This window comes from Panicum virgatum, chromosome 9N (genome assembly GCF_016808335.1).
Source record: "Panicum virgatum strain AP13 chromosome 9N, P.virgatum_v5, whole genome shotgun sequence".
Classification (NCBI taxonomy): Eukaryota; Viridiplantae; Streptophyta; class Magnoliopsida; order Poales; family Poaceae; genus Panicum; species Panicum virgatum.
In genome coordinates, this window is record NC_053153.1 from 23,710,897 (window position 1) to 23,832,792 (window position 121,896).

At 46.1% G+C, this 121,896-nt stretch overlaps 4 protein-coding genes and 1 non-coding gene across 7 annotated transcripts; 3 read left to right on the forward strand and 2 right to left on the reverse strand.

Moving 5' to 3' along the window:
• Positions 1-26,549: 26,549 nt before the first annotated feature.
• Positions 26,550-28,997, forward strand: LOC120691894 (protein G1-like5). Of its 2 annotated transcripts, XR_005682401.1 has the most exons (3): positions 26,550-26,822; positions 27,038-27,917; positions 27,997-28,997. XR_005682401.1 is itself a non-coding variant. In XM_039975095.1 (2 exons), the coding sequence occupies exon 2, from the start codon at positions 27,038-27,040 to the stop codon at positions 27,674-27,676; it is 639 nt and encodes a 212-aa protein (XP_039831029.1). In that variant the 5' UTR covers positions 26,550-26,822; the 3' UTR covers positions 27,677-28,131. The 2 variants fall into 2 exon arrangements, 1 of the variants encoding a protein (XP_039831029.1); XM_039975095.1 differs by having other exon boundaries at positions 27,038-28,131.
• A 29,298-nt stretch (positions 28,998-58,295) lies between these two features.
• LOC120692783 (transportin MOS14-like) lies at positions 58,296-92,126 on the reverse strand. 2 transcript variants are annotated; one of them, XM_039976168.1, is made up of 28 exons: positions 91,738-92,126; positions 90,759-90,836; positions 90,584-90,646; positions 89,786-89,833; positions 89,560-89,706; positions 88,402-88,533; positions 87,067-87,107; positions 86,834-86,925; positions 85,627-85,754; positions 82,146-82,221; positions 81,941-82,061; positions 81,767-81,866; positions 81,536-81,617; positions 81,355-81,437; positions 74,131-74,250; positions 73,894-73,945; positions 73,466-73,621; positions 73,040-73,163; positions 72,857-72,938; positions 72,694-72,782; positions 72,546-72,620; positions 72,395-72,449; positions 60,736-60,855; positions 60,568-60,660; positions 60,336-60,481; positions 59,906-60,083; positions 58,726-59,033; positions 58,296-58,621 (listed from the first exon to the last, which is right to left on the reverse strand). In XM_039976168.1, the coding sequence occupies exons 1-27, from the start codon at positions 91,864-91,866 to the stop codon at positions 58,743-58,745; spliced, it is 2,901 nt and encodes a 966-aa protein (XP_039832102.1). In that variant the 5' UTR covers positions 91,867-92,126; the 3' UTR covers positions 58,296-58,621; positions 58,726-58,742. The 2 variants fall into 2 exon arrangements, 1 of the variants encoding a protein (XP_039832102.1); XR_005682741.1 differs by lacking the exons at positions 58,296-58,621; positions 58,726-59,033 and having other exon boundaries at positions 59,942-60,083; positions 60,248-60,481; positions 91,738-92,123.
• Positions 92,127-94,221: 2,095 nt separating this feature from the next.
• On the forward strand, positions 94,222-94,295 carry TRNAN-GUU. Its single transcript has one exon. It is a non-coding gene; the product is annotated as a tRNA-Asn (tRNA).
• Positions 94,296-94,633: 338 nt separating this feature from the next.
• On the reverse strand, positions 94,634-98,646 carry LOC120693437 (protein CUP-SHAPED COTYLEDON 3-like). Its single transcript, XM_039976865.1, has 3 exons — positions 98,289-98,646; positions 97,211-97,476; positions 94,634-95,326 (listed from the first exon to the last, which is right to left on the reverse strand). The coding sequence occupies exons 1-3, from the start codon at positions 98,455-98,457 to the stop codon at positions 94,838-94,840; spliced, it is 924 nt and encodes a 307-aa protein (XP_039832799.1). The 5' UTR covers positions 98,458-98,646; the 3' UTR covers positions 94,634-94,837.
• Positions 98,647-107,063: 8,417 nt separating this feature from the next.
• LOC120688870 (serine/threonine-protein phosphatase 7 long form homolog) lies at positions 107,064-117,637 on the forward strand. Its single transcript, XM_039971226.1, has 6 exons — positions 107,064-107,309; positions 107,424-107,834; positions 107,940-108,241; positions 108,324-108,467; positions 108,681-108,759; positions 117,410-117,637. The coding sequence occupies exons 1-6, from the start codon at positions 107,115-107,117 to the stop codon at positions 117,635-117,637; spliced, it is 1,359 nt and encodes a 452-aa protein (XP_039827160.1). The 5' UTR covers positions 107,064-107,114.
• The last annotated feature ends 4,259 nt before the right edge of the window (positions 117,638-121,896 follow it).

The window sequence follows — 121,896 nt, forward strand, 5'->3', positions numbered from 1 at the left end:
CAATAATCAAGGAGACTTACAGATGGCATCAGAGAGATGAGGAGACACAAGAGCGTGGTGCAGACGCCAATCGTTTTGTCGCTCGAGATCTTTATGCAGAGTGTATACATCTACCATATACACCTACCCCTATCCCCTGCATACGTACCTGAGGCGGGTGTCAGACCCGGGGCAGCGGGACTGCTTATAGGCATAGAATATTCTAGAGTAAGGGATAGCTCATGGATGTGTCTTACTTCTCTTGTAACTACCCAGATAGGCGTAGAACTAGCCGCAGTACAAAGAAAACTACCCGATCGTGATGTAGTAGGACTCCAACTGTATTCGGCTAGGACTTTCCATGTAAACATGTTCCCCCGGATATATAAGGGCGGGCAGGTACCCCCTCGAAACACATCAACACCTAAGACAATACAAACAACCACACATGACGTAGGGTATTACGCAACTCGTGGCCCGAACCTGTCTAAATCTTTGTGTTCCTTGTACCATCAAGTTCCAGAGCAGTCGATCCCTACCTACAAACCTTACTGCTAAGGGTATCCCTGAGCAGGCTTGGCGGTAAACACCGACAGCTGGCTTGCCAGGTAGGGGACTCGGTGAGTTCGTCGGCGAGTTCGATGGCCACCTTTGCTTTCAGCACCATGGCGCCTCCTCATGACGCCACCTTCGTCTTCAGCTCATGGGTCTGCGTCGCCAATGGTTCGGGCGGCTTTGATACCCACCTAACCAAAACTCCCACACTGAAGATCACCACGTCGGAAGATTCCAACAGACTCGCCGGATCAGACGATCACGACATCATGTTGCTTCCCGACCTCGCCAAGGAGATCGAGGCAAAACTCGAAGACAACTAGAGTTCCACTCAGACTCAGATCAATCTCAAACCGAAACCTACTCGGGTTGGGACCCTTCTTCCTCAACCCGTTTTCGGTTTGCGCAATTCATCATCTGCTTACAAATAGATGGTCGGATCCATCTATAAAAATAGTTTGGATCATCTCCTCTGCGTCGAAAACCACTCAGTCACCGCTAGCCGGGAGGCACCCGTTTTCGACGTATACCCAGATCCAGTCGAGTCATCTCAAGACAGCCTAGATTTCATCACCAATGCACTAGCAAAAATCCAATTTGAGTCATGTCAGAGTCATACTCTTGCAAAACTACTCGATAACCTCCGAGAAGTTGCCAGCATTGACGATCTTCCATTTCAACATGGTACTCCCCTCGTAACTGAGAGGGAAACTGGGTCCGGAGAAACTGTCCTAGCTTATTGCGACTCAGACCTGGAAAGTTTCTCCCCCGAACGTTTGGTTCCAGTGATCATCCAACAACCTGAAGCTAGTCAGCATGACCAAAACGAAGCCTTGGATCAGATTTCAGCAGACAATCTGACCCAAGACGCTCCACAAGATGAAGATGAAGCTACTCGCACAGCTCGCAGGGCAAGAAATCAACATAAAGGGGAGCGCAGGGCTCAAGCTGCCGAACGCGCCCGTCTTCCTCCGCGCAACCTCAACAACGAATTCAACAATGTCGCGGACCCTATCTTTAGAACCCCAATTGTCGCGATGACAGAAGCAACCTTGCGACTCATGCAGATGCCTCAAAACCCAGAGATGGAGCGTGTCATACACCTTGCTAAGAACGTCGTTGAACAACTCGAGAGACAAAATCCGTTGTCCTCACTCCACGGCACCCGGTCGAGGGCTACCTTAACAGTCATACCTCAAGAAAGTCATACTCCTGGAGGCCATCATCGCCAACAACAGCTGCAGTAGCAAAATCAAAGAAATCATGATGATCAGGAAGTCACAAGCAACCATCGACCCAGGGGTGGCCAACCACCAGCAAACCAAGCTCCTGGGCCTCAACCAAATCACAACAACAACCGCGGGAACAACAGGGAAGAGGTAGCCGATTCCATAATGGACGCACGTGATATTATCAACGCAAGACGCAGATCGCAGCTTGCAGACAATTCCGATCGCTTCCAAGCTCTCAGCAGGGTCTTCGACAACATCAGTACCCGAAGGATTTCAAGCCTACAAACATCCAAAAGTACGATAGTAAGCAAGACCCCGCTCAATGGTTACGTTTATACTCGATCATTGTTAGGGTTGCAGGGGGAGACACCAACACCAAGGTCCTCTACTTCCCGATGGCTCTGGAGCCCGCACCACTCACATGGCTCGAAAGCCTGGCGCGCGAGTCCATACACTCGTGGGATGACCTCAAGAAGGCCTTCATCGACAACTTCTAAGGTTCGCTACACCGAGTAGCTACTCGACACGCCCTGTCCATGTGCCAGCAGGAGCAAGGCGATTCGATCAGGTCCTACGTCAAGCACTTCTTGAACACAAGAGCCACCATCCCCAACGTCGCCGACGACGATGTCATCGACTACTTCCAGAGCGGCATCACCATCCAGTCTATGTACCGTGACTTTGGGCGTAATCGCCCCAAAACGGTAGTGGAGCTACGAGACATGATGCTGCACTGGGCGGACGAAGAAGGGCAAGAACGCAGTCGCTTCCCACGCCGTAACAACGACAACAATGGGAAGCGTCACAATGACCATGGAGGGCCTAACAACCAGCGGGATCCTATGCGTAAACGCAAGCCTGATGACACTGTCGATACTATGGATCGCACCCCGTGTGGTAAGAAGGGCGACAAGCCGCAGGACCAGTTCAACAAGATTCTTCACAACAAGATATGCCCAATCCACCCCAAGAGCAACCACTCGATGTGGGAGTGTACGATCCTGCGCAAATCCTTCCAGTCGGCACCTGCAGACGCTCCTAAGAAAAAACTGGACAAAGATGATGAAGACGACAAGAAAGACCCTGATGGTTTCCAACAGCAATAAAATGTCGTCAACGTCATATTTGGAGGAGATCCCAGCTTCTCCAAGCATGCCCAGAAGCTTCTACTCAGAGAGATCCTTTCAGTCGAGCCAGCAATTCAGAGGCCACTGAAATACAGCGAGGTTCCTATTACCTTCTCCAGGGAAGATCAATGGACCAACTTCTCTGAACCTGGAAAGTTCCCGCTAGTACTCGACCCAGTCGTCCAAGGCTCCAAGCTCACTCGAGTACTCATCGACGGTAGAAGTGGGCTCAACCTGATCTTCGCAAGTACATTAGCAAAGATGGGCCTCAATTATATAAGCCTACTAACTCCGAGCAAGGCTCCATTCTACGGCATCGTCCCCGGGAATTCCTCTACACCAATTGGCTCGGTTACTCTTCCGGTCACATTCGGTACAGAACAGAACTTCCGGATAGAATACATCAAATTCGAAGTAGCCGACTTCGAATCTTCCTACCATGCTATCCTGGGAAGACCAGCGCTAGCCAAGTTCATGGCAGTTCCACATTACGTGCACCTGCTCCTCAAGATGCCAGGCAACACAGGAGTACTTTCCTTACGTGGAGACCTCCTCAAATCCTTCGAGTACGACAAGGAAGCAATAGATCATGCTGCCACAATCCGGGTCCCCAGCTCTGTCAGCGAAATACTTTCTGCTGCTAAGGAACTTTCACTCAAGGAGTCGATGCCTTCCAAGAAGCCAAGTCAGTCATCGGTTAAACCAACTGGTGACGTGGGCACCAAGACTATCTAGTTACAAGAGGAAGACGACTCCAAAACCGCCATCATCAGAACAGGCTTGGGCGACAAATAGGAACTCGAGCTCGTCAACTTCCTTAGGGCCAACCGAGACGTATTCGCATGGAAACCAGCGGATATGCCAGGGGTGCCCAAGGAGTTGATCGAGCATGCCTTGAAGGTTGACCCTAAAGCCACACCCAAAAAGCAACGGTTGCAGTGTTTTTCACCAGACAAGCGAGAAGCCATCAAGAAAGAGCTGGCGAAGCTACTCGCAGCAGGGTTCATCAAGGAAGTCTACCATCCCGAGTGGTTGGCTAACCTTGTACTCATTCAGAAGAAGAACAACAACGAGTGGGGTATGTGCGTCGACTATACCGATCTAAACAAGCATTGCCCAATGGATCCTTTCGGGCTACCACGTATTGATCAAGTAATCGACTCTACAGCAGGATGTGTCCTGTTATCCTTCCTCGACTGCTACTCAGGGTATCATCAGATCACCTTGAAAGAAGAAGACCAAATCAAGACGGCCTTCATCACCCCTTACGGGGGCATACGCCTACAAGACCATGTCTTTCAGGTTGAAGAATGCTGGTGCCACCTACCAGCGTGCGATATAGCTGTGCTTTGTCGACCAGTTACATCGCAATGTTGAAGCCTATGTAGACGACGTTGTCGTCAAGACCAAGACCCAGGATCAATTCATTACTGACCTGGAAGAGACCTTCAACAGCCTCCGAAAATTTCACTAGAAACTCAACCCAACCAAGTGCGTTTTTAGCATACCCTCTGGAAAACTACTTGGATTCATCGTCAGCAACTGAGGAATCGAAGCCAATCCAGAAAAGATTAACGCCATCATGGTCATGGACGCTCCAGCTACTATCAAGGACGTCCAGAAGCTTACAGGCTGCATGATAGCTTTGAACCGGTTCTTGTCCAGGCTTGGCGAATGGGGCTTACCCTTCTTCAAGCTCCTAAAGCGACAAGACAAATTTGAGTGGACTACAGAAGCCACGGAAACACTCGAGAACCTCAAGCATCATCTCCAATCACCGCCGACTCTAACAGCTCCACTACCTGGCGAGGAACTGCTCCTCTACATCACTGCGACTACTCATGTAGTCAGTACGGTGATAGTAGTCGAACACCCGGAGGAAGGCCACACCTATGGTGTTCAGAGACCAGTTTACTTCATCAGTGAAGTACTCTCTAAATCAAAGGTTAGATATCCATCAATTCAGAAACTTCTGTATGGAATTCTAATCACCTCCAGGAAGCTTTGACATTACTTCGACGAGTACAAGATCTCAGTAATAACTGACTTCCCATTAGGGGATATACTCAACAATCGGGATGCCACTGGACGAATCTCAAAGTGGGCAGTTGAACTGGGAGCCTTGGTAATCAACTTCAAGCCAAGAACAACAATCAAGTCACAGGCACTAGTCAACTTCTTAGCTAAATGGCGGGAAAATCAAATCCCAGCACCTCATAACATTCCAGAGCATTGGGTAATGTACTTTGACGGCTCACTCAAGCTCGACGGAGGCGGCGCGGGAGTTCTGTTCATCTCTCCCAAAGGAGAGCAATTGAAGTATGTATTTAAAATCTTGTTCAGAGTCTCCAACAATGAAGCTGAATACAAGGCACTGCTACATGGTCTTCGACTAGCAGTTTCTCTCGGCATCAAGCGACTACTTGTTTACGGCAATTCTCTACTCGTCGTCCAGCAAGTCAATAAAGAATGGGACATCAACAAGAATACAATGGATGCATACGTCGAAGAAATGAGAAAGCTCGAAAACAAGTTCTCAAGATTGGAAATCCATCACATAGACCGCGACAACAACGTGGGAGACGATGTCCTTTCCAAACTTGGATCTACTCGAGCAGCCGTTCCACCTGGAGTTTTTGTCCATAAACTTCATCATCCATCAGTCAAGGTACAAAGCCAACAAGCCACTGACATGGAGGCCCCGGTCACAGTCAGGGAAGTACTGATGATCGAAGAAGATTGGCGGATCCAGTTTATCGACTTCATCAAGGAGTTCAAGCTTCCACCACATGTCGATCCTAAAAGTGCTGAAGCTGCACGTATCATCAGGCATAGCAAAGGTTTCGCCCTTGTTGGTGACAACCTATACAAGCGCTCTGCTTCTGGCATCCTCATGAAGTGTGTTACCCTTGAAGAAGGCAAAGACATCCTCAGAGAGATACACGAAGGAGTTTGCGGCAACCACGCCGCGTCAAGGACACTAGTCGGCAAGGCTTACAGGTCAGGCTTATTCTGGCCAACAGCTATTTCAGACGTAGAAGACCTCGTCAGACGGTGCCTTGATTGCCAATTCTTTGGCAAAAAGACTCACGTCCCAACACATAACCTGATAACAATCCCTCCATCATGGCCATTAGCCTGTTGGAGTTTGGACATGATCGGACCATTAACCGTAGCTCCAGGAGGATTCAATCATGTGCTGGTAGAAGTCGATAAGTTCACCAAGTGGATCGAGTACAAGCCTATTGTCAAGATCTCATCCGACAGAGTAGTGGATTTCATCTCTGACATCATTCACCGGTTCGGATTTCCTCACACCATCATTACGGATCTTAGCTCTAACTTCACATCACAATCTTTTTGGGATTTCTGTGACAATTCCTGCATTGAGGTCAAATATGCTTCAGTAGCTCACCCTCGAGCAAATGGTCAAGTAAAGCGCATCATTGGCTTAGTACTCGACGGATTGAAGAAAAGACTCTATGATGCCAACACCAAGAAAGGTGGCAAGTGGATTCAAGAACTACCCGGTCTGGGGGCTGCGAATGTAGCCCAGCAAAGCAACTGGACAGTCTCCTTTCTTCCTCACTTATGGGTCAGAGGCTATACGACCCGCTGATATCATGTGGAAATCTCCAAGAGTAGAAGCCTATCAAGAAGGAGAAGCAGATGAAGGTCGACAACTTGAGTTAGATTATGTCGAAGAAGCCAGAATCAATGCTTTAACTCAATCGGCTAGATATCTTCAAGGAGTCAGACGTTATCATGATCGCAATGTCCAGCAAAGATCTTTCAATGTTAGAGATCTGATATTACGAAGGATTCAAGATGAAATAGGATTGCACAAGTTAAATTCCAGATGGGAGGGTCCTTTCATCGTAACTAAAGTTACAAGACCCGAATCATACAGAATCTCTGATGCAAATGGCAACGAGGTACCCAATTCCTGAAATATTGAGCACTTGCGCAGATTTCATCCTTGATCAAAGTAACGTGGTGATGTCAGTTGATCTCTTTAATAAAGCAAAGGTTTTCATTAGCTTTTCGACTACATTAAAGGCAGCTTTCAATCTGGTAGCATCATTACTATCCTACAAAAAGATTCATCCAACCAGGGTAATCTCTACAGATTCATACCGACCTGGATAACCTATTCAGGATAGTTTACATAGTTTTCCATCAGGATAACTACACAAGCCACATTCTTGTCCTTGACATAAAGGCACAACCTACTCGCCTAGCTCGAGAATGTATATGGATACCTTTACTAGTTGTCCATTTGGGTAACTCGACGGAGTTCATCCTAACAGGTCAACTATAAGGAACTCTAGCCTTGCTTTAAAGGCAAAACTACTCGCCTGCTCGAGTATGTTATGGATACTACTATATTTTGTCCATCTTGGGTAACCCGACGGGGTTCACCCTAACCGGTCAATCTTAGTAGTTACTCCAGTCTACAAGTTAGACACCCTATTCACAAGCTTGAATAGGTATTGGATATTTTTAAGATGGTTTCATCTTGGATAACTCAACGGGGCTCATCCTAACAGATCTATCTTAGAAGTTACCCCAGTCCTTGGTCAGGACACCCTACTCGCTTGCTCAAGTAGTTTATGGATATCTTTGCAGTCTTTCTATCTGGATAATCCGATGGGATTCACCGTAACTGATCAACTATAAAGATTACACCATGTAAGCATTCTACTCGACTACTCGAGTAGTTTGTACATATCCTACGGTATCAGATCATACTTCTGAAGACACACCAACAGGATAAGAGCAATGTTTACAAAGACAATGAGTTGTTACAAGCAAGTTACTCTACCAAGTTCATCAGAATTTCCTCAGCGATCACTTCTGATTCCTTACAATAGTCCCAGAATTTCTCATCAGAACAATAGGGAGCTATTCCTTTAGCTATGGGAGCTAAATTAAACTGAGGCAAGTAAGACTTGACAACTCATATCATGTGGGTCAGATAATTATTAGAGGTAGCCGTCATGACATCAAAGATCTCCTTGGGAGCCTCTTCTAAATGCTCTACCAAGGACTTGCTATTCGATGACCCCTGAGCTGAGCTGAGCTGAGCTGCTGCTACCAGTCGAGTATTGTCACCTGGAGAACCTGATGAAAGGATAATTTAGTGATTATTATTGACAAAGCAATATCAGGTCAAAAGATCGAATACTCACAAGTTTGAGCAATCTGCAACTGTTCTTGAAGCTTTGAATTTTCTTCCTGGTGTTTTGATCTTTCTTCTTCAAGGCTCTTGATCTGCCGCTTCATGTCACAAACTTCTAGATGATGCTTTCGGTTTGCTTCATACAGCTTGTTACGAGCAGCAAGGGATTCATCTAGTCATTTGGCAATCATGGTATTTTGCTGCTCCAAGGTTTTCTGGTTGTCAACAGTCTTATATAAAGCATGAGACTTCAAGAAAGACCGATTGGCAACATCCTGTATCATACAAGGCAAGATTGGTTAGATGTAACCAAACTACTCGACACATGCAAGTAGCAGCAGAGGAAGGCTCACCTTGGTATATTTGAAACCCCATTGCATGGAATCTGCGAGCTTCTTCATATTTTCCACAGACAACAATGGATCATCAAAGAGATCCTTTCCCAATTCTTCCTAGGTAGATTGTGGCATAGACTAAAAGGGTACCAGTCGAACAGTTGGGTTCTTTGACCCTTCAGCTTTGTCACTGTCACATCCAGCAGCGTTTGAAGTACCTTCACCAGCAGCAGTAGGAGTAGATGCGGGTACCTCAAGAGACGGCTCCCTTGACGGCATCTCCACACTCGGGGAGGGAGTAGTCGAGTTCTCGATTAAACCAATTACTGGAGAATCGGGGGTGGATCGAGTACTTGCTTCTGGACTACTCTCCATCCAGTTACGGAAGTCTTGGATCTGGTTTTTCTCTTGTGCTGGAAGATATTGGATCCTAACCAAGCAAGATTCTAAATAATAAAGATGAGGCAAACATGATACAATTAAAGAATATTAGATTCTTACTGGCCAGCATCAACACGAGGTATTTTTCTCCGCAGCAAAGCTCCAGGAGCGGCTTTCCGTTTCTTGCTATCATCGGAAGCAGCATCTACTGAAGTTGGAGGCATACAAAGCCATGTCTTATAATTTTTCTGCAAAAGAAGCAAGGGTCCGTCAGAAGATAAAAACTTTAATTACAAGTACTCGGCGGTGTTTTTCAACACTCACTCATGTATTTTCGGGAGTATTCTTGGCCCAGAAGAGTGTTGGAAGCTTCAAAGATTTGTCAAAATTATCGAGTACTTTACAACATTTTCTGATTACATCAGAATGCGCCATTGGTTCTGGAGACATTCTGGTAGCATCTTCTATCCCTTCATATCTAAAGGATGGATGTTGTCGATGCTGTAGAGGCTGGATCTGACGGCTCACAAAGGAGAAAACCACGTGATCTCCGGTAACTCCCTTGTTTTTCACCTGTGCAATGACTCTAAGGAGGCACTCGACTTGTTGGCCACCAAGTCCTATACTTGTCCAGTTTTCTTGGACTTGAGGGGCACCAGGAACTCTTTCTGGAAGAGGAGATTCAAAGTTCCCGACATGAAACCAGAATTTCTTCCACTCGAGTCCTTTACCCACTGGATCATACGCTAAGTACTCGTCCCGAGTTTCAGGGCGGAGTATTAGTTCACATCCGCCAACACCGGCAGGTTTGCTGGTATTTGGGACCGGAACAAGGATGAAGAAATGTTGAAAAAGGTGAAAATGAGGAAGAATGCCAAGGAATGCTTCGCAGAAATGAGAGAAAATAGAAAGATGCAAAATGGATTGGGTAGTCAGATGATGCAATTGGATTCCCCAGAATTGCAGAAGAGCATAGAAAAATTTCGACACGGAAAGTGCAAGGCCACGTTCCACGAAATCACGGAACACAACGGTTTCAAGGGTACCTTCCATAGGGTAATCTTCTCCTTCCCCTGCACGCCATTAGATCACGCCCTAAGTTTGGAGGAGACCCAAATTCTCCAGTTCTTGCACCGCTGATTCAGACATTTTGCTTTTCTGCCAACCCGTTGAAAGATTGACAACTGTTTGCTCTTCAACCTTGGATTTGTCCTTCTTGGGAGCCATCTCAACGTTACGAGTTTAGGCTCGGGGGCTGCGAGAGGGGCTATGAATGACACTGGGAACGGGCAAGTGTGGATCTAAATTTGACGGCGGCCAGGAGTTCAAAGGGTAAAACCCTCACAAGTTATCAGACGGATTTATATGGTTTCTGGTGGCAATTTTATGAATATTTGGGAGATTAACGGATTCTTTCCTTTTTAGGAAAGTTTTTATTAATTATTCTGCCACGAATTTTCTTTGATTCTTAAATCTAAACGGAGAGATTTAAATTCAAGACTCGGGGGCTGCGGGATATGTGTATTAGAGATTTATTTTTTAAATTTCTTGAAAAATAAGGAAGCAAAAAGACTGAAGTGACCCTCAGCCTGATTCTGCGATTCAACCTAAGGCTCGGAGGCTACGCCATATGGAGCGTGAGTACTTCGCGCACCATATATGATCAAGATTTCGGAGTTTGAGCACCTCACAGCCTCGAAGCAACCAGAAGTATTTGGAGGACTACTCGATGTATCTGAAGGAAGGACTAGAAGCAACTACAAAGATGCCCGGCCAAGTACTCGACGCCTGCAGGACTCGGCTACGAAGAGCTCGGGGGCTTGTCAGACCCGGGGCAGCGGGACTGCTTATACGCATAGAATGTTCTAGAGTAAGGGATAGCTCATGGATGTGCCTTACTTCTCTTGTAGCTACCCAAATAAACGTAGAACTAGCCGCAGTACAAAGAAAACTACCCGGTCGTGATGTAGTAGGACTCCAACTATATTCAGCTAGGACTTTCCATGTAAACCTGTTCCCCCCGGATATATAAGGGCGGGTAGGTACCCCCTCGAAACACATCAACACCTAAGGAAATACAAACAACCACACAGGACGTAGGGTATTACACAACTCGCGGCCCGAACCTGTCTAAATCTTTGTGTTCCTTATACCATCGAGTTCCAGAGCAGTCGATCCCTACCTATAAACCTTACTGCTAAGGAAATCCCTGAGCAGGCTTGGCGGTAAACACCGACAGCGGGGTCCCTTGATTTTGGGGGGCCAGGGCGCCCCCCCCCCCCCCGGGACGGGGCTGCAGGCGAGGGGTTTTTTTACCCCTGCACTACCAACTGGAAAATCCGTCCCCGAAGGGGATCGAACCCCGGCCGGCAGGCAGGGGACGCTACTGAGCGCTGCTAACCAGTAATCTTCTGGGTTTTTAAGCTCTGCTGTGTTTCATAATGCGGATAGTGCACTCAGTTTATTTCGTCTTGCTGGTAGTGGCTTAGCATTTAGTACAATGCCTCTAATTTCTTTCTTACTTGCATGTTCAAAAGAGGATCAATATGACCAGGTATCATTGTATAAAAATATAACACCACGGCATAGATGTAAATAATAATAAAAGAGAGCAAACATCACCAGCAAACATTCAGATGGTTTGTTTAGGCTAATAATGATGATGATGATGATGATGATGATGATGATGATGATGATGATGATGTAGGATTGCCTTCATCTCTACATGGGCTAAACACAAAAAGCATAAGGATCCTTGTCCCAAAACGCACAAGTTTGAACTCCACAAGCCTGGAGTCAGATCAAAAGGCACATGTGAACTGAAAAGAAAACTGTAGCGAAAATGGCCTCTCATGCCATATTTCAATATAATATTTTGGCGATTGATGACACACACAACACTTGGACTAATATGATTGTTAAGATGACCGTTCTCAGGCTTTTAGGTTCAAGTGATGACAAAGAGAAGATAGGCGTAGCTAGTCCCGAAGGGCCGCCCCTACAGTCCAAAGGACAAAGAATTGAAGAGGCCGTGAAGAAATCCAAGTCAAAGAAATCAAGACAGAGATAGTTTAGTATCACCGGTTAAACCGACGCTGAGAAAATCACATACGTCGGTGCATTGACTTGGAGCACACCAAGAAGATTAGTATCACCGGTTGAACCGATGTTAGGAAAGTTGAATACGTCGGTGCAATGGACCCAGAAGCTGAGACAAGGTCTATACACCGGATGAACCGACGATAGGGTCTTGGTGAACGTCGGTGCAGTTGTCTAGAGTTAGTTTTTTAGAGTTCATAGGACAACTACACTCACCGGTTAAACCGACGCAGCATCGGTTGATTGCCCGTACACGTAACGGCTAGTTTTTGAGGCGGGCAGTTTAGTATCACCGGTTGAACCGACGATGGCTATTGAAGGTGCATCGGATTAACCGGCGTTAAGTATTTTTCTGGCAGCTTTTCTCCAATGGCTATATTTGCTTGTGCTGCCTATATATACCCCCAAGGCCGGGTCATTTGAGGTTGCTGGAGTTGCTGAAGGCTACTACACTTGAAGAACACCTCCAACCACCATAGAGCATCATTGTACATCATAGAGGCTTAAGCACACTTGTGAGAGTGCTTAGTGCTTGTAATATGGATTAGTTCTTGCGAGAGCTCCCTTGAGAGAAGCCTTGTTGCGGCAAGCATCTTGTGTACTCGTCGTGTGACCCTCCGATTTGGTGTGGAGAGGCAACAACACTTTGTGCGGGGAAGGAGACCCCTCTTGGTGAGAAGCTCCGATAGTGAAGACGGTGCCGTGGGTGACGCTTCGAGAGAGACGGTGGCGGTGGCCTTGTCTTGGTGACTTGGGGTCACTTAGCCTTTGCTTGCCGGGAGCTTTGGTGGCGAACGCAAAACGGTGATCAAGCGGAGAGACTCGGCATCACACTTGTTCGTGTTGGACAAGTGGCCGTGGACGTAGGGAGGGACTTGGTGTCCTAACCGAACCACGTTAAATCGTGTGTCTTGGTGTTTTCACGGGAGTTTGCATATTCTCTCTCTTACCTCTTTACTTACCATATTACGTTTCCGCATTTACTCTATCTTGCGTGCCTTTACTTTCCTAGTTAGTTTGATTAGGATTGACTATAGGTTGCAAGTCTTTTAGGGGTAAGTAGAGAGTAGCATAGATAAATCTTAGTCATAACTAGCATGTGTAGGACGTGTTAGGTTTATCTCATGCAAATAGCTTGAGCCCTAGGATATAAAGCGATTAGCGACCCTATTCACCCCCTCCCCCTCTAGGGTCGGATAACCCGGTGATCCTTACAAAAACAAGGACGGTTACTAGTTTTGCTCATAAATAAAAGGCACATGTGAATTGAATAGAAGAAAAAGTAATTTTGCGAGTGCACCCCAGTACCAACGTTAGCATTCACTAGCATGTTCTCGAGTGTTCTGTTCGAGGCCGGCCTTTTGTTTTGGGGGAAAATCCAATTTTCACCCTCGAATTATCGCAAAAGTCTGATTTTCAACTTTGAACTATGAAACCGGACAATATGGGCCATCCAACTGTCAAAACCGGGCAAATTTGGCCCTTGGAGTGGTTTTGAAGGTGGTTTTGTATTTTCTAAAATAAATAAATAAATCTAATTAGATTTAAAAAATCAAAACTAATTCATTTTAAATCAGAAAAATATGTAACTAGTACCAAAATTTTTCTAAAAATGTAACCTATCTATTATTGCTCCATTTGAATCTTAGTTTTTAAAAATAATAGGCATAACTACAAGTAGCTAAATATTATGAATATAAAAAAATTAGATCTGAATAGCTCACAAGTCATGTGACAATAGATAGGTTACATTTTTAGAAAATTTTTGATACCTATTTCATAATTTTTTGACTTAAAATGAATTACTTATAAAAAAATTTTAGTGTGAAATTTAATATTTTTATTTTTCACAAAATGGAAAACCATAACAGGGGGCCAAATTTGTCCGGTTTTGACAGTTGGATGGCCTATGTTGTCCGGTTTCGTAGTTGAAAGTTAAAAATCAGACTTTTACGATAGTTGAAGTGTGTAAACTGGATTTTTTCCTATGTTTTGAAACCCCAAAGGTAAGATTCGTGACCGGTATCTGTTTGTTCCAGGGAAGGGTTTCCGCCCACTAAACAACACCCCGGGTGGTACAGCTCCTTCCGTCCTTATCCTCTCGCTACAGGACTCAAGGGCGACAGGGAGGCGATTTGGGTTACCGGCGGCGATTCGGCCGGTCCCTTCCCTCTCCGGTGACCTGTACGGCGCCGGAGATGGAAGAGGAGCGGCGAATCGTCATGCGGTTGTGAATAGATTAGGTAGTTTAGTACCTAGGTCTCCGCTTTCCTCGCTGTTGACGACGACGGTGGTGGAACGAATAAGCTCGCCGGGGGTTCCTATGGCCACGGCAGTGTTCTTGCTCCTCCAAGGGACCTTCTCCGGAGACGGCGCCCTCTGTGGCATGTGCTCCAGCGACCTCTCAGTGAGGCTTGTCTATCTCAGCCTAGGCTTAGTGTTTGGGTTGGAGATTTCAGTCCCCTCTTTTGGGTTTTGTCGATTCCAGGTTGCTAGCTTTGCTGGCGGTGCTGGATTTTCTTCTGGGCCACCGCTGCTTGGTGGCGTGGCTTTTGTTGCCGACGGATTGGTCTTCGTTCCTTCTTTCGATTTTGTTCGTCTGAAGGGGGGTCGACGAATCTGGTGTGGCTTGTGGCTTGCTTCATCTCTGCGAAGGGGTGGGAGCTTCCAGTCTTCCCCGTCTGTGGGATTTGGTTTCTGGCTGTCGGTTTCGCCGGCGATGGCGGAGTTCTTGCCGGTCTTCACTTGCTGCGGAGATGGCCGATGTGCTTGGAAGGCCATTTACTCGGCTTCGTCGCTTAGTAGTAAGTCCTCCTCTGCGGTCTCCACCTCGTGGACTTCGTCGTTGGTGCAGATGGCAGCTATAAGCTTGGTTCCGGCGGACTGTTGCGGCCGGGATCAAGAAAGAAGACGTGAAGACCCTGAAAGTTGGTGTGGCAGTTGTAATTTTCAGTTTTTTAAGAGTCTTTTCTATAAAAGGATGGGGTTGTACTGTTCTCTTATGGTTTAATACAACTTCCTCCTTTCGCAAAAAAAAACCCGGGGTGGTGCTTGCGCTGCGGCCCGGGGAACGGGAGTACGGGACCGAGGCCGTCGCGCTGGAACCGAGCGAATTCCACGGCCGAGCCCCGCCACTTTTCCGGCTTGTCCTACGCGCTTGAACCCACCGCGGTGACGGAATCCTTGTCCCCTTGCGACGAGCGGAGCGGAGGCAGGGACGCAACGCCGCGCTGGACGCACGAAAGCACAAGCACATGGACGCAGCAGAGAAAAGCGAATCATACTCTCGCAAAAGTACAGGGGTTATTTCTTAAAGAGTTGCAAACAAAGTGCGTCCCTCTGAATTAGCAAACAAATTTTAAAATAAACCACCGGTACTCCTCCTATGTTGTGTTGCTGTTGTCGTCATGACATGCCAATGCCATTGCGTGTAAGCGTGTTGGTGTTCTTTTTTAAAAAATTTTGTGCAGGAATAAACAGGATGAACACGTGGCCGGGCATGTATACGCAGTCTCGAAATGGTAAAAGAAGAATATAGTGGCAGTATCTGTACCGGAATAGAAGTTGTGAGAGTCCTGTTGCTGCGTCTCGTGAGTTGGGAGCAAGTGTTTGTTAAAACTGGCCGGTGTCAGGATCTAGGCAAGACCTGCTGTGCTATTCGCGCTCAGGTTGTTCCTACTTCCCAACAAATGTCCCGGCCTAAAGAAAGAGGAGATTGTCATCAAGCAGGCAGCTGCGTCCATGCAGTAATTGGGTATTGCAAGTTACCATCAAGTAGTTTCATCCATCTTGCCAATTTAATTTTCCTTTTGATGAGGTGTTGTCAATTTGTTTGATAAAAACGAAAATAAGCATCAATACGATATTTAAACTCGACCGGGGATACGTACGACAGTCCCTGTGTTTTTCATTAAGAGTAAGCGACTTTGGCTTCCTAGCCCAAAAAAAAACCTCCGAATCTTGGCCTTTCTGGCCGGCGAGGGGGAAATTGGCTCCTACCAGAAGTCGAACTAGGTTACCGGAGCCATCTAACCAAGTCTACTTGAGGTACTTTTGCAAGCATCAATACTGTATATCATTAAATTCTGAATATCATTAAATTCTCATGGTAAGACTAGCACTATATCTTGTGAAGTAGCTAAAGCTACATAGTGAACATTTAGTAGATATAGAAATGGTCAAGTAAAATTTCAAATAAGTTCGTGCGTATGAGCTCTTCGTTTTCGAGACCACAACGGAGGCATAGCCTAACAATGGTCTTCAATAGTTAGAAGCCACAAGCCGAAACAAACAACTCAGCAATTAAGCTAACTTATGACTTAATGAACTAAAGGTTAAAAGCTGGATGAGATGTACTATTCTGGCTTTTGGTGCGCCTCTGGAAGCTAAACATTTATCAGAAAACCAACTTTTCAGCCGAAAGCCCAAAAAGCTACGGAACAAACAAATAGGCCGTAAGAACAAGTGGAGTGCAATAAGGATGTAAATCGTAAAACATGCATGCATATATTCATAGTACAGCCTTAGCTATATAACAATGTCATGTGCGCGGCACTTGACAATGAGGTTTTATTTGAACACAATCTTTTAGAATTTTCATATGCTGAAAGTTGAAACGATACCAATTGATTTTACCTGCTTTAGCTCGGAGTATATGTGGTCCTTTGCAAAATTTGAGAGAGTGATTTGGAGAAAATGGCTAGCTTGGCCGGGGAGGCAAAACTCTGTCAAGCTAGTCCGCATCAAGCCCACGTGGATGTGGAGCCACCTCGCCACCCTTCTTCACGACAAAATACTCAGTCTGCATCAATCCATCTGTGCCAATATTCCTGTTCAGGACCCTAAATGTGTAGTGTGTTACCTGCCAGTTTTGGTGTAATAATTGGCAGTTGTGCTTTGTATTATATATACTATCTCCGTTCCAAAATATAACAATTTTTAGATTTGATCAAAATCAAATATTTTATCTTTAACAAATAATATCTTCAAAAATAATTACTTTTAAATATAAAAGGTTATATGTTACGATAGTTTCATTACTAATAAACTAATATCACTTTTATGTTGTCAATATTTATATTTTTTTACTATCTACGGTCAAAGTTTAAAATTTTTTAGTTGGAGAAAACATAAAAATAGCTATATTCTAGAACGGAGGTAGTATTTAAAATAATAAACATAAGCCCCTTGGCATTTCAGAACATAAACATAAACGTACGGCATTTAGGACTTAGGAGAGAGTACATACTAACTTCTTAACATAAAGTAAAATAATTATCATGCATGGCTCTATGAAAATGAAGACTTAAAACTTATAGTGGAAAATATTTTCAGTTTTTCAAACCTTATATTATATTCTTCTGCAGAAGTAAGGTTATGCAATTACTAATTATGTTTGTGATAGAAATTTACATGAAATCCAATACCACTTTTAAACTCAGGAACCATATCATGTGGCATTGTAAACTCCAAGGAGGTTGTAACAGTGAATAGAACAAATAGATAAAGGAGCACACAATTGCATGACGGACTGACAGTTTGAGCAGCTGAATAAACTATTTAACTGCTTGTGTCACGTGAAGTGAAGCTAATATTAATGAGAGACGGCAAACAAGTTCGCACATAAATAATAGAGGAAACATTCCTTTTGCTCAAGATCACTGTCAGATCAAGGCAGCATTGCCATAACCATCTTTTAGAACAAAATAATGGTTTGCGGTCATGAACTTGTAAGCTACTTTTCATTTAAAAACTTGAAATTAAGCTATACTAGTTCAATAAAGTGTGCATATATGTGTGAGTATGTATGTATACACACGAAAGCATGACTACGTGAGCTCATCAAAAGGCTGTTATTATATTCAAATTTCAAAGCAGCGAACACCTCCTTGTGTTCTAACATGTAGAACGTTGGAGCTTTGTACTAACTCCTAATTCTTTAACTTTGACATTTACAGCATCAAACTAGTTTTATTGAGTCCACGAGGTGTGTATTGCTATTTCCTAGTGCATGTATTTGTTATTATAGATGTTAATATATTTCTTTGTATTTTTAAATTTAGTTAAGAGATAAGAAGTTTTACTTAAAAAACTAAATGAATAAACTACTTTTTTTACCATTGGGAGTAGTTGGGATTAATGGGCTGTCCTTAGCTAGCAAACTATTTCTTCTCCAACCAGAGTTTCAAGGAAATTTCAAATTAGACGGCAGTAGCCCGTCCAACAAGTTTGAAATCACTAAATGAGACTGACGCGAACCCCCCCCCCCCCCCCCCAGCTATGAAACGGGGGCAATTTTTCATTCCCAGCCGCTACTTCCCCTAGCCCGCCTTCGGTGGCCGCCACCACCCAACGGCTGGCCAGGTGGCGGTGACGACGACAGAGATGACATGCGGTTGTACCGAAGCTTGTCTCCTTCCTTTCCCCCTCTTTGCTTTCCCCCACCCCGGCCTCTAAACATTGCCTTTCCCCAGCTCCGGTGGAGGTCGCTACCGGCCGCCGAGGGCCAGATCCGGAGGCACCCCCCACAGGTCGGATATGTGGTCATCGCTCTCCTAGCCTCCGATCAATGGGGGAGGGGCACTCTTTCGATGGCTCGCGATCATCAGAGGCCAACATACCTCAATGACGCGTGGTTGCCGATGCCTGTTCTGGGGTGGCCAGGGGTGTCGCTGCCCCCATACCTCTGGTGCCTCGGTGCTGCGTTCGGCAGCAGCATCCCCCTAGTGTCTGTCCTGCCCCCCCCCCCCCCCCTCTCTGGTGGCCGGTCTTGCCCGCTGCCGGCTGTGAGTGTGGCTATCGCCGCCTATGGTCAGCCCCTCCTAGCTGGGGCTTGCCCTTCTCGTCGGAGCCTGGCCCCCGCTTTCTCCCGGCACGATCACATCCGACCTACCGTGTCGTGGTCCGTGGCTGTGGGTATGGAGAATTGTTGTGAAAATTGTCTACGTCGGACTGTTGTCATTATCTACTTCTGCAGGTGCTTCATGTGTAGATCTTCGCCATGTCGTCATCTTCACCATGTTTGATTGCTGCTAGCGGATGCATGGCCGCTATATTACGCTTCTCTGGTGGATGCTTTACCGCTATTGTTGTTGTCATCTTGGTGAAAGTTTTGCCGCTACCATCTCTTCTCTGGCTGATGCTTTGCCGCCGACTCCCATGTAGAATGGTTTTAGATGGATGCTTTGCCATTGATGCTATGTCTGATATTCCTCTTCCTCTGCGTGGATGTTTTGCCACCACTATTGTATTCTGGTCCTTTAGTAACTCTTTTGAAACCATAGTCATTGTATCTCCTTTTTGTGGGATTAGATGTTTTGGTGGTTCCAGTTAAAGTAGTTAGGCCGGGTCGGTTTCTTTTCTTTTCTATCTTTGATGCTTTAGTTTACTCTCAGTCATTTACGAATTGCTTGGTGATTTTGTAACTCTGCGCTACGAGAGTTCTCTTATAGTTACGTCGATATAATTCTCTTCCTCTTAATGAAATACATGTTCAAGTACATTCATGAAAAAAAAAGAAATCAGTATATCAGAAGTTTACTTTCTATTTCACACTCTTCTCTTGCAGCTGGGTTGTAGAATTTTTTTAATAAGGACAATCATGTATCCTAAACAGCGGGCATTTTTATACTTCGCCAACGAGTTGGTCACCACGCATATGCATGTGGATCTACTTCATTTTAATTTGCGCGGCTCAGGGCCGTACCAAAGTTTTGGTGGCCCTGGTGCACAACACAAATGGTGGCCCCATAATTATATTATAAAATATAAATAATAAAAATATATTCATACTTTATAATATAACTACAATATTTCAAGCATGCTAAAGGATTAAAGAGTGAATTTGTCTTACCAAATCTTCTTAGCTTCTATTAAATAGTGTCATTTGTCTAGTATTCTTAGCGTGGACTAGTCTGAACGGACTACAGCACCAATATCACGTCCACATCCCAGGCCTCCCGAAGCAAGCACGCCATGAAATTTGAAGTGCAGGGGCGTCACCACTAGCCAGCTGCTCTCAGCACCGTCGTTTGACCTCGCCGGCCGGCAGCGGGATACAGGATACCCGATGGTCGATGACTTGACGGCAACTCGCGGCACGGCACTACAGCAGCAGGCGCGCGGCCGCGATTGCGGCGTCGAGTTCAAGGGAAGACAAATCGTCGCGGCACTATAGCAGCACTAGTTTGAGTTGATTTGCATCTTACGTTACCTCCCTTGACCTTTTGTACTTTAGATTAATAAAATTAGCATGTGTATTAGTAGTTACTGGGTTTAATTTTGGTGGCCCCTAGGAATGGGCGGCCCGGTACTAATGCGCCGGCTGCACTGCCCATTCGACGGCCCTGGCGCGGCTACTGTGTAACACTCGAGAATACTTCATTTTTTCTGTACATTTGTTAGGAAGAAGAGAACGAGAAACCCTGGGCGAATTCGGTTTCTGCAGCACGGTCGTATCTCCTGGTGATGAGTCCCTGATCGGTCAAGGGCTCATGGCAAAACCCAGGACGGATAGGCTGGGTTGAGCAGTAGCCACTGTCCTTGCCTCGCTCCTTTGGGGTCAAAAGCGAGAGCAGCATGCAACACTGCACGGGACCAAAAAAGATCACTTCCGAGGGGAGCAAACAGTGGCCGTGGGTCGTGCTGCGTCGCGTCCTCACCACGCTTTTCGTCGAAAGGGAAAGCCGGCATCGCATTTTGTTGTACAGGAGAAACCCCCTACAGGCTACGGCACGGCGTGTCGCTAATCTTTAGGTTTCAAAGCTTCAATAATTATGCGCTCGGAACCGTGACATCTCGTTAAAAAAATTGCAAGAAAAAAGGCTGGATGGTCATTTAGGGACTGTTCGGTAGGCTACCAAAATTTCCATGTTAAATTATGGGTAAAATTATAAATTTGGGTACTCGTTTGGTTGGAATCCAGAAATACCTCATCTAACTAAATGTTATTCTAAACTTATCAAGATTTTTGTAAAAAGGATTTGTATGCCCACATTTTGATATGCCTACATTATGGCATGATAAATTTTGGTAGCCAAGTATAAATCTTTATAACACGATTCCTTGACAACAATAATAGTATGTTTTCTCCTTTAATTTAAACCTGGTAGTAGAGCTCACATGAGATATGCTGGTGCAAGCCTGCGGCTGCTAGTGCTCCGTAGGCAAAGGAGTGAGCCCACTCGAAGAACTATGTTTGACAGTATAAAAACCTTTTTTCTTATTTTTGGATCTATTTTTTATTTAAAGCTTATATATATAACTTGTTCAACGAGCTCTAGTTATTTTTTTTAGGATTTCTTGTGTCCTAAAATGCTTCTAGGATTTCTTTTGAAACTTCTGGATGTATTCGAGTACTTGCATCTCATTTAATTTGAATATTTCTCATTTAAAAGTAAAAACCACCCCTGGCCCACGTCAGCCCTACAGTGCTTCGACCGGGATGGGAGGCCCAAACTGCGTGGAATTGGAAGTTTGGGTTCCTATGTTAGATTTGTTGTGAAAAAAAAAGTACTGCTAGTTGGTTGGTGGCTGATGAATATTGCTGATTTGTTATGAGCGAAAAATACTGCTGGCTAACTAGTGCTGATTTGGTGTGAGAAAAAAGCACTATTGCTGGTTGGCTGGCAGTGTAGGGATGACCTGCCAGCCAAACAAGCTTATTAGAGTTGGGGATGAAAACTTGGCAAACCAAAGAGTTGAAGTGTCAAAACCGAACAAGCTTATTAGAGAGTTGGGGATGAAAACTTGGCAAACTAAAGAGTTGAAGGGTCAAGTATGCGACTTGGAGCCTACTTGGTTTGCTATAAGATTTGACTACTAATTGGTTCGTGTTTAAAAATTGGTCACTATAACCAAAATTATGGCATGTTACTAGAACTTAAACCTTACAAGAGAAAAATGTACCGGTTGCTATATTTTGGCACTCTACTATACCTAAACTTCTTGCCAACCAGCTGTTGGCATGCCCTAATTTTGGCAAGCCAAGATTTTCGCTTGCCATAATTTTGACAAGATAAAAATTGGCACCCAACCAAGCGGGCTCTTACTCCAAATATATTCATTTGTTTCCTTTAGCATCTCTATGCTTTTCTCGTGGTGCATTCAAAACCTTTTTCACCCATCTTACTTCTAGAATCTCGTAGAATTTGAGAAGTGGCAAGATGCTTCAGTACTTTTTTCTATTCATTTTTCCATTTTGAGGATTGTGTATTCAAGGAGCCATCAATCTCTCATTGCATTGTCACCCAGTGCACCACACAACTAGAGATTCGATGTTTCTTGTTTTTTATTTATTTTGAGAATTAAAGACATTTGTACATGTACACTTGTTTTTTATTTATTTTGAGAATTAAAGATATTAGTAAATTATCCATGGAGACTTCATCAATCTTAATTTTCTCATCGTACTCTTTAGGAAGTACTCGTATAAGTAAGATATGCATATGGGTTCATTTATAAAAGCCAATGTGCGTTCTTACTTTTAAAGTTTGTGTCTATATATGCTTTTGAAAAAACTAAAACTGAAGTTGGTGTTGGAGTATGTGACAGTCGACTTACAAATTACAATAATTTAAATCCACTTTTTTGAAACAACGTTTGCAGTAAACAACAGCTTGTTAGAGAGGCATATAAAGCATGAGCACACAAAGCACGTAAGGACAAACATATGGAGCACGAGATCTTGCGTAAGCCCAGATGGTTCTCCATAAACCGACGCGATTTGGGTCAAATTAAACAAGAGCTGCAGAGCACCCAAGCATCCTCCACCGACAATCCAGCCCGGCAGCCCGGCAGCCCGCGGCACAAGAACCCCCCAACAATGACCACTCTGGCCCTGTCCACCGTTCCCTCCAGGGTTTACAAATCTGACAGGTCCGGTCAAATCAGCAGGGTCCGGTTCCGGTATACCGGACCGGTTTGATCGGAAACCGATCCAAACCGATTGAATACAAATTTGAATTCAAAAGCCGCAGTGCAACCGGTTCGAACCGGTTAGACCGGTTTACCGGCCGGTTTATCGTTGATTTAATGATATTTTCCGACGGTTAAAAGTGGTTCTCCTGTGTGAAATAAAAGGAAATTTTGACATGAGCTATGCACATATTAATGTAAATGACCACATCAAAGCAACAATTTATAATCATGCATACAAATACAATAGTAATAAGCGTGCATACAAATACCGAGTCATACACTTATACACATCAAATAAAAGTTCAACGTAGGAATGGGAAGACCCCCATTTGGGACGTGCTTTGGTATTCGGCGGTGGACATCAAAGCGATACCTCGCACTCTAAGCAGCTCAGTCTTGTAGTGTTGCCAAGTTTGGCTCGTCCACGCCGATGTTGTTTGCCATTCCTGAACTAACATAGTGTAAAAATAGGGATCTACCCATTCGTACACCCATCTCGTCGGTGGCTGCATACTGATATCAAGAATGGGGTAGTGAAAAGACTGCGAGGAATCGCTGTAGGAGGAAGAAGAGTACGGTGGAGTGTCGTAGTCCGTCGGTCCACCTGTTCTCCTCTGCGATTGCGGTGCTCCATGGTCAGTGTCCTTAGTAGCATGTGTGAACTGAGTCTCCCCTGCAATCAACCATATATCATAATTAGGCCGCAGCTCCTGTTTCATAGTCTGGTAGGCCATCACGACTTCGCACATGTTCGGCCTCTTGTCCTGATCAGCGAAGCGGAGGAACTTGTATATTGGTTGAACCGTGTCGATGATATATTTCAATGCATCCCACCACTCCATACTTACAAAACTTGCATGAGTAAATCTATCATCTTCGGTATTCGCCCATTTGCTGTGTTGGAACTCAGTAGATGCCATCCACTGTATGAAACGATCACGTTTCCGATAGATGCTCTCTAGGAATATGTAGTTGGTTCCAAATTGAGTGGCATTCCACTTGACCAACTCACCACCGATTGCGTTCCTCATCATTGTATTCAACTGACCATGATTGTGTAACCAATTTGAAATTCGCTTGCACTGCTTGATCATAACACCATGTTCAGGCCTTCGAGCTATATCCTTCCACATCAAATTGACGGTGTGTGCTAGACAAGGTGTCCAAGCTATGTGTTCATACACATCACTTAGTAGTTTCTTGCATGCTTTTTTGTAGTTCGAGCCGTTGTCGGTGACTACATGCACGACATTCTCCGGTCCAATCTCTTCCACCACCTTTCGAATCTCCTGCAAACAAAGACAGATTGTTTAGTAACATATCAAAACATACTCAATGTGAATGGAACATGTTTAGGGGCTACCTTGAGCAAATATGGAGTTCTTCCACTCGCATCAATAGACTTATGGAACCACATGACCCCATTGCAATATATCAAAAAGTTGATGACACTCATCCTCGTCGGGCCAGTCCATGAATCACACATAAACGTGACGCCAAATAAGGGCCAGTCTTTCTGAAACTTTACGTACCTCATCTTCAAGTCTTACTCGTTCTGATCAAGATACTTGCCATCAATATCCCGTCTAGTGGGTGATGTGATACCTTCACCTGTAATCATATGAAAATCATGTGATACAAGAATGTAAGCTCATAGGTGTCATTCCAATGAAAAAAAACTTACCCCACTTCTGTGTCTTCCTGACCGCGCTGACAAAGGTTGGACTGTCAGCCTGTCTTCTAGGTACTCCTGAAATATGGAAAAACTTTGACCAAGTTTTACCAATAGCTTCATTTGCATTCTTACCTTTCTGCGTCCAGGAGTTTGTATCAATCTTTGGTTGCGTCATTCCTCTTCTCCCACCAGCTGCCAAGTTATAGTTCTCCACCACAGGACTCTCCCCCTGCGAAGTGGCCCTTCGAAACATCCTCTGCATAGCATTCCCCCTCGTCGAACCACTACCCCATCCACGCTCGTATGCACCTCCTCTTTGTTCCACCACCCGTTGGAACTCTGCTTCCGCTCTCGATAGATCCATGGCATGCTGCACCTGAGCCTCCTCATCTTCTTCATCACCGGGATAGTTTCCCTCCACTGCAGACTTCTCCCGTCTCAACCTCTCTCGAGCCCGGTCAGCAGTTGCCTTCTTTGCCCTATCAATGTCACGCTGAAAGAAGTCCCGCACATCAGGTGGCACATTCCTGCAATGGACCACCTCTGCCTCACGCCTAGCCAAATGTTGTTTCAATCTAGTTGCACCACCTCCTCCTTTCTGCGTACGACAATAGTTGCATCGCCATCCGGGATAAAGATTTTCACCGTGTTCCCATACAACATCTCTGCCTGCCATTATCTATCTGCATACATGGACAACAAAAACATATCATCTAATATTCTAACTCCTAAGTCATAGTGTCAAAAATCATCTAATATACTACACCTAAATCAAATCTACATAAATCCTACTACATAGTGTAAAAAATCATCTAATACAAATAAATTTTACCTACATTCTAAATACACCTAAGTCATACACATAAATCCTAAAACAAATCATCTAATACTCTAAATCATAGAGGGGGAAATTACCTGGCCGCAGCTTACCGCCGCTCGTGGGCGGTTTACCGCCTCTCCGGCCCGGTAAACCGAGGGCGGTTTACCACCTCTCCGGGCCGGTAAACCGAGCCCCCAGGCTGCTAACCGGTCGGGACCGGTAGATCTGCTACCGGCCCGGCTTACCGGCGCAGCTGCCCGGCTAGCCGCGCACCGCGGGCGGTTGGCCGGGGTCGAGCGGCGGACGGGGCGTCCTGGCGGCAGACAGGCGCGACTGAGAGGGGAGCGGACTGAGGGGGGCGCGACTGAGGCTGAGGGATACTGGGGGGTTAACTGGCCGCTGCCGCGCGATGGGCTTTAATGGGCCGTCGGTTTTTTTCTTTTTTTATTTAAATTCAAAATTCCGCAAACTATACTAAATGAATGAATTTTTGAGAAAATTTGACACCATTAGATTTGTCGCACCTTGAAGTATTTTTAGAATTTTTTTTGGAATTTTTCTTTTTTTTGAATTCAAATTTGAATTTTAAATTTGGGCCGGTTTGATACCGGCCCAAATCGAAACCGGGCCGGACCGGTTTGACCTGTAACCGGTCAAACTGGACCGGTTCCTACCGGTTTCGTTAACCCTGGTCCCCTCCCGCGCTGGTGGCAGCGACCGGCCCCGTCGGCACTCCGGCCAGGCGGCACCCACCGCAGGCGTCCAACTCCGTCCCTGACCGCCGCCATTGCCTCTTCTCTACCCTCCTGGCCGCACCGTCGTCAGCGGAGCAGAATTGTTTTTTTTCTAAAAAAACAGTTCGTAATGATGATATTTTTTAAAAGCACCCAAGAGCACTGGGAAGTCATGTAAGATTTTGAGCGCTCACGCTGACCAGACTCAACTTAGACGAGACTGCCCGAGTAGTCTCGAAATATGCCATACTAAAACACACGCACACCTCCGCACACACGCACACTCACACACACAAGTCTCAGGCTCTCAGCACCCGGTGCGATACCAGCTTAGCGATCACGGGGATCGAACGCTGGCGGGCAGCCTCGCAACCGCGAGCGCTACCACTGAGCCACAGGCTCGTTCGCGTACCGATGATATTTCACTTGTCACCGCCCCGAGCATCGCTAGAAACCTTTCTTTTTCTGCTGTCACATCACCTTTCACGGCACACTGTCTCCTCCCCCAATTCACTAGCAGCCCTGCACTGTGCCACGGCGTCCCCTCCAACCTCGCCGCCAATTAATACTCACCCACCCTCGCATCCAGCCCTCCCCCTCCTCCTCCCACCGCAAGCAAGCACGCCGTCGATCCGCCGCCTGCCCCGCGCGCGCGTGGTCTCTCCGGGCGATCTTGGAGGCGGCGCTAGCCGCTAGCTAGCTGCTCCGGGCCGGCTGGCTTGCTGGCCGGGGGCACTCGAAGGAGACGAGGGCGGGAGCCAGCCGAGTGAAGTGAAGTGAGGCGAGGCAAGTGAGATGTGGTGGTGGTGGTGGTGGTGGTGGTCGCGAACACTATTTATAGCGCGCGCCCGCGCGCGCGTGCGGCGCCCCGCCCTCTCTTCTCTCTCACAGGACCACGGCTCGCGCGCGGGCACCGAGTCCGAAATAGATAGATCTCATCTCAATTCACTTGCTGCTCGCGGCTTGCTGATCGGTTGGCCGGTTCTTGGTTGCTTTGGCAGATGGACCTGGTCCCGGTGCCGCACCCGGACAGCCCGCACTCCGACAACAGCGGCGGCGCCGGCATCGGCATCGGCGGCGGGGGCCCGGCGTCGGGCGCGCTGTCGCCGGCGGCGTCGCCGAGCCGGTACGAGTCGCAGAAGCGCCGGGACTGGAACACGTTCGGGCAGTACCTGCGGAACCACCGCCCGCCGCTGTCCCTGGCGCGGTGCAGCGGCGCGCACGTTCTCGAGTTCCTGCGCTACCTCGACCAGTTCGGCAAGACCAAGGTGCACACCCCGGCCTGCCCCTTCTTCGGCCACCCGGCGCCGCCGGCGCCCTGCCCGTGCCCGCTCCGCCAGGCCTGGGGCAGCCTCGACGCGCTCGTCGGCCGGCTGCGCGCTGCCTTCGAGGAGAACGGCGGCCGGCCCGAGAACAACCCCTTCGGCGCGCGCGCCGTCAGGCTCTACCTCCGCGAGGTCCGGGACCACCAGTCCCGCGCGCGCGGCGTCAGCTACGAGAAGAAGAAGCGCAAGAAGGCCCCGGCGCACCCCGTCCCCGCCGCCGTCATCTCCTCCTCCTCCCCACACGACGGCAACGGCCACTCCCACCACTACGAGCACCAGATGCCGCCGCCTCCGCCGCCCGGCGCCGCGGCGTGACCGCCCTGGACCGAGAAACCCCGGCCGGAGCTGCTCGGTCGCGCGGCCGCGCCCCACATGGATGCTACCGCATGCACTACTCGACCGCCTTCCTGCTCGATCGATCGCTTGCTCGCTCTCTATCCATCTGGAGTTTAGCTGCCACTACTGCTGCTACAAATTAGTTCCTACTTCATTTCATATGCTTTGCTGCTGGTATTGCTACTGGATAGATCTACTTCTACTACTGCCTCCTAATTAGGTCAGTTCTTGATCTGATCGTTTCCCAACTTGATGACTCGATCTGCAATTTGCTGGTATGTAATGCCTCCCTGCTGCAGTTGTGAACTTGTGATGATATGCTAGCTTGCTCCATGCGTGATGGCTTGGGATTTTAATCAGCCGGCGGCTACTACTCGGTCGATCGATTTGGTGAAAATTATTCATCTCGGTTAATTACTTGCTCCTGCAGTTCAGTTCCTCTTGTTCTTCTCATAACCGATTGCCAATGTGTGAAATGTTCTCTACTTGCTCTTGTGGATTCTGGGTCTGTTTAGATGAAACGCAAAAACTTTTTTGCATTCAAATCTTGCTAATTTGAAGTACTGAATGAAGTCTATTTACAAAACTTTTTGCATAGATACAAATCTAATGATGCTAATTAATCTATGATTAATCAATAATTAGCGGATGGTTATTGTAGTATTACTGTTGGATCAAAACATGGATTAAGTAGTCTTATTAGATTCGTCTCGCGATTTACAGTCCATCTATGAAAAAAAATTATAAATAGACTTCATTTAGTATTTAGTATGACTTCATTTAGTATTCTATGTATACGTCGAAATATTTGAAATATTTAATGTGACGATTTTTTTGGTTTACGGGATTATGTGGTGGGAAGGGCCTCTACACTTTGGTCTTTGGTGTTTCCACAAGTTGCTGGTGGTGCGTGATGCGGTGAGTCATGTCAGTTCCTGTCGTCCTCGCGGGGAATCAACGTACTGTTGCAGTGGGTCACGGATGGATGGGTGGGTTGGTTTTGGTTCAAACTTCAAATGGCGACATGGCGTGCAGCTAGGGGGCGGGCGATGCCGATGGTGGATGCGTGTGCGCTAGCATTCTGCTTGCTGCTGCTGCCCTGCTCCCGCCTGCTACGATACACTCTTTTGGCCTTTTGGGGCTCTTTTTCCTTTGCTTTTTATGGTAGTTCTTGTCCTGCTAATACCATAAGTAGCTAAGCTTGCCTGGCATCTTATGGGTTACTGCAAACGAGATATGGCCGGCCGATTGGAATGTGGAAGTATCTATCTGGTGGCAGCAGATTATTTTTGCCTGGTCATCTTATTGGGGATAATGAGAGCACCCGTTGCTGCTCATTTTTTTGTGTGGTATTAGTATTACTGGTTTATATTAGTGCACTTACAATTTATGGCATGTTTGAAAGCTATGAATTTCATGGGCTTTTAGCAAAATTTCATGAGAAGAACAGGTTAATTTCTTTCTCTAGGAGTCTTCTGTGCTTTTAGCCTTCTACTGAGCAGTGGGTGGAGTCCGTGTTTCTGCCTGGCTGCTAAGTTTTATGCTTTGGATTCCTCCTTTTCTGTCATATACTTTGTGTTTATACTCGTAGCAGGTAGGCCTTAAGTAGAAGTTTTGTCAGGTATTTACTGCACCATCTCTTGTGTAGCTTTTGTGGCTTAAAGTTTTAAACATGGACTAGCATGATGCCCTCTGAACACATGTGAGATAGCCTCAAGGGGTGTTTAGTTAGGGGGCGTTTAGTTCACAAAAATTTTCACCTCAAAATTTGTGCCTTCCTCTTTGGATATATGCATTTCTTTGGATATATGCATGGAGCACTAAATATAGTTAAATAATAAAACTAATCTTTTGAGCTTAATTAGTGTATAATTAGTCATAAGTGCTACAGTAACTTACATGTGCTAATGATGCGTCAAAGGTCTCAAAAGATTCGTCTCGCGATTTTCAGGTGAGTTCTGAAATTAGTTTTTTTAATTAGTGCCCGAAAAGTTCTCCCGACATCTGATTAAATCGTTGATGTGACATCCAAAAATTTTTGGTTTGATAACTAAACATCCAAAAATTTTTGGTTTGATAACTAAACGGACTTTTAGTGAAAATTTTTGGTTTAAAGGTCACATCGATTGTTTCGATTGTTTGACCAAATGTCGGGAGGGTTTTTCGATCATTAATTAAAAAACTAATTTCAGAACTCGCTTGGAAACCGCGAGACGAATCTTTTGAGGACTTTGATCGCATCATTAGCACATGTTAGGTACTGTAGCACTTATAGCTAATCATATACTAATTAAACTTAAAAGATTCATCTCATCGTGTATATTCAAACTGTATAATTAGTTTTGTTATTTAACTACATTTAATGTTTCATGCATCTGTTCAAAGAGGAGATAAAAAATTTTAGGAACTAAACAGCCCCTCATTTCCGTTGTGTGGGAGATCGAGCTCCCTTTGCAGTGTGATAGGACGAGTACCAGCTGAGTCAGCGGACTGCAAGTTTTGCTTTATTTCTTTAGGCTGCGTTTAGTTTCCAAAAAAGTTTGCGCAGTATCTGTCACATCGAATTTTTAGATACATGCATGGAGTATTAAATATAGTTAAAAAACTAATTACATAGTCTAATTGATTTTTACGATATGAATCTAATGATACTAATTAATTCATGATTAGATATTAATTGTTAAATAACAACAAAATGTGCTACTGTAGTTAAATCTAAACTTTTTCACCAACTAAACACCCTCTTATTGGTGCTTCAAGGGCTGTTTAGTTCCTAAAATGAAATTTTTTGAATGTCAAATCGACTGTTTGACCAGATGTTGGGAGAGTTTTTCGGACACTAATTAAAAAACTAATTTCAGAACTCACCTGGAAACCGTGAGACGAATCTTTTGAGGTCTTTGATCGCATCATTAGCACATGGGGTTACTGTAGCACGTATGGCTAATTATGCACTAATTAGACTCAAAAGATTTGTTTCGTCGTGTACATTCAAATTGCACAATTAGTTTTATTTTTTAACTATATTTAATATTACATGCATGTGCTCAAAGGGGAGGTAAAAAATTTTGGGTGAAAATTTTTGGTAACTAAGGGGTTGTTTGGTTCCAGGGACTTTTTTTAAGTCCCTGGAACTTTTTAGTATTTAGAAGTATTAAATAAATATTAATTATAAAACTAACTGTAGAATCCTGGGGCTAAACTGCGAGACGAATTAATGAGGTATCTTAATCTATGATTAGCGAATTGGTACTGTAGCATCAATGTAGCCAATCATCGATTAATTAGGCTCATTAGATTTGTCTCGCGAAAAAGCACTCAACTGTCAAAAAACATTTATAAACAGATTTTATTTAATACTATAAAATAGTAAGATTCTTTTTGATGTGATAGGAATTTTTGAAAAAAAGTTCTGGAGAGCCAAACAAGGCCTAAACGGGCTCACTGCCTCCCGCTTCTTCCTGATCACATCAAATCAAATCAGAGCATGGCTGAGCTTTTTGCAAAGGATGGATGATGTATCCGATCGACCTCTGGCACTGGGACGACGACGTTCCCCTTGCATTCACCGTTTGTCCGTGGGTTAATTGGCTGCAAGCCTGCAACCTCCGTTTCAGTCTCCCTGATCAAAATGGTGGCGTACTGGGAGTCTGGAACGCACGTCAGGATGTGTGTACAATGCATCCGTGTAAAAATTTTTTATAAAATATATTTTATTTAGTACTTTATATATGTGTACAAATATTTGATGTGATATTTTTACAGGAAAACTTTTAAGAACTAAACAGACCCAATCAAAATCTTGTCGCTGGGGCTTTCGTGATTGGTTCTGGAGGGCTAAATTTCAGTCCAGTCACCGGTCACGTTAAAGAGAGAATCTTTGGGGTGTTTAGTTGGTGAAAAAGTTTGGGTTTGGGTAATGTAGCACATTTCGTTGTTATTTGATAATTAATGTCTAATCATGAATTAATTAGGCTTAAAAGATTCATCTCGTGGTAATCAGTTAAACTATGTAATTAGTTATTTTTTCAGCTACATTTAATACTTCATGCATGTGTCCGAAAATTCGATGTGACGGTTACTATGCAAACTTTTTCACAAAATAAACGCAGCCATATTATTTAAAAGTATTAGTATTAATAAAATCTAATTGCTGGACTTCTAATCTAATTCGTGAGATGAATCTATAACAAGTTATATTAATCTATGATTAGTGGATGGCTATTACCATAGCAAATCATGAAATAGTTAGGCTTTTTAAATTTGTCTCGCGATTTAGCACTTATTGGGGTAAAAAATTTTGTAAATAAATTTTATTTAATACTTCTAAATAGCAAGATTCTTGATGTAGCAGTGGATCTGATTAAACTAATTGGATGTTGCAAATAAATGTTTGTGCTTTTCCCCATATAAGTTCGGTGAAAGTTAAAGAAATTTGACTAATGACAAAACTAGAATGAACTATAATCATTACAGGATGAAGTATTTTAGAAAATTTTCTAGGGATTATTTGGCTCTGGACTACCGAAAAACTGCAGTATGTCGTGTGCTGAGGCCTTTGCCGAGTGTCAGATCCAAAGCACTCGGTAAAATCAAGGTACACGGCAAAGCATAGGCACACACCATAGTCTATCTTTGCCGAGTGCACTAGGCCCTGCACAGCAAAATTGGCACATGTGCCCGCCACACGCGTCGGCTCAAAGACACTCGGCAAAGTATTATTGTTTGCCGAGTGCCACCTGAAAGGCACTCCGCAAAGTATTATTGTTTACCAAGTGCTAGCTGAAAGGCACTCGGCAAAGTAATGGTCTTTGCCGAGTGCCTTTCCGTCTGGCACTCGGCAAAGCCGTCACTAACGGCAGTCTCACCGAAGCCCTTACTTTATTTTGCCGAGTGCTTTTTGGCACTCGGCAAAGGGTTCGTCGAGTGCAGGAAAAATGGCACTCGGCAAAGTCTTCTTCGCCGTCACATATTTCGCCGTGTGGACTTTGTCAAGTGCCGCACTCTGCAAAGCAACGGAATCAGAATTGTTATATCTGTTGTGTGATCTTAGTAGTTGGCTCTTTTTCAAGGTCCTAAAAAGAAGTCTCCTTATTTTCTCTACTAATGGCATGCTACTTTTTTTTAGTTACATGATTTCCAGATTATGGTTGGGCATAGTTCTAGATCAGATTACATGCATATATATGGTTGAGCTGTCCACTTTGAAATTTCGATATCACCCCTGAGTCTACCTGATTCGTCAGTTGCTAATTGAGGGGTAGCCTTTATAAATTTCATCTCAGAACTGCTCTGTGGACATATACGTGTTTTCCTTATCGTTTAGAAACATGGAGATTATACTCAGTTCTTGCCGATTTATGACTTGATTGGAAAAAGGCGGATTCTATTTGTTGAAGAAATGGTTTATGGTTTATCTGAATTTCTGTTTTATGTTTTTTTTACCGATGAACAATGTTTCTAGCTAGATAAACCGTTTGGTAGGGACTCTTGTTTATTTGCTTTTAGAAATTATTCGCGTTCGGTACATTCTCATCTTGCTCGGTACACTCACACTGTGTGCAATTTAAGGTGATTTAGATCATGTCTTTGTTTTGAGCCACGCTTAAATATATAGAACCATCAAGTGAATTTTATATGGCAAGTACGTGCAAGCAGTGGAAGTGATGTTTTTATTAAATTTAAATAGCTAGTTTAAATGTACGTGCAAATTTTATATAAAAAGAAAGTTTAACTACTACAACCAAGCCAAACTGCAATTTCGGCCTCGTATACATCAATACATCTCCAAGTGTGCTTTGACTGGTGGGATACACCTAAAAGCGCCGCTTATTTTTGCACGGAGTACCTCTTCAAATTGAGGTTGAGGTCACTACTACAAAAACAAATTTTAGGAGCCGACATGATACCCGTCTCTAGTTTTCGCAGCTAAAAATCTAATTTGTAAGGACGGGAATATGACCGCCCCTACAAATGATTTGTAGGGGCGGGCCGGTCATGGGCTCACCCGTCCCTACAAATCGATTTGTAGAGACGGGTTCATTTTTCAGAACATAAAAAAATTAGAAAAGAACTCACTCGAAAACAACAAAATAAAAAAGGAAAAAAATATCCCTACTAACCGGCCCTTACCACAAGCTCTTCTCTTATCGAGTTACAATTTTTTTGATGAGATATGGACAATTGCGTAAATCGGAATTCGAACTGCTTACCTCAAGCCTCGCGCTTACTTTCCTTACCACCACACTACACAGTCACTTGTGACTCTATAGGGTATGCTATTATTTTATATTAATTCTGAAATTGATTTTGTAGGAGCGAGTGATGGCGTCACCCGCCGCTATAAATCATTTGTAGGGGCGGATGATGCCACCACCCGCCCCTAAAAATATTTTTCTATTTTATCTAAAAATTTATTTAATTGTTTACATATAGAAAAAAAATAAAAAATGTGAAACTTCTACATTATGGTTATTGTGAACTATAGAAACATAAAAAATATGCCAAGTACATTTCAGTGTATATAAAGGTTAAGATTGTGGTAACTTCAAAGTATGACTTGAGTTATATGAGACACTATATAGTTATAACTATTAGAGAACTTATAATAATTTTTTTGGATCACTAGATGACTTTAAATGAAAAAGTTGTCAACTGCAAAGTTTTAGATCTCGTAATTCTCTACAATTTTGGTATAAAGTTTGATATCATACAAGATCATATGAAAAAGTTATTAATTTTTTTATGTGGAACCATTTGTAGGGGCAGACCATGTCATCACCCGCCTCTAAAAATAGATTTGTAAGAACGGGTGAGGCCATGACCCACCCCTACAAATGCCACCATTATTAGGGGCGGTTCATAGCTTCACCTGCCCCTAGAAAATGCTCTTTTTAGGGGGTGACGGCATTAACCGCCCCTATAAATGGCACTCTTTTTAGGAGCGGGTGAGGGGGTGACCCGCCCCTAAAAATGCTTTTCTAGGGGCGGAGCGGATGCTACAGTAACCCCGTTCTATTTGTAGCAACAGGTGAAATTTTGGTCCGTCCCTGAAAAAATCGGAGTGTCACTACAAATCGTTTTTGTAGTAGTGGGTAGTACGCAGGCATTTGATTATGTCGTGCGTATTAGGACGCCCCACACTGTTTGTTGATGTCACCAACCTCACAGTCGTGGTGTCGTCGATACATAGGCCCTGTTTGGGACGGAGGGTGAGAAACGCGCGGCGCGTATATGCGTAAGCGGCTCGGAGGCCGCTTTTGCGATTCTGGCTCGCGTAGTTGTTTTCCCCGCGTTTTGCGTTGTGGGCGGCCGGCAGGCGCGTTCGTCGCGAGGCGTTCGACGGGATTTTTTTTCGTGTTTCTCGCTCATACGCGATGCATTGCGGTCCCAAACAGGCCCATAGAGTGATGAGGGAGCGAGGGAGGTACATAGCGTGATTTCATGGAAAACTAATAACGTGAAAAAAGACCTTAATTTAATTTAGACTTTTTTTCTATTTGGGAAAAATTCTAAATTACTCCCCTCAACTATATCTAAAGTCTGGATAACCACTTAAACTATAATTTGGTCCAATTTACCGCTGATCATTCCACCCCATAAATATGATTTGTCTTTTTTGTTCCTCAATACACAAGTTGAATTTTAATCTCAAATTTTGCAGGGTGGTAGTGGAAATCAGGATGCGTATTAAAAAAACTTGTTATAATTTTTTCAACATTATGTTTCATATAATTTTGAACTATAATGATTAATTTCTTATTAAATATCCTAACCTATCACAATAACAACAAAAAATATGATATAATTTTTTTAAATGTGTTATGATGTGTACTATCATCTTGCAAAATTTCAACTTAAAACTCCACTTATGCATGGAGAAATAAAAAAGACAAATTGTGTTAGGAGGTAAATTAAACCAAAGAGTATAGTTTAGGGGTAAAATAAACCAAACGATAGTTTAGGGTGTTATATGGACTTCGGCTATAGTTGAGGGGTTATATTTGAGAGGTCTTTCAGCAGGCAAGCACACAACTTGTTTGTCCTCTCCTTCCTTTGCTAGCTGACACATAAGCCCGTTTCATTCAGGGGTGGAGCAATGTTGAAGACTATGGGTGCGGGCTTCCACAAAAAAAAGCCATAATCACCTATAATCTCTAATTTTTTCTATATTTGCTTCAATTTCATACATGTACTATGAAGTACCACACCACTCTCTATTTTTCTCAGGCCACCAAAGTAACATGCACATTACTTCGATTCATCCATTATCAATGCAAAAAAAAGATGCAAGTAGATTTAATGTAAAAATAACATGTATTTTTCTATTACAATTGAATTTGACTTTGAAAAAAATCTAAACATATGTAGTTAGGCATGGGGAATAGTATCCAAGGCATATCCATTTCAAAAATCTGAACCGCCCTTTGAGGTGATGTACCTCCGCACAACCACATCTCTAGGTGTTCTTAGTGTTGTTTGCCACAGCGACTTATGATGCGTTGGATTTGCAGCCAAAGCGTCGTAAGGTCCAACATCATTAGTCTTTGCAAGCCGGGTTGCCATTAAGCTGCAGCAGCATCTTCTCTATTGGCCTTGATAATTCTCGTTGTGGTTGTTGGCTTCATCCTTGCAGGTTCTATGTCGTGTCTGCTTCTCGCACCTCTACTTTGTCGCTGCTCTCTCGTGTTGTGAGTTAATAGTATAGCTAGCCAACCTTCCCTCCATTGAGGCTTCGTTACCTTAATGGGCATTGGATGTGAAAGGATCTTGGTGAAGCCTAAAGGAGGGGGTGGGTGAATAGGCAAACCTGAAAACCTAAAACATTCTTCATAGACGATGCACCGAAACTTCCAGCACTGAATAGGAACTTCCGACAAGAGTAAGAATTTTGAACGAATTACAAGTTTTGAGATGAACCTGTGAAAAGTGATTGAATCAAAACGTTACCAATATGTCCTAGAGTAACCTGCAATTGATCTCACACAACGGAACAACACGCAAATGTAGATCGGGACAAAACAAGCTCAAAGTCAACAAGAACAAGTAAATGCAATAAAAAAGTGTTGACACATGATTTGTTGCCAAAGTTTAATCCCACTAAGAAAGCTACGTCTCCGTTGAGGAGCTAACAGAGCAGGGTTGTCCACTAACCCTTTCCCTCTCTCTCAATCAACAACAAAGGAGGATTGAGTCACTTACTATCAAAGTCTACAAAGGATGGGGCAATACAAACTTCCAGGAGCGCTCACACATAAGAGGGCGCTCCACGGGCAACGCCTAACCATCTAGAAGCAAGTTTCAAGAATAACAAACGCAAATCGACACAAGGAGATGCTTTCAGTGCTCTTGAGATGAAGATGGCTGCACTCACAAGTCAAGGCTCAAGTTATACACTCAACTCTTGCTCACACCCAAGCCCTAGCTCGGATCCACTCAAGAAGGGATTGGGGAGAGTTTATGGAAACTCAAAAGTGTGTTCTGTTTGAGGGAGTCAGCAGAGGTGAAAGAGGGGGACTTCCGTTGCTGTGCTGGAGATGTGTTTGTGGGAACTTCCGACACATGGTCGGAACTTCCGACTTATTAGTTAAAAAGGCTAGGCCGAGAACCCTTTGTTGGAGGGGGCATGAAACTTCCGAAGGTGGTCGGAACTTCCAACCCTACTTAAACCTTTGGCCGAGAGCCCCTCATCGGAAGGACCGAGGCAGGAACAGAAGTGCTCGTGAGTGATTTGTGTCTCTCAAGGTTATTAGCAACTCAAATAGACACTTTGGCATCTCCAATCAACCTTTTCGCATCCCTCTTAATAGTATGGTGTTTCCTATACTCACATTCGTAAAAGAACTTCAATGGAGCTCAAACACCATTTCTTTAGCAAATTTGGTGTTGTTAATTGCTCTTTTTTCATTTCAATGATTTTTGAACCTGCTAATAACTCAATAAAACTATTAGCTCCATAATTGCGCTTGTTATCAACACTAAAACCCACTTAGGGGGCCAAATGCACTTACAGGATGTCGGTAGATGAAGATTAGGATGTGCTTTCTATGGTGCCACCTATTAGCTCGGAGTGGGATCAATGTGTCTGGTAAAGCTTTGGTCATCATTCTCCCTCCACTCCTAGTCCACTCTATGCTGTGGCAGCCCCCAATCTTTCGGGGCTTCTCCCCCTATTGGACGCGGCATTGGAGTTTGGTGGCTGTGAGACGCAGCTATGAGGGGTGGTGGGTAGCTCGTTGGTCTTTGTGTAGCTAGCAAGTATGTTGCTTGGTTGCAGCATCATGGAGAATTATAGTTTGCTCTTTGGCCCATGTAAGTCTCAGCTCTTGAACTTGAGTTTGATGGTTGTATGAGGGTTACATGTTGCGTCTCTCTTGTCCCTATACTCTCTACCTAGTATTCATTGCATTGTGCTTGCAACTTCTGTTATATTCTAGTGGTGTCCTTTGTTGTGTCCGGTTGTAACTTTGCTACTTATAATTCGTGGTTTGCTACATATTTTAATGACAAGTTCAGGCTGGCATCTTACCCGCTGTAGTTCCCATTAAAAAAAGTTAAAACAAGTTGAGTAAAAAAAACTTCAGATGTAGTTAAGGAAAATAAAAACATATACCCCACTGCATCGCTCCCTCGGGCGACTCTGCTGCCGCCAAAACTCCACTGCCAACCAAACCTGGCTGCCTCCGGCCAGTGTGGTAGCGGTAGCCAGCTGTGGCACCGACGCCGGCCTCATTGCTGCCACCTTCCTCCCTCCCTCCTTTCTTCTTCATGCTTGGTGCTACAGTGGCATTTGTGGCCATGGCTGTATGCTGAATCAGTAGATCCAAGGTTCCTAGGGCTGCATGCGGCCCTTCCCATACTGGATCTGGTGCCCCTGAGACTCAACGCCTGCTAGTAGTGTGGAGCCAGCCACTACGGGAACCAGTGTGTTTCCCGTGTGCCAGAAGCACACGGCAAAGGCTCAAATGGACCAGAAATAAAAAAAATCCGCCCCGCCGCCGCTGCCCCACCCCTGCCGCTGCCACCACCACGCCGCTAGGGCCGCCGCCACCAACTGCCCGCTGCTGCCCTGCCTGCCGCCGCATGCCACCAGGCCGCCACCACCAGAAGCCGCCGCCGCCGCTGGAGCCATCTCCCCGTACACCGTCGATGTCGAGCACCGGAGGAAGAGGTCGTCGCCGTCCCCTGGTGCGGCCTCCCGCCGGGGAAGGAGGGGAGGGGGCGGCCGACGCGTGGTGGCTGGATCCGGCCACGCCGCCATGCCTCCCGGTGACGGTGTGGCCTCTACCGGGGAAGGAGGGTCGGGGGGCCGTGGATCCGGCGGTGGGAGAGGAGAAGTAGGGGGCCGCGCGCCGGAGGAGGAGGAGGAGCAGGGGAAGCCGCCACCGCCATCGGAGAAGGAGGACCAGAGGCCGTCACCGTCGCGCCGGGAGAGGAGAGGGAGGCGCCTCGCGGCGAGCCGGCTGGAGGAGGCCGGCTGGGCGCCCGTCCTCCCGCTCTGTCCGCGGTGGGAGAGGAGAGGGAGGGGGCTGCGCGCCGAAGGCCGAAGCAGCCTGTGCACGCCAGATCTGGATCCGGCCGGAGCGGTCGGGGTGGCGGCGCCGGCGGAGAGGAGGGAGGGGTGGCGGTGGCGGCGATGGCAGCGGTGGAGAGGAGAGGAGGGAGGGTGGGGGAGGGCGGCGGCAGGAGTGGGAGGTCGAGGGGTAGGGTTTTATGGTGGGGGGAGGGGTGTGTGTGTTGGGCCGGGCTGGGATGTTTGTTGGGCCGGATAAGTTTGCCGTGTGCCCTAGGGTCTGGCACACGGCAAAGATTCGTTTAATTGCAAAAAAAAATTAAAATTATCAAAGAAAATCGAAAAATAGCCAAACTTTGGCATGGATGATTGTAAGATATGTATTGCATGCATAAAATGTTTCCAAGTCAACAGCCAAATTGACCATCACTTTCGCTTCAAATCTCAACGGCTCATATTCAACTATATAGATCCTTTATGGAGGTGCTTCTATTTATAAGGAGAACAGGTGATAACTTGTGCGAAACTTTTTCAAATTTTTACCATAGCGTCCACGTATGAAATCATGATATCATTACAAATTTCACATTTTTCAGACTTCATTTGCTTTTTATAGAAATTTAAAACTGTCGGGCCACATGCTCGAGGGCATGGTTCATGATCAAGAACTTCAAATTTTCCATTCATTTTTTGAATATGGTCTCACATGGGATCTCATGATGTGAATATAATTTTTTTGTTTCATTATTACTCCATGTAAAAGTATTGCAATTCAAACTTCACTTATTCTATGAAATTTCATTTCTTGAAATAAAAAATTTAAATATAGCAAAAGATCAAGAAAAACTATCAAAATATAATTTAGAGTCCCACATAAAATATCAAGTTACCCATAAAAGTTGCAATGGCAGAATCAAGATTTTTGGAGAATGTGTTGCCACGTGCCAACACTTTGCCGTGTGTTTTTGACACACGACAAAAATGTAACATTTGCCGTGTGTCTTTTGTTTACCGTGTGTCAGTCGTCCCGGGCTTTGCCGTGTGCCCAACTCTTTGCCGTGCGCTGCACTTTCGACACACGGCAAAGGCGGCGTTTGCCGTGTGCCCAACATATGGCACACGGCAAAGGCTTTGGCACACGGCAATCAGGCCGTTTCCCGTAGTGAGCGCAGCAGCCTAGGTTGGAGCGGGTGTGGTGCCTCGCTACTCGCGCGAGCCACCAAAGGGTTCGAGCAGCAGGATGCTGGCACTACGGCAGGTGGCCGCGATGGTCGTACAATGTTGGGGCTCCAATCCTTCAGCGACTGTTCAGACAGCTGCACCACCTTTCTCCATTGCATTGGGCTAGGTTCCCGCTTGGTGCTCAGCAAGGCAGCAAGCTTTCCTTCCCATTGCCTCGGGTAGCGGCAATTGGGGATGCTACCAAGAGATGGCCCTGTTACAGCCATTGGAGCCTAGTGCCATTGGGTCTCTGTTCTAGTTATGGTACAGAGATGAGGTTGCGGTGCCTTCCGAAGGTGGAACAGGGAATAGCCGGGAGAAATCCTTGCTCGGCACTATTGAAAGGTCCCTTAACATCGTCTAAAGGGGGTGAATAGGCGGATCTGAAATTTAATCTAAACAATTTGCAGTGGATGAACTAGGTCTGGCTCAGCTGGTCCTGCGCCGGCTCAGCAAGTTCTAACTAGCTTGACCGGTCCTAGGAATTTGATTTAAAAAATCACACAAATATAGCTAACAAAATTTACACATCTACGTGTTACCACATCATTATGAGGATGTATTCTTGTAGATCCATAGAGCACCTACATTATAACACTTAACAAACAGATCAGGCTATGAACCCTGAAAGTCGACAAGAACAACGATATATGAACATGAAGAACACAAGAACAAACAAAGAGTGGAGATGCATCGATCTGTTTCCCGAAGTTCGGCTACTCCCAAGGAAGTGCCTACGTCTCGATTGAGGGGCTCGGTAGCACTTGGGTTGAGTCTCTTTCGACCCTTTTCCTCGCTTCACTATCTTGATCTCTTCCTTTGCGGAGGCAAGAGCGATTCCTTCACAAACATTCCGCAATTCACACCACAATCTTGGGAGCTTGCCGGGCAACACCTAGCCATCAAGGAGGATTCACTTCCAAGAGTAACAAATGCTTCACGGAATGCTTGACAAAGTCCACATGTGCTCAAGGATGGGAATAGCTCACTCTTGCTTTCGATTACCCAATCTTTCACCCTCTCAACCTAACTCACAAGATATCTCAAGGAAACTCACAAAGAGGAAGTGGGGAGAGCTCAAATGGCTTCTTGGAATGTGTTTTTTGTGTTGGAGTCTGTGGCTAAAGAAGGAGGGGTGAGGGGTATAAATACCCAACCCTCCCAAACTAGCTGTTAAATGCATTCTCGTGTAATACCGGCTCAGCCAGTCTAGAAATAGAAAGCTTTTTTTGACTGATGGTCAGGCTGACCAGCAAAATACCAGATCAGCCGCCATAGGAATAGAAAGCTTTTTTCGGCTGATGGTCTGGCTAAGATTGGAAAACCTGGCTTAGCTGAACTAGACAGCACCACTCTAACTAAAAGGTCATTACTTCTTACTCGGAAACCCAAATTAGATGATATTGGACACAAAGGAAAACTTATTTAGAGGGCTATTCAACCCAACAAAAAAACAAGCACCAAGACCTCCCAAAGTACGTGTTGTGCTATGTGTTTCTCTCAAGTTAGCACTTGGGTTCTGTTAGTTTGAGCACCGAGAGTTGCCAAACCATTCAATGTTGCAACCCACTTGATAGAGTGGCATACGTATACTCAAAACCAAAGATAAATCTAATTCAACCACTTGATCTTGAATAACTTGTGCCTTGCCACTTTTCTTCAAGTTCACTTCATGAAGGTGCAACATTTCTTATCTCTTGAGCACACCATCTTTGAACTAGTGACTTGTGATTCCTCAATAATATGATCAACAAATAACTTCATATCTACAAGTCATTTTGATTCATCATAATTCAATAATGATTTGATGCTTTGCAACATGAGACTCCTTATGGCCCTGATCGGTCCCTCAGTGTTTTGTCAATACTTGCTACTTCACTCCAGCATCGCGGTTCTTCGTCGCCAAGCCATTTGCTACCCTTAACCATTGCTTAGTTTTTCATAGCCAAACTATCGCTAACCCTTCACCATCTCTCCATCTTGAGTCACATATGGTATTACATCAACAATAAGCACTTATTGAATTCCATTTCAACATTATAGTCATTCTTTCCCATTGTCTTATCATTTCTTCAATATAAATAGTCATTGAATTCTATTTCGATATCATGATCTATGCTTTTAAATATATATACTTCCATACCAATATTGTGACCAAGTAAACTTCTACCTTGATTGTACTTTGTCAACAATCTTCTTTCTTGATTAAGAATACCATCCATGTGACCAATCAAACTACCATTCCAAATTCCTTGGATTCACCATTGCTTTTGATCGACAATATCTTCACATCAATATGCACACATATATTCTAATTCTTATAATTTCTGCATCTCACTCTCTTTCACCATATTAATATTATGACCAGACAACTTCCATATAAACTTCTTATTAAACAACTAAGCCCTTGGTCAATCTTCGTGCAATTTTCACTTTTCGTCCTGTAACGGCCCCGGTTTTTAAATAGCCAATTTAGGGTAATTAGAACCAAATCATGCATCATATGCTTGAATTGCTTGGAAAAGGATCTTTTTGTAAATGTAAAAGGTTCTATGTGTAATTATGATTTTATGCAAGGTCCTTTATATAGTTAATTGTGTTTATAGCTTTTATGGAGGGTGTTTGTGCAAAATTTCAGTGCATTTATTGCATGGCAACCAATTTTGATTGTAAGTCTATGTTTGTAGTGAATTTACGTTGAAAAAGACAAATTTCCTAGATTTCAAAATCCCTTCAATGATTTTAATTTTAGCTCTTGAATCTTTGGTCAAATAAATTTTTGCACAACATCAAAGTTGTAGATCTTGAAAAGTTGAACAACTTTCATGTTGGGCACTTTTTCAATTGAGCTTTAGTTTAAAAGTTATTGCTTGTTTACAGCGAGGTCCCTAGATTTTTAGTAATTACAAATTGGCCCTTATCCCCTTCTTCCCCACCCCTGCTCTGTTTCGCCGCCGCCCACCGACGGCGCCGACGCCGGCGCCGTGGAGAGGCTTCCCGGCCGCCTTTTTCTGTCGCGCTGGCGCCCACGCGTCGCCCCGGAGCCGCTCCACCGCCCTTGCCATCGCGTTGTGCCTCCCCCGGCCGTGCCACGCGCGCTGCCGCGTCCAGAAGCACCCGCGCCGGCCGCCACCGCGACGCCGCCGTGGCGAGCTCGCCGCAGAGCCCCAGGACCCCTTCCAGCGCGCGCATGAGCACCTCAAAGACCCCAGCGACCTATTCCTCCCTTTCTTTTGCTCTCTCCGCGCCCCCAGACCCAGGAACACCACCGCCGCCATCCGCCGAACGCCGGTGAGCCCAGGCCGCCGTTGAACTCACCCCTCCGCCCTTCCCCGCCCCAAATTAACCCCTCCAGTAGCTCCTACGTGGTCCCGCGCGGCTCACCCACCCTTTTTTCCTCGCCAATCCTTCACCAGAGCGTCGCCTCCGCTGACGCCGACCGCCGCCGACCGCCTGGTTACGCGGAGCCGTCGCCACAAGCCGCCAGGAGCCGCTCTAGCTCCCCAGCCCTTTCTCCCCGCCAATCCGTCGCCGAAGCGCCGCCACCGCTGAGCCACCCCTCCGCCGCCGCCACTGTCACGCCGACGAGCCACCACCGGCCATCCCTGCTCCAACCAAAGCCACCTACGGGTTCCTCTTGACGCCGTGGTGCTTCTCCACCACTTTCCCCCAAACTCCGGTGAGCCCCCTTGCCGGATTTAGGCCGGCCGAGCCGCCCCTGTCCTTCCCCTGCGGCCAAGGACCTCGGGTTCAAATTCAAGACAACCCGGGGGGTTTTATGCATAGCCCAAGACTCATATGAATAGTGCCAGCAGGGACTCCTTTGTAATTTTTGCAGTGAACTTTGAAATTCCATAGAAAATCATAGGAAATTCAGAAAAATGTAAACTCAGATGTTTTGGAATCCTTGAAAGTAGCTCTTTGCAGTAGAATCATAATAAGCTAGGTATTTGTTGCAAGTTTTTGCTGTATAAATGGTTTTGTGTCACTAGGTAAATAAATACTAAATGATTTATCTTTTTCTTATCTGATGATTAAAAGCTTGTCTTGCTCTGAAATTTTTATGGTAGTTTACACATGTGACATTAGTTTTGCTATAAAAATTTCGTGGTCAGTTCTCATGAGTTGCTATTTCTTTGATTTAATCCTTGTTTATTAGACTTTAATTATGGTAAATAGTTTCTGTTCTTGTTAAATCCTGAAAATATTCCTGAGTGTTCATCTGGAATATCTTAACTTGTCCAGGAAGTTTGAGCATCAATTAATGGCTAGATCAGGAGCTAAAAAAAATAAATCTTGCTAGTCTTGATGTCTGTTTTCTTTATTTTCTCAGAATTATTTCTGGGTAGATAAAATCATGAAAAATTCACAGTAGATAAATAATCCCTGTGTAGGACTCCTGTTAAATTTTGAGCTTCTGTTTTGCTCTAGTTTGATCTGTATAATTCAAGCTTGTGCTAGGTGTTGCCTGCATAAATGATTTGTTGTGATTAAATGGTTACATGTCTTGGCATGATTTTTGCAGGGTAGCTTATTATGTTAATGTTCTGTTTAGGGTAATTTTGGTAGAATTTATTACTATTTGTACTCTGATTTGTTGATTTATTTACAAACCATGACTTAGTGGTATAGTAAATCACCACCACTCGTTTTATGAAGTTAGTTAACTTCTTTTGTGCTGTTGATCATGATGCCTTGTGTAGTTAAATTTGTTATTTAACTACTCTATAAACGATTACCCATGTTTGTTTTTAATGTTGTTCTTGCATTGCATATAGACACGACTGCCTTATCGGACGGGACGTACGAGTTGATTCCGGAGTCTGACGGAGGTGATCTCGAAGCTCAAGTGAACACTGCGGAACTAACTGAAGCCCCGAACCAAAGTTCGGAAGAGCCTAGCGCTGAAATAGTTAGCAATTACCGAGAAGGCAAGCCCCGGACATAACCTATACTTCAAAATTAATTTCATTTACTGTATTATTTTACTTGTGCATTTACAGTTCATAGGAGTTGAATTGAAACTCTAGATGCATGATCCTAGGAACCTATGTACTGAACACTAGACTTGAGTTCGAATAATTGCTAAGCTTATAGGACCGGTAAAAGTCGAGTGATTGCCTGTCACTCGCGAGCTTTATAGGAATTGCTTGTTTACTTTCTGTTATCAATATAAGGACGACGGACGGGGTTGTGTTCGATATTATGTCCTATGTGAGACCCCGTCTGTGTTGATGAACTTGCTAAGGTCGCGGTGTGTGGTAGTGCTGGTTAAGTTTTTGAAAGTACTAGTCACATGCCGTAAATATGGTACGCGGCAAGCCTAGTAGCCGATTGGACCGGGGAGTGGATATACCTCCCACTCTCTCAGTAGGGATAGGTTTTATTTTATGTTGCGCAACACTACGACTTCTAGGGACAAGGTTCGGCCTTGGAGCCCTGTAGTCGGGGAGAGTGGCACTATCCACAAGCCGGAAAGAAAGGTTAACGGTTGTTTGGGAATGACCCGACGGTATTCCAGACGTGTGTGCTAGGTTACCCTTGCAAGGTTGAATTTCGATTCAGAATCGTCCGCCTCTCACGATGAAATGAGACTGCTTGATCTCTTTGCCACACAGAGTAATAAGAGCAACAATATTCTTATTAATCTGGATGTTTGCTTAGAAGTTTCACCATGAATGGTTAGTAGATGCTTACATAGAATGGTTAATCAACTAGAATCTTGAAGCTAAAACTTGAAAGTAAGGACCTACTCTTTATTGCTTTTCAGCAAAGGAAAACCAGAGCCTTACAAATGCCTTGCATAGTCTAGCTAAGGTGGGCTACTTATACCCGTTGTCGGTTAAGTCTTGCTGAGTATTAGAATACTCAGCCTTGCTGTTGAAATCCTTTTTCAGGTATGAGTTTTGAGGATCAGATCGCTAGCTTGACCTATCCTTGCGCTTTGCCTCCTGGCTGGTCCGTAGAATGGGATACGTCTTCGGCCGGCAATGACTATGACGAGTGATACCCGGCTTGGGCTAGCTTGGTATACTTTTGGCGACGTGTTGTAGTGATCGTGTTTCATCTTCCGCTGTTTATACTCTGAACTTATAATCATGGCTTGTATAACTGTTTTACTTAAGATTGGCTTTGTATTAAGGTTTTCAACTGGTTTGTAATCATTACTATGCCTGTGTTGTAAAAATTGTGGTTGTAATATCTCTGGACTCGCCTTCGTGCGGGATATGCTTGTTCGATCCGAGAATCGGTGGTTGTATCGGGACGTTACCCGACAGACCAAAAATTGTTCCGTTTGAAGTGCGTTTAAGCTAATGTTGCCTTTAGGGTGATGGTTTACGCACTTGAGCCGGGATAATTTAGGCGGTTCTGCCACAGCTGGTATCAGAGCTACAAGCATATACCAGAGGTGTTGGAACCTTAAAAATCGTTTTCCATATAAAATTGGAACCATAAAGAATTTCGGAAAACTACGTTGGATTCGTTAAGAGTTGTGTTTAGAACGTAAAGTCCTAGGGAATTTATGGGAATTGCTAGGTGGTTATTTTTTTGTATGGTTTATGTTATCTGACTTCCAGCACTTTACATTTTGTCAAACCATACTCACAAGCAACTCTTAATTCTTGTAACGACGCACCTACGTGAGGTAAGATGGTAAGGATCCTCAGTCAGCTGAGGGAGTCTGACCTTCCCGTCGGTGATGCGAGCCGAACGCTGCCCTCAAGCAGTGGCTTACTTGAGGTGCTTCCAATATATCGACTATTAGTTGACTATATTGGAAGTAAAGTGTGCTCAGTCAGCTGAGGGAGTCTGACCTTCCCGTCGGCGATGCGAACCGAACGCTGCGCTCAAGCAGTGACTTACTTGAGCTGCTGCCAATATACCGATCTCGGTCGACTATATTGGGAGTAAAGGAACTCGTGAATACGCCACTAACTAGCGTATGTTAACGTTGGCCATACGGCGGAAATTGTATGGCTGCCGCTTCTATAGTGAGCGGTAATGTTTGGGAACGCTTTCATGAGTGCTGGCATGAAAGGTTCATTGGGGTTATATATTTATGTTCTGTCAATCTTCTGCAGGAACACTAACCGCGATTTGTTAAGATAAGAACGGTTAGAATGTATCGACTAGCTATATAGGGAGAGCCGTATTTATGTATGCCACCATGCTAACCACGTAAGCCCAACGATAGTTGGCAATTGTTTATCTTGTGAGGACGGTTAGGACGTGCATGCATATTGGTTGATGTTTACTTTGGTTCCTAGTCTGTGAAGTTGTTACATGAGCTTGTTAAGGAATTTCTAGTATGAATCCTTATAAGATAAGTGTTAGTGTGCTTAAAACATGAGTGAGTGAAATTTTGATTTTAGGAGCATGCTTGTTAAATGCTTAGACTTTCTTGGTTGAAAAAGATGGTTTTTAGTCATGCCTTCATCCGAAGCCCCATCTTGATGTCTAGTGATCTTTTCATTCCTTAGAATCTCAAATGATGAAACAATACCACTTGGACTACCAGTTTGGAAGATCTTAATCCTTTTCTACTTGCCAAATCTTTTTATTTGTGCATTTCTACGCTGTTTGATGAATACTAAAAATGTTGCAAATTTTGTGACATAGGTGCTCATCAAATTTTAGCCTATTGAATCTGTGAGACTATATTTTTAGTCCAATCACTTCTTTGATCTCTGCTGATTAGCAGCGTAGCACCAGAACCCTGTCTATTCAATCACCGAAGATCCATCTAGAAATCTGCCTCTCTTTTGTATCTGGGAAAAACAAAAATTAATTGGCCTAGTATGGGATCTGATCTATAGTTGATCATGTGGAAAGTTTTGTTCGAAAACGTGTTCTCTAGCTTTTATTAAAGTTTTCCCTAGTTAATGAAAGAATTACGCATTGCAGATGGTGCAAGGGTCACCCAATGCTCCTGCAGGGTTGAGAGGTGCTTGTGATAGTGGACAGCCACTACTGTCCAACCTGGTTGAACTCGTGGCTACTCAGACCAAACTACTCCAGCAACTTGCTCAGAGACAGCAAGAGATTTATCAACTCCTACAGCAACAACACCAGCTAGGGGATGGGTATGATGTCCCCCAAACTCTGGTTGCAGAATCTCAAGAGCTCAATGAAAGAATAAAGGAGATGAGGGATGTTTACTTAGACTCCCTAACGCCACCATCGCGACCTCCGATGGAACTTAAGGCTCGACAAGCAAAGCGTCAAACTCTCAAGCATGACCAAAGCGACATAGACTTGACTGGGTGGGAAATTACCTGCACGGATTTCATCCCACGTGGTGGTTCAGGCAAAATAAAACATTGCTTCAATTGTGGGAATCCTAACCACTTCGCTCGACACTGCTCCCAGCCTAGACGACCAAAACGGGGTCAAGATTCTATGCAGAACAACAAAAATAAGGGAAAGAGACAGGATAGTTTACAAGGAAAGGTTGGAGGTACCCCACTATCCGATCTTCTTGAAGGTGCACCGGTTATGACGAATATATTCTCTATTCTCAAACCGTCTAGCCCTTACTTTGCATAGCAAAGGGAAATCTCATTACCCTCCTTGCTCGTATAACTCTCCTTGAAGACTAAAAAGAGTGGCAATCAAGAATACTAGAATAACACGCAGGATCATTACTAGCATGGTTGTTGCATAGCCATTACTTAAACATGTGCATCATGGGGCTCAATTACAATTAACATCATATGCATCTGGGAAGGGTTTTGCGTTTATCACCTAACCCTCCGTCTTTCATTCTAGCCATGCACATTATTTAGGTTGCTATATTTTTACCATGTCGTGGTGTCTGTCACTGACCAATGGTGCCGCGACGGGATCTAGGGCCTCGTGTGTGCTGCAGCCATATGTTTGTGCCACTAGAAGCGCGCTGGTATCTTGGTACGTGTAAGCAATACCCCGACAATCCATTTTTTTCGCGACCTGAATATTGTGTTAACTTGGGGTTTTGATTCGGCCAACAAAAACTGTGAGTTTTGGTATATCCTTCTGGGTCACTAACCAGCATTGCAATCATACATCTTGAGGATGCATCATTCTCATGGTCATCGAGCATATGCATCTCGCATCATAATATTTAATTTAATCAACAGTTTGAGAAAGAATGTCCTTGAGCAAAAACTCACCTTGATATCTTTTCTATCGGGTTTCACCACCAGATTGAGACCTTGATCCTACCAGAACTTAGGTCCTCTCTTCTTTACAAGAATCCTACTATATGTCAGTACCAGAATAGTCCACCAGTCTTTTCCAACCAACCTTGCTGGTGATTGTGATCTCATATTTTATCCACCGACTCTTGCTGCAAAGAATGAAATCCTAGAGCCTTTAGTGTGGAAAAACAATTGATTAGTTCACACAATCGCACAGTAACTCCTCTCACTCATAAATTCATACCTTGTTTCTTGAACTTTCTCTAAGTTCTCAATCCTTATCTACAAAAGATCATATCGTCAACATCAACCTTCTTTATTGTGACTTTGTCCTGTTGGCTTTGATGGTTAGTCTACTCCTCTTCCCTTGAGAGTTTTTCGTTCGGAATCTCGGGACGAGATTCTTTTTAAGGGGGGTAGGCTGTAACGGCCCGGGTTTTTAAATAGCCAATTTAGGGTAATTAGAACCAAATCATGCATCATATGCTTGAATTGCTTGGAAAAGGATCTTTTTGTAAATGTAAAAGGTTCTATGTGTAATTATGATTTTATGCAAGGTCCTTTATATAGTTAATTGTGTTTATAGCTTTTATGGAGGGTGTTTGTGCAAAATTTCAGTGCATTTATTGCATGGCAACCAATTTTGATTGTAAGTCTATGTTTGTAGTGAATTTACGTTGAAAAAGACAAATTTCCTAGATTTCAAAATCCCTTCAATGATTTTAATTTTAGCTCTTGAATCTTTGGTCAAATAAATTTTTGCACAACATCAAAGTTGTAGATCTTGAAAAGTTGAACAACTTTTATGTTGGGCACTTTTTCAATTGAGCTTTAGTTTAAAAGTTATTGCTTGTTTACAGCGAGGTCCCTAGATTTTTAGTAATTACAAATTGGCCCTTATCCCCTTCTTCCCCACCCCTGCTCTGTTTCGCCGCCGCCCACCGACGGCGCCGACGCCGGCGCCGTGGATAGGCTTCCCGGCCGCCTTTTTCTGTCGCGCTGGCGCCCACGCGTCGCCCCGGAGCCGCTCCACCGCCCTTGCCATCGCGCTGTGCCTCCCCCGGCCGTGCCACGCGCGCTGCCGCGTCCAGAAGCACCCGCGCCGGCCGCCACCGCGACGCCGCCGTGGCGAGCTCGCCGCAGAGCCCCAGGACCCCTTCCAGCGCGCGCATGAGCACCTCAAAGACCCCAGCGACCTATTCCTCCCTTTCTTTTGCTCTCTCCGCGCCCCCAGACCCAGGAACACCACCGCCGCCATCCGCCGAACGCCGGTGAGCCCAGGCCGCCGTTGAACTCACCCCTCCGCCCTTCCCCGCCCCAAATTAACCCCTCCAGTAGCTCCTACGTGGTCCCGCGTGGCTCACCCACCCTTTTTTCCTCGCCAATCCTTCACCGGAGCGTCGCCTCCGCTGACGCCGACCGCCGCCGACCGCCTGGTTACGCGGAGCCGTCGCCACAAGCCGCCAGGAGCCGCTCTAGCTCCCCAGCCCTTTCTCCCCGCCAATCCGTCGCCGAAGCGCCGCCACCGCTGAGCCACCCCTCCGCCGCCGCCACTGTCACGCCGACGAGCCACCACCGGCCATCCCTGCTCCAACCAAAGCCACCTACGGGTTCCTCTTGACGCCGTGGTGCTTCTCCACCACTTTCCCCCAAACTCCGGTGAGCCCCCTTGCCGGATTTAGGCCGGCCGAGCCGCCCCTGTCCTTCCCCTGCGGCCAAGGACCTCGGGTTCAAATTCAAGACAACCCGGGGGGTTTTATGCATAGCCCAAGACTCATATGAATAGTGCCAGCAGGGACTCCTTTGTAATTTTTGCAGTGAACTTTGAAATTCCATAGAAAATCATAGGAAATTCAGAAAAATGTAAACTCAGATGTTTTGGAATCCTTGAAAGTAGCTCTTTGCAGTAGAATCATAATAAGCTAGGTATTTGTTGCAAGTTTTTGCTGTATAAATGGTTTTGTGTCACTAGGTAAATAAATACTAAATGATTTATCTTTTTCTTATCTGATGATTAAAAGCTTGTCTTGCTCTGAAATTTTTATGGTAGTTTACACATGTGACATTAGTTTTGCTATAAAAATTTCGTGGTCAGTTCTCATGAGTTGCTATTTCTTTGATTTAATCCTTGTTTATTAGACTTTAATTATGGTAAATAGTTTCTGTTCTTGTTAAATCCTGAAAATATTCCTGAGTGTTCATCTGGAATATCTTAACTTGTCCAGGAAGTTTGAGCATCAGTTAATGGCTAGATCAGGAGCTAAAAAAAATAAATCTTGCTAGTCTTGATGTCTGTTTTCTTTATTTTCTCAGAATTATTTCTGTGTAGATAAAATCATGAAAAATTCACAGTAGATAAATAATCCCTGTGTAGGACTCCTGTTAAATTTTGAGCTTCTGTTTTGCTCTAGTTTGATCTGTATAATTCAAGCTTGTGCTAGGTGTTGCCTGCATAAATGATTTGTTGTGATTAAATGGTTACATGTCTTGGCATGATTTTTGCAGGGTAGCTTATTATGTTAATGTTCTGTTTAGGGTAATTTTGGTAGAATTTATTACTATTTGTACTCTGATTTGTTGATTTATTTACAAACCATGACTTAGTGGTATAGTAAATCACCACCACTCGTTTTATGAAGTTAGTTAACTTCTTTTGTGCTGTTGATCATGATGCCTTGTGTAGTTAAATTTGTTATTTAACTACTCTATAAATGATTACCCATGTTTGTTTTTAATGTTGTTCTTGCATTGCATATAGACACGACTGCCTTATCGGACGGGACGTACGAGTTGATTCCGGAGTCTGACGGAGGTGATCTCGAAGCTCAAGTGAACACTGCGGAACTAACTGAAGCCCCGAACCAAAGTTCGGAAGAGCCTAGCGCTGAAATAGTTAGCAATTACCGAGAAGGCAAGCCCCGGACATAACCTATACTTCAAAATTAATTTCATTTACTGTATTATTTTACTTGTGCATTTACAGTTCATAGGAGTTGAATTGAAACTCTAGATGCATGATCCTAGGAACCTATGTACTGAACACTAGACTTGAGTTCGAATAATTGCTAAGCTTATAGGACCGGTAAAAGTCGAGTGATTGCCTGTCACTCGCGAGCTTTATAGGAATTGCTTGTTTACTTTCTGTTATCAATATAAGGACGACGGACGGGGTTGTGTTCGATATTATGTCCTATGTGAGACCCCGTCTGTGTTGATGAACTTGCTAAGGTCGCGGTGTGTGGTAGTGCTGGTTAAGTTTTTGAAAGTACTAGTCACATGCCGTAAATATGGTACGCGGCAAGCCTAGTAGCCGATTGGACCGGGGAGTGGATATACCTCCCACTCTCTCAGTAGGGATAGGTTTTATTTTATGTTGCGCAACACTACGACTTCTAGGGACAAGGTTCGGCCTTGGAGCCCTGTAGTCGGGGAGAGTGGCACTATCCACAAGCCGGAAAGAAAGGTTAACGGTCGTTTGGGAATGACCCGACGGTATTCCAGACGTGTGTGCTAGGTTACCCTTGCAAGGTTGAATTTCGATTCAGAATCGTCCGCCTCTCACGATGAAATGAGACTGCTTGATCTCTTTGCCACACAGAGTAATAAGAGCAACAATATTCTTATTAATCTGGATGTTTGCTTAGAAGTTTCACCATGAATGGTTAGTAGATGCTTACATAGAATGGTTAATCAACTAGAATCTTGAAGCTAAAACTTGAAAGTAAGGACCTACTCTTTATTGCTTTTCAGCAAAGGAAAACCAGAGCCTTACAAATGCCTTGCATAGTCTAGCTAAGGTGGGCTACTTATACCCGTTGTCGGTTAAGTCTTGCTGAGTATTAGAATACTCAGCCTTGCTGTTGAAATCCTTTTTCAGGTATGAGTTTTGAGGATCAGATCGCTAGCTTGACCTATCCTTGCGCTTTGCCTCCTGGCTGGTCCGTAGAATGGGATACGTCTTCGGCCGGCAATGACTATGACGAGTGATACCCGGCTTGGGCTAGCTTGGTATACTTTTGGCGACGTGTTGTAGTGATCGTGTTTCATCTTCCGCTGTTTATACTCTGAACTTATAATCATGGCTTGTATAACTGTTTTACTTAAGATTGGCTTTGTATTAAGGTTTTCAACTGGTTTGTAATCATTACTATGCCTGTGTTGTAAAAATTGTGGTTGTAATATCTCTGGACTCGCCTTCGTGCGGGATATGCTTGTTCGATCCGAGAATCGGTGGTTGTATCGGGACGTTACCCGACAGACCAAAAATTGTTCCGTTTGAAGTGCGTTTAAACTAATGTTGCCTTTAGGGTGATGGTTTACGCACTTGAGCCGGGATAATTTAGGCGGTTCTGCCACACGTCCCCACATTGACTTTAGAAAAACATATTGAGTATAGTGCATTGACCCCCGAAAGATCTTGTTTCAGATTCAAACAGTCGGGAATATCCTCAGGTTGCTATGCCTTGTTTAGGATCTGTTTAGATTACTTTGCATTTTGCATTTTTGGACTTTTGGAAGGAAATCTTCAACATTTGAAGTACTAAATGTAGACTAATTAAAAAAATAATTATAGATCTCGTCTGTAAACTACAAGACGAATCTAATGAGCTTAATTAATTCATCATTAGCACATGTTTACTATAGTTTTACTATAGCAATTTAGTGTCTAATCGCTACCTAATTAGGCTCATCAGATTCGTCTCGCGATTTACAGTCCATTTGTGTAATGCGATTTATTTTTCGACTACATTTAGTACACCATGCAAGCGATTTAAAAAAAAATTGGATTTTATGTTTTTGGATCTAAACAGGGCCTTAGTTCCCTTCAAAATTTCAAAACTTTATAAAATTCTCCATCACATCGAATCTTTGAACGCATGCATGAAGTATTAAATGTAGCTAAACAAAATAACTAATTACACAGTTTATCTGTAATTTGCGATACAAATCTTTTGAGCCTAGTTAATTCATAGCGGAACAATAATTATTAAATACAAATGAAAGTGCTACAATATTTTACAGATTTATTTTTATGCAACTAAACAAGACCTATATATATAAAGCGGGAACAAGTGAAGAATGAACTTGCTTGCAGAAGCAAGCGAAGCTCATCGTCGGACCTTTCTAGGCCCCAGCGCGGACGGACGGCAACGGCCTGGCAGAAGCAGAGCCGGCGGCCCTGCTGCCTCAGGCTGTGTTTAGTTCTGCGAAAAGTTTCTAAAAATTTTCACTGATGTACATCACATCAAAAGAAAGATATCGCTGGAATTATATGTGCTATGTAGATGGAGTGGTAAGAAAATTGCGTGCAAGATAAGATATATTGGATTCAATTTGTGAACGGCTGTAGCTAGGGCTCGATCCCCCTGCTTCCTCGATCCTATCGAACGAGCAAACGCCCGGCGCTCGCGAAACCGCAGGAAACCCGCGTGGCAACGGAGCCGAAAGTAAGCGGGTTGCCGGGCTCAGCTGGCCTGGGGAATGGGGATCGAGGTGTGTAGCTCGAGCAAGATCACATCGGCACACTCCAGCGGCCTGGCCCCGGCCCCCGGCGCGAAAGGACGACCACGAGCCGAGGCGAGCCATCCGATCCCCGGTGGCTGCGCCGTGGGCGTGATTGCGTGACCCGACACGTCCCGACTCCCGACCGCGCCGCACCTCCATCTGTCAATCCCATCCGTCCACTCCGTTCCCGTCACAACATCTTCACTGTACGCGCGTTTGGACCAGTCGGCCGGGGAGGGTAGGGGCGCCGGGCCTGGGCTGATGGACGTGCCAAGGGCCGCGCCGCCCATGCTGATGATGCGCGGGCGCCGGGGCGATGCGATGCCATACTCGACGCCGTACGGCGTGTTACTATAACAAGGGGCCGCCTGTACGCTTGCGCCTGGCTTTACATGTTGCCATATAGGTTGTGTTTAGTACCCCAATTTCTCCAAACTTTCCATCACATCGAAATATTAAATATAGCAAATAATTTATATATGGAGTACTAAATATAAGTAAATAAAAAAACTAATTGCATAGTTTCGATGTACGTTGCGAGACGAATCTTTTGAGCCTAGTTAGCCTATGATAAAACAATATTTACCGCATACAAAAAAAAATGCTACAATGCTTTTCACATCCTTTTCGCAATTAAACACAGCCATACATGCGGCCGCCGTGCGCCTGACGTGATTTACAGCCATATATGCGGCCGCCGCGCACCTGACGTGATGTGATAGGATGCCTTCCCTGTGCTACTGTCGGTACACTACCAGCCCGGTGCTTCACTGTACTGCACTGTAGCTTGAGATGCAATGCTGCTGCGAACCCAAGCGATGCTCAAATAGTTGCTCGCTACCGATTAAACTTGAGAACCCATTTCATTTTGGAGCTCAGATGAAGCGCTATTCCCTGAATCTTGTAGTAGTGCTCTACGAACGAAATAGAATGTGCAAAACATGTGCTCTCAAATACCATGCTGTTAAGAAATAAGAATTACTTTGAACACCAATGCACAATTGAGAAGATGTTTCACATATGGGATCAACTGGATCACTTAAAGCTTCCACACTACAATCATGGTCATGGAAGATCCCGAAACGACGGATCAAGGAACGAGAAAAGGGGAACAAGGAATGACATTTGGGACGGATTTTATACAGCGAGACCGAAAATGTTCTCCGTTCCCGTCCCCGGAACGTGGAACGCACCCTCGTTCCACGTCCCTAGTGACTAAGACTACAATCAATAAACATAGAAACAAGGAGTCTAGCTAACTTGTGGCAGAAAAATAGTAAATTTATCGACATCAAAAAACAAATAATCACAGCAACTGTTTATCGAAAAGTCACAAATTTTGCACCCTTCCGTTACAAGCTCTTAAAATTCTAGTAAACAGTTGTACCTTCCCTAATATGGAACCTTAAGCTAGAAATCTAGATGTTAGTCTCATTGTATCTTCACTAATTTCAATTTGGAATCTTGAATTAAATAATAATTTGGAGCATCTAAATTCTAGGTTTGTTGCGGGTTAGAGTGTCATCATATACAACAATTAAACCATGTGCGATCCTCCTGCTTCCTGGCATCGATCTCGTCCGAGAATCGAGAAGACCACCTGTAGCCGCCGGCCAACATTAGCGCCAGCCCGGCTGCCTCAGCACCTCAGTTTAGACTTTAGAGCTAGACGACGTGCACTAGAATCGCAGGAACCGGACAGTACTACTCGACACGCACTTTCCGATGCCGACTTCGTGAGTCGCGAGAGCAATGAGCGCAAGAAAACGAGCCACGCCCCACAGTTCGCTCACAGTGATGGCTGTCTACCAAATCGGCGGAGGACCAACGCCGAGCGCGTACGTACGTCCCAGCCAGCCATGGAAGACTAAGGATGGAAACGGATCGGATTCGTACGCTATCGAATTTGGATAGTATTTTTTACCACATTTTAAATCAAATATGAATACAGATTCGGATATTCTCAGATACGAATACAAAATGGATGCCTCGGATTCGGATTCGAATTCGGATATTGACTTGATATATGAGCTAACATTTAGCTATTTTCTTTATTAGTAGTTTTAAATTATAAAATTGTTATACATATACAAACTAATGTATAATAATATAATAAAGATATCTAGTTAAAAAATAATTTATTTAGCATTAATAAATAAATACATAAAAATTAGAACTAAAAAAATATTGTAATAAACATATAAATACATTTATTATATATAAATAAAAATATAGAAGTAATTTTGAGATAAAATAAAATAATGTAAAAATAAATTTAATCTTTTATATTATATCTTTACTATAAAAATTAATAATATGAGTTTTAAGAAATAAATATAATTTCTTAAATAGTTTTTAAATAAAAACGGATACGGATAGTGTCGGATATTGTCGAATACGAATATGAAATCGGATAGAGAAAATCAATGAAAATCGGATTCGGATGTATCCACTTTACTACCACATTAAATTTGAATACAAATACGGATATCCATATTAATATTTAAACGGATACGGATATCGAATAATTTGGATATCTGCTATCTATTAGCTACGTCCGTGACCCGACCCGACCCGACCGGGCTGCCTCCGCCGGAGGCTGCGCGCGCGCGTCCCCCCGGGCGGGCCTGACCCGGAGGTGCCGGCGCGTGTGCTGATGGCGACGACGACGGGTCCGGCCGATCGGCCGGACTGATTGTCCGCGACATGTCTGGGGAGAGTTCCGGTTGGACGGAGCGCGATCGTGGTTCCTGTGCTGCAAACAGCGTCGTGTGTGCGCCTGCGTGCTCTCTCGACGTTACTAGAGGGAGACATGACGTCGGTTGCTTCTAGAGTAGGTCACATGCGCCTCTCGGCGGCCCCGCCTATCCGGTTCCTTGATCCGATCGATCGTCCACTCTTACATCAGTGTGCAGCACCGTCAGCTGTTGCTCCATACTTAGAATGGTGACGCGTTTGTCTTGTTACATGCCAGATTATCACCGAAAAAACTGCGAGGACCGGTATGCCATTGTGCACAACATACAGCACTACCAGGTTGCAAATTAGTCGAACGTTTTTTTCAAAAAAAAAAAAATCAAACGTCTGCCCTTGATACAAGGACAGCTCCAGTTATACAGCGTGTTTATTGAGCAAACAGAAGGCGATCACATTTGTGGCTCATACAATCGGTACAATAGTATACATGGGATCAAGAGAACAGAAACAGGATCTTCCTGAAACCCTTCAGCAGTCAGTATAATAAGTATTACATAATAAAATTGATGGCCACCTCACTTTACAAAAAATAAGCTGGCCGGGCCAACGCAAAATCAGGCCCATGGTAGATCACCATTCCGTGTGATCTGCCGGTATAACACTGCTTTCGAGATAATACAACACTTCTTCTATCCCCCGCATACACAATGTATGGCACATGTACAAAGGCGGAACACGAAAGAATTACAATGGCTACTGACCTATCTATGCTCTAAACAAATCTGAACTGTATAGCGCTGCAACTCCAACCTGTATGAATAAAAAAAATCTCGAGATGATGAATCTTGCATCAACACCAACTCAAAGTGGCTTTCTGAACTGAAAACATGCATCGAGTGGCCTTCTAAACTTGCCTTGCAGAGACATCCAGTCATGACAGCTGTTGTGGAACCACAGTGAAGGTCAAATCATGAGGCCGCAGGGCACTTTGAACCAGGTCTTGCACAGTTTTATTTCGTCTACAAACATCTGAAATTTCCCCAAATCTATCTGTTATGGTATGAAGACTAGACCCGGATGCAGCGTCAGATATAATGTTCAAGAAACGCAAGCGTTCTGCATCTGTTAGGGCTTGTGGTGGTATAAGATTAATGCTTTCCCTCGCCCAATTCAGCATGTTCTCACCAAACGCTCTGCTAAGTGACAGCAGAACATAAGATACCTGCAAAATTCCACGAAAAAGGATATGAATACATCCAACAACCATCATCATGTTACCTTACTTTGCTCTGAGTTTTTTTAGCAGGGTTACAAGAAATCACTTGACTACGGCCACTTACTCATGGCAGTGCAAGTAAATGGCTAGCTTTGGCAAAAGAAAATTATCAAGGGTAACTATAGCAAACCAATATCATAGTGAGGTCCATGGTCCAGTCAAGTTCAAGGCCACTACAATTGGTATTTGCGTGTCAATTTTATGCACAATGGCCGATTGCATGCCAGTGCAGTTAGTGATTTCATGCCTTAAGCAAGACTTTTACCGCAGCACAACTCTGACACTTGAAATGGACTGATCAAGTCAGTAGATTGTACATACTTAGGAATGAAAATTAAAAAAAAATATTTGACATAACAGAAAGTAAAAATAATGCAACTTATTTACACCTGGGATGGCACAAATGCAACAATCAGCATAGCAGTCTAGAAATAGACACAAACTGCATGTAAAGTAGTAAACCAGTCTAGCAGGAGACTTTCATGGATCATGGTTTACCTGTATACTCATTTTTCTCTAATATTGTTATAATGCTGGATAAATAGTGACTAAATAGAATCTAAATGAGATAATTCAGCAAGGAACTGACATTCCGATCCACAATGTTCCTACATGGTTAGAAGGGTATTGCCCGTAATTTTGTGATCAACAAGAAACATATATTTTGACAATATTTTCTTCAAAAAGGAGGAGAGGTATATTTGCTGCTTTGTAACAATTTGAATTAAACATTTGATAACACAGGAGAATAACTGTTTGGGCCTTTCCAGAGCCTTGAGGTAGAGCAAAAGAAAACACCACACGATCTTACAACATACCTCTTCCAAACGACCAGATGGCAACGCCCCTGTTAAGGCAGCAATCATTATTCTAGTAAGGGTTGCACCACGCTGAAGTACGATTGTGTTAATAAATTCTCGGTAATTCCCCCCATCAGATGAGTTTGGAAGGTCAAAGACATCAGATAGAAAAGACAATATTGATTTACATGCTTCCCTGTTACATAAAAGTTAGGCAACAACGTTAGACTTCAATGCCATAAAATAGAACGCAGGAAACAGAAATATCATTTTCATAGATAAAGCGTTTGATCAATGCTGCTAGCTGCTCAGAGTTGGATCAACTCTGAAATGCTTTTGGTAATATGTAAGAACAAGGACCTTGTTGCTGTATATATAGAGCATTTCAGAGCTAAGCCAACTCAGCACCTTATTCTTCCTCAAATGTACTTTATCTTCAGGCAATTACCTGTGTTGTATAGTTATACCAGCCATTGCACAGTCAACCAATCTTTGAAACATTTCTGTAGGTACAAATAGATTGGGACAGTAACGAATACATCTTGACCCTAACAGATAGCAATCATCAGCTATATCTGGTCTAGCTGTAAAATCCTGAAAATATAGGCAGTGCAATTCAGTCAAGTTTTGTGCTGCCAATATGTTATTGTGACCTAGAAATGAAAAGCAAGTATAATTACTTGAATTGTTCTGAGAAGCTGAACTGTATGGCTGAAAAGTATTTGTATCAAGTTAGTAAGATAATCCGCGCAAGAAGGATCAGACCCAAATATCTGCATAGAAAAGAATTGTCAGAGGGAAAAGATATAGTTCAAGTTTTAGTTGGTTCCTTGAAAAAATAAATCAACCTTGATAACTTCACTGGATAGGTAAAGGAAGCAAGACTGCTTGTGTTGTTGGTAAAGAGTTTGGATTTCTTCAAGCATTGCACCAATCGTCATGCCCATGGCCCTTCCACATGTCCTTACCTTCACCAGATAAAGCATGTTAGCATGTATGGTACTGAAGTACCACATGAGATATTTGTAATCTGCTTGCTCTTCCTAGAAATGAAAAGCACACATGTATAGCAAAACAGAGCTTATTTGCAATCTCCTCCAATATTATGGACACAGCTTTATTAATGCGCAATAATAACTGAAACAGTATGCTGCATGATAAGGTAGGACTAGGGAGGATAGCACGAATAACCTGTTCGTCGTCCTCCCTCTGGAAGCTCTGACTACTTTTAGGGTTCTTCTTGCTTGAATGCTTGATTACAACGATCCGCTAGGCACTTATATAGAGTTGACTGTAACCAACTAACAACCTGCTAACTTACTGGCTAAAGCTAAATAACGGAAGTAACCAACCGAGAAGAAATAGCTAACTAACTATCCTATCTTGATGGCGTACCCCTGGTCCAGGCTAAGGCACACACCCATAACATTTCTCCACCCCTTCAAGGTACAGCTCGTCCTCAAGCTGCGATGGTGCTCAGAACTGGAGACAGAATTGATGTAGCCTGTTGTTGGTGAAGATAGCAGCACGGTAGAGCAGACGCCACAAACACTTGCTGGCTTAGGAAAACAGCACACGTAGCAGCACTGTAGAATCCCCTGGCCCAATCCTGTTGTCCCAAACTCTCGTCATCAATGCTGAGGGCACCCAGCTCAAAGTCAATGCCATTGATTGACCAGGTCATCGCGAGATACCGGACAAGCCATGACAGCCGCAGCCAACGGCGAATTGGAGCCCAACGCCCTTGGGCTGTCACCGGTGTTGATGGTAGCGGTGATGCTAGTGGAGTAGCAGGCTGGGAGTTGCCACGTGATGCCGACCAGGCTCATAGCTCCGCAATGATACTCAGCAATGTCAGGTGTTGCTGCCGGAGTTGCTGCTGGTGTAGCAACCTGGTCCTTCATCACGATGTGCACTGAAGGAGGTGTTGATGTCACTGATGGTAGGGACGAGGACGTTGGTACCAACATTGCAGTCGGGCCCGAAGGTGAAGATGCTGCTGCCGAGGTTGTTGGAGCTGCTGGCGTGGACAAGGGGAAGATGCCTCGGCCGTCAAGGGAGGTAGTGGTTGCGATGCAGCGGCAGCCGCCGGTAGCGATGATGGCTGCATAGCAGAAAGTGCAGCCTGTAGCGTTGATGATTCTGGCCCAAACTGACAGCTGATTGCATTGACGAAACCCGGCTATGTAGGTACGCTGACGTTCCGCTCGATTTTGCAATACCACCGTAGTGCCAGGCCTTTCATATTGAAGGAGGCAATCCATTGTTCCATACCTTCTCATCTTCCTCCGTGTCCCATGCATCAAAGCACCAGTTGCAATGGTGCATCCACTGCAAGGGATCAGAACTCCCATCATAGGTAGGAATGCGGCAATTGGGGACTCCCGTCGTAGTTGTCATGGACAATGGAAGTGCCCAGCAGATGGACTTTAGAGGGTGAGGATGTTGTTGCTGTCACGGCTACTGACGGTGAAACTGACTTGATCGGCGAAGTCGCTGCTAGTGGGACAGCCGTTGATGATGCATCAGCCCGCACGTAGCCAAAGGATGGCACCCGGGCTGGTGCTGCAGCAGCTGGAATCAGGCGTGAAGATGGAGGTGCTGCTGCAGACGGAGAAGGTGCTATCGCAATCGCTGGGGTCGAGGATGTTGGGTTCGGTGATGCGTGTGTTGGCGGCGGCGGCACTGACGGGGCTGGTGAGTCCATCTCGTCGAACTTTGCATCTCCTCCAGTAAGGCACGGATGTCACGACAAAGAACTCTGGCCTCCTTGATGGTTTCCATGGACAATGGATGCAGAGAACAGATGCAACGTTGGGTCGCTCGGGTGGGATTTGAGGGAGAATATGAAAAGAAATCAATCCAATCTGGGCGGCAGTGGGACAAAAACAAATTGGTGATGGGTGTTAGATTGTATCTGTAGCAGGCCTAGTTGGGCTAGGCGCATGGGCTTAGCAGCCCAGCTGCCGTCAGGTTGTATGGTAGATGATATCCATGATAGGCAAGGATCTCCTTGATTGGGTGCTGATTCTATAAACCCTAGGACCTCCTTGCCTATATATTGTACACCCTTGTACCTTGGTTAATTAATCTACTATTCTACCGAGCCATACTCTCTCTCATGGTATCACGAGTCTGGGTTCCTCTCCCGGCTCCCCTTCCGCTGCCCTAACGCGCCTTCCCGGCTGCGCAGCGCACCTCCCCGGCCGCGCGTCCCCCCCTCCCCTACGCTGCGCGCCTCCCTGGCCGCGCGCCTCTCTGCCCTCGCGCCGCGATGGCCGGTCCTCCGCCTCCCCCTGATTCCAAGGCCGCCGCTGCTGCCAAGGAAAAGGCCGTCGCCGACACCGAAGCAGCCGCCGCCGACGCCGAAGCAGCAGCCACCGCCGCTGCCAAGACGAAGGCCGCCGCCGCCCACTCCTCCACGGCGTCGTCCACCCTGGACGCAGATGCCGCCGCAGCTGCGCGTGCGGACGCCCTAGCGCGCGCGACGGCTGCCGAGCAGGAAGCCCTGGCCGCCGCCCAGGAGCGCGACGCCGCTGCGGCGCGCGCCCAGGACGCCCTAGCCCGCGCAAAGCAGGCGCGCGCTGCTGCCGATGGTGCGCCTGTTGGCGACGACGACGCCGACGACGACCTCTCCGACGCCGGCTCCGACCTCTCCGAGTCTCCTGACCTCCAGGAGGCCCTCCTTCACGAGGCTGCCGCCATCGCCAATCTGCACGCTCAGGCTGTTGCTGTGCAGAACGTCCGCGCGCTGACCCCGACGGTCCTCGACGTCAACGCCGGCAACTTCTCCCGCTGGCGCGATTAGTTCCTCCTCGCCCTTGGGAAGTACTCGCTGCAGAATCATGTTCTGCGGGACAAATCAGCGCCTTCCTACCCCGATTGGCAGCGCATGGATTGCGTCGTCAAGTCGTGGATCCTCGGCACCATCTCCGATGACCTCGCCGAGACGATCTCGGGCCAGCACTCCACCGCCCATAGCATCTGGTGCGCCGTGGAGTCGCAGTTCTTCAACAACCGCGAGACGCGCGCGCTCCTCCTCGACACCAAGCTCCGTACCTTTGTTCAAGGTGATCTATCCATCACTGATTATTGCAAGGAGCTGAAGAAGATGGCGGAGCAACTCGGCGCCTTGGGCGAGGTCGTCCCCAACCGCACTCTTGTCCTCCACGTCATTCGCGGCTTGAACGAGCGGTTCAAGAACGCCGGCATGCATCTCCGGCGCGGGGGCCCCTTCCCCACCTTTCTCGAGGCCAAGGCAGATCTCCTCTTGGAGGAGATGACGATGGACCCCCAGGCACCCTCTCAGGCCACGGCACTGGCGGCCTCCGGCTCGACGCCTACTGCACCCTCCCAGTCGGTGCGCCCAGGTGGCACCGACTCCGGGGGCTCCAGACAGCAGCAGCAGCACGGCGGGCAACCCTCCAGCGGCCAGCCCGCCGGCCAGAAGACCGGCGACGAGGGCGCCCCGTGGCCCTCCTACTACAACCCTTGGACCGGTTCCATTCAGATGTGGCCCGTGACAAGGCCTCCGCTCGCTGCGCTTCCACCGCGCCCTCACCAGTAGGCACCACAGCAGGCGCTCCTGGTGCAACCGCCTCTCCGGCAGCTTGCCCCGACGGTCGCCGCCTCGGAACATGCTGGCCAGTGGGCTGCCCCTCCTCCTGGATTCTATAATCCACTCACCAGGCTGCCTTGCTGGGATCAGCAGTCCCTTGCGTCGTCCTTCAGCACCATGGCCCTGCAGCAACCTCAGCAGGCCACTTATTGGTACTTCGACTCTGGTGCCACTTCCCACATGACCTCCCATTCTGACTCCCTCTCTCACTTTACTTCCCCGCTGTATCCTACTCCTACTTCAATTGTTGTCGGTAACGGTTCCTTACTTCCCGTTACATCCACTGGCACCACAGTTATTCATCCTTCTTTACGTCTTAATAATATTTTGGTTTCTCCTCAACTTATTAAGAATCTGATTTCTGTACGCCAGTTTACCATTGATAACAATTGTTCAGTTGAGTTTGACCCCACTGGTTGTTCTGTGAAGGATCTTCTGTCTCAGAACGTGATCGTCAGGTGCAATAGCTCCGGGCCGTTGTACCCTCTTCGCCTTCCAGCTGCGCATTCCTTGGTTGCTGCCTCCGGGTCTTCACTCTGGCACCGTCGTCTCGGCCATTCTGGGCGCAAGGTCCTCTCCACGCTTGCGTCGTCTAGCTTGCCCGACTATAGCCATGATCATAGCTCCACCCTTTGTCATGCATGTCAGTTAGGGCATCATGTGCGTCTGCCTTTTCAGTTATCATCATCTAGAGCGTCAAATAATTTTGATATTATACATTGTGATCTTTGGACATCTCCAGTTCTTAGTGTATCGGGCTACAAGTATTATTTGGTCGTTCTTGATGATTACTCACATTACTTGTGGACTTTTCCTTTGAAGCTGAAATCTAACGCTTTCTCGATGCTCGCTCACTTCTTTGCTTACGTGCACACTCAGTTTGGCGTGACCATGAAGGCCGTCCAGTGCGACAACGGCCGGGAGTTTGACAACTCCACCTCCCTTACGTTCTTCCTCACCCACGGTATTCACCTCCGCATGTCCTGCCCCTACACCTCTCCCCAAAACGGTAAGGCTGAGCGCATCATTCGTTCCATCAACAATGTTGTGCGTTCCCTTCTGTTCCAGGCATCCCTCCCACCATCCTTTTAGGTTGAGGCGTAGCAGACAGCCGCCTACCTCATCAACATTTTGCCCACCAAGACGCTGCAGAAATCCACCCCACACCTCGCCCCCTTTGGCAAGGCGCCTTCCTATGATCACCTGTGTCTTTGGTTGCAAATGCTACCCAAACCTGTCTGCAACTGCTCCACATAAACTCTCCTCGGTCTACATTGTGTGTTTTCCTAGGATACACACCCCATCATAAAGGATACCGCTGCCTTGATCTCTCTTCCAACAGATTGATCATCTCTCGTCATGTCATTTTTGACGAGTCATCCTTTCCCTATGCTGAGCATGGTTCCTCTCCCTATGCGGTGGATTTTGAGTTTTTGGATGCTACTGACTTTGAGCCAGCGCCTATTGGTGTTGTGCCCAAGTTTCCCGCTGCAGGTTCCTCCTCCGCACAGCCACGTGCGGCTGCGCCTGATGGTGATTCAGCTGGTTCAGCAGCGCATGATGCGCTCCCAGCTGATTCCTCGCCCGCGGACGTGCCCTCGCCCGTGCTGGGCGTCCTCTCCTCGCCCGCACAACCACGTGCGGCCCCCAGGACGGACCTCATCTCCGCACAGCCACGTGCGGCACCGGCTTCTTTACCTGGCGATGTGCCGGGCTCTCCAGTCGTCTCGCGCGGCCCTCCGCCTGGCTTCCCGCCGCTGCCCCAGCAGCCGGCGCCTGCTGCCTGGGCGCCTCCGGAGCGCGCCATCACCCAGGTCTACACACGCCGGCCTCGTCTTGCTGCGGCATCGACCTCGGCCACCTCCACGGCGCCCCCGGTCCGTGCTGCGCCCGTGCCCCTGCCGAAGGGTGCTGTTGCTGTCCCCCCCGTGACCAACCAGCACCCAATGGCCACACGGGCTAAGTCGGGCTTCCGCGTCCCTTCGACATATCACGCCGCTCCGCTGTCTCCGATCCCGAAGACCTTCCGTAGTGCACTGGCCGATCCCAATTGGCGTGCTGCTATGGAGGAAGAACATGCTGCTCTCATGAAGAACCACACCTGGGAGCTCGTTCCACGGCCTTCACAGGCTAACGTGGTGACGGGCAAGTGGGTCTTCAAGCACAAATTCACCGCCGATGGGTCCCTGGAGAGGTCTAAGGCTCGCTGGGTTCTTCGGGGACCCAGCGGCCTGGCGTGGATTTCGGTGAGACTTACAACCCGGTTGTGAAGCCCGCTACTGTGCAGACAGTCCTCTCTTTGGCTCTCTCTCGTCGTTGGCCTATTCATCAGCTTTATGTGAAGAATGCCTTTCTTAACGACACCTTGGAGGAGACAGTCTATTGTGTACAGCTGTTTGGTTTTGAGGATTCCACCCATCCAGAGTTTGTTTGCCGTCTCAACAAGTCTCTCTACGGGTTGAAGCAGGCTCCTCGTGCTTGGTACAGTCGGTTCGCCACACACTTGCTCTCTCTCTCGGATTTGTTGAAGCCAAGTCGGATACGTCGCTCTTTGTCTATCAGCACGGCTCAGACACAGCTTATCTGCTTCTGTATGTTATGATATTGTGCTCACAGCCTCATCACCGGGTTTTCTTCAGCGGATTATTTCGGCCTTCCAGCAGGAATTCTCTATGAAGGACCTTGGGGAACTGCATCACTTTCTGGGTATGTGAGTTCAGCGGTGTGGCCAGGGCCTTTTCTTTCCCAGCGGCAATTCATGCTGGATATTCTGGAGCGTGCCAAGATAACAGAGTGCAAGCCGTGTTCCACTCCAGTTGACACAAATCCAAAGGTTGCTGCTGATGGAGGTGTGCCAGTGGCTGATGCCTCGGATTACCGGAGTCTTGCTGGTGCCTTGCAGTACCTGACGTTCACTCGGCCAGATATTGCTTATGCTGTCCAGCAGGTCTGTCTGCACATGCATGATCCACGGGAGCCTCACTTGGTGGCTCTGAAGCGCATCCTGCGCTATCTCCAGGGCACTCTTGATTTGGGCCTCTTGCTGCGACCATCCACCTCTTCGGATCTTGTTGTCTACACTGATGCTGATTGGGCCAGTTGTCTAGATACGCACAAGTCCACATCGGGCTATGCTGTGTTTCTTGGTGACAACCTCATCTCCTGGTCCTCTAAGCGCCAGTCGACTGTCTCGAGGTCCAGTGCGGAGGCTGAGTATCGCGCTGTGGCCAATGGAGTTGCTGAGGCTACTTGGCTGCGCCAGCTTCTTCAGGAGCTGCGTGCCCCTCTTCGCCGCGCTACACTGGTATATTGTGATAATATCAATGTTGTCTACATGACCTCCAACTCTGTTCAGCATCAGTGCACGAAACACATCGAGATTGATCTTCACTTCGTTCGGGAGCGGGTTGCAGTTGGTGATCTCCGAGTTCTTCATGTTCCGACTTCGTCGCAGTACGCGGATATCTTCACCAAAGGCATGCCTTCTTCTTTGTTCACGGAGTTCAGGTCCAGTCTGAACGTGTGCAGTGGCTGACGATCAAACTGCGGGGGCGTGTTAGATTGTATTTGTAGCAGGCCTAGTTGGGCTAGGCGCATGGGCTTACCAGCCCAGCAGCCGTCAGGTTGTATGGTAGATGATATCCGTGATAGTCAAGGATCTCCTTGATTGGGTGCTTGGGTGCTGATTCTATAAACCCTATGACCTCCTTGCCTATATATTATACACCCTTGTACCTTAGTTAATTAATCTACTATTCTACCGAGCCATACTTTCTCTCAATGGGAAAGATCGCAGGATTAAAGGCTCTGCCAAATGATAAGGTAGGGCTGTGGTTAGCACGGAGAACCTGTTAGTCGCCAACCCTCTGGAGTAGGCTCTGACTACTTTTAGGGTTTTCTTGCTTGATTACAACAATCGACTAGGCTGCCTACTTTTAGGGTTCTTCTTGCTTGATTACAACGATCCGCCAGGACCTTCTTATATAGAGCCGACTAACCAACTAACCACCTGCTAACTTATTGGCTAAAGCTAAATAACGAAAGTAACCAACCAAGAAGAAATAGCTAACAAACTAGCTAATCCTATCTTGATGGTGTGCTCCTGGTGGAGGCTAAGGCACACACCCATAACACTACAAAGCCCAGAATTTCTAGTGATACAAACTACCCGATACACCTTTATGCCAAGCATCCTTGTAGGAAGAAAGAATTGGTGTATAATGTTGTGGATGTATTGCATTGAGGCCTCGCCGGTATATATGAGAGTACAAGCCTTGGGGGGCAAGGCTCCCCGGGATACATATGGCAGTCTACGATACGTGTATCAACAACTACCAAATATACTCTAATACTCCCCCGCAGTCATAGCGGGAGCACCGCAAACGGTGAGATTGGAGAAGAAGCCGAAAGCAGGAGCCAACGGACTAACATCCCCCCACAGTCGTAACGTCGATGTGGTGCGGATGCTACGACTGGAGAGAAAACCGGCGAGTAACTCATGCTGATGGTAGCCCTTTGTGCCAATGTCGAGGCAACCGAGCTGGAGGGCGAGGAGCCATGATCGAAGATGTCGTGCGTAGAGTAGCCGAGGTCGACGTAGAGCTGTTGAGGTTGCCAAAGACGAGGTAGCCGCACATGAAGCCACGGGCGCACGAGGAGGCGTCATGGTGGTGGCATAATGGAGAAGACGCCAGAGACGAAGATGGTGACGCGTCGAGGCAGTCGTAGAGGGAGCGATGCCGAAGTCGATGCAGTCAGGCCATCGGGCGACACATGCCCGGGCTTGCCAGGCTCGGGAATGCGCCAGGGACGATGGGCACGCATCGGTGTTGCCAATACCGGACGTGCAAGGGAGGATGCACAACTAGACACCGTAGTCTGAGGGACCAGCAGAGAAGGTCTCCATGGCGGTCGCAGGCGCTGAAGAACGGCGGGGTAGAAGGTGCTAACGCCTGCTGTTGATGGAGTAGAAGTAGTCAGAGACGAGACGGCGACGCTGGCGACGTGGTTGTGCTAGACGAAGCGAGGAGGGGAATCCAGAATGTCCGACACAAGGCCTAATGATCTGGATATCGCGGCAGCGGTGAAGGAGACGGCGTATAACTCGTACAGCTTGATGAAGACCATGCACGAAGAGCGTAGCGACGAGTCGACGATGAGGTCGTGGACGTGGTCAACAGCGGTGAAGAAGCAACGTCGTAGAAGACCACAGGGCACGCCACTGCTGCCCGAAGAGGCGACGCAGCGGCAGCCCTCCGTACTCGGTGAAGGGGCGCGCTCGACGAGGACAGACGTCACGGGAGCTGGGTGAATCACGCACGTTGGCTGATCAGACCAAGTATCGTGAGGCGAGAAGACGGTGGACGAAGTCGGTGAAAGCATCCCGATCGGTGAAGACGAAGACGAGCCGGCGAGGGTCGACGTGCGGAAGAAGCGGCGAGGTGGGCGGTGCAGACGGGCGTCCCCTAGGGCGCCGTCCATCTTGCCATGCCACAGTGTTGTAGACGAGGAAGAAGCTGGTGAAGTCGACGCCAATGTCGAAGTAGAGGCACGAGGTCGACGGGCGGTGGGCGACTCAATCCCGATAGGCGAATCGGGAAAAAAAACTAAAAAATAGATACAACAGCAGCATCTCGTGGGGAAATCTTTGGGTGCACATAGCAGGGGCTCACCCTCTTGTCTCTTCCCTTCTCTGCTCACCACGGTCAACAGCCACAAAGAGAGAGGAAGCGAGCTACAGGGGGAGAAAGCAGGGGGGCGGCCTGGTGGGAGGCGACGAGCGGGGCGAAGCCGGTCCGCCCGCGGTGGATCCCCGCCAAGGAGGAGAGGCACAGAGGAAGCCCAGCACGGCCGACCGACGCCACGGTAACCGGCGGGCGAAGGCCCGGCGAGCCGGAGCGGTGGCGTCGCGGCACGGTGCGGGGGTAGAAGGCCGGGGCGGGGCGGATCCGCCGCAGTCGAAGGGCGGTCGCGGACACGCGGGGTCGCGCGAGGAGGATGGCGCAGATTGGCCGGCCGCCACCATGGCGGCTCGGTATCGGGGTCGACCTGGCCCGGGCCACCGCCACGACAGCGTGGAATGGGACGACGCCCAGCGTCCTCCACAGCGAGCACGGAGAGGGCGACGAGGTGTCCCGCGGCGGTGTATCTCGACGAGGTCCGACGCGATGAGGAGGATGAAGCAGGGGTGCGAGGCCACGAATACTCAAGATGCAAGTGGCGCGGGCCACGCTGTTAACCCGCCGGCTCCACCCGCGCCGCAAACCTGCACAGCTTGCGCCGCGAACCCGCCAGATGAAGCGGACTATGTGGGTTAGCTTGCGATACCTAGCGGCGCCGCAAAGACCGCATAGTGTCTCCGTCAGCAGGAGAAGCTGCTCCGCGTGGACCTTACGTGCAGGACGGCGATGAGCTGGACGTGCAGATGCCACAGAGCATCGAGCTCGCGCCCGTGCCCCCCGTCGCGCAGCTGGGCGGCGCCGTCTGGCCACTGTACGCGGCAGCGAGCTGCGTCGTGGCAGCGCTGGATGACTACGCCTTCTTGCCCGATCTCGGCGGCGGCGGCGACGGCGTCGAGCAGCTGTTCCCGTACGCTGAATTCTACACTGGCCTACAGGACTGGGCCCTAGAGCTCTCGACATGCTACTTTCCCAACATGGCCGAGATGTGGGGCGCCGCTGCCTCCACCGCCAAACAGCAGGGCCTCTACAATGCCTTGATATAGGAGCGGGACGCAAGAGAAATTGAAGCAAGCCCAATCGTCAAGTTAATTCCGCTAGGAGATGGAGTCCGAGATCATGAACCATGGCATCCAAGTTGGGCGAGGAGAAGCCGTTGGTGAAGCCGATTTGAATGGGCCCAAGCGCGACTATGAGCATGCAGAGTAAGGCGGAGGTGTGGGACTCGTGCAGGACGGCCATGGAGGAGGCCTCCTGGGCGACGTTGGACTACCGCGAGCTCATCCAAGGACGCTCGGCGGCGGCACTAGCTTCGCTGTTTTTCTCGGAGCAGAGATGGGATAAGCCGAGAAGTCACAACGTGGCGACATATGTTGCGGCTTCCGCGGACGCGGGGCGGGCAACCCGCACCCGCCCCACTTGCAACTTGAACGGATACGCATCCAAGGTGAGTTCCATCACGATTCGCTGATGCTTGACGACGACGGCGGCGAATCAGATCGATCTGCCGCAACACCTAGAAGATCGGCAGATCTTCGATTTGCCGTGGAGGGAGTGGAGTGCGCTGCCCCCGGCGGAGGTCATGGGCAACCTCCCCGAGGGCGCGCAAGGGCTTCGTGAGGGCAGCGCGCTCGAGGGGCGCCGTGGGGAACTGGGCAACCGCGGCGCGAGAGGGGCACTGACGGCGCGAGCAGCGGAAAACTAGGGTTTGAGGCCTAGGGTTAGAACCCAAACTCATGATACCATGTAGGAAGAAAGAATTGGTGTATAATGTTGTGGATGTATTGCATTGAGGCCTCGACCGGTATATATGAGAGTACAAGACTTGGGGGGCAAAGCTCCCCGGGATACATATGGCAGTCTACGATACGTGTATCAACAACTACCAAATATACTCTAATAACCCTGGTACATTGGGCATGTTAAACTGAGTGAAACTAGAAAGGATATGCTAATATGATGTGTAGCCCATCTGCACACTACTCAAAGCATCAGCTATATATTTTTTTTCCTCGAACGCATCAAGTAGATTTTCATCAAGGTTTTCAGTTGAACAATTAAACAAGGATCATGAGGAACCAGGTTATTCAAACTACTTGTCTGATAAAAGATAATTGTTCCATAATGCATTCCTAATAGTATTTGCATCTGATTTGAGCAGAAATTATATCAAAGAATTAATATCCAAGAAAAAATAAGCTATAAACTTACAGCAAATTTGCAAGATCGACATACTGACTCCATGGTACGCGTATCCCATGCTCGCCTGTGCATAAGAGTATTGCGGTAAAGTATGAGTTCACGAGATCATTCATGTATGTAATAAAAACTTCTGTCAACAACTCCACGGTACAATACTTACTGATCAAAGATAATTTTGAGTGTTGGCCAATATCTATTTACAGCTTCGGCAACTACTTCTGGATGTTTTACATTGCTGGAACAATTTGGAGGATTCAGTAAACAAACATAATTTTTATGGAAGAAATTCATAAATGGAAGCCCACCACCTGAAAATGCTCGATAAGCGGTCTATATGTACGGTTAACTGTCGAGCCGGGATTTGTTGAAGAATTTGATCACCTTGGTGGATTAATTCCTTTTATCAAAGTAAACGAATCAGAATGGGGTACACAAGCCGGGGCCAATTTACTATCAAAAATTGCTGCTTACTTGCAAGGGGTTGATTACTGGCTGGCAGATTAACTCCAGGGCTGTTCTAGCAGATTCTGGTGGAAGCGTTGTAATAACCACACTGGTCGAAGTGTATCAAAATACAATAGCATGTAAGGTGAGTGCTTGAGACAACCAAAAAGGTTTACAAACAAAATAGCTAGACTAGACTGAATGAATAACCTTAGGGCTTCAACCAAATGCAACGAGTCCTCTGAAGAAACTTTGTAACCACCAACTCCACTGATTGCAATATGGTATATCTGGAAGAGGCCATCCAACGACCCGGCAAACTTTCTCCTACAGTCTTGTCACCAAAAAAGGACGAACTAAATAAACAGTAAATAAATTATGCCATCAAAACATAACTCTAGGCAAAATTCAGAACAAGCACAAACTTTAGGTCTCCCCACAAAATTCAATGGTACTTCAGGATTTGCCACCAGATGTGATCACATGTCAGTAAGGCAATGTTGTGAAAAATCATGAATGGCCATTAATAGAATGGCCCATCTCAATTTTTACTACAGTTACAGGCAATAGCTCAACAATACCGAGCTAGACTTAAGCTTAAGGAAAAGACAATACTCAGCAGATGTTGATACATACCTTCACATATATACTTGAATGCCATAGAAGCAGCCGCAGCTGTATCCTCTGATGTACTCATACCCTTATTGAGAATATCAACTAAAGGTGGGAGAATGGATGATTCAGCTGGTGCAGCATCAATCCATTTTGAAAATGACCCAATGGTCGAACAAACTGCAAGTATATCTCAGAAGTGACTAGCAGTTCAGGTAAACTATTTCTCGCATGGTTATTATTCAAAAGCAGGTAATTAGTGTCAAAGCGAACCAGTAACTCGGTAACAAAATAATATGTCACTAGGAACAAGTGGCTGTAACTTGTCATAAAAACACTATTACACTAACACCTTAATAGAGAGGTACAGGGCAGCCACATCATAAATAACAAAATAAAATAAAAATATCGAAATCAAGGATTTCTGAACTATCTGTATGGTGAAAGCATACCTGTTAGCAGCAACTGCTCATTGTGAGGAAGGCAGGGAAGCATTGACATAACCTTTAGAAAACAAAAATAGCACATGGTCAAAAACAATAAGAATCCAGTGCAAACAACAGCAGGAAGTTCATCTACCAAGTACAGAAGAAGGCAGCTAGCTTTGCATAGGAAGACGCTGTAAATAATCTAGTTGAGGGAGAACACCAATCAACAGCATTATTGGTCACTCAATATGCTATCCATACCTGTGGTAAAATTTCTCTCTCTTCAAGTGAGACTGATTTCGCAATTGCTTGTATACAGAACAGGGCAGCCTCTACAGGTTGCCACTTGGGGTTCTGCTGAGTGTTGCAGCTTCCATATGCCTAAAATATAGAAGTGTAAAATCTTTATTATTGAGAACTTATTAAACTTTTTGTGCAAATCTGGGCAGGCAATAATCAGTTTGGAAGACAACTAAAGCCTGATGTTAATAACAATAAATGTATGTTGTTGCTATCAAGAAAGGAGAGATGCATTGAAACTCAAGAGCAGAAGATGAATAACCAAAGGTTTTGTGATTGCATGTTCTCATGAGTATGAATATGAAACGACAGCATAAGCAAGTGAAATTATTATACAAGGTTTATACTGATCCCCATGTAATGTTCGTTCATTATATCTCAAATTTGATTAACTCGACCAACAAAATCCATATTATCTGCACTATATAGGTGCCAGAAATAATGATTTTCAGTGACACATGATGCGGTCATGCACACGGCTGTAAGGCTAGTTGTCCTAAAAATTAGGCAAGTATGTATGAAAAAAAAAGGAACAGGAAAGAGTGGGGTTGAACAACTTATAAATGTTGCAGTTAATTCAAACATTTCATCGTTTAACTAAAGTAAACTAGCTCAGCAAAACAAAATTGAAATTCCTTTACTTGTAAATTTAAGGATTTGTCTAATATATATTTCAAAAATTATAAAAATGTAAAAAAATGAAGTTCAGATTATATCGTCATTGTGCAGCCATTTACTATTGTGTCACATACTATAAGTGATCCCGATTGTCAATCAAGCGCATCACATGTTTCAAGAGGAAAAAAGAAAAGAAAAGAAAAGGTGAGAATGGAAAAGATGAGCTATTGGGCTGCTATTTGCTGGCATGTCCAGCCCACCTACAAATAGGAGTTGTTTGCTATGCAGAAGGCTTCCAACTGACTCATCCACAGCAGTTAGGGTCCGTCTTTCTTTCCCTCGCTGCTTCTCTCTTCTTCCACAGCACAGAGCTGCCGCTGCCTTGTATCCCTGGCCATCAGCCATTAGCTGGCACTATAAGACTCAGAACAATTGATTACCTGTGTTCTCATATCTTTCGATCTCAATCCTCTTACAAACTTTGCGGCCATAGCTACTGTCCACAACATCTCCAACACTGGCAGCCCTAGGCCCTTCCTCATCGCATATGCAGCTCTCCAGAGAGGTCCCACATCCACCATGTGCCCCTCAACCACTAGATCTGGCTACAGAAGGCCCAGATCCATTGCCTTCCGAGGTGTAATGAGTAGTGAGAATGTCATCAGGTCGACATGGAGTTATGAATCCTAGAACCTCTGGATACTCCTGTATTTGTCAGAAAGCCTAGAGCCCCCAGGGAAAGCACCTGCAGCCATGCTCTCACCATAGTGCTCGTCGGTGGCCTCGAGCTCTATAGCAAACCTGCGGGTGAGAGGAAGAGACAGGGAGGACAAAGGACTGAGGGGAAAGAGATTGAGGTAGAGAGAGTGCCGGTGGTGACAGGGATGGGGCAGAGCACTAAGCGCGAGGGGTAGGCCCACCTGTCAGCAGAGGATGGTGTAGTGGGAGGACAGACCAACCACCATCACCACCACCTATTCAGAATTTTAGGACAGTAAAGAAATGCAGCATCAACACTATGCACATGACCATTACAATTTAAAACTGTTGGTGTATATTGAGCCCATGTATAGAAACTATATATCCCACCCTTCTAAGGTTTGGAGGAATACAAGCCATTATTCTCTCATATACTCTCTCTTACATGGTATCAGCTAGCTTCTCCTTCCTCTAGCCGCCGCCGCCGGCGGCGCTTCCTTCCTTCCCTCCCCTCTCTTCCTTCCCTCCCATCCCCTCCTCTATTTCTGCTCCGGGCGCCGCCGCTCCCTCCCCTGTCCTAGGCACCGCCGCACCCTTCCCTGTCCAAGGCGCCGCTGCCCGGCCGCCCTACGACGCCGTGGCGCTGGCCGCCGCCGCCCCCGCCGCCGGATATGCAGTGCCCGCTGCCGGATCCGCCGCATCCGCCGCCGGATCCGCCGAGCTCGCCGCCTGGCCCTGGCCGCCCACGACCGCCGCCGCTCAGGCCACCCTTGCGCCTGTGCCGCGAGCGCCGCCGTGGGCGTCGTGGGTGCCGCGAGCGCGCCCTCTGGTGCCCTTCTTGGGCAGCGCGGCGGCCTGCTGGCCGAGCAGTAGCAACTGCACCTTAGGCTGGGGCACCCCAAGTGGGTCGCGGGCCCAGCCTCCGGCCTGCAGCAGCAGCTTACTGGGCTGCCAGCTTGCGAGCCCGCCGGCCCACGGGCGCAGGCCGCCGGCGGCGGCGTGCCAGCCGCCGCCGCCCACGGGACGTCGAGGTCTAGCTCGCGCGGGCGCACGCCGCGCAGGCCGCCGTCGCGCCCGCGGTGCCTATGCCCGCGATGCCTGCGCCCGCGCTCCTGCACACGCCCATGGCGCCCGTGCCCGCGCCCGTGCCTGCGTTCGGTATGCACCCCGCAGACGCGCCGTTCGCCGCCGCCACCTTCCGCGGGCAGCCAATCGCCGCCGGAGCTGCTACGGCCGACGACGCTCTCGCCACGGCTCTCCTCAACGCCAAGTCTGAGGCTTCGGCGGCTCAGGAGCGGGCCCGCACGGCTGCCCTCGCTTGGGAGCGCGAGCGCTCCGTGGCCGACGCTCTCACTCGTTGGGTCGCCGCAGAAAAGCCTTACTTCCTTGTCCCGCCCGTCGTCCCCTTCACCGAGCACGGCGCTTCGTACTCCCACCAGGCTCCGCCCTCTGGATCTGGACCCCGGATCGACCCGCCCGACCCCCTCCTTGGTGCTCCTCTCACCGGCCAGACCGGGGGTCGGGGAGGCCGAGGCCGTCGGCGGCGGAGGGGACGTGGTGGTGGTGCTCGAGGCACTCCGGACCCGACTCCGGCTCCCACTCCTGCTCAGGGCCTTGGTGGTACGCCCTGGCCATCCTTCAGCGCCCCATGGCCAGGGCGCATCCCGATGTGGCCGTTTCAGGGTCAGGGAGGCCTCGTCCTCAGCCCCAGCCGGCGGCCATGCTAGCCGCTGCTGCTCCCCTGTTCGCGCCGTCCTGGACCCCGCCCCTTCCACCCAGCCAGCAGCCGACCTGGCCTGGGTGTTGGGACCAGGCCGCACTGGAGCAGTCCTTCAGCGCCATGGGGCGGACTCGGGTGCCTCCTTCCACACCACCCCAAATGCCGGTATCATCTCTTCTGTTCGACCCCCACACCCCTCTTGTCCCTCTTCCATCATGGTTGGTGACGGGTCTTGCCTTCCTGTCACCGTCGTGGGTTCTGCTCCTGTTTCTTTTCTTCTTCCCAATGTCCTTGTTGCTCCTCAGATGGTTCATAACCTTCTTTCCATTTGTCAGTTTACAGCTGACAATTCTTGTTCCATCAAGTTTGATTCTTCTGGCCTCACTGTAAAAGATTCGGCCTCCCGTCGTCCGCTACTCCGGTGTGACAGCACGGGCCCCTTTACACCCTTCGCCTTCCTTCTTCCGCTGCACTACTTTCGCCTACTTCTTCGTCTGCCGCTTTTGCCGCGAAGCCGTCTTCCACCACCTGGCACCGCCGTCTTGGTCACCCCGGCCACAACGTTCTGGCTCAGCTCAGTCGTAGTACAGATGTTCCTTGTACCACGGCTCCTGCTGAGCACCTCTGTCATGCATACCAGCTTGGTCGTCATGTTCGACTTCCCTTTTCTTCTTCTTCTTCGCATGCTGCGCATGCCTTTGATCTTATTCACTGTGACCTGTGGACCTCTCCTGTTCTTAGCCTTTCTGGCTACAAATACTATCTGGTGGTGGTCGATGATTTCTCACACTACTCTTGGACTTTTCCCTTACGCACCAAGTCTGAGACCTTCCCCACCCTCCTCCACTTCTTTGCTTGGGTGTCCACTCAGTTCGGCCTCACCATTAAGGCCGTCCAGTGCGACAATGGGCGGGAGTTCGATAACTCCACCTCCCGTTCCTTCTTCCTCTCGGGGTGTTCAGCTGCGTATGTCTTGTTCGTATACCTCTCCTCAGAACGGCAAGGCTGAGCGGATGATTCGCACGACGAACGACATCGTGCGCACCCTTCTGATCCAGGCCTCTCCGTCCGCGCTTCTGGGTTAAGAGCCTCCACACCGCCACCTACTTGCTTAACCGCCTTCCGTCCACTGCTTCTCCTGCTCCCACTGCACACCACGCTCTTTTTGGTACCCCTCCTCGCTACGACCACCTTCGGGTCTTCGAGTGTGCGTGTTACCCTAACACCTCCGCCACTGCTCCTCACAAGCTGGCGCCCCGCTCGACTCGGTGTGTGTTCCTTGGTTACTCCCCTGACCACAAGGGGTACCGATACTTTGACCTCACCTCACGCCGCGTCCTGCTCTCCTGACACGTCTTTGACGAGTCGGATTTCCCCTACTCCACCTCCTCCACACCGAGCTGGGGTCCCTCTTTCCGACTGACCCGGTGGTTCAGCCACATTTTTCTGTCTATCCTTACCCTGCAGGTTTTCCCGGCACACCGGCACCGCTTCCGGTGATCCCTGCTGCGCCACACACGGCCCCGGTGCCCACGGTCGTGCCGCACGCGGACCCGGTGTCTCCTGCTACGCCACGCGCGGCCCCGGTGTCTCCCCCTGCACCTGCACGGTACGCTCAGCCGGTGCAGGTGTACTGGCGTCGTCCGGCGCCGACTACGGCGCCGCCGCGGTACGCTCAGCCGGTGCAGGTGTACCGGCGTCGTTCGGCGCCGGCACCGGCACCGACTCTGGCTCCGGAGGCTCCTCCGACGCCTACACCGGAGCCGCCGCCTCCGCCGACTCGCTCTCGAGTCGAGCCGGAGGTGTACCACACGCCAGTCGTCCACCGGGGTCCTCGGCATATCCATCCCATGGTGACTCGGCGGATGGCATCTCAGGCCGCGACTCTCTCCGCCACCGAGGGAGAGCCGCGGGTCTCTCCGGTACCCTCCTCTGTCCGCGATGCCCTGGCGGATCCTCACTGGCGTCGCGCGATGGAAGAGGAGTACGCGGCTCTCCTTGCTAACCAGACGTGGGACCTCGTGCCGCGTCCGTCTGGTTGCAATGTGGTGACCGACAAGTGGATCTGTACGCACAAGCGTCGGGCTGACGGCACACTGGAGCGCTACAAGCCTCGCTAGGTTCTCCGGGGGTTCACCCAGCGGCCTGGTGTGGACTACAATGAGACCTTCAGTCCAGTGGTGAAGCCCACTACGGTGCGCATGGTCCTCTCGCTCGCACTCACTCCTGACCTGTGCACCAGCTGGATGTGAAGAATGCCTTTCTTCACGGCACTATCAGAGACAGTATACTGCTCTCAGCCAGTGGGATTTGTGGACTCGAGTCGTCCGGATATGGTATGCGGGCTCAACAAGTCCCTTTATGGTCTGAAGCAGGCTCCTCGGGCTTGGTACTCTCGGTTTGCCATGTTCTTGCTCACTTTGGGATTCACCGAGGCCAAGGCTGACACTTCTCTGTTCATCTACCGCCGTGGGGATGAGACTGGCTACCTGCTGCTCTATGTTGATGACATTGTGCTCACCGCCTCCAGTCAGTAGTTACTTGAGCGCGTCATCTCCTCTCTGCAGCAGGAGTTTGCTATGAAGGATCTTGGTCAGCTCCACCACTTCTTGGGCGTTACTGTTGAGACTCGCCCGTCTGGCCTGTTCCTTCACCAGCGACAGTATGCACTCGACATTCTGGAGCAGACTGGGATGATTGATTGCAAGCCATGCTCCACTCCTGTCGATACTCAGGCGAAGCTGTCTGCTGATCTGGGTGATCCCGTGGCTGATCCTACTGCCTACCGGAGCCTTGCCGGTGCCTTTCAGTACCTGACCTTCAGCCGGCCGGATCTCACCTATGCCGTTTAGTAGGTATGTCTTCACATGCATAATCCCCGGGAGTCTCACCTTACTGCGCTGAAGCATCTCCTCCGCTACGTCCGTGGCACTGTTGGCTTCGGCTTGGTTCTTCACCGCTCCCACCTCTGAGCTGGTGGTCTACAACGACGCTGACTGGGCTGGCTGCCCGGACACTCGCCATTCCACTTCCGGCTACGCCGTCTTCCTGGGCGGCAACCTGGTCTCCTAGTCGTCCAAGCGGCAGCCGGTTGTCTCCTGCTCCAGTGCTGAGGCGGAGTACCGAGCTGTCGCTAACGGCGTGGCGGAGGCGTCCTGGCTCCGACAGCTCTTGGCAGAGCTCCACAGCCCGCTCGCCAAGAGCACGCTCGTCTACTGCGACAACGTCAGCGCCATGTATCTCTCCACCAACCCCGTTCAGCATCAGCGGACGAAGCATGTGGAGATTGACTTGCGCTTCGTGCGCGACAGGGTCGCAATCGGCGATGTTCGGGTACTCCATATCCCGACCACCTCCCAGTTTGCTGATATCTTCACCAAGGGACTACCCTCCTCGACCTTCTCGGAGTTTCGCTCCAGCCTCAACGTAGCAGGTGGCTAGTTGTGGCTGCGGGGGTATTTGCCCTTTGTACTTTCTTCTTGTCTAGTCTTGAACACCGCTGCGTCGGTAGTTCAGACTGCGGGGGGTGTTGGTGTATATTGAGCCCATATATAGAGGCCCATCTAGAGGCCCATGTATAGAGGCCCATCTAGAGGCCCATGTATAGGAACTATATATCCCACCCTTCTAGAGTTTGGTGGAATACAAGTCATTATTCTCTCCTATCATCTCTCTTACAAAAACTACAGCCATTTGGATCAAAATCATTAAGAAAATTAATATCAGATCTTACATACTTACAAGATGCATAAGTTTATATAATTATTTAAGGGTCAGTCTTTTACACGACATGATTCATAAATTATGTAATTATAACTGTTTATAGGTGAATAGAAATTGTATACAATCTAGAATGGTTCATAAATGTGTAGACATCATTCAAGCAACCCACCACATAGTGTGGTCCAATTGTTAACATCTAAAATAGTGTCAGTGGGGTACAAATACTATTTTTGATTTGCAAGTTCTTGTAGCCCTACTGAGTAGCAATTAGGTCGACCGACCCAATATCCACACACACACAAAAAAAAAGAGCCCAGAGAAACCTATGTTTGAATACAGTCATTCTGTTCCCCTTCTAGTGAAGAAACTTCAGTGGTAGTAATGCGCACAAGATGCCAAAGTAACTGAGAAATAGTTAAAGTCACCTGAGCTAGTTTCGTGGAAAGTACTTTTAGTGTTGAGTCACCCCCAAGAACATCGGTTGCATCAAGTAACACATCACTAACAGCTGAAAAATGAATGGTCCTAATTACGTTTTACATCTGTGCTGATAAAAATAGGCAAAATGGACTGACGAAACCAGCTACTCAAAATCAGGTACTGTACCATATCTAACATGTCTGAAATCCCTGCGGTCCTCCTCTGAAAAGGTGTGGTAGTCCTCAGGGTATTCAACTCGGGAGCTGACCTGATCCAGAGATCAAAACAATATGTGAGATAAGACACGTGAAATGAAATAACTCTGTGGGCATTGCAGGCTTGCAGCTTCCATTACATGACAGATTATACAGGGAGGACATTATACTATCAATCCTCCCTCAGTTCTCAAATACATACCAGAGACACCAGAGATTCAAATTTAGGACGGAACATTAGCAATCTTCTGTTTCTCTCAGCTTCAATTGCCACCTCAGATCCATATGATACATAAGATTCCCTAAAATATGTGAAGCATTGAGTCCATTGTTTCTCAAGTAAAGCACATTATGTTTAATCAGGTTAGTGAACTACCTCCTGATCAGGTTACGCTTAAGACGGTGCCAGAAATTAAATGTCATAGAGCAAATGTCAAACTCCTGATGAGAAGTAACGTCTAGCAGTGCGTTCACAATTTGAATGGAGTCATCTGAACCTGTTAAAGCTCAAACATTTTTAAAAAAAGGGACATGGCAAGAGACGAATCTCAATGGCGATCAGCATAATCCATGGAATTTACCTGCTGCAATCAAGTCAACATAGGATTCACCCATGTCTGCATATAAACGAGCAATAGCTTTTACATCTTCTTCATCCTGAAAAAAGTGCCAAAGGGTCATAAAAAAATAGAAGCAAAACAACACTGTTTGTCTGTAGGTTTACCAAGCACTCAAGATACAAACATATACAAAATATAAAAAGGGGTAAAAGAAGTAAACAAGTAAATATAATATGCATGTTGCATGCTAATGTTTCAGATGTTACAGACACTTTTTAAAAATCGATCACCTAGACCACCTTAGGTGGTGACCTAGCCTAGCCTGTCTAATTGACACAGGCACTAGGCATCAACTCACCACCTGCCTAGCCTAAACAGTAAAACTTCTTTCAACACTGTTTCACATGACATTAAGTTCTTTCAGAGTGAAAACTAAGACAAATATATCAGCTCTTGTGAAGTTTTCCATATCTCTTTAGATAAAATTGCACTACAAGCCCCTGAACTTGTACTGTTGTCTAATGCACCTCCCTTAACTTGCAAGTTATTTGCCACCCCTAAACTTTGACTCTCTTTGCAACATTGGCCCACCACCTTTAGCATAACAAATTGAGCTGATGTGGCACCAAACATTTGGTGCTGCTCTCAACATTGGCATATTCACCAATCACCATCTCTCTTCATGCATCCCTATCTCGCTGGTACTCCCTTTTGGCTGATACTAAGCCTGTGGGATACAGGCAACGGTGGAGTTCTGCCAGACTATAGTTAAGCCTCAATGGACCCCCAACAGTGCAATGACGATTTGACTACATCCCAACCAGCAAGTACAACCCAGCCCGCTTATCTCTGACTTACATGTCATTACATGTCACATCCACTCGTGGAAACCATGTTAGATGCAATGTATGCGGTGGAGCCATCTGATTTAACTTAATGCCAAATCAGCCATAAATTAGCATATGCCAAATTGCCAAAATCACTACCACGATACCAACAGACATGCAGCATTCGTCATCGTGACCCCAAATCCTGGGTCGACAATCAGAGCCACATTGACCGAGGAGGATTCCCCCACCCCATCCACTCCAAACGGAATTGAGTAATCACAATATGCAGGAGATGATGAGTCAGAGAGGTGGTCTGTTCCTAGCGGATCTTTATCTACCACGGCAGTGAGAAGATAGACAGAGAACATGAGGAGAGGCAATGAATGCCAACATGGTATGTAACAGCATCAATGCCACATCAGCACCATCAGACAAGTTAATAGTGATTTGGACAATGCTGCAAGAGATGTTAAAATTTGGGGTCTCACAAAGTAATTTAGAAGTTAAAGTGTCAGGAACTAGTGGCCCACTTTGTGATCCGGTTGGAGAAACAATTGATCACCTGTTGGTCTCTTGTGTTTTTAGCCGACAATTTTGGTTCTACATCCTGCAGCATTTTGGGCTGCAAGCTGTTGCGCCACAGTTGGATGATCACTGTTTTATTGACAGGTGGGCGGGAGCTAGCAGCAGGTTTTCTGGTCAAGTTCAGAAGGGCGTTAATTCCATCATTATCCTAGGATCTTGGTTAGTGTGGAAGCACCGTAACTACTGTGTGTTTGATGGGGGAACCCTAATTTGTCCCGGGTGGTGTCAACCTTTAGAGAAGATGTCCAGCAGTGGTCTGTAGCAGGGGCTCGAGGAGTTTCTTATCTCCTTGCCCTAGCTCCTACCACATAGATGCCCTGGGCAGGTGTTGTGTGGTCTGGTCCTGTAGTAGTTAGTTTGTATAAGAGAGTTCCTCTACTTTAGGGTGTGTTACAGACCCTTATCCCTGTAACATTTTGATTTTTGGGAGGCTCTTCCCCTCCTTTTTATCTTCTTAATTTATTGATGTGCAGCTCTCCTGCGCGTTCGAGAAAAAAAGTGGCACAAGTCTCTCTTTAATTTTACCCTCTATTATTTCATATGGCCTACTGGTACTTTTTTATCGTAGGATCTTCTCTAAGACCCTAGCTGTTCAGAATATTTTAAAAGGTCATTAGTGTTAGTTAACTTAAATTGCATGCATACAAATGATGACTTCAGAAACAAAATTAAAATGGACCTTCAAAGATGAACTAAAGCAGTTTGCTTTACACAAGAAACTGCGGATTCAGGAGGTAAACTAACTTTACCAGCGCCTCTGTTACGTGGATACGCCTGGGAAGTGGCGTATCCGTATCCGACACGTATCGGATACGGATACGCCTTGGATACGCCTCGGATACGTTTTCAGCCGTATCCCAAAAATATGGATACATATTGGCTCAGATACGGGTATCCGACACGTATTCGAGAGGGTGGAGCTCGCGGCGGAGAGGAGGAGGAACTGAGGAAGGAGGGCCTCCACGGCCCGCGCGCCCCACCCCGGCCAGATCCGCCCGAGCTCGGCGCGGCGGAGCTCGAGGTCGGCGAGCTCGACGCTGCCGAGCTCGCGGCGAAGGCGTGCGCGGTCCCCGTGAGGGGGTGCGTCGAGGAGAGGGACCCGCGAGGCGGAGGCGTGCCCAGATTCGCTCCGCTTCCTCCCTCCCCTGCTCCAGGGCCGGCGGCCGCAAGCTCCAGGGGGCGGTGGCGAGCGTGGGGTCCGCGAGCTCCAGGGGCGGCGGCGGCGGAGGCCGCGAGCTACAGGAGGGGCGGAGGCGAGGAGCGGCGGCGGCCTCGCGTGCACGCGCTCCCGCCGCAGCCAGCCTTGCGAGGCGGAGAGGGGCTGGCGGGGAGGGGCTGGCGGAGGAGGGGCGGGCGGAGAGGAGCAGGCGGAGGAGGGGCGGGCGCTTCTTGCGCCGGCGCAGTGAAGGAGAAAGGGGAGGCGGAGGAGCAGAGGAGGTATGGTTACTTCTTTATTGATTTCACTTCTTCCGTCTTCTTTTTTTTATGGGAACTTCTTCTGTCTTCAGTGTGGCTCTGCTTCACGTGATGTGGGGACAAGTGGCTCTCCAGAGAGTCCAGATGCACTTATTCTCTCCGGTTGAGTAGGACTCTGGCTACTGCAATACTACTAGTTTCATGTAAATGCTACTCTCATGACTAATGAGTGTGATATTTTATGTAAAAATTATTAATATTAAATTATTCTAGCCGTATCCCTGTATCGGTGTTTTTTGAGGAAGTGCGTATCCGCGTATCCGATACGTATCGTATCCGATACCCGTACCGGTATCCGAGTAACATAGACCAGCGCAATTATAAAGCGCTTTAGTTTTTTCTATCTGCCTAATTCTAAGAGGCAAATACCAATGAAAGATAACCAAAAGAGTGCTAGTGCCACTCATTACTAATTTAAATAAGAGCGCTAGCAGAATATTCGAACTTTCCTGAATTGCCAACAAAGTACATTAGTCTATCTGAGTAATGGGTATATGTGCAAGCATGAAGATTGAAGACGCATTACACTCAAAACATGATGAAGGTGAATTTGGTAGATAGATATACTGATAGTACACGCGGAATATGGTCAGAAACTCAGAATGTCATACCTTAGACTGATCTTTGAGCTGCTCATTCAGACCCATAATATGAGGGACAAGAATTTGAATCAGCGGCAATTGTTCAGCGGTAGTACCAGAGCCATGAGATACAGTAGCATGTATCAATTCAGATGTAACTGGTAATTAGAAGGTTAACTATATTAGTAAGCTTCCCAACAAAACCAAAGACATGAGAATCACTGAGACCCTACTGTAGTTATATGCACACTGCCACAGCCACCCTCCAACCAATGGATAGCTAATACATTCGAGCTCTACCTCCACTACAACTATCTGAAACCTGCGTTAAAACCTTCCCGGTCCTATTACCCTCTTGAGACATGCTGAAGTTGATTTGGTTATTGCCAATGTGCCTTGGTATACAAGGAATACAAGGCAAGTATATAACCACAGCTATATACGTATCTAATATGAAGCTTGTTGGACCCTTATTGTAACTATGGAACCAACACAGCGTGCAGTGATTTGGCTAGAAACTTGAAACCTGAACTAGGTTTCAATATAATCCTGCTTAAACAGGAAGAGTGTTGAATCCTGAATTCCTGATACTTGGTACCAGTTACATAGCAATTTTAGGGAATAGGTTACTGTGTGGTTGAATCCATATAAAAAGGGTTATATTCTATATACACCCTCGAGGCAGGAGAAAAAATGTTGAGGTGATGTCCTTGAACCTGACAAACTACCATGCATTTTCCTTGCAAAAAAGAACTATCTAGATCTGGTCAACACTACAGTAGCTATCAAATCACCATATAAACTAGCATGCGTTGATTTTCCTTCAAAATTGAGAATACTTTCACATTATTGTAATTTTATCAGGATGTCTATGTATATTTGATGGAAATTCACGCTAAAACTTGCACTTTAAAAATTGTCATTGTTTGCAATGTCACTTTGACATATGAACGCCACAAAAAAATAATAATTATACGACAACTGCAATATCTTGGTGCATAGAATCTTGATCGTGAAATAATTACAAAACAGTAAGAATATAAGCTGAAAGATATTTCAGGTTTTGATGTTCTCAGCAACAGAATTAAGTATAATCATGGTACCAAGACCAGAAAATGGTCGCAGAATTTCGTATAAAATTCAATTGGTTGTACGTGGCAAAAGGAAGAAATTTATAAGTAACAAAATATAAACAGCCTAAATACAATAGAAGTTACAGGCATATGCAAAACAATACCATTTACAGCTGCCTCCAAAAATTGATCAGAGTTCAATGAAGAGAGTGCCATATGGACCAAAGGATGTGATGCAAGTTCAGAAGCAGATATTCTGGCAGAAAAGAGATTTTAGTCAGCTCTAGAAGCCAATACAGCTAACCAGCAGTAGCGTAAGAAACTAAGAATAGAGTGAAACATATTACAACAGCTACACTTTCAAGGAATGACTGTCAAAACACCAGAAACTTCATACCCGCGACAGAAACGAAGCCAAGAAGAAAATCCCTCCAAAACCTGCAAAGGAACAATCAAAGATAAACTTTAAAAGCAGGTTATTGTCTCACTGCTGAAATGTATCTCAGAATTGTAGTTTGCTTCTATGTTTCAGAAAAAGGACATTACAATACCCGATGCAGCAGCACCTCACAAAAGATAACATGAAGATTTGGTATTTGCTATATGTAACAATAGAAAGGTCGGTCAACTCACATTTGAGTTACCTTATACATAGTGGACATCACATTTTCACATGCAAAAATAAATGGACAGCACATTATATACTCCTCTTGGTTAGATACTGTCTCCTAGAGTTCTAGTGCTGCGACCAGAATATGTAGAAGCAGTAAGGACCAAGAACTAGAATTTGACTCCCAAGTTATTAGGGAGGTTGCAAGCTCCTTGGGGAAAGCTATTGACTACCATCAAAGTAACTGAAGGACAACTACTAATTCATTGAAGAAAGGATAGTAGCCCCTAAATGACCAAATCATGGAAGAACTTTGTAGATGCAAGCCATGTTATACAGTCATCCGACTAATCGCGATTAGTCGCGATTTGTCGACCTTATCGCTCCGCTGGCTTCGATAAGTGAAACGACTAGCTTTTGTCGATCAGATGTCTGATCGTCCGACTAATCGTCGCCTAATCGCGATTAGTCGTCCGACTAGCTACTTGGACGATCAGGCCAAAACCAAAAGATGTCCAGCAGACCAGCACTCCAGCCCGGCTCAATTAGGCCCATTAGCCATTAGGGTTAGGTTAACTATATAACTTGCACCATTAGCCATTAGCCATTAGCCATTAGGGTTAGGTTAACTATATAACTTGCACCATTAGCCATTAGCCATTAGCCATTAGCCATTAGCCTGTACTGTGTGGGACAAGAATATGGAGTTCTGGACAGTTCAAACATCAAATCTCACAAGTGTCACCAAACTGACTATCATTGTGGTGTTCCTGCTTGCTATATAGTATATAAGTACATATACATGTACATATATGTCGTGGGATATATAGGACGACTATAGCGACGACTAGGACCGACTAGGGTCAACTAATCGACCTGATCGACGACTAGTTGCCTTATCGGTGCCATGGCGACTAGGTTCGACTAGACGATTGTATAACATTGGATGCAAGTAAGAGAGCAGGCAGGAAATCAATAACTAAGCTCTTGCTAAAAAATTTGAACGTGCAAGCACAACTTGCTTTATGCAGCATAAATCCTAAGGGGTAAAAGCTGAGGTATTTGAGAAGACACCTAAGGCTTAGGATCATATAAAGAAATGTGGAAGAGGAGGAAATTTACCTGTTCTTTCAGCTGATCAATAGCCATGCAAGCAGTTAATAAACTAATAGCAACATTTGCAGATGTACAAAGGTCACTCTCAAACTGTCTGCGCCTTTCAGGACGAGCCGCAATTTTATAACTAGAAGTTTCCTGTAAGCACAACAATGGACAAAGTTCAATTTTACCAAGACAAACACACTACATAACAATATATTAGTCGTATGCACGAGTCATTGTTGGTAACTTAAAAGTCACATGAATAAATCTTTGTTTAATATAACACTATGAGTCTATGACGAATAAATCTTTGTTTAATATAACACTATGAGCAAGAAGAGTATCTAACATAAACACCCAGGTTTGCTACAACAGATCTAGCCATCCATGTAAGGTGGTTGAAAAGGTACCGAAGCTCAAGTGCAGGAAGATAGAAGGCTGGCAGTGGCAGGGCCAGCCTGGTTTGCACTGGTTGCATGGGCATCCTAGATCATGCTCTTGGCATGGATGGCCATAGATCTGCGGATCCATGGAAGAAGAGTGTAGGGATTTGGATAAGAGGGGGGGTGGCAAGAGATGACAGTAAGTGAGGCTAATTTTGATGGGAGCAATATAAACATTACTGAAGTATTCTTTCAGTGGTTTTTAGACCCGAAAGCTTTTGCAAAACTGATTTTTCTTTACTAAATCCCCTTGAATGTACAGAAAAGGACCACCATTTTCACTTTCCATACAATCATTTTTTTGTGTATGTGATGATGGTTAGGGGGCACTCCCTCCGTCCCACAAAGAGTGTAGTTATAGCATTCAAATTTTGTCCCACAAAAAGTGTAGTTTTAGCTTGTAATGAGATCCATTTAATTAAAGTAATACCAAGTACTAAGAAAGCATTGCATAGGAAAGCACATAGAGCCAATCAAATACTTAGTAGATATTACTTTTCTAGTTCCAATGCATATGCATTCATTGAGGATCCAGAAAACCAAATGAATAACACGGTTTTCAATCATAATTGGTAGAAGTAATTAGGGGCAACAAAGTCATTTCCTTGGATGAGTAATGTATCTGAAATTTTCCAAAACTACACTTTTTGCAGGACAGAGGGAGTAGTGGCTAAACACCATTCTGTAACATAGGAGTGTTGGTGTTTGAGAAAAAGAATGAAGAACATCTATGTACCTGCGGCAAAACTATCAGCAGTTCAAGGAAACCTGGAATAAATTCTGGATGAGCTTTCATCTCATCGCTTAGCCAATTCACAATTCCACCAGCTCCCCAGTCCTCTACAGGTATATGCACAGCCAGAGCAGCAATTGCAATACAAATCTGAAGATGATCCAAAGAGTGGTAGTGTCACAATGATTGTGTTAACATTTACAATATTTGCTTAATTCTATCTTTTTACCTGTGTTCTAACTTTTGCTGGTCCCTTATTAAACTTTTTCAGCAACACCTGGAAATGCACCAAGTTAAAAATGGAAGCAAAGCTCTTTAAAAGGGCAACCAGATCTTATAACAAGGTAAAGAAACCAAGAGTACATACATTGCAATAGAGCTCCAAAAGCTGATTTTACTTGATAGCAAAACACAAAGAGGGACAAATTATATCCTCAATTGTTCTAGTCATCAACCCCAAGGTAGCGGTAGGTCTACCTCGATATTTCCAAAGCAAACGACTTCCAAGGTTTGGCTGTTTGGCAGGCTATGAAGTGATAGAAAGACCGCAAAGGTGTTTACTGCCCAAAAATATAAATGTGCCCTTGTAGTGAAAACTAATTTACTAAGCCTTGGATTGATGATCAACTCTGATGGTGTTGACCCCCTACTGGGAGTGAGGGAAATAACTAAGGGCTTGAGAAAGAAATAGTTTTTAGTTTCAAATTCAGTAGTTGTAAATTAGCATGGTTTGATGCAACTAGAGTCTTTGCAGATTTCTGTTCACTGTTTCACTCTGTAATCACTTATATTGCTTTCTTTCGGAAGCCGGACTAATGACTCAACTTCTAAAATATTTCAAGATATGAAAAATATGATATAAAATCATTGTTATGTGTTTCATTTTGTACAAATACTATATGATGTTATTAAGTCACCTTTGAGGTTGCAAACCACAATATAGAGCTACAAAATGGCCTTAGCTAACTGCTTTCCGCAATTTATAAAATTGATAATCTGTAAATAAACTTCACAAGATGGTACTTACATATAAAGAATCCTGTAATGATCGGAAAGCTCCCGCAGGTAACTCTTCAAAGTCCCTTTGTACCTACAAATATCATGGGATGGTATTCAAGATTATTAAACTCACCACGAGAACTAAGTTAAATAGGCATTCCTAAATAGCTCTTACAAATTATAAGCATGTCCCTTCTTTTTACCTTGCTTCTGAGGGTCTGAGAACAGAAGATGAGAGTTTCTAAATTACTGCTTTCATCATGAAGTAAACTGTCAGCTACCTGCATGTGGAGGATGGGGAAAACACTCAAATATGATAGAGTTGACAACAACGTATAAAACGGTGGCAACATGCTACAATGTAAAAGAAAAAAAATCATCTAATCCAGGCCAAAAAAGAAATTCTAAATTTTATACAAACACACTATGTGTCGATAGTAGAGCAGGAAATTAGAAAAGACTCAAGCGAGCATCAACTTTGGTGTGTTCCCCACAAGTGGTGAATGTACGCATTGTCAATGCAGAACTCTACACTACATGTCTTAAATCACTTCCTAACAGTAGTCATCCAAAACCATAGATAGCCACAGTAACACATCACAGCTACCCATTACAGGACATGAATTAAGTTCATTCTGTCAGTAGCATCTGCATGTCCCATCAAATTCACATAGGAGTCCTAAAATGCACTTGAATGAAGCGAAACTTGCAGATTGGCATCATCAACATTCACTAGAAAGTAGCAACCTAACCTATAAGGAGCTGACAGGGTTAAGAAACACTGCCTAAATGACCAAGTTTTAGAGTTCTCCAAACTAATGCACACCAAGACCAAAACTGCCCTGCATTACCCATAGTCCCATACCACCACCAGCCTTGAGCTGCAGCAGCCACAATGAGCAGTGACCAGAGGATCAGAGCAAAATCCACAGCGCGAAATCTAATCCAGTCCCCACCTACTCCTGCGGCCCTAATTGCACACTAGAGTTACAGAACCCCTCCCGACTGTGGTAAAATTCACCCTAGTTCAGGCCGAGTTCACACGAAATCCCCCATATCCCACTCGGCGCCCACCCAAATTCGCAGCCTCTCACTCCCGGAATAACCGGGACACACGAACTAGTCCTCACCCAGCTCAGGGCGCCAAGGAGCGGCGAATCGAATGGAGAAGCAGGCACGCACCTGCCAGGCATCGAGCGTGTGCTGGAACTCCTGGAGCCAGCGGTCGGCGGCGGTGCGGATGCTGTCGTCGGGGTGATGGTACAGCGCGGCGAGCGCCTCCTTCACCGTCGCCTGAGCCTGAGCCTCCATGGCGGCGACGACCCCGCCCAGCCCTAACCCTCCCGACGCCGCCTCCGCCTCCAACTCCTCTCCCCGCCGCTCGATGCAATATTCCGGCGGATTCCTCCGGCGAGCTGGCTGGATCTGCCTGGGGGGGATTCAGGTGGGTAGGGTTTAACAGAGGAAAATTTGAAACGAGGCGAGTAGTGAAAGGAGCAGACGCGTCCGTGCTTTGTGCTTGCGCGTGCGGGATTCGACGAGTCCAGATGGAGATGCAGACGGGCTTGTTTAAATTTTCTTTTCTTTTCTTTTCTTTTTGTTGGCTCTTGTGCGTTAACATTCGCTGTGATGCTGGGTGTGAGTTGTCTTCCTGTCTATGCATGTGGGCCCGGCTCTGAGCTAATGGTAGGATCTTATTTGGTTGTCCGGAGTTGGTTCGTTGAGTTGGTTGTGGGGGCATTTCGAGGTGATTTGCTGTTTGGTACTCTAGTTGCATCATGAAAAGTGATGTTCAGGGAGATGTTGATTATGTGACGTGATAAAAAGGAATAAAATAAACACATGTTTTGTAATCATGGGTGTGCATAGTGATCGTTTGCTGCCAACCAATCATGTACAATCCTTTTATAAGAAAATCATCAAGCACAATTCCGTTACTTTTGTAATCTAAGCGTTCGTGGAAACATATGGAGATTCTTTTTACAGCAAAACATACACTAGTTTTATAGCAAGTTTATCATGTACTCTTAAGAACAAATCCACGCTGCGTGAACTGAGGGTAGCTCAGCTAATAAGATTCTTATGGTGGAACCTGCCACTCAGAATCAAGCCCTAAATTTGGCACAGGTGCTCGTATTTTCGTGAATTTATTCCAAGAGTTAACGGTGCTACTCTTTCAGTGGTAGGTGATATACCCGTCGACAGCGAGGCACGTGTGGTGATTTCTCGTCCATCTCGATGATATGTCAGCTCAAGAGGTAGGATCGTTGCATGAGTGCATTTATAGGGATAAGTGTATGTGCGTGTATATGAGCGTCTGCGTGTTTAAAAAAACAAACCCACATGCACGAATGTAAAAAGGAAAATCAAACTAAAGTCCCATCTTGGTCTTGGTCTCTTGGGTATGTATAATGGAACTTTTCTATTCGAAAACTACTTTCATGATGGAGTTCACCTCCTGACAACACATTTATTCGATCGTCCTATATATAAAAATAAAACAAATCATAAGCTTGTAAACTGGTTTTTGAAACCTTGTATGTGGTATAGGTAGGCTTACAACGATACTTATATCAAACCGTTAATAAAAAAACCCAATTGACCTTCTTATGAACGCGTTGTTGCTCACATATGAAAGGCCCATTTGGCCGGGCTTCGCCGGCTCCGGCTTCAGCTACTGTAGTGCCCTGTAGTGGTACTGTAGTGCGGAGCTGGTGGAGCCGCGTTTTTCCAGCTCCATCGGCTCCTTTCCTTCCGCAGTTGACTGTAGCATGGAGCCGGGTGTTTTCAGCTTCGTGCTACAGTGCATCATGTAGCGCGGAGCTGAAGCCCCTCCGGACGGAGCCGTCCCAAACACGCCCGAATTCTCACAGCAAATAGAAAAGGACTTGAGCCGGCGATAGAAGCCTCATGATATTTTAATAAGATCAACATTCATAAGCCATATTTGGGAATGACATGATGAACTCATCAAGAGATTGAGGGGTATGTAAGAGCACATGTGACGACATATTGTCCATTCAATTGGATTGCTTTGCTAAAAATGAGTTGTTGTAAAAGCTTATCTTAGCATAGTGTTTTCCACAAATTCATTAGCATTTCTGTGCACATAGTTTTATATGACATCTTCCCATGCAACGAGGCTTATCTATATTTCGAGAACCAGGAGCTTAAAAGAGGTACAGTAAAAGCCTTTCCTTCCCATCAATCATGATTTCAACCGCACCCCCCCCCCCCCCCCCCCCAAAAAAAATTGCGACACCAAATATGTCTTTTTAATTTATTGTGTTTACTTGGTATCATGTGATGTTTCCCAACTTCCAAGGGTAAATCCAGCCGAGAACACTGCAAGATCTTGAGGTCAAATTCGTTACATGGTAGAATTTCCCACGAGTCTAACAAGACTTGCTAAAAGGTTCTCAAATTTGTGGCTGACCCCAACAAACATGCCTAGATTCACCCTACCATATTTGATGCTTTGAATAGCAGATTGTAAGATGTAGTGTAAGATGTGAATGACAGGTGTGTATGCTCTTACATTACAATATATGGATTATGTGCAAAGTTTAGAAAACAAACAGGTGGAATAGCTCAGTTGACCTCTGTAAATTGATCTCGTGGAAAATATATTATTATTAAAATTGTCTTCAGCTTTGCAAGCAAATAGCTGGAATAGCTCAGTTGGCCAGAGCGTGTGGCTGTTAACCACAAGGTCGGAGGTTCGAGCCCTCCTTCTAGCGGAATTAGTTTTTGCTCTGGGCTGGAACTGATTTGGGTGGGCCTACTTTGATTCTTTTTGCTCTGGGCTGGAACTGATTTTGCGTGGGCCTACTTTTATTCTTTTTGCTCTGGGCTGGAACTGATTTGGGTGGGCCTTTTGGGTGGGCCTATTTTGATTCTGGGCTGGAAACAACTTACTTAAATGGATGGGCCGATCAAAGGTATCAGCCCAGATGAGTTCATCACTGTACCTGAATTTGAGGTTTCTTTTTGAAGGGGTCCACCTACAACTTCATCACCGTTAAACACAAGAAACTAACCAATTCGGTTTTGAAACACAAGAAACTAACCAATTCGGTTTTGAAAACTATATAAAGATAGTGTAAACTATTACTGATCATTGACACATAAAATCACAATCACAATTTCACACTCCCTTCTCGCTCTAACCCAATTTAGCTAGCGATCTTCTGAACTCTACTGCAACTTTTGCACTGCATGTAACTGCCAAACTATACATACACACACAATAATTTCAGAGCACTACCACTTCCTGTGCCTGCTAGAAGTAGAGCCCGCCGCCGCAGCCACCCTGCTCCTGCGCGTACTCCATCTCCACAACCTCCCCCATGCCGTGCTCCTCGAACCCCACGTGCCCCAGCGCCATGGCCATGTTGGCATCGTCGCCGTTGCAGCCGGCGTTGTGGAGCGCCCCTACCGCCACGCCATGGTGCACCACTGGGCTGCAGTAATCCAAGAAGCTGCCTTGCTGGAGCATCGCCAGGTTCATCAGCAGGGCGCCAGCAGAGGAGCTGACGCCGCTGCCGCATTGGCTGCCCGTGGTTATTGTTTGGTGCTGCTGGTAGAATTCGTCCGCCGGAGTCGCCGTCGGGTCGGGCAGCGAGCCGAGGAAGACCGGCGGCGAGGAGGGCTCAGCGCCGGTGCCGGTGTCGGTGCCGGTGGCCGGATGGCCGCGGTGGATTCGGCCTGCTTCTTCGCCTTCTGACGAGGGTTTCATCTTGTTGAACACCCTACAAAGCACCCAGTCCTCCTGCAGGCCAACATCGCCCGATATTAGCAGGCCCGGCCCTGTAGTGTTGACAGGTGGGGCAGTCGCCCTGGGCCCCCAAATTGTAGGGGCCCATCATGTATACGTTGTGTATATACAAAACTACTAAGATCTAAGTGCTAAACTGTGATATGATGTTAGCTTGTTACAAAATAAATGACCACTATCGATTTATCTCAAACTGTGATATTCAGTTACAAATCAGCCCATCGACAACTTTGGCCCTTGAGGATGGGCAGTGGCGGATCCAAGATTTGTCTTTTGGGGGGGGGGGGGGCTCATCTCCCTTCTTCTTCCTCCAGCCCCCCCTTTCTTCTTCCTCCCTCCTTTCTTTCCTCTTCTTCTCCCTCCTTCTTACCTCTATTTTCCATGGTGTTTTGGGGAGTAGGGGGGCTGGAGCCCCCTCAGCCCCCCTGTAGATCCGCCCCTGAGGATGGGTGAGGCCATCCATATTTCAAGCGTACAGGCCTGCTGGCGTATCATCGAAGCTACCGAAAAATCGGTACTGCGCGCCTGTGTACCTCCTCATCGGCTCTCCGTAGATAGGAAGCATCATCTCAAACTAATTAGTGCTCGATTCGTCGTTAGTAGGATTTTCATTTGTTCTAAGAGAAAGGGATTAGGGATGCAAGTTCTTGTAAATGTTAGTTGTGCTCTAATTTTGATGTAATGATATAACATTGTTTTCACCGTATGTTTTTTTTAATATCAAGGTTTTTAATCACCGGCTATAAGGTGTTTAACGGTAGGGCTGCCGTTATGGCGTTTAGCGGGATATAGCCGTCATTTAATGGGCTATAGTCGACTTTAGTAGGCTTTAAATGCCATCGTGGCTGCCCTTCTTAGGAGCTATAGATGTCTATAAAGGTAGTTATAGCCGACTATTTAAAACTTTATTTTATATATATCGAAATTAACTTTTGCAACTTATCTAGTTGGATAGCTATATCAATTAGGGGCCTCTGATTTTGGCTTTGCCCCGGGCCCAAAAAAACACAGGGCCGGCCCTGGATATTAGCACGTGAGGAAATGATAGGTGCACGCACTTAGCTTTAATAAGCAGGCCACATCTGCATCACTGCATGCATGTAGAACAACGGCAGATGATGATTTCTTCTTTGTTTGGTTTACGCATAAACATTCATGCATATATGGGCATGATTAAGCCGCCACAGCTGAAAAGGTGTTTCGTACTTTTCAACTATAGAGCTTAATTACACAGCTACACATGCATGCATACTTATGTTTAGCATCCTATTCGCAGGTCATTTTCCACACCGACACTAAGGACAATATAACACTCAAGCCAGTATACTTTCCTAATCATATACTCTCCCTGTCCTGAATTATTAGTCATTTTGGTTTTTCTAAATACACTAATTTTACAATTTTTATTATGCACCTAGACATGAAATATATATCTAGATGATGCATATTAAAAATTATGCATATAGAAAAGTCAAAATGGCTAATAATTTGGGACAGGAGGGAGTATATGTTAATAGGAAAATTATTTTTGTCACATAATACAACACTATGCACATGATTTTTGTCAACGATTTCTTGAAACAATACAACAAGGCCAGAACTCTTGGATACAAAATCTGCACAATGATAACTAGATTTTCTACATACATATATACAAGGTTATGATTTAGAGTGTTTAACTTAGACATCAGTACTTATAAATTAATCTCACTAGTTAGAAATATTTGTCATAATTAGTATAAGTATTTATACGTCGAAACATTCGTGTAAGGATATGGGCTATATCTAGTAGATAGGTCTAACAGCCAAGTCGCTAGCTAGCATATGCTATCTTAGTGCCATAGATATGATAAATAAATTAAAACTGCATTTGTGTACCTTCGGTGTCGAGTTAGGTGTTTCGAGGCGAAACTCATGCATGACCCAACTGGTCTTCTGCCCATTGGGAGCACGACCACGGTAGAACACCAGGGTTTTCCTCATGCCAACCAATGCACGTGTGCCCTGCTCGTGGACAGACCGATCCTTCCCAGTCGCCTTCCAATAACCCGTCTTTGTTGCTCGGTTTGTTCGCAAGCCTGTGGCGTACTTCCTGTCCCGGAAGCTGAAGAAGTACCACTCCTCTGCGGTAAGCTTAGCGACATCTGAAAATTGTTTGCAAGAACATATATATCGTCGGTCAAAACCACCACTTAGATATCATGTGTATTCTCATTTTATTATTAGGATATGATCATGTTCTTTAATTTTGTCTACAAGCTATAGCTAATTATATAAGGTGGTGGGACACCATGTATGTTCACGCTATCGTGTCCATAGTGAAGAAGCTTCATAGGTGACAGCTCGCCTTTAGGCATAAGATCGAGGATGTGATTGGGGGCACACATATGAGTTGCCACAGTGCGAATATTAGTGACGCTGTTATATATGGCCCTAGAAGTGGACTCTTTTGGTCCCTTGTGTGCTGGAGTTTTGTGAGACGCCATCACAAATTATTGGCGCCAAGCTAACTTTTAGCAACCGTGCATGATGCTTGATCTCCAAGTAAGCCGAACAAATCCATATATGTCTTTATTTGATCATATGAACATTAGAAATTTTCCGAGTACCTTAGAGCGAACCAAGGCAATCACACACGCGAATAGAGGAGAGACGATATACGTGATATTTATTCATTTAATTTCTAAGGTGACTAGACTTGGTTTGTTTAATAAGGATAAAGTGACTATACTTGTACGCGGAGAGAGATTCTGAAAATTATGAAAGCAACTAGCGAGCTAAAGGGCGTACTAGGCTATATATATGTTGTCCCATATATATATATGTGAGTCAAAAAAAATTTTAAAGCAAGTGATTCAAGGGCCGGCCGGCCGGCCAGGGAGACGATATATGAAAGATGGCGAAGCAAGAAAATGCATAACGATGATAATATATAAATCGAGAGCTTGCTTGTTACCGGGAAGCTCCCATGGCTCGCGGGCATGGAGGTCGACCTCGACCAAGGTCCCCGAGGCGACCCTCTGGTTGGCGACCTTGTTGCGCAGGTAGAAGCACACCAGCTCCTCGTCGCTCGGGTAGAAGCGGAAACCCGGCGGTAGCGCCGAGTCCATCTCCCTCAGCCCCATTTCTAGTCCTATAGCTATCGATCTATATATATCCTCCTATATATCCAAACCACTATATTTATACCCAATCCTCCTCCTCCCCCTCCGCTCAGGAAGAATGGCCCAATTCTTTGGGTTTAGTAAAGTTAGTGAGAGAATGAACGAGGAGGCAATACTACCTTCACGAGAGATATGAAGCCATACATGGCGGCTCATATATAGGGAGAGGGAGGAGCACACGTACGGGCCGCCAATTAATGACAAGCTGGCTAAGAGTGCTAAGAGCTACTACCTAAGTCGTTGTTGACGTGGCTGTTAGCTAACTATCTTTTCCTTTTCTTTTGCGAGAGACTTAATTAATTACATTTTCTTGGTGACTTATGGAAGGGTAGAACCGTAGGAGAATGAGATGTGTCCTCTGTCGGCATCTATCTCATGATATATAGAGCTTAAATAATGCATGCTCAGGCTAAGCGCCTCACGCTTCCCTGTGTCCGGAAGAAGTTTCACAAGTCTACTGTGGCAAGAAAGGTCCACAGCACCTTTGCTTCGGGGCACCAAGGAGCACGAACCACCGAAGACATAGATAATGGACATACTCTTTTGCATACTGAGATCTACAACGCCGTTCAGAGAAAGGAGATTGGAGGATATATGAATCCAACCATGGTGACAATTACTGAAGATCCAATAACTTGACCATAAACTTTAGTACTTTATCGGTTTCAAAATGTAAGAGTACTTTGTACTAAGTTAAGCATCCCTTTGACTAAATTTAGAGGAAGGTTATTAGCACCTACAACACCGAATAAATGCACAATCGAGACATCTTATATGATGGAGTTCATAAAATAATTTGAAGCTTTATAACTTGATCAAAGTTTGAAAACAATCTAACTTAAGGCAAAAATAAAACATCTTATATTTTGGATCGTTGGGAGACGAATACAATCACTTGTAGGGTCATCTCAAGATGTCTGGAGACATCTAGCGAGCAAGATAAGATGTGAGCATTAAGTTAAACTATTACTAAATGTTATCATTTTTGTGAAAGGGTCTCTAGCATATATAGTGATCAGAGCCAGGGTTAACCGGTCAAACCGGTCCGGGCCGGTTCTGGTTTCGGCCGGTACCCAACCGGCCCAAATTCAAAATTCAAATTTGAATTCAAAAAATGAAAAATTCCCAAAAAAATTCCTAAAAATACTTCAAGGTGCGACGAATATAATGGTGTCAAATTTTCTCAAAAATTTGTTCATTTAATATAGTTTGCAGGGATTTGAAATTAAATAAAAAAAGAAAAAATGGGCCGGCCCATTAAGGCCCACCGCATATGGCGACCGGTACACTGGTTAAACTGGCCAGTAAACCGGTCAAACCGGTTGGTATATCGGTCGGAACCGGTTACATATGTGATTTTGAATTTGGATTTGAATTCAACCGGCTTCCACCGGCTTCTGGTCAAACCGGTCCGATAAACCGCTACCGGAGGGCGGCGGTTTGACCGGACCGGTCAGGAAAAAAAACCTTGATCAGAGCACATGAGTAGCATACACAGCAAGTCTAGGTTTCAACTCCTCGTGAACAGGCCTAGGTTCGACTCTTCATTACACTGCAAGAAAAGTGGGCATTAGTACCGGGCGGGAATCCCCGGTTAGTACCGGTTCCCCGCCCGGTACCGTCCGATCGGTACTAAATGCGTTTGCATTTAGTACCGGTCGAGCTAACCAGTACTAAATAGTATATTTAGTGCCGGTCACCAACACCAGCCGGTACTAAAGAAATTTTAACGCAAAAAAATTAGATTGCTTCTCCAGCTCTTCATTTTTCTCTATCCTCTCGTTTTTCTTTTTACCACCTTCATCTTTCTCCTCTGCTCTTCAAGAATCAAGAACAGAGAAAAAAGATAAGTAGATGGCGGTGGGAAGAAAGCTGAGAGCAGAAAGAAAAGGGATGATGAGCCGGAAAAGCTTCATTTAGATTACAACAGTAGATCTAAAATTACAAGAAAAATTATACAACATGAGAGATTCAACATGAAAAGATTTAGCATTCAACTACATATCCGAAAATGAAAAAAATTAAAGATTTATGGCCGGCGGCGGCGCAGCCGTGAGTCCACTCGCTCGCCTGCAGGGGGGACTCGCGGAATGGCTGCCGGGGCCAAGCCACGTCCGGGTCGCCGGCCACCACCTCCGGCTCACGCAGGCCGTCGAAGCCCGGCGCCTTGCCCGCTGGCCCGTAGTTGAAGTTCCTGGCATCATGCGACCCCAAAGCAAATGCAAATCTCGTCACCTCCTTCGTCGCCGACGGATCAGATTGGAGCTTCCAGAGAGAAATGTACGCACTAGGAGAGCTGGATGGGCCCGCGGCCGTGGTAGGACTTGCCGGGGAAGCACGGCCACTCCGTGTTGCTGGCGTCACAGTAGTTGCTCGGCGGCCGGATCTCCTCCTTGAAGGACATGCCCACACGAAGGAAAGAGAGAAGAGATAAGGGGAAAAGGAGAAGGAAAGGATGAGGAGATAAAGACCTCGGTTGGTCACTCGTCCACCAGATTTTTTTTAGCGTGGTCATGTTAGTACCGGGTGGAGCCTCCACCCGATACTAATAGGATACTTTTTATACCGAGTGGAGCCTCTACCCGGTATTAAATATTTTGGGAGTCATTTAGTACCGGCTGGAGCTACCAGCCGGTACTAAATGATTATCTCTCAGTGTCGGTGGCGCACTTTAGTGCTGGCTGGAGCCACCAACCGGTACTAATTGGCTCCTAGGTGCATTGTTATATAGGCCCGGTACTAAATGTGAGTGTTAGTACCGGCCAAAACCGTGACAGGTACTAACGTCCTAAGACGAATGTGCGGTTTTTCTAGTAGTGTTAGATGACCAAATTTAAAACGGATATGGGTTAAACAAAATTTTTATATTAAAATAGGTAGGGGTCTCCCTGCTGACATCAGTGAAAAAGTTATCTTTCTAATTAGAGACGGCTAAGAAGGATACTTTTTTGTTGGGATCAATTCTTGCAGTGCTGTAATTTTAATTTATAGTTTGGAGAGGACCATATGTAATGTGTGCACCTAGTAATTAGCCAAGGCAGTAGTCATGTGTATTGAGACATGGATGGAGAATGTGACTAGACCATAACAAGAGTCCTTTGCCTGTACGTGGAAGGCTGTGACGCCGGATGACCAAATCACACTAATTTACCTTCATATGTATAAGGTCGTGGTTGTTATTACGTGTGAGGGGATGTTTGCACATCCGACAACCGATAGAGAGCTAGTCACGGGGGAAGCACATTAATAAATACCAGCAGCACTATCTAATCTTGCGTAACTAGGGTTCCTAAATCCAAATTTACTCAAACCCTAACAAGCTAGTATCTAGCAGCTAGCCGCAGCACCGCATGCAAAGCTACCAACGAACACAAACAAAAGCAAAAGATCTGACAGAGATCCTGATCGATCGACCGTGCTAATAATAGCGAAGCACAGGCAGCATCTTGCTAATTAAACTATAGATTCGTTCCATCGATCGACCATCAGAGCACGCACTGCTGCGAAAGCAGCTGTGGTCACGAGGCATGAGATCGGATGCTATTAATTAACGAGACGTTGCGATCCGGCCGTTGGATGGCGGGGCCGCCGGAAAACCGCGCGGCTCCACTTGACTCGACGGCTTGATCCGATGACGAGCCCCCCTCGCTCCACCCAATCAGTGACCAGCAGAGGATCGACGTGGACGCGATTAGGCGGAATGTGGTGGAATGAACTAGCTAGCTCGGAAGGAATAATATCATTGGCGTGTGGCTCGCCGCAAACCTCAGCGCGCGCGTGCAGGCAGTGGCGAAAAAAAAAATGGAGGGGTGTGTAAACTTTACCACGAGTATAGTGATATTATGGCCAGTAACATTTAGGCATTACTCCCTCCGTCTCAGGAAAAGTGCAATTCTAAATGTTTTTAGACAGATAAGTGGTGGCATGAAAATAGTCTCCTGCCCTTATTTTTTGTCACATGTGGTTTGTTTTGGCATGCAATTCATATCTAGGCACTTAATTAGGCAGGTAATTGAGATCCAATCTCTAAAATTGCACTCTTTATTTGTGGGATATTTTTCTAACACAGAATTGCACTTTCTATGGGACGGAGAGAGTAGCTAGCATCAACAGTTGTAAGTGACATAGATTAATAAATAAAAGTAAAAAGGTGATGGCGATGAAAGTGACTACCAAGATAAAAAATAATGATGTAGCTAAAACCATGAAAAAAAAGGATTGGGTTGATGGCCATAATTGGCATAGGCGTGCAAACTGAAATAGGTCTAACTGGTATGCACAAACCGGTCAGACCAGTCTAGGTGATTTTTTTTTCAAAATGCAAATTTAACTTCGTCGTTGCATAGCTCTCGTTGAGACGATCAAAATGCATATATATACAAAACTTCTGATTTGGAGTTCGGATGAGAGAGTTATGACTACGGGAAGACTGTACCTAGAATAGGCCGGTTGAACCGGATGGTTAGATCGGTTTTTGCTATGCATTCCGAGTTACGACTCATAATGAGGTATGACCTCCCCTCCCTATAAATATAAAGGGCCAAGGTTGATTGATGGCATCCAATCGATCAAAAGCAAATCAATCTACTACTTTTTATCCTTTTAGCTTCTCCAAATCTTAACTTTTCCAATCTCAACATGTTGTTCTTCCTTCATCTCTACTACGTTAGAGTACACTCTAGGTGGCTTGTCGATCCTCGTCAAGTTGTCCCGATGAGACCAAAATTGACGGTCCAATATACTGCTCTGACCGGTTGGTGCAGTGGCACTCCAAGATGTGGTGACTCCGCTTAGAACGAGAATCTGTCTATCATGGCCGATCCGTCAAACCCCTAGCAATATGACATCTCATGATGAACTACTTGAGCAGTATCAGCGATAATTAATTCGACAGATGAAATTTTGCTTCTATCCTGTTTCCGTAATACCAGATAGGGTGTCATCAAGGTAAAGGAGTGGCAGCCACCATTCACCATTAATTTATTAAAATTGATGAAATTCTCATGTACTTTATTTGATCTTCTATCCAACTTTGTGAACTATATGATCAATAAAGAGGATAATGTTGACCTAGATTCCGAGCGACGAATTTATTATCAATCCTTGCAACGATGTGATATCTACTTGTGTTATTGCCCATGAAAACAAAGATCTAATTCGATGTCTCAAGCCGAAATTTTTGATCCAAATCCTCCTATTGAAAATATAGAAGTTATGCCTAGTGCTTCTATAGGGGGGGGGGGCAACATCTCGAAGATTCATGTCTTATTCATGAATGATTGAGTTCAAATCGGTCAGAATAGGAACAGCCGGTCTGGAACAACCGGTTATAACTCTAAACAATCAAATATTAGTTTCTACAAATGAGCCCATTTTCAGGCGCGGGTGTAAAAATGGTGGCATTTTTCAGGGGCGGGTGATGGCCTCACCCGTCCTTAAAAATACATTTTTAGACGCAGGTGATGGCGTGGCCCGCCTCTATAAATGGTACGCGCAAAAAAATCATAACTTTTTCACATGATCCCAGATGAAGTTAAACTTTATATCAAAATTGTAGAGAATGACAAGAACTAAAACTTTATAGTTGACAACTTTTTCATTTAAGATCATTTAATGGTCCAAAAAATTATTATAAGTTCTCTAATAGCTATAACTATATAGTATCTCATATAACTCAAGTCATAGTGTTTCCACAATCTTAATCATATACACTGAAATATACTTGTTATTTTTTTTGCTTCTATAGTCCACAATAACCATAGTGTAGAAGTTTCACTTTTTTATTTGCTTTTTCTATATGTAAATATTTGAATGAATTTTTAGATAAAATAGAAAAATATTTTTAGAGGCAAGTGGTGGCGTCACCCGTCCTTATAAATTAATTTCAAATTTAATATAAAAATAGCATACCCCATCAAGTCATAAGTGATATGTAGTGTGGTGTTAAAAAAAGTACTCGCGAGGCATGAGGTAGGCGATTTGAATCCTAGGTGATGCAGTATATTTTGTCAAAAAAAATTGTAGCTTGATACTACAGGGCTAGTGGTGGCTGGTTGGCTGATTTTTTTTTCTTTTTTACTTTGTGGTTGGCTGGCATGGCATGACCGCCCCTCGACTTCTAGGGGGCAAGTCATACCATAACCTGGCCCTAAAAATTATGTTAGGGATAGACGGGTTACCTATCCCTAAAAATAGTATTTTTTAGCTACAAAAACTAGGGGCGGATGCCACACCCGCTCTTGAAAATACGATTTGAATATGGATTTTGTGAACACGGCGGCAGATGTCCATGCACTGATCCAACCACTCATCTTGCGTGCGCGTGGAGATCCGTGCAACATGATACTTTGGTTAACGCTAAACTTTTCAACTTGCTACAGGAAGCAACCTAGGGTGTACGATCCTCAGGGATGCTTTAGTTTGAAACTTCATTGTGCCTTTTGTGTCCACTATCGGCGAAGTGGCGAAAAAGGTAGACATGTGCCCATCCACTACCTGGCTTTGGGCTATGAATACGATTCAAAATGTTAGTGATCCCTGTGCAAGCATTCGGAAGGTCTATAACAAAATCACAGTAGCAACGCGTGTGGCGTCCACGGCTAATGTGTCCCCGGGATTCCATTTATGCCCCAACACTCTAAATGCATCTTCGACGATGCACCCGTGACCATCACCCCGACGGAGATACCTGCTAATAACATCAACTATCTTCTTCTCGCATACTTCCTTATTGCCTCTAACATCAAGACCTTCCTCGGGGACGCCAAAAATATCACGCACCAGTTGTATGGATAACTGCATCGGGGGCTTACCTTCGACGGTAATGGCATTCCGTTCTTGATCAAACTTAGACATAAGCCACACACCAAATCTGGTGTTGTCATCTGACAAGTTTGCGAACATAAGAAATCCGCCGAAACCTATAGACTTGATAATAGCTCTGGCATTATTGTCCAGCCCATCGACGACTGAACGGACAAACTTGAACTTTTGGTTACCACTCATCTGACAATGACAATGGCTGTTGCCCGGGACGTCGTACTCTGGAGATGACCATGGTACCATTCTAGCACGCGAAGAAAGCGGACGAAGCCAGCTCCATGACTACACAATCGCAAACTGTTAGTATAACTAAGTAACATTGAAGATGAACATGTTGATGGATGGTGTGGTACCTGCGTCGATCCCGCCATCGTGTTGTAACAGCGAGTTCTGTGTGTCCGGCCCTTTCAAAAAATGGTTCAACATGCATACTCTGATAGACAGTGGAGTTACATGATCTTGCTGTAGTAGTGGACGCATAGTGCGTCTGGTCAGCACTACGGCCACGGTTCTTTTTTATTTTTATATTTTTCAAAAACATTTTTTACAGAAATATATTTTCGATTTCACAATTTTTCGATTTCACAATTTACAGTTTTATACCCCTGCTGCTCGGCAGGGGGGCGGCAGGGATTTATATGTAAATAAAAATAATTTTTATTTGCGCGGAAGCCCTTGGCGGGAGCCTGCCACCCCCTGCCGGGCGGCAGGGGGCGGCAAGCTCCCCCACACTGTATAAAAGACTTATCTCCCGCTCCCCCCTCATTTGCTTCCCACGACATCCAGAGAGGGGGAGGGAGAGAGGAGGGGTGAGGGAGAGAGTTGTAACGGCGAAGCCCTGCCGGATTTTAGATCCGAACCGCAGGTAATAAATATTTCCCAACTTTCTCAATCTAAATTTTTTGTATGTTTAATTCTATAATTAGTGTATGCAGCAGTAATGATATTTTAGCGATTTAGGTAATGTTTTTAATATAATTTAGGTAGAATTAAGATTAGTTTTTAGAAAAACCAATTAGGTTTACCAACCAATTTTGTGGTATTGATTAGTTGTTTAATACGAGAAAAAATTTCGAAAAATAGTCAAAAATTGTAGAAAATGCTAGAAAAGTATACGAAACATTCAGATAAATTGTAGAAAATGTAGAAAAATTTAGAAAATGTTAGAAAAATATATTTATAAAAATGTATTGTACAAAAATTGTAGGAAATGCTAGAAAATGCTAGAAAAGGTTATGAAAATTTCAGATAAATTGTAGAAAATGCAGAAAAATTGTAGAAAATGTTAGAAAAATATATTTATAAAAATTAATTATACAAAAATTGTAGGAAATGCATGAAAATGCTAGAAAAATTATATGAAAATTTCAGATAAATTGTAGAAAATGCAGAAAACTTATATTTTTTGTGTGTTAGGTATGGCCGAAGATACGCCAGCTCTACTTGACGAAGTCATAGACTCGTCGCACCGGTCCTTCCTTTCAGTGGTTCAGCGCGTGAAACTTAACGTGCTGCATCCACTTCCACCAGCGGAGTTTATTCCTGTTGACCCACGATGGGTGCCCAAGTGATATGTCGTCGGATTATGTTTCTAAGAATACGTTTGTTTCGTATACGTTTCGTACATAATGTAGTTACCTTTGATCGTTCTATTTTTCAGGTTGAGTGAGGCTGGTCTTCTTACTATAGATCTTCTTGCTGAGAGTGGTTCAGTAAAGCTGGACAGGTACCTAATGACGGCTCTGGTTGATAGATGGAGGCCTGAGACACACACATTCCACCTCCCTTGTGGGGAGATGACACCGACCCTACAGGACGTTGCGATGCTGCTGGGTCTTCCTATCAGTGGGGATACCGTAGGGCCTCGCGTTGTCCCGCCTACGTGGTTGGACGATCTAGAAGAGCGTTTTGCAAATATTGACATCGCGATTGATGTAGAAGAGCACCCAAAAGCAACAGGGCCTGCCAAGTCATGGATCCTGCAGTTCCAGGTACATACCTTGTTTTGTTACGATTAATGTTAGAGTTATGCTTTTGACTAGTGCAGTTATGGTTTTATTTTATAATTGATCTCGTACTCATAAATATTCATCTTTTCTATGCAGCCCGACAATTTGGCACATGATGCTGATGAGGATAGCGTCACTCGATCCTTTGAGGCATACCTGTTGTGGTTGTTTGGATACATAATGTTCAACAACTCACACGAGGCCTATGTGGATAGGGTACTTGTTCCTTACGCACAGGAGATCGCAGAGGCAGCTGTGGAGGAAATGCCTCAATACAGTTGGGGTTCAGCGGTACTTGCAGCCACGTACCGTGACCTCTGCAAGGCATCGGTGCAAAATAAGCACAATGCAATTCTTACAGGTTGTCCGATTCTGCTACAGCTTTGGTCGTACGAGAGGATATCAATTGGTCGCCCGATTGTCGACCACTCACCGTATGAGCTGGATATGTACGGTGACACCGAGGACGATAGGCCCACCATGGGGACTCTCTGGTACGCTCGTCAGGTACGGAAATGACTGCTACTCGTACTATTCTGTTGGCAATTCTGTTGCTTTGTTTGACCCTCTTTGTATTTCTTATTGGTACATATTATTATTAATTTTGTGCAGAAGAGTTGGGCCCACGTACAATCTCGTCGGGCCTATCCTGAATTTGTGGCTGAGTTTGATCGGTTGACACCTGAAGACGTCGTGTGGGAGCCCTACTCCGAGTTGGCTATAAACACTCGTGCACCGATCGGGATATCTTCGGTTTGCTTTCAGGACCAGGCCTTTTGGATGACAACTACAGCGTTGGTGTACGACGTTTACATTGAGGCTCACTGCCCAGACAGAGTCAGGAGACAGTTCGGTCAAAGTCAGTTGTATCCTGTGCCGTCAGCATTGGATCGGGTCGAACGCCATGACCACAGGTAACAATTCATATGTCATTTCAGTGGCTATGCATTGTATAGTTAACTAATCATATTTGACTAAATTGTTTTCAATATTTAGTTTGTCGAGGACTGGTCAAACCTTCTCCAACATGTGGGTGACAAGGGTGCAGCCTTGGGTCGATGGCTGGGACCAGGCAGAGGAGAACATGGTGCTTGCGATCCCTGCACACACGGAGGCTTTGTATAGGGCGTACCTGAGCTGGTACCAGCCTCAGACTCGTTGCCGCTTGATATATGCTGACATGCAACCACAGCCGCATGTTGCGACACCACAGGATGGCTACGCATGACATAGGGATGAGGCATTAGCTGGGGCGGTGAGTCAAAGTTATCATCGCTTTTCAAATACTTTGGATTACAGTGTTAATGTCTTTCTTTTTCTTGCTTGCGGTTTGAAATGGTTTGAAATGTGCAGGTTGATGGACGTAGATGCCAGGACGAATTTGATGAGGATTCGAGTGGGATCTATGATGGATAGGAATGAGAAAGAGTCGGTCTGGACCCGAGTTTCACAAAGAGCCCATTCCATGCTTGAAGCCTTTGGTAGCCGGACATCGTACGAGGACTCGTACGGTTCGTCTCAAGCCTCGACCTCGTTTCCTTGTGGTCCCACACAGCAGCAGCCTTCCCAAGCACCTTATTGGTCTCAGCAGCATTATCCAGGTACGTGAGGATACTTACTGACTTCCTACTTTGAAGCTAACAATTAATTCTCAGTCCATACAGGTGATGCACACCCACCTTATCAACCTCACGGAGGGACTCGGTTTAGTACCATGGCACCAGCTGCAGGGATGTCATTTCAACCAACACAGGCACCACCACGACCTTTCGGTAAACATATAGTCCATATCTTAATTTCAATTAATTGTGGTATGAAGTCTAATTCCTTTTGTATTTACATATAGGATCACAACAGTTATATGATGCGGGACCTTCTTCGTATTACCCTACGGCTACAGCAGAAGGAACGCAAGGTAAATACATAATCCGTAGCCCGAATTTATCATGTTCTTCTTATTTTTATGAATATTTTAAATAATTTGAACGGTTTACAGGATCGCACCACCAGCTTCCTGATATGGGTCCTTCTTTGTATCCACCACCAACAGGTACGTATGATGAATATGTACCCAAATATATGACTTATAAGACGATGATTAAGATATCTTAATTGCTACTGTATAGGACCCACACAGGATACCTTTGAGGCGAACTTCGAAGATTGGAGTCGGTTATTTTCTACACCTAACCAGCAGGCCGATCCTACCTTCCAGACACCTGTGGCCACCGGACGTCCAGGTAGAGACGTAGGGCCTCCAGAGCGACACACCTACTATACAGACCACGTCCACGCTCAGAGTAAAAGAGGTCGACATGGCCGGGGTGATTAGGAGGTGCTTCTAGCTGTTTCTGTATTTTTGTTATGGACATGTCATCATGTTATACTTATTTCGTTCTCATGCATCACCTATTTCGTTCTCATTTGCGTATGTGTATGAATTGCTAACTTATACTTTTCATATTCATGTACTTTACTAATGGTTTTTTTTGTATCCAAAATATCTAAAACCACATCTAATGGCCCACTGCTGCAATTTTGCGGGGAGGGGGAGCCTGCCGCCCCCTGCCGGGCGGCAGGCCCCCTCCGCCCAGTGGAGGGGCGGCAGGCTCCCGCCAAAGGCCTCCGCGCAAATAAAAATTATTTTTATTTACATATAAGCCCCTGCCGCCCCCTGCCGGGCAGTAGGGGTATAAAACTGTAAATTGTGAAATCGAAAATATATTTCTGTAAAAAGTATTTTTAAAAAATATAAAAATAAAAAAGACGCCTACGGCCACTATCTCGCGCAAAGCTGCTCCCGTGCACCCCTACTTGTTATAGACCACCTAGGCCTGTTATCGAGTGACGGGAAAAGTGTTGAAGTAACCCGCGTCTAAACTAATTAGTATGTCCTGTAACTAAATCCACGCGTCACTCAACATGACCGTGCGCACCTGCCCCTGTGTCCACGGAAGGATTTCCCATACGATTTTACCTGTCTCTATTTTTTTCTTTAGTACTGCCTGGGTTTCCTTTCTTTTTTCTGTAGTGGCTACATGCATGTACCTTATTAGTGCAGAGGCTGGAACCTTATTTCATATTAAAGTAAATGGAAGCTTCTTTTTCATAATAACATTATCCTTGGATTGTTGATGAAGCTATTGAATTGCTAGTTATAATCTGACTATAATGCCATGCCTAATTGATTGAGGGGACATTTTGTTTCATAGCACTGAGAGTTCACCAACGAAAAGAAATTTGATTCTATAAAATACCACCTAAAAGTTTATTCTGTTTCTGAGTGATAATAAACATGTTGATTCATTTTACTGACAAGTCTAACCTCTAAATGTAAACAAAATTGGTCTAGTGGATCAAGTATCAACTCGAAATCAACGTAACGGAACTACGATAAGATTGATGCGGTTAATTAGCACATCCAGTCTAGATAGAACTAATAATCAATTATCGAACACGGTAAAATCAAACTAACGTGTAGTTACTCTCATTCACCGATCGATCTGGCAACCAACCAGACAACACGGGGGGACTTTTTCTCCTACGGTTGAAAGCGAACAAATTAAAGAGGTACCATTATATATTAGATAGGGCGAATGGGCGATGATCATGCATGCAATGGAGATCTTGTTAGCCGGTTCACTTCACCAGGTGAAGTTAACTTCATGAGATTCCCATCCATTAACCAGCATTGTGCATGCAACAGCAGTGGTTGAGAAAATGTGAATCCCTTTTTTGACACTTGGAGACGACTTTCGACAGGACACACGTACGGATAGCTTCCGAATGTCTTGACGCTGATGTGGATCGAGCTAGCGCATTTATTTAAAAAGAAGGTAGCTAGCAGTATGCAATGCATGGGAGTGGGACGACGACGGAATGGAGCAATCAAGAGTTTATTGCTCGACTGCTCGTGTTGTATAAACTGGACTTATTTCGATGGCGACATGCATCCATCGATTTTGAAGCGCCGGCCTTGTCAGGCGGGTGCAGGATACGTTACGTAGTACGTACAAGAACTAAACATAACTACTATAGTATAGGGAATTAACCTTGCAATTGACTCCAGGTCGAAAAAATAGCTATTTCTATTTATCGCACGCGCGATTTTTCTCCGAGCCATCGCAGAAGCGCGCGACGCCCGCCTCTAGCCCTGTTCATCTTCTACTTCGAGGCAGGAAAGGGGGCATGACAGCCAGTGAGCTAGGGGAGGGGGAGGGAAGGGGTGGTACCGTGGTAGGTGGGCGAAGCGGCCGCCGGCGAGGTCGCCGGTGGCCAGGGTGGTGGAGGGCGGCGGCGGCCTTATGATCCCGGGTTGCTGGGGTGGGGTGATCTATGTCCGCCGGCCATAGAGGAGGGGGTCGCGGGCGGCGGTAGCCAGGCGGTGGCGGCGGTTTGGCTGGCGGATGGCGCGGCGGCGTGAGAGCGCTGCCGGCCGGCCGGGGCCGGACAACCGGTGGGCGAGGAGAAAGCGGCGGCGAGCTCAGTTAGGGGGGACGGCAGCTGAGGCGCCGAGGGCAATGCCGGAGCGCGAGAGGCGGGGGAGACGGGGGAGCAAGGGTGGGGCAGAGCACGGCCTGCCCTTCTGCGATGGGATGGATTCCCATCTCAGGTGCGATGCATAGATGCCTCCGAAAAAATGGAACGAGGACCGAGGCTTGCTCGATCGGCTGCTAGCTAGACGGCACCAATTCTGAAACTTGTTGGCTCTTGCTTCATCTTTTTGTGTAGCTGAAGTCCCTGTAATGCAGTGTGGCACTTTATGGGCTAAGTACTTTGTTTTAGTGGGGTCTGATGGCTGTAATCATCCACTTGTGGATGTAAAGGCCCTATATTTTTCTTAATCTAAAAAAAACTCCCCAAGTTCCGAGTGAGAAAAAGAAATCAGTTGAATAATTGAAGAATAAACTAATTAATATAATATGTGTATGCACCATGTGACTTTTTTCTTTCAGATAATGAATGAAGATTCCGGTCTTTCAACCTCAAGATGAATCAATCCACGATCACGTTTGTTGTAAAACACACGCGTATCTAATCCTGAAACTAGTTGGTCATCCATGAGAAGCAAAAAAAAAAAAATGCAGTGTAGACTCCTCCAACATTTAGCACGCCTAAATCAACAACTCTTTTGGTAGTCACTGCTCTACAATTGGGTCCAAAATCGGAACTGGGAGGTACGTTATCCTAAATAGAATTCGTAGAATTTTTTAATTGCCATTTATCAAATACAACATCATTTCGTTTTGTGAGCTAATTAAATTACCCAATAAAAAGCTGCTGACCTGTCAATAAAGTTTTGATCATGTTTTTGTTCCCTCTGCTTGGACCACTTTATTAAATATGTCATCCACATTCAGAGGTGGAGCAATACAAAATATAATATGTATAGTCAGGGGCGGGGCAAGAGGAAAATAGAGGGGTGGGACACTTCATATTACTTGTATGAAATTGAAGCAAATATAATAAAAATTTAGAAATTATAAATAACTATGGAAATTTTGTGTGTGCAGCCACCCATAGTCTGCAACATACCTCCGCCCTGTATAGTGTGCTATAGAAACTCATTACAACGAGAATTGAAAAATAGATGTCTGATAGCTCCAAGTTTTGCTTCAAGTACAGTTTCCCTTTGGCCTGCGGACGTCTATTGAACTAAAGACATCTCAACCTCGATCTAGAGCAAAATAAAGCTTCCTGAGCTTAGCTTCCATTTGACGCAAGGGCAGCGAGGTAAGACAAGCCCCGAGCCCCAACGGCACGCAGCCAAACCGTACTTTTTACATTTTAACCCTTTTCATGAAAAAAAATCATATCTAGACCTCTGAAGAAGTGATTTGTGTTTATAGATGGCCAAATGGACCGGCACGGCACGACCCGACCCTAACCTATTAGGCATGGCACGGCACGACTCAGACAAGACACGACACGACACGACTCGACACGATCAGTTAGTCATGTCGTGCCGTCTCGGCACTGCGTGCCTGGCCGCCGACCCATGCACGACATGACTAAAGATTAGTCGTGTCATGCCGGCCCATTGGCACGGCTTACCCATAGGGTTTCGTGATGGAGGGCCGAGCCGGAGATGGAGAGGACGCAGGAGCACAAGACTATAAGAGGAAGAGTCGTGTCGTGCCGGGGAGGCCAGCGGTGGCGGAGGACTGCCGACCGGATAGGGAGAAGACAAGTTGCTCTAGATCTGGAAGAAGAGAGAGGACGAGGAGGGGAGGTGCGCGAGGGGGGAGGAAATAAGATGGCCGGGGTTGCAAGCCATTAGTGGCGGCGGCCGGCGGCGGTGGAGGAGGCGGCAGCGGTGGAGAGGAGGAGGCGAGGCAATGCAGCAGAGGAGGAGGCAGCGTCGAGACTCGAGAGGAGGCACGGAGTCAGAAGCGGGGGGCTAGGGTTTGCCCCGGGGTAAGCGGCGCGGACGGGTAATATACCCAGGGGAGCCCAACGGCTAGCGGGCCACCGCTACAACGGCTAGTGGACCAAATTAGTCGCGTTGCATAGGGTCAAGCCCATTAGTCGTGTTGGGTCCGGGTCAGCACTGTGGGTCGGAGTCCAGGCCCAGCCACGACGACCCTATGCATCGTGTCAGATCGGCAATGACCCTATTGGTCGTGGGCTGGGCTAGGTTAGAGTAGATTTTTTTCGTGTTGTGCCTAGTACGACCCATTTGTGTTTTTGGATCCACGGGATTGGCACCATGTCCATAGCGCCAAGGTTACACGTCTCGATACCATAAGTTATGACTCCACGGTGGGGAGTCGGGTATTACGTGGCGCTATGACGTGGTGCTAATGTAGCTAATCTCGGCATCTAGAATTTTGGCACCGAGCTCGGCGCCACAGATCGGCGCCATACAAGCTGCGCTTGCCCCCTCTCGCTCACTCCCTCGCCGCTTGTCTCGCTCGCTCGCCCTCGCATTGCCGCCTCGGCCTGCTCCACTCGCTAGGCGCCGCACCCCCACCCCCGCGCCATGCCTCCGCTTGCCACTCCCCAGCACAGTTTTTTTTGCCGACCGGAACTGGTCTGGAAACCGCGGTTACCGGTGTAACCGGCCCGGACCGGTTCCGTTACCGGCCGGTTTGAAACCGGCCCAATTCAAAACTTCAAATTTGAATTCCAAAAAATGAAAAAATTCCTAAAAATACTTCAAGTTGCGACGAATCTAATGGTGTCAAATTTTTTCAAATATTCATTCATTTAGTATACTTTGCGGGCATGTGAAGTAAAACCAAAAAAGAAAAAGAAAAAAAATGGGCCGGCCCATTAAGGCCCACTTTGGCCCGAATGCGCCGGCAACCCTATGAAGACCCCAGAACTCACACCGCACCCCAGAACCCTACCCGCCCCCCACGCTGCGACCCCTCCGCCGCCCCCACGCCGCGACCGGCGTTCACAGCCGGCCAGCCGCCCGGAATACTAGGAATGGGAGACAACATCGGCGTGGACGGGCCAAACTTGGCAACACTACAAGGCTGAGCTTCTTAGAGTGCGAGGTATCACTGTGATGTCCACTGCCGAATACCAAATCGGGTCCCAAATGGGGGCCTTCCCATTCGTACGTTGAACTTTTATTGATGTGTATCAGTGTATGCATGATTATGACTATGGTATTTGTATGCACGCTTATGACTACGGTATTTGTATACACGCTTATTACTATTATATTTGTATGCATGATTATAAATTGTTGCTTTGGTGTGGTATTTTACATTAATATGTGCATAGCTCATGCTAAAATTTTCATTTATTTCACACTGGGGAACCATTTTAAAACCATCGGTTTTTTTGTTCAAATCCCCGTTTACCACTCAAACAGGAGCGGTTTGCTAGCCTAACCGGGCGGCTAACCAGTACAAACCGGTTGAACTGTCGTTTTTGGTTTGGAATTTGAATTTGGTCGTTTTTTTCGATTACCGGTCAAACCGGTCCGGTTTACCGAAACCGGCTGGCGGCGGTTTGGTCTGCCCGGTCGGTAAAAAAACCCTGCACCCCAGCCGTGCGCGCCGGCGGCCGGCCCCCTCCTTGGCCCAACCCCTCTCCTAGCCCAGGACGCGGTGCGCGTGCCCCGCTGGCGGCCTGCCCCGGTGCAGCTAGGCCACGACACACCTGCCCCGCCTGCGTCGTGTCCCGACACAGCGGCGCCCCCGGGACATGCTCCCTGCCAACAAGGTTTAATTCTTGTATTCAAAATAATTTAGGTAATTTATTTACTTAATTTTAGAAGTTTAGTTAGGTTATGCAGTTATCAAATTCATTTAGATTGTTGGGTTAGTACAATGCTACACGTCATCAGTCTCATAGGTTGTCTCATGCAGTTCCACGTAGACTTTTTGATTATGTGGTGGAGAGAGAACAAAACTGTTGTTTTGTGAAACAACCGCCTCATAAGCTAACATTAAGAACTATGAGACCGCTTCCCCATCATTGTACGAGTTGTTGTTGTAATGGTACTTATAATATTCCTTTCTTGATTACACAAATTGGGGGACCATATGGTACTACTATGAGACAACTAAAAAGATAATCCATTGTAGATGTTGTTTGTTAAATCGTCTTAAGATGACATGTCATTGCATGAGACCGCCAATTAGACGACTCCAATATACTTGCCCTTAGCAGGTGTAGTTAATAAATTAGTTACCAACACTACTGCAGAAATGGTTTTCAGGGGCGGATAAAACAGCATTTGTAGGGGCGGGCGCGGCACCCGTAGCTATCTCTCGCAGCTAGAAATCATGCTTTCCAGGGGCAGGTAAACGGCCTGCCCCTGTAAAAACATTTCCAGGGGCGGGTCAAGGGGCCAACCACCCCTAGAATTTTCAGGGGCGGGTCATGCCACGAGCCGCCTCCTTAGTAAATGTAGTGCTTGTAAGCCCTGTTTTGTATGAAAAATAAAAGAAATAAATAAGAAGTTATTTATGTTTGTAAGATTTAGCATGATGTCCAAGTAGAGGATAACGATTTTGCTAACATATTGAGGATGGCTACGAATTCAGCGTATCTGCTATTCGCAAAATCAGCGGAGTCCAATACAAGCATAAATCCACGCTTTGGCTGTATCATAAATGCAATCCAATAATTTCTGCAAAAATATCATATATGAATTCTTAGTCAGTTATTCGAAGGAAGTGCATATTATACCAAATGATTGAGACTACACTTACTGAAAGTTGTATGGTGCCCATATAACATCCCTGTCCTGCCACCGTTGCATCTGAAGCGATATGTAGGTACCAACTATCCTAATGATTTTTTTGTGGGCCTCATTTCGCACATCAAGTATTTCCTTGCGCATTTTACAATTCTTAAAATCATTGTGGTCGTCGTTCCACAACATTGGCCCATAATGGCGCTTCTCACAAATAGCTATCGGGTCAAGGAACGCGATCTTCTTATTTATCATATCCGCTTGTCGTTGTAGCATCCTGTAGAATGAAAAAACACAACTAATTAGATATGTATGCATATATAAGTATATACCATTGCATATAAGATATTAATTTGGATGCGACACTTACATGCACCAGAGCCTGACCATTTCTATGCTTAGTTCTTGGAGGCGGAACATTTCTTGGATGTCTTGAAAATCGAACATGATATCAGTGACACCTTCAGTTTGTGATCCGAAAATATCGGGAGGGTACTGAGCCCAAATGGTTCTGAGGCCAATCTACATGCCCTCGTGTACCAACTATGCATCCTATTCATAAAACCTGGAACCCCTTCCATCAAAGAGTGGGGTAGAAAATCTTTACCATACTCAAATTTTATCGGGCAATCCGGTAAATCTGCTATGTCATCGACCCCAATTTTCTGACGGAACTCGTGGTCAGTGCGGGGCACAGAAACGCCCGGTCGTCTGGTGGCACTAGAATCTGAAACATGCTTTGACTTGTCCTTTGCCTTATCCTTTGACCTCTACTTGGTGTTTGCTGCGTGCCATTTATTTACAATATCTGAGTCCCTCTGGTATGACCGTATCACTCGTGGTACATACAACTGCCCAAGTCATTGTTGTGGTGGTGGCTGAGCCAGTGCCATGTGCGCTCGTGGTGGTGATGATACTTTAGCTGGTGGCGGTGAAACTTGAGCTGCTGGTGGCGAAGCTTGAGCTGTTGGTGGTGGTGAAGCTGGAGCTAGTTGTGGCGATGCTAGAGCTGGTGGTGGCGATGCTGGAGCTTGTGGTGATGCTAGAGCCGGTGGTGGAGATGCTGGAGCTCATGGCAATGCTGGAGCTCGTGGTGACGGGGCTGGTAGAGTCTGGTGTGCCAGCCCTTCTGGTGAAACAAGCAGTATGATATCTCGTTTGTGCCACAGAATGGTGATGCCAATGCATTGTCCAAGCATGGTCCTCCCATCTGAAGTAGGGATGTCTATCTCATTGTCCTCATAGCTTGTTTTCAGGAGCTCCTGCACTCGCACGAATGCATATAGGGGCGGGATTGGTTTTCCATCAAATAAACCCGCAACAGGATCCACGTGGGCCTTGGCAACTTCTTTCGTCTTTCCAGCTCTGCCTATTGGATAGAGCAGCATGCATGGAGTAGTACTTGTTATACAATCTACCGAATATGGTTGTGATGTGGTTGAGGCAACACTGCTTTGAGCACAGGTCATATTCGCTTGGGCTAATACCGGAGGGGGCATCGTCACCATCTGGTCGGACTGCTGCTGCCCCAATTGCAATGATTCATCCATATTTTCCCAGACTGCTGCTCTGCTATTTGTGCTAAGATTTCCTTAAACTTTGATTCCACTGCTTTCTCGGCCGCTTGTAGCATCTCTTCCTTGTAGCGGTCATGCCTCTTGTAGATAGACCGGTCCTCCTAGAATTCTTCCCTAAAGGTCAACTTTGAGGACACACCTCTGACGCGGCCTTCATGCTCTTTGGTCCCAAGGGATGTACTAAGCACATCCTTGTCCCTTTTGACTTTGAACTTTCCTTGATTCTGAAGCTCCGTAAGTTCGTACATTTTTTGTGTGACGGCTTCAGTCTCGGGTTTGTCAAACTGTGGCTTGCCTTCCACTATCTTAGTCTTCCTTGCTTCAAGCCAGAACCAGCCACGCTTAGTAAGGCATGCAAAAGGGTCAGGTTGCCCTGCGGCTATTACAACCTCTCTTTCATGCCGCCATTGATCGGCCTTCCTTTGGTATCCACCCAGGCCAGGCCAAGATGGACTTTATGTACATTGCTCATTACTAGATCAGAATTTTTCTTGCTTAGCGCTAGAGATTCTTCAGTGTTCTTTTGCCGAACAAACTCTTTCCATTGTTCTGGTGTGATTCCCCATAATCCGCAAATGGTGTTCGTCCATTTTTCACATACTTAGTATTTAGTTCACTCTTCCATCGGCGGAAACTCTCACCCAACATCTTGTTAGCATAATGCCTGACCCTATCTTGAGTTTCTCTTGGCAAAATAATGGTTTTGCTCAATAGTTGCCACATCGCCTCCTTCCTTCCCTCAGGAACTGTTGGCCAATCGGGGATCGTTGGATCCAAAACCATCTTTGTTCTTATTATAGAACCGATTGCATTCCGAAACTTTGCGCACACCTCTGGAGGCTCTATGGGCTCGCCTGCTGCACTAACTATGTTGACCAACCATTGGCCTTTGGGGTATTTGTTTCTTCCACGCTGACCCTGTTTCCTTTTATTTTGGCTGCCAGAGGAAGTAGTTTGAGGTTCCAGACCAGAGCTTTTATTGCCTTCAAGTTCTTCCTCTGTTGCATTTGCAGGTCGGCCTCGATGTCTACTTCTTCCTGTCGGAGCATCCTACATGGATCGTACCCAAATTCGACAGCTTATTACGCGTATTCCTTGAAAATGTATAATAAATGCTCGGTTGTAAGTTCTTACCCGAACTGGACTTGGAACGTAATCTGGCTCAATATCCGACAATGAACACCTTTGTCTTGGACCGAACGGATGTGGATCTATTGCATCGCACCACACTCCAGCTACATAAGCCCCTTGTCCTACTCGGGGACCTTCGTCATCCCCAAGTTCAACTCTGGCGTCGCCTCATCGTCCCAGTCAACCTGAGATGTGATTTGTTCAATTTCCCTGTCTTGCGACATTGGAATTTCCCTTTGCGGGGAAGATGGCGATAGATGAGACATTTACAACTTCTACATTACAAAGCATAAGAAGATATTTTGAATAAAGTCATATATTGCAATAGAAACATATTTGAATACAAGAAAAACTAGGATGGCCAAACGAGTTTGTGCGTCATTAAACGAGTTGTGTCATGCGAGGATGGCCAAACGAGGATGGCCAAATGAGTTTGGTCGTGTCATGCAATGGCCGGCAAGCGGCAAGGGAGACTTGAACGGAAGGCGACATTAAACGAGTTGTGTCATGCGAGGATGACCAAACGAGGATGGCCAAATGAGTTTGGTCGTGTCATGCGATGGCCGGCAAGCGGCTTGGGTCCTTGTATAAGGATGGACAACTATCGATACCCTCCTTCCATAGAGTTTCCATCTCTCGCATCAGAGTCTCAAGGAAAACATCAATATTGATGCCAGGATGCTTGGGTCCTTGTATAAGGATGGACAACAGAAGATATTTCCTCTTCTGGCACAACCATGTAGGCAGCTTGTACATCGTCAAGATCACCGGCCAAGTGCTGTGAGTGCTAGTTCTGTCACCAAACAGATTCATTCCGTCCGCACTCAACGCAAATCTAACGTTCCTTGGGTACTTTCCAAATTCCAAATAATACTACAAAATTTCTTCAACTGGCGAGCATCAGCTGGATGTCGAAGCTTTCCGTTGCCCTTCTTGTGCTTATCTGAATCCCACCAGAGCATCAGTTCAGCATCCTTTGGGTTGGAGAAGAAACGTCTAAGGCGGTCAGCAACCGGGAGGTACCACATAACCATCGCCGGAATTCGCCTCTGCTTCTCATATATGCCTAAAGTAGTATCTGGTGGCTCTGCAACACTATTCGCTGCACCCTTCCTCTTCCTTTTGTTCCTGTCTGCTGGACTTTGATTATCGCCACCATAATAAATAGCATTGTTTTTGTATCTATTTGCAGAACATACAGGGCATTTGTCCAAGTCTTTGAGATCGTCCCCACGATACAAAATACAATGATTTGGGTATGCATGAATTCTTTCCACACCCATTGTGAACAGGCTGACAAGCTTCTTTGCTCAATATATGTTTGCAAGCACTTTATTTGGCATTGGAAGCAACCAGGCCAACATACCCAGGAGATCATTGAAACTACTGTCTGACTAGCTGTGCTTAACCTTTAGGGTCAATAGCTCAAGTACAAAATGAAGAATGGTCCAGTGTTTCGGACATCCTTTAGACCGCTCATATATATTTTCCTCTGCTGATTTCTTCACCATCTCGAAGTTTTCTAACCCCTTTGCACTACCAACCAATAGCTCTGCTTTGGTGTGACTGTTGGCGTTTCTTACGCTCAATAGAATATGGATTCCGCACGCGCACAGAATCATTGCTGTAGCACTTCACATTGGAGTATTCCAGGGTATCATAATTTTCCTCAGGGAAGCACTATGGTTAAAGAGTATCGGAGAATCGAATGACAACCTTTACTAGAGATATCAACCGACTAACTTAGTGGGGATAAGCCTGATATGATAAATAAGATAATGGCCAATGATGACTGTCTAACACAGGAGACTCTAATCCTTAGAGAGGTAAGCAGTTGAGAGGACAACGAGCGAGAAAGACTCCTAAAACACTTCTAAATTATCGAGCTAGCCTCTCTAGACTAAACTTTATTTCTAACTAGTTATCGGGAACCTAGAGCTTACTTCGGCGGCTGGAAGAGGAAGGACTTCAAAAAGGGTTGAGAGGGGAGTCCAACGGCAACCTGCAACTACTGCTATGAAAACACCCGAACGTGGTGGACTACAAGGGACGAACAGGGCTATCACCACCTGCCGCCTACCACAACGGTTCGGTGGGGTGGAACACACTTTCTAGCTAACACTGAGCTCAGACACCACGTCTACTCTCGGTGTTAGGATTTCTCTTGTAGCTAACAAGAGAAATCCCCCTCAACCTAGGGAACTAACTTGAGCCTCCCTAGTCCGGGCGAGAAAACCCGTAAGATAAGATCCCGATAAACAAGATAGGTACAAAGCCTAAGCAAGAGGAATTACTTCCGCACACAAGTAAGATAACTTGAGAAGACAAATAAATGCGGAACGTAAAGCTGACTCGAAAAGATAAAGAATATAACTTATATTGATAAATGTCAAGGAAGAGATATAAGAGCTTATACCCGACTTCCGATGACGACTCCGGAATCCCGAGACAAGCTCGACTCGACTCTAAGTCCCAAACTACCTAATCTACTCTAGAAAGTAAAAGTGAGAAGAGAGAACTCCTTTGGTGTGTCTCACAAGTGAGGATGGGGGGCCAATTTATACTAGCTAGAGGTCGGTATTTGGCCGAGCGTCAGTTGTACGTAGTTATGGCGATTGTTCTTAACTTCCAAGCCAAATATGAGCTTGAGACGCTGCAAAGTGGGGCCGGCCGGCCTCTCCCAGGCCGGTCAGCCTGGGAT

Coding starts and splice junctions, on each gene's coding strand:
- LOC120692783 (XM_039976168.1), bottom strand. CDS start 91,866: ATGGAGGCTCAGGCTCAGGCGACGGTGAAGGAGGCGCTCGCCGCGCTG. Junction 89,834..90,583: donor CATTACAGGATTCTTTATAT/GTAAGTACCATC, acceptor GTGCATTTCCAG/GTGTTGCTGAAAAAGTTTAA. Junction 87,108..88,401: donor TTGATCAGCTGAAAGAACAG/GTAAATTTCCTC, acceptor GTTCCTTTGCAG/GTTTTGGAGGGATTTTCTTC.
- LOC120693437 (XM_039976865.1), bottom strand. CDS start 98,457: ATGGGGCTGAGGGAGATGGACTCGGCGCTACCGCCGGGTTTCCGCTTC. Junction 97,477..98,288: donor CGAGCCATGGGAGCTTCCCG/GTAACAAGCAAG, acceptor AACAATTTTCAG/ATGTCGCTAAGCTTACCGCA. Junction 95,327..97,210: donor CACCTAACTCGACACCGAAG/GTACACAAATGC, acceptor GTTGGCCTGCAG/GAGGACTGGGTGCTTTGTAG.
- LOC120691894 (XM_039975095.1), top strand. CDS start 27,038: ATGGACCTGGTCCCGGTGCCGCACCCGGACAGCCCGCACTCCGACAAC.
- LOC120688870 (XM_039971226.1), top strand. CDS start 107,115: ATGACACCGACCCTACAGGACGTTGCGATGCTGCTGGGTCTTCCTATC. Junction 108,468..108,680: donor TATAGGGCGTACCTGAGCTG/GTACCAGCCTCA, acceptor TGAAATGTGCAG/GTTGATGGACGTAGATGCCA. Junction 108,760..117,409: donor ATAGGAATGAGAAAGAGTCG/GTCTGGACCCGA, acceptor ATGATACTTTAG/CTGGTGGCGGTGAAACTTGA.